The following is a 121,896-nucleotide window of genomic DNA, read 5'->3' on the forward strand; positions in this document are numbered from 1 at the left end:
ACTGTCTCATCTGGTCATCTTTCTAGTGGTGTATAAAACCACATGTGCCTGAGGACAGTCCTCTTTTATACGATGTTTTACAGCAAATCCCATCCCCACATGGGGGTAAAATATGCGCAGCAGACACACTGCAATTTCCATAACTGTTTTCGAAATGACAGAATTCCTGCCGCAAATTTTTTTCTGCAATACAGTCCTGAGAAAAAGTTTGGGCACCCCTATTAATCGTAATCATTTTTAGTTCTAAATATTTTGGTGTTTGCAACAGCCATTTCAGTTTGATATATCTAATAACTGATGGACACAGTAATATTTCAGGATTGAAATGAGGTTTATTGTTCATTAAAGCAAAATTTGACCGGTGCAAAAGTATGGGCACCTCAACAGAAAAGTGACATTAACCCCTTCCCGACATGCGCCGTAATAGTACGGCGCATGTCGGGTCTGTAACTATGGCGACCGCTCGGGAGCCGGGCGGCCGCCATAGCCGCCGGGTGTCTACTGCTTTAAGCAGTAGACAACCGGCTCTAATGCCTCTGATCGGTCCCCGGACCGATCGGAGGCATTAACCCCTCCGGCGCCGCGGTCAAAGGCGCCGGAGGCGCCATTTTCCCGGCGGCGCACGGGCGCCGCCATTTTGGCCGGGATCGCCGGCTCCTGGAGCATGCTTCAGGGCTGACGTCCCGTTGCCATGACAGCCGGGAGCCTTGTACAGGCTCCCAGGCTTGTCTGCAAATCCTTTCTTTTGCAGGCTGGTCTATGCAGCCTGCAAAAGAAAGGATGCTTTTTTGCAATGCATTAGCATTGTAATGCATTGCATTAGTGATCAGACCCCCTGGGGTTCAACACCCCTAGGGGGTCTAATAAATGCAAAAAAAAATAAAAAAAAAAAAAAGTAAAAAAAAAATATAAAAAAATATAAAAAGAATTAAAAGTTCAAATCACCCCCCTTTCCCTAGAACACATATAAAAGTAGTTAAAAACTGTGAAACATATACATGTTAGGTATCCCCGTGTCCGAAATCGCCCGCTCTACAAATCTATAAAAATATTTTTCCTGTTCGGTAAACGCCGTAGCGGGAAAAATAGTCGAAAGTGCCAAACCGCCGTTTTTTCACTGTTTTGATTCTGATAAAAATTTGAATAAAAAGTGATCAAAGCAATAACATTTCCCGAAAATGGTAGAACTAAAAAGTACACCCGGCTCCGCAAATAAAGACGCCCTATACATCCCCGTACACTTACGTATAAAAAAGTTACGGCTGTCGGAATATGGCGACTTTTAGAAAAAAAATTTTTTAACACAGTTTTGGAATTTTTTATAGGGGTCAAAATGTAAATAAAACCATATAAATTTGGTATCCCTGGAACCGTACCGAAACACAGAATACAGGGGACATGTCATTTTGGCTGCACAGTGAACGCTGTAAAACCAAAGCCCGTAAGAAAGTCGCAGAAATGCATTTTTTCTTCAAATCCACCCCATTCTGAATTTTTTTCCAGCTTCCCAGTACATTATATAGAATTATTAATGGCGGCATCATGAAGAAAAATTTGTCCCGCAAAAAATAAGACCTCATATGGCTCTGGGAGCGGAGAAATAAAAAAGTTATGGGGTTTAGAAGGAGGGGAGTCAAAAACGAAAAGCGAAAATCAAAAAATGCCATCGGCGGGAAGGGGTTAATATTTAGTAGATCCTCCTTTTGCCTCTAGTCCCTTCCTGTAGCTTTTAATCAGTTCCTGGATCCTGGATGAAGGTATTTTGGACCATTCCTCTTTACAAAACAATTCAAGTTCAGTTAAGTTTGATGGTCGCCGAGCATGGACAGCCCGCTTCCAATCATCCCACAGATGTTCAATGATATTCAGGTCTGGGGACTGGGATGGCCATTCCAGAACATTGTAATTGTTCCTTTGCATGAATGCCTGAGTCGATTTGGAGCGGTGTTTTGGATCATTGTCTTGCTGAAATATCCATCCCCGGCGTAACTTCAACTTCATCACTGATTCTTGAATTTTATTCTCAAGAATCTGCTGATACTGAGTGGAATCCATGCGACCCTCAACTTTAACAAGATTCCTGGTGCCAGCATTGGCCACACAGCCCCAAAGCATGATGGAACCTCCACCAAATTGTGCAAAGTGCGCTGTATTGTTGACCGATGCACAGTGAGACCATCTGCAGCAAGATGATGCTGCAGCTCTTTGGAGGTGGTCTGTGGATTGTCCTTGACTGTTCTCACCATTCTTCTTCTCTGCCTTTCTGATATTTTTCTTGGCCTGCCACTTTTGGGCTTAACAAGAACTGTCCCTGTGGTCTTCCATTTCCTTACTATGTTCCTCACAGGGGAAACTGACAGGTTAAATCTCTGAGACAACTTTTTGTATCCTTCCCTTGAACAACTATGTTGAACAATCTTTGTTTTCAGATCATTTGAGAGCGGGCTGTCCATGCTCAGCGACCATCAAACTTAACTGAACTTGAATTGTTTTGTAAAGAGGAATGGTCCAAAATCCCTTCATCCAGGATCCAGGGACTGATTAAAAGCTCCAGGAAGTGACTAGAGGCAAAAGGAGGATCTACTAAATATTAATGTCACTTTTCTGTTGAGGTGCCCATACTTTTGCACCGGTCAAATTTTGGTTTATTGCATATTGCACATTTTCTGTTAGTACAATAAACCTCATTTCAATCCTGAAATATTACTGTGTCCATCAGTTATTAGATATATCAAACTGAAATGGCGGCTGCAAACACCAAAATATTTAGAGCTAAAAATGATTAATATTAATAGGGGTGCCCAAACTTTTTCATAGGACTGTATGAAGATGGGATTAGCCAGAATGCCATTAACTTTGCAGGTAATGTAAAATGTAGCATTTTCGGGACATGGGGTCCAGCCTTAAGCAGGCTAAAATCAATTTGCCGCCTTTGTTTCTAAGTGGCAAATCTTATTATTACTGTGTTCTGGGATACTCCAAGATACCTAGGTGAACCTTGGCTGGAAAACAGTGATGTATGATAAATGGGTGAACAAGATCCTCCATAGTGCATATCAAAAGGGGTTGTCCTATTGGGTCCGTAATTTTTCACATGCACTACTGGTCAAGAATGCCCCATATCATGTGGTGCAAATATTCAACTATATACACCCATAATATATTGTGCCACCACATAACAACCATGCAGCGAGGAGTGTGGATACCACTAGACTTCCTAAGGAGTCATTTGGTATCTGGTACCAAAACATTACCCGCAGCTCCTTTAAGTTTCAGGGTGGGGGCCACCGCATACCAGAGCACCGCTTACTGGAGATGCTGTGACTCAGATCTTCATATTTGCTAGTTTTTCTTGCTTTCACCACACCATGTTGATGAACTGTTTGCTGGTTGTCTAATATATCCCACCCCAGACAGGCACCATTGTAATAAGATAATGGGGGATATTTATTATTCTTTTCTGTCAGATTTCTGATGTTTTAAAACACTAGCCGCATGTGGAATTGCTGCAGTTTGCATTTTTGTGCCATCCACGCCATTTTCCTGAAGGTGGACATGGTAAGGGAATGCAGGGGTCAACAGATTTATTATAATTTGCTCCAAAAATACGACAGAAATGATGCAGGAAATCTTGGCTAGCTATTAGGCCGAGAAAAGGGCGCACCTTGTCATAAGAGAGTCACATCGGCCACCGACTCAGAGGTCATGAAGACTTGGCACAACCCTTAATCTTAAAGGGGTATTCCATCTGAAGGATCATATGCAGACGTGTAGCTTAAGCGAACTGGATTGTTTTACTCAAATACTTTATCCATTTTGCTCCATTTGTCAGATACAGCCATAATTCCTCCTTCATGTTTACAGCTGGTTGCCTGTTAAACAGGCCAGAATGCAGACTTATCCCCTGCTCCGGCCCTCTATATTCTCTTCTCTCACTGCATATAGCTTTCAGTTTGGAGCACTGATAAGGTCTAGATAAGGTTCTCAGTAGATTCTGTTATCTATGTATGTAAATCCAGAGAGAACTGTGCCATTTACAGCAAGCAGGAGCTCTGAGAAAGAATGAGCTGCAAACAGGAAGTGGAGGGGAGAGGAGACAGGAGGACAGCTGAAATCCTGAGACCAGAAACCCCTTTAATGGTGCCCACAAAATTATTTAATGCATTGCTTAGTTCCCACACGGAGCACCATGGGCCTTTTCAGTACAATGCAATGCAGTGACATTACTGCACCCCCAGCTGATATCCGCAATGTTTTTTTTGACATCTCATAGGCCATGGGTATAATCTGTGGCCTACTAAAGTAAAGGAAAGAATGTGGAGCCTGCTCCTGAATTGTTTTTAACTGTACCACATCCTGAGAGAATAGTTAGTACATGCCGCATAGCCAAATGTCACTGCGTGTTGGCACTATGACTCATGGACATGGGTAGAAATTGGGGATTACATTTGGACAAACTCACTATACCTACACACTTCACTTCTTGGAAAAGTCGCAAGATAAACCTATGTTGAGGCGCCTGTTGTCTCCTGACAGGGTATTAGGTAACATACCATGCCGGTTTTGTTCCCAAATAGTGCTTGTAATGTTTGAGGTCACTTGGACCAATTGCTATCTGGCAGAATTTTTTTTATTAACATTGTCTCTCCATAGTCCTGGTCAGTCAGAAGACTAGAACAAGGGAGAGGCAGACTGGTAAACTAGCGATACCACACGGCGTCCGTCTGACCTCATTGACTAGAATTAAGTCCGTCGGGTGTCCGTTGTTTTGAAACTACAAACGGAGGCGGCTCAGGAGGCGGTTTAACCCATTTCAAAAAACAGAGACCAGCAGAAAAATTGGCAGCGTTGTACAGGACGAGTGTTTTATAGATTTTAGCCTATTCTGGTTCTTTAGCAAAATAGAAATGAGTTTCGGTGAAAAGCGCTGTAGAAAAAAACCACCATGCCTTGCCACCATGGATTTTCCCGCAGAGCTTTTTTTTTTGCTGTGGACTGCTACATGGGGCCTTCGCCTCAAGGAGGAAAGTTGTAAGATTGGGGAGCCCTGTGCTAGTAATTCGGAGTCCAGTGGGTGGGGTCTCTAATGAGCTAAATGATAAATGTGGCCAGTAGAGAAAAAATATTTTAATAATTTTTAAAAAAATGTTATACACTGTATATACTCGAGTATAAGCCGACCCGAATATAAGCCGAGGCCCCTAATTTTACCACAAAAAACTAGGTAACTTATTGACTCGAGTATAAGCCGAGGGGGGGAAATGCAGCAGCTACTGGAAAATTTCAAAAATCAAAATGGTCGGAGTTTTTGGGTGCAGTAGATGCTGGGTGCTAGGAAAGGGGAGGGGCGTTTTGGTTGTCTGTCTGCCCCTTCCCTGAACTTGAGGACCGTCCCCCCCCCCCCCCCGGAATTCAGTCTGACTGAATATAGGGTACCTGCAGTGCTCCTATTAACCCCTTCCCGACGGAACAGGAGCATTGCAGATCCCCTATATTCAGTAGACCGGGCACTGTCGGACATAGGGATACCTAATGTGTTTGTGTTTCACAGTCATTTTCTACTTTTATATGTGTTCTAGGGAAAGGAGGCATTTAGAACTTAAATTTCTTTTTTTTTTCAAGTTTCTTTTTTCCCCCCACTATTTTATGGGAGATTCTATACATTGATATTGCAGCTGGTCATAGACACCCCCCCCCCCCCCCAAAAAAAAAAGAAAAAAAAAAATATTTTTTTTTGCTTACTCGAGTATAAGCCAAGGGGGGCTTTTTCAGCACAAAAACTGTGCTGAAAAATTCGGCTTATACTCGAGAATATACGGTATGTTTAAAAAAACAAAAAAAAAAAAACAACCCCAACACAACATCTATACATGAAGTAAAAAGGTGATAAATAAGCAGGCAGAAACATTGTCAGGTGTATATATATATTTTTTATTTTATTCTTTTCTTTTTACCCTTGAGAAATACGTGGAGCAGCAATTTCGGTGCATCTTCTGGCTCCATGTTGTGCACTTGCCATATGGTAACCATGGTACATAGCATCCAGTACACCACAAGTATGAGGCAGGGTCTTCTGCCAGTGCCTAATAAATAACACCTGGATTTACAGTACAATCTGATCAAAGTATAGGTCATACGTCTGGTCACGTTACAGAACAGTCCATGCTGGCAACACTGCTTTTTTATGGTGATACTGGTTGGTGGTAGGCGTCATCCCTTTACAATATTGCTGCATGTACATTGTCACCGGCACACAGCAATGCAGACTTGTTATATGCTGGATCTACCTTGATGATATTGCAGCACATTTACTGGTGGTGGATCCTCGGCGGTGGGATGAGCACTTCTTCCTTTCAGATATATCTTCTATCCATCTATCTTATTTGTTTCCTGCAGAAACTATACTACTAATCTAAATACATATACTATACAATCACACACTTTTTAATGTGGGCAAAGTGTTGGAGAGGTACCGTACATGTAACAAGTTGTGAATTTTTGCATTGTACTAAATGACCAACAGGGGGCGCTCTACTCATTAAAATAGGCATAATAGAGACTTGGTGAAGTAAAGCGAATCTATTAGGTGATTTCGGCTGCCCATTCTGAGAGAAGGATATGATAAGAGGTATGTGAAGGAGAAGAGCTGAGCTATGTCGTGTTATGAGATTTGGAGCTGGATTTATAAGTAAAAAGCAGAGTAAATCCTGAGTGGACTCCTAGGAGAGAGAGAGAGAGTCCTGATCAATCCTCCCCTCAAGCTTTCTTCAGAGTCTCCAAAGGGAAGTCTGTCAATCACCCTATGTGGGCGGAGCAATGAGGACTCTTAGGGTGCATTCACACTGAGTAAACGCTAGCTTATTCTGAACGTAAAACACGTTCAGAATAAGCGGCGTCTAAAGCAGCTCCATTCATTTCTATGGGAGCCGGCATACGAGCGCTCCCCATAGAAATGAATGGGCTGCTTCTTTCACTCCGTGCAGTCCCATTGAAGTGAATGGGGAGTGCCGGCGTGTACGCTCCGGCATGAGCAGAGCTTGCCGTATACGCCGGCACTCCCCATTCACTTCAATGGGACTGCACGGAGTGAAAGAAGCAGCCCATTCATTTCTATGGGGAGCGCTCGTATCCCCGCTCCCATAGAAATGAATGGAGCTGCTTTAGACGCCGCTTATTCTGAACGTGTTTTACGTTCAGAATAAGCTAGCGTTTACTCAGTGTGAATTCACCCTTACTGCTTCTCCTAGGAGTCCTGTAAGGACTTTGCTCTGATTTTTAGAAAGCCTCCTCCATACCTGAAGTTGTATATCATAAAGCTCAGCTTCTCTCCCTTGATCATATCCTGTTCTCAGATAAGAGCAGCAGAAATGACCCAACTAGGTTCCCTTTAAATGCCATCTGGTCTCCGGTTCTCCCTTTGAAATAAACACTGGGTAGCGTACAGTTCCTCTGGCCATTACTAAGGGATTTATGTTCATTAGAGAAATTGATATACAGTGAAGAAGAGCGTACAGAAACCCTTCCAGCTGCCCATGATAAGTCTACATACTGAAGTCCCAGGGTCTACTCTTACAAGGAGCCCTCCTGTAACACTTCTACACAATGTTTTACCTAATGCAGGGCCTGAGGTGCAGTCAAGGTCCACCCCTTAAGCTCTGCTCAAATTATAACAAAAATCGGATTGGCCTGAGTGTTCCTTTACAAACACACAGGTAGCGTGATCGTGTGATACCCTGTAGATTTCCCGATTCAAGTCTACTCACCGAGAGGTGGCATCGGCTATCTGCTTATAACCCATGGTGGATACAACCCCCAGTATAGGCTCCCATTTACCAGAGTACCCATTAATCTAAAGCTGGTCATACACAGACTCTGGCCACCAGATGCGGCCATTCGACCAATGGTGGACCGATCAACGTTAACTTCCAGCAAATGTTTTCTAACCAATCGACAGAAGCTAACGCGTATGGCCAGCCCTACCTAATAATGTCATGTCCCAATGTAGAGGCCATTTGTTACTGGGACTTGGCTTAGATGAGGTATGTAGCAAAAATGGAAAAACAACCAGAAATAACAGCTGCTTGTGAACAGTGGCAAATAAGAGAGGGAAATATTAACTATCACACAACCCAGAAATGACTGATTGTCAGGTTATCTTGATAATGTCTTATAGAGAAAAAAAATGGAAGCCCATAAACTGATTACACCCATATTTGAGGTGCTACTCCGTTACAATGACAGAGGAGAATACATTCTTATCACAAATTGTGGCCCGCAAATTAGCAAAACAGGCTCCGTGCCATTTACTTCCAGGATAAACTGCAAATATTCCTAAAAATCTTCACCGTGAATACAGTGCTTCTGAGTAAGTGGCATGGGGTGGAACAGTCAAGTCCGTACACAATGACCACGGCAATTACACAATCGGAGCAATACATGAGAGTCAGACGTGTCAAATAGCTTCAGTCCATTGGTCGCCCATGCAGCTACTCCCCTCCATACTCTTACTCACGTGGCAGTCTACATAACTTGAGCTGTCATTTCGTAACTATTATTTAGGGGGAACCTGGCATATGGACAACAATGTCAAATCTGAAGGAAGGAGGAGTGGAGCAGATTAATGTATGGGTTTTGTAGGAATAGTCATTTATCCATCGCTTAGCAAATCTCTTGCTATTGCTATGCTGAGAAGTCAAGGAGGCGGTCCCATCAGTGATTGACAGCCTCCCCCTATGACTGTACAAACAGAGATCGCTGTCAATCACTGATACGTCCGCCTCCTTGACATCTCAATATAGAAAGAACTAGAACTATATATCAATCTGCTCAACTCCTCCTGCTCTATAACACATGCCGACTGCAGATTAGACTGGATTGTCCATGTTCCCTTTAAACCTCATGAACACGCCAAGGGGAAGAGGTGTACGATTTTTATAGCAAAAGGTCATCTGGGGGTCTTCTGTCCCCATTGATTTCATTAGGGGGTTCAGTATCAATATGAGGGCAAGATAGGACCTGCTCTATGATCATCAGAATGGGGCATCAGAAGCCCTCTCAGATGGCACACTGTCCTGTGTGGGGCCTGACTTGTACAATATTGGGACGCACATTTTAACTTATCCACTGAGAAAGTGCTAAGTGCTAGCTAGGATGGTGTAAAACTGAAGGTCAATTGGATAGGCCAATACTACAATGTCCTCTACTGTTGTTCTGAGTATGAAGAGCATCTGGATCCAATGTAAACAATGGCCACAGTGTTTGTCCAGGTCTGTAAAACAGATGGTGGTATGGGTAGGGTGCGTAGATTTAAAGTAGGAGGCAGAAAATCTGTCTCCCACCAATCCAGTATTGATGGCCTACCCAATGAATAGGTCACTTTTATAAACCTAGGTAACCTATTTAAGTAAATAGAGGTCAAAGTGCCATGACATGATACCAGTAGCCCACTTGAGTCCATGAGCAGAAGGCCCAACAGTCTCCAGCTTTGGCCTTACACATGATTCACAACCATCTGAACCGGAGTTTTGATAGCACAATATTGGCAGCTATTCAGAAGCAGATTATCTACCATGAAAATGTAGCCAATAAATCCACTGCCAAAATACAACTGTCTATATAAACCTACACCAACAATACAATTCATGTCCAAATACTGAAGAGTACTGACAAATCATGGACTTGTCACATCAATGAAAGCTGGACTGGTTTCCATAGCCGACTGCTCCACTTTTTGTGTGCACTTGAGAGTCCCAATGAGTTGAATGATATGATCAGAGAATTTGGTAGATAAAATCTACACGGTATCAGCAGCCAAGTGTTTTTAATGTGTTAGGAAGAGCACTGAATGAGATGGGGGGGGGGGGGGGGGAAGGGGGAGAAAAACAAAGAATTAAAACAAAAAATATACAATTAAAGTTAATAAAAGCTAAGGCCGAGATGAAGGATTACTCTTTATACTTCTAGGACTGGTGGAACTATATAGTCTCAGATTCTTAGAGAGACGTTGCCTGGGTATGACCCATGGAGTGGAAGGTGGGTGGCCAAGACAGCATGTTGGTGAGGCGTCCAGACTGCTTGAGAATGGCCGCAAGTTGTTGTAGATCAACAGCAAATCCACAGGGCCATTAAAGGGGTTATGTGGGGAAATAATAATTTTGGGCAATGTATTCATAGTGGGAAAGTTATTAATATAGTCCCTGGATGAGCTGATCCTTACATTCTCACAGTACTGTGGGGGAACTAGAAATTTTGTCTTTTCGCCTCGGTCACATGTCTGACCCCGATCCACTCCTGCTGCTAGTACAATGAGCATAGAGGGGTCAGTCATGTGACCCAGAATCGGAACGTCAGTATAAGAAGCAGAGCACAGCCCCACTGTAAAAAGGTAAGCCCTGTCACAACGGGGGGACTGGGGTATATAATAATAACTTCCCTGATCTGTTGCAGTAAGTACACTGCCCAAAATTATTATTCCCCACATAACCCCTTAACCAAGTTGACGGGCCCGCCAACATGCTGTTTGATTCAATCTAGAGTTGTGTCTCTGCCCTCTGATTTTGCTCCATGTGGCCCTACTCTTAGAACACCAGACGTCATACATCAAGAGATCCATCACCTCCATAAATAAGGCACCTCAATGTCTATGAGCTAAACACACCCTAAACTAGACACAAACACTGACAAAACAAATGGAGAAAAAAAATCACTAACACATTACCCTATTGTAGAGACGGCTTACGTAGTATACAGTGCAGTCAGTAATGGTTTTCACAAAAAGCAAGAAATGAAGAGTTAAAGTGGATCTTTCATCTACACTCAGGTAGGGGGACATGCTGGAAATGCAGCTTGGTGGTTCACCACCATTTTATTTATAGTCATCACAGTGATTTCACAGGTTCCGGGTGAACTTATAGAATACATTCTAATTTAAGGGCTTCTCCAAGACTTAGAGGACCTTTCACTATCAACTCCAACTATTTACATTCCTTGATAGTTGGTGTTTTTTCTCAAACCCCCACCATTTCTGAGTATTCAGTGCAGTTAGTTTTGGTGCCTGATAAGCCATTTAGGCTCGGTTTTGTCACCTACGCTTTCTTCAGACCACCAACATGACAGTAGAGAGCCTATTTAGCATATCAGGCATGGAAGCTAAATGCACCGATTTCACGGGAATGTGGCGCGTTACAAAAAAATTCCAATTGCACTGAAATTGGTGGAGACACACCTATTACAAGGAAGCAGAGTTGGTGGAGATGGTAAAAGGTCCTCTTTATGGTGCCCATGCCGATTTTGGAGGGACCCAATGAGTCTTATGTGTATGGTGTTGTACCAACTGTCATCCGGCAGATAATATGAGGGAGCATGTTGAATTTTAACATGTCCTTTCCTTTTTCCCCACAGAAGATAAGCTGGCAACATCAGATTACATCCATGAAGGTGAGAGGGCCACCCATTCTGAGAGGAGTAGGACCTGAGATCTCATGAATTTCAAAGATCTGAACTTGAAGACCACGATGAGTGGACTTGAGAAATGTACAGAACTTTGAGCACTGAAGTAAAACATATTCCTAACTCCCAATGAATCCCTTTAAATAACAAATCAGTCCATAAAATGGCCGACTCTTCTGAGCGTAGGTGACAGCTGCACTTTGATGAAAAAGTCCCTTCTGTGACAAAAAGAGCAACACAGAGCAGCATATAGCAGAGAAAGGGTTAATACATTAATAGGAAGTGCACCGCAAAAAGAAGGTATGGGATCTAAGGTAGATAGCTTCACCTATAATCTATGGGTTTTGTCTTCCAGCTTTGGCAGGAAATGGAGCCAAGCCAAATGGATCCACATTTGCAACCTCTGAAGTTCTATAAGTCACTGGGGTGATGGGAACAGATCCAGCTACTGAGGCTTTCGCAGAATGAGACACTACTTTGTAAGCAGCAATGGGCTGTGCATCCACAGCTTGCCCATCTTGAGGGCTATAGTGTCGGGAATACTTGGACAAGGACTGAGCGCGGAATGGTTTGGTTACCACAGTCCCAAACACAGTCTCTTGGGTTGTTTCATGGCCAGGGATCTTATGGTTTTCAGCATTGTGTAGCTCCTTAGAAGCATTTAGATATAGAGAGGCATCAGCTGATTCACTGCTTCTGCTGGAATGTGCATAAAGGTTTCCAGTAGTGTATGAAGTCTTCAAGGAACTGCCTCCCACCTTCAAGTCAGTATTTCGGAATGTAGAGTTTCCCACCGCTGCCGCTTCACCTCCTTTTACAGATTGAGGAGACTGAACAGAAGTGGTGTCTTCAACACTAATCTTTCTTGTAAAGGGTGCTCTGAGGAACACATCCGGTTCTTCCAGCTGGTTTAAACTAGTCGAGGACTTGGCCAAAAATGGAGCATTGGCGAAAACATCAGAATCATCTTGTGAAATTTTTGAACTTTTGAATGGGGCTGTGGCAAAGACATCTAACTCTGTATTGAACCCTTCTGAAGGGACCTGGGCCATCCTTTCCGATGGAGTGTATATAGGGGTGCTATGACTGGATATAGGCTCTTCTGAATTGGAAAATGTCACATCCTTGGCTTTCTTAGAACCGTCCTCTTCATCGGATTCCATTAGGAGAGGTCTGGAACCACTGCAATCTAAAAGGTCTGGCTCATGGTCAGTGCCTTCCCCTTCACTGCTATGGAAGGAACTGCAACTAGATGGGCCTTTGGAGGAACTTTCAGGCTTGAGCTCTAATTCAGATAAGGTACATGTAGCAGAACTAGGACCTTTAAAAATCTCATCATTTCCCATATGGAAAGACTGGGGAGCTTGGAGTAGACCTACAGAAGGAAACAAAGACATAGTATATTTAGAATGTATAAGGTTACGAAATGAGAAAGGTCAATACTTATGACAACGGTTGCTTACTGAGAGAAATGACACATTACTACGATGGGTCAAGATTGGAGATCTTTTATGATCATTTATCTTGTTTAAGGGGTTAAATGTGGTTTCTCATCTCAGGATTTCAGCTGCTTTTCTGTCTCCTCTCCCCTCCACTTCCTGGTTTTTAGCTCCTGTCTCCTCTAAACTGTACAGTTATCTCTGATTTATATACACAGATAACTGAGACACTGCTAGAAACTTATCAAACCTTTATCAGGGCTCAAACACCCAAAGCAGTATGCAGTGAGAGAAGAGACTATAAATGGTCAGGAATTCTCATCCTGAGCTGCGAGCAGGACTACAACCTAGGCAACCTGCTGCAAATAATGAGGATATAAATAAAGTCGTATCTGGCAAACAGGGCAAGTCAGATACCGCAATATATAGGATATAACACTCTAGTTGGCTTCAGCTACAAATCTGAATATGATCCTTGAGATAGGACTACCCCTTTAACCAAACACCACATACACAATAACACACATAATATAATGGAATACAATGAGCTGTAGGTAGATCAACATGGTAATGACGAGATGAAGTTGAAATTGGCTGCCATGTGCCTATGATAGGGCCCAACAAAGTCTGCATAATATACAGTGAAACCTCTCCAAAAGAGCAAATATTTGAGAAGACCGCCCCTGATCTATGTCAGATTTGTAATTCCTTTAGGTATACTGACCCTCTTTTTATGGAGTAGCACCCCTCTATAATGGCCATTTTTGATAGAATTTTTGGATGGTTTCACAGTATATAGTAACCATTTGGTTTATAGGCTAGGGTTTTACATTGACATTTCTCACAACCAAAAAATGACACTGTCTACATCACAACTAACAAAAGATTGTTGTGTTGCACAAGCTGCTGCAACACAACAATCACCAGAAATCCAAACATACTGTTGCAGTACCTTGCCTAGCATGAGCAGATTTACTTTGGTTAGCTGCAACGTAGGCAATGCTACCACCAAAGGTGCTGTAAGGCCAATTCTTCATCTTATACATTATATATGAAGCCAGGAGTTAATACATATTACACAAACCCAACATGACACCCATATAACAGAGCTTACCTTGACATTGTGAATTGCGGGAAAATTAATATTTGGAAAGAAATTGTAAGAAATAGCTATGAAGATATTAGGTCAGAAGAGAGGAATGGGATAAAGTGCCAGTAAATGGACATCAGTCTCGGCTCGGTCCCACGATAAGAAAGTTTTCAATGCATTCTCACTTTATCCAAAGGTGCCCCAATGCCGCCCAATATCACCCGCATGTGTGTTGCACAAGCCTACTGTGTATTGTATTATAGTCTATGGCAAGACTCGTTAATAGAGATGAGCGAGTACTGTTCGGATCAGCTGATCCGAACAGCACGCTCGCATAGAAATGAATGGACGTAGCCGGCACACGGGGGTTAAGCGGCCAGCCGCCGTCAAAGCGGAAGTACCAGGTGCATCCATTCATTTCTATGGAGCGTGCTGTTCGGATCGGCTGATCCGAACAGTACTCGCTCATCTCTACTCGTTAACATTAAGGACCTATATGATTATAGACAGATTGTCATACGTCATTGTTAGGGACCTTATCTACCACAACTGCTGTAAATTACCTTGTGGCTCTTAGATGAAAATCTTCTGAATTATATAAGGGTTTAAGGAGATGTTTTATGTATATAAAGCTAAAACCACTGTATTATGAAACTCATTATGGTATATTATTCCAGTTTCCTATGTTTTAGGTTAAATAACACAAGTAGGCCTAGGCCAAGTTCTCTTTTGGAGTCTCGGTCACAGTTTTGAAGGGAAGAATAACAGCACGCAGCACTATCCTTTCCATCAAAAGGATAGGACACCATAATGCAAGCCTTTGTAAGCCATTGGGGTGCATCAGGTACTGTCAGGTGGAGCCAACTTTCACAGTAAATGGCCATTTTCTTGAGGCCCGTGGGCATGAGCAGTCGGCTCTGCCCGAGGCCTAGTAGTTTGACTGCCAGCGCCGCAAGACGACTCATGAAGAGGCCGTTCCTGAAGAGGATGGAGGTGGCACTGGAGAGATCTCTCGCAGCATTGTGGACGCCCCCAGTGCTGCGAGAGAACACATTTGCATACCAATGAAAACCGGCATTTCTATGGAACGGCGGCTCGGAGAAGACAGCTAAAGCTAGGAAAAGAATAGCCTTTCTTAAGGCTATTCCTACGAGTTAGTGAGAAAAATTTTGATTTTAATGGTAGAATCCCTTTAAAGGTTTCTTTGAAATTATAATATTGATAACAGTAATAACAGACAACTGCTGTGCCATACATGGTGGAGCAGTTGTGCATGGTGTTGCAGTTCACCCGTTTACTTAAATGGAACTGAGCTGTCATATGAACAAGTAGAAGCAGTGTTCGCCCATGTGCATTTAGCAACTAATCCGTGGGGATTCCGGGTGTCACGTCCCCACCGATTAGATAGGTCATCAATGTTAAACTCTCAGAAAATCTCTTTAAACCATGATGATGTTTATTGCATTACATACAGTCTGACAGAATACTTCTATATCCTTTGGTGTTAAGGGGGATATTGCGGCCTACACATTACTCACCTATCCACGCCAGTACATATTATTTATTACATCCCCATCTACATTCGCTCACAAAGATGTAAAATGTTCCCAGTCCCAGGAGAAGAAAATTTCACACAAACCTCATTGAGTAAAACCACTGAAGTCGGAGGCCATTGCCATTCTTTAAAATACTTTAATTCACAGAAATAGATTGGAATCTACTATACAATCAGGAAATGTGCAGGTTGTAAATGCCATAGTTTTGCTTTTATTTCCATCTCTACTTTAATTTTTTTTTATTTTTTGGAAAACTTAGGATAGACCTGGAAGGATCTGAACTGAAGGAGGGGGAAGGAGGATGAACTAAAATATATTTATATATTTATATATACACAAGTCAAAATTCTACCAACCACTTCACTAAAGGATTTTTTTTTTTTTGCCTACAATAATGATAAATGCTCTCGGGTTGAGAAAACTTTTTTTTTTTTTTCTTTTCATACAATACAGAAGAATAAAGTAAGATCGGTGTATTGGACACAGGTAGAAATTTCTTATACAGAGGAGATCCCCCACAGACTTAGAAGGCTTATAATAATTCTATGTACAGACAGCAAAATCCAGTACATTGCATGGAGAGCTTCCCGGAGACATACAGAGATAGACCACCCAACAACTTGTACATCTTGTGTACAGGATACAGATATATAGGAAACTCTCACGGACATCTGCACAAACAAAGGTTACACTGATCTTGCAGGACACGCGCACGCACACACATACTCACAGATACAGCTTAAATACTTTTTTTAAATAACAAAAATAATCGAAGGATATCGGCCCACACAGGTATCCCCCATGCAGAGTAGAGAGGCCCAGGTCACCAGTACAATGTAGGAGATGCTGGATCCACACACTGGTATATTGGTCTAGGAAGTCTGCAATGTTAATAGATCAATGTCTCCAAAATCAGAATAACCAGTTATACCCATTGGCTGCTAACAATGCATATTTTTGGCATTTACATTATAGTAGACTTTTTGGTTTTCTATTTCGAACTATATCTTCTATATTTTTGGCCAGGTTGTAAATGTTAAAAGGAACACTACATGCACAAAGAGATTATCCTGGCACTTCTTCTCAATCTTTCTTTTGATCCAATTTTATTTCTTATTCTCATTTCTACATATGTAGAAATCTTCTCTGTCAATCTCGGGGTCGGGCTTGCCTCCCCTCAACCATGTCCTACTCTTCACAGCCAGGCGGTAAGACAACTGGCTATAGTACCTGGCTGTAAGACAACTGGCTATAGGTATCTTCTTGCTGCACCCCGCTGCAGTAGACAAAATGATAATCAACCTCCGCCCCTTAGCTAATCCCTGCCCCTCCTAAGTAACCAGCCAAAGATGGAACGGATCAGCAAGAGACTAAGGGCATGTACACAGGAACTTGCCTCAAAAGTCTTCCCAAAAATGGCCCCTTTTTTCCTCCAATTCCGGGACACTTCTTTCAGCGTACTTGTTACAAAAAAAAAATGTGTTCTACTTGATCTTGAAATGGTTTCTATGGCAGAATCACAACTGAAACCATGACGTGTGGCCCCCTGTAGGCTAATCATACAAGCAAACCTGAGGCTCAGCCTTTGACTTCTCCTACTGGTTCCACAGGTTCGGTTACTGGAGAGGATTTGGAGACAGAAGACTGCCATGAATTCCTCTCCAAATTCCTCCATGTGAACATAATCTTTACCCTTTGCTCTTTCAAGAACGCCAAGAAGATGCTGCAGACTGAAACAGTGAGGAGAAGATAATCTCCTGTTTTTGGATACCCTTCATTTATAGATGAACCCATCACCAAGAAATGCTTCACTCTTATTATGGAATAATGGCTCTGTGTCCTATTCAGATTCTGGCCTACCAAATTCTCTCTGAACTGTCAGCAAAGACCAGAAGAACTGAGTCTGCAATTTTGTTCATTTTCTTAAGTGTAATGGCCACAGGGAAGAGTCCTAACTTGTTAATCCAGTCACTTTGTTGGGTTTGGTCCGGAAAGAATTTTTGTCCCCTTAGGCCAGTTTCACATAAACTAACTTCTTGCCAAATGTCCCATCCTGACCAAAGCTCTAGTGACCCAAACTCTCCTGATTCTGTGAGCCATGGTCAGTAGACCCATGGCTGACCCGGACACTTGGCACTATATGTGCCAAAAATTTACCCTGAAAATGGCATTCTAAAAGTTTTCCAACTTCCTGGACCAACAAAGAACTACAAGAACCGACTTCATCTATCTTGACTTGTTCTGGATGTTAAGACTTCTCATGGCAGAAAAGGCTCACACAGATAAAGGGGATCTCTTGAACAATATTTTTTCATCCAAAGCCCTATATAGAAGTTTCTATATAGGCGTTTCAGAGGGAGCCAGACAAGGAAACCAATGGCAGCAAAAGAGGTGGAGATTTTCCATGCCCTTAACATTAGTGGGTACTATTACTATGTGGGTACAACTGAACTAAGATGGTAGCTTCAACAAGATTTCCTATAGATGCCCTAAAGTATGTCCGTCGAGGTCAGATATTTTTACATACAAATTGATATATCACACAAGTATAAGGCAACCCTGTTTATATGTACGTGTCATATGTACTATACCCTCATGGCACCTTTCAGAGAAATGATATTTATATAGGTTAGTGTTGGAGTATTTCTGAAGCCTTCTACTCCACCGATATGCCATATATGACAATAAAAGGCAAACCATGTGCAATGTAAACCATAATCTTAAGGAAGAGGTCCAGTTTGCATAGCAATAATCAGATAAGAGAACCTTGCCATTACATACATCATACATATCACTCATTAGACCATGCACTCTTCTATCCAAATACCATACCTGCCAATATATTTATATACCCTGCTTAAATATGATACATTATACATCGATATGGACCTCTTATATTCCTGGTCTTCCAGATGACAAACCAGACCAGACTTTTAATATTTGCCTTACAAGGCAAAGTCAGTTAGATATGTCACAAACCACAAAGGTGGGGGTCTGGCATCTGGGTCGAAAATGAAGTCTTTGTCGCCAATTTCAATGGAGAACTGGCCAAATGTCAACTCTTCATCGATAAAGGGAACTCGAAACCCTCAGACCTGAAGTTGACAGTTTTCCACCATGTGGCATGTCACTATGATCCATCATCAAGGCAAATTTATTTGAAAGGTTATTGGTTTATGAATCTCCATGGTTTACTAGTATTGAGCAATATAATCTGATATACTCTTTATTCCACCATAAAATAGGTAGGAGGAAACAGAGGTGATTGGAAAAAACACATATGTAACAGCAGAAGACACAGACCCATTAACATTGCAGACACCTTGAATTTTTAGTTTAGGACTTTGTGTGTGTTATGACACTTTCATTGCATTCCAAACACTGCTGCTTTCAGGCTGTGCGGTCACCGATAGAACACAAAAAGTTGAAGAGGTTCTCCACTTTAATTTATTATTACAAAAATCCAATTAATACTACATTAAGAGACAAGTGGTGCAAGGTTGCAATTTTGCCAAGCCTTTTGACTGTCAACTTAAAGAGGACCTATCAAACTCCAACTCTATTATTTAATAGGTATTGTTCCACTGATTCCGATGCAGTTGGAATTTTTTCTCTAGACCTTACCATTCCTGAGCAATCATTTCTGTTACTTTCTGCTGTTGGGTGGGTGGTCCCTGACTCTCTGCTCTTGCCTGTCACCGCCCACCAGGCAGCGAAGAGCATAATTGTGCTGAAACTAACTGAACTCATTGCTCCAGAATGGTTAGAGCTAGAGAAAAAAATTCCAACTGTTCTAGAATCACTCGAGTGACAATTATTGAAGGATGTAAAGAACTCAAGTTGGTGAAGGTCCACTTTAAGGTGCTCATTGCAACCTGATATCTGATGTCTGTATTATTAATCAGATTTTTCTAAGAATAAATTTAGATGGTGAACTCCTCTAAGCAGAAACCCTAATATATTCTGCTTCCTGAGAAACAAGTACTAACACTGAATATGTTTAGGCAAGATCACAAGCATCACAATCCTCAATGTCAAAACCAAGCTGTGCCATCATACAATCAAGTCCAGTCCTGAAGGAGTTATGTCCGTCCCATATAGAAATATCTCAGGATGACAGAACATCGAGGCCTGTGGAAATTTCTTTTAGTATATCCAGACGACATTTGGAATTCAGAAAACGCATCAGCTTATGAGAAGTATTGATATTGGGGTACGGCAATTCAACAAGAAACATGGAGCATTTCTTTGTCTCCCACCCGACACACAGTCGTCCATTCCCGCACAGTCCTTCCACCACACAGGCCTTTCTATCGATAAAAGACGGAAGCAGTTTGTACACGACGAGAAAAAAAAAAAAGGCGTTAAGGATATGTATTCAGAGTCAGCCAGAGGCTCCATAGCAGATCCACACTATACTGATGTGCACAGAAGGTCGAAAAAAAAAAAAAAAAAATAGAGATGTACATATATATATATATCTATCTATCTATATATATATGCAGGGTTACTCCTCTGTGGGGCAGGGAGGTCAGGGGGTTCGCTAGCATGTGTGCGCTTTACAAGTCTATGAGCTGATCCACCAGTAGAAGTGACCTGGTCATGTTTGGTAGGCTGGATTCAGAGTTCCCACTGCTGTTATTAGCGTGAGGACCTGGAAAGTGGGGGGGAAAGAGAGCGATTCAGTACGTGTCAGAAATAAACAGAGAAAGCTTGAGCAGAAGGCGAGAGGGCAGAAATGAGAGAGGGCAGAGACAGCAGTAATACATACGTTAGCGGCAAGGACTCGTTCACATCTGGCATTTTAAACACAGATTTGCTGTGGGAATTTTTTTGGTTTGTGAAGTGGGAACGGACTTCAAAAAGGGGAGAAGGAGACATCATTGTCTTGGAGATTAAAATGCAAAATGTGAACAAGTCCTAATGCTTCAATTGAATTGCTTTTTTGGCAAGCCGAGTTAAGCCGTGCAATCTGTTCTGGCACATAGGGGGTTAATGCGTCCACAAACTTTCCACCTTAGGCCGGATTTACACGAGAGTTTTTTGGAATGGAATTTGACACAGAGGCAGCCTCAGACTCCGGTCCAAAAAACAGCTAGCCGAGACTGGATGCTGGTGCAGTGCAACAGCATCCGATCGCAGCATTCTGCTACAGATTAGGCCCAAATGAATGGACCTAGTCGGGAGGGAGGTGTCAAGAGGCGGATGTCCGCGGCTGAATCCACCTGAAGACAGGGGAGGTTGCGTCTTTTTTCTGCTAGTGGAAAAAAGAAATGACTGATTCCCATTGATTTCAACGGGAGGCAGTTTTTTGAGCCAGATTCTGACATGGACTCCGCGTCAAAATCCGGCCCAAAAAAACCCTGTGTGAACCCAGCCTTAGAATCAGAGGTAGGCAACCTTTGGCTCTCCAACTGTTGTGAAACTACAATTCCCAGCATGCATACTTTCTCTGCTGTTCTTGAATTTTCCATAGAAGTGAATGGAGTATGTTGGGAGTCGTAGTTTCCCAGCAATTGTAGTGCTGAAGGTTTCTAACTAGAGATGAACGAATAGTATTCGACAAATAGTTTCGAATACCTCGCTCCCATAGGAATGCATGTAAGCGGCCGAACACCAAGGGGTTAGGTGCCGGACGCTAACGCATTCCTATAGAGCGAGGTATTCGAATCTACTATTCAAATCAACACTATTGCTAATGCCTTAGATCAATGTATTTCTTAGGAGAACTTTGGCTAAACTGTCTAATATAAAGAGGAGCTCACTACTGATAACTTATGCTTAAAATGTGTCATCAATGGCAAATTGGTGCGGGGGGGGGGTGGTGATGAGACTCCATATGGCCCTATGTAGGCTCTGTAAATGCAGTTCAAACGTGTACCTCCAGTTGTATAACAACTTTTCATAAATGAATAGTAAGAACCATTGCAAGTTATACTACTAAAGAAATTGTATTTCCTTTTCCACATATCTGGCAGAGTTACTTTTGACATAGAAGACTATGGAGAGGGGAGGGGAGAGGAGGCTCCTGGAAAGAACCACATATAATTGCATCTGCTAAACTCTGCTCCATTTTGAGTGAGGGAGCTCTTCTGACACTGCTTTATCTTAAAGATAAGACTCCAAGACACTACTGCTGCACAAAATGAGGCAATAAATCAATTAAAAGCCTCCCCCTCCCCTCTCCATAGACATCTGTTAGTTGAATATAGAGATACTGAGGATACAGATAAGGAAGGAGGGCAGCCTAATACGTGGAGGAGGAAACTGATTTCTTAAGATATATTACAAAGATTCTTATATTCACCTGTGTAGGTTGGGAAATTACTAGTGGTAAAAAGATGATCAGAAAATACATAAAGTATAAATTTTACCAATAAACTAAAATTGCAGGTTGGTACAATATAAAAAAGGCATTGGGTAACATTCACAAATGTCACTATAAAACAAAGATTTGGAACCACAAGATACAATAAAAAGACTTTCCCTACTGGGCCCGGGTATGAAGACTTGAGGACGACCTCTCGATGGTGCCAAGAATTTGTCATGTGACTTCAATTCATAAGAGAGCCTCCGAGCCACTAAACCTCTTGCCCATGTCTTACAATTGTGAATGTTACTTGTGGCACTTTTTTTTTTTCTCATACCTCACCTTGCACTTTAGTTCACGGTCTAAGTCGCCTGAATGGCGGATCTGTAAACGTGTAGCTTTAACCCCGTAATGCCAGAAAAGTCAGCTTTCTTATTGGATTTGAAGCGTATGATTGCTTTTGCACCATTAAAAAATCTTCGACCCCCTGATCATCTCCCTTTTCTGTCTTACCTTGGGAATTTTTGGAAACCAGTACCGGAATAGGATCAAATTCATCATCAGCCCTTTTTTCTGTATCATCCGGGATATCAAAGCCCGTTAGGAGGTTAGTATCATCTGCAGCGTGCGGAGGAGAAAGAGAGAAGCGGGAAGCTCAGACAGCGAAAGTGAGAAGCCTGTTAGCAATTTTACACACGAGCCAAGCGAGGGGAAGATTTGGGGGAACAATAACACAAGGGAATGGCCAAAGATGGGATGTGGTTAAGGGGTGCAGTCTTACTCTACCAGCTCCCGTATAGACATAGAGAGATCAGGCCTATTACATGGATGATCTCATATTTGGTCAGTCAGAACATCCCCGATATCCCGATACATGTAAAGATATGCGCTAGGCAAAATCTCGACAATACATGGTTATAAAATGATGGTTTTTGTATCATTGAACAATTGTATTGAAACACTGGAGAGTTGAGTAGCAATCAGTCCTGTGTATGGGCACCTTATTTATGCTGTGCGGGTATTTTCCAGCATCCTATATATTTATAGTAGCTATAATACTATATGGTCAGAAGACTTTCATTTTATATATGGGATATTAACGAGCATCGCTCACGCTGCCATCAATCTGTTAGAAAACTCCAGTAGTCAGCTGCTACCAGGGCAAGCTGCCAACATTTCCCATATAGCACTACTATAATAACAGATGGCAATGGAGTAAATGGATGACCATGAGATACACGGTCACGCCACGCTCTCTTAGATTTTTTAAGCATCTTTTTCGACTTAACAGAAGGCGGCCCCCGTTAGCCAAAGGTATTAGGGAAACTACCCCGACATGAGATATTAGTTTATCTTCAGCCCTAACATAGATTGTCAGCACAGTAGACACTTAGGATTGGGGTCTGATGTAGGTTTATGGGGACTTCCCTTACAAGTGTGCTGAGGGATGGAAGTGTTACTTGTAGTCCTGATCAGTTACTTTTGTACACACACGCTAATATATTTAGGGTAGGATGTTTTAGCCTCTTGGGCATATCAATAAAAAAGTTATATTTTAGTAATTTCATCGTTTCGATATCAACAACTGTCAGACGATGTGTTAAGTATTGTTCATTCAACACACACATGTATATGGCCACCGAGACCAAAAAAATATTCAACTGGGAAAAAATATAATGATGGATGGAGGTAACAAAAATGGTTTCCAGTCATGGGCAAAGTAAATGAAATGATTAAAATGATTTCTGATATAGAGACCATTTTCATGTCTTTGCATGTATGGGGTATGGTTGGATTTTCTGTTCACTGATGAGATATGTAATAAGACGGTATGGAAATTATTGCCATCATATCATATACTAAATAAGAATGACATGGCGGCATAGGTGCCAAGGACAGGCTACGACCAGTGGACAGAAAGGGCACAATGAAAAATGGAGAGGGGCCTTCAAAAATTCACAAGACATAAGGGATGCAAGATTCTTAGATTATTATTTTTTTAATAAATAGGATATTTTTCTCTTTTCCACTGATTTTGCTGCCCCAAGAAGTCTTGCAGTGAGAATGGTAAGCATCGATGACATATTGTGTACATATTCCATTAAAGTCTGATCAGGACGTGAAAACCATTGGGATTCACACAGCTGTACTGAGTCATGGAGCTACGACACCCTCTACCTCAAGGTGGCGCTGTATTTACCGCATGCTGCCCCTATGTTATTGGTATTCATGGGTATATACAAATTGGTCTAATGCATGTTACCAACACATTCAATTACACGCAAAACCGGCACATTATGATGGATGATTCCTTAAGGGTACATCACATACACACATTATAACCACATTAGGGTGAAGCACTAGGAGAACACTCTAGTCAGTCTAATGGGAACAGGACTTTTGATCAATATCCATCAGCGAACTATTTCCCCAGAACGTTTCAGCTTGGTCTATTTCATTGGAATGAGTTCCCTTCTCTGAGAAACAAGGGGTCAGTTAGAAAAAAATTTAAAGGTGATGTCCAGTGAGACAAAAAGTTGTTTCAAAGTTCTTAATGTTGAAACAAATAAAATTTACTAATATGCTTTAGTTTATTGACTTTACACACACATACATGACACATACACAGATTACAAACAAGCATGCAGAGAGACTAACTAGAGAGAATCTACTACAACTACTTGTAAGCTTACCAAGTAACCATATGGCCATAAACCAATGGGAAATAAATGATGAAATATTATGGAAGACAATGAGAAAAAAAAAAAAAAGGAGTGGTAAAGAAATGTGGTAAATGGACCCCCTGTGATAAGGGAAGCATGGACATGAATCTGGATGTATGACGTCTGACGCTCCTCATCTCCACCATTACTACATAGAGACGTGACCTCACATCACAAGTATACAGCCATAACATTAAAGCCACCGAGCCCTGCCACTGTCTAGAAATCACACTTTGGTCCATGTCAAAAGCCACTCAGATCTGTACACTTCATCAATTTTCCTGCTTCCAACATATCAACGTCAAGATTGGATTGTCTACATACTGCCTAATATTTCTCACCCCTTCACTGGCTCCATTGTCACATGTTGATCATTGTTCTTCATTTGATCTGTCTTACCGGTTTTAATGTTATGGCTGATCAATGTATATTCTGTATACCGCATATTCAAATATCCACCAAAACCACAGCACGTAAGCTGCATACGAATACCAAAGGCACACATGCACATTAAAGTCGACAGCTATACACTTATATCTGATAAAATGTACGTCCGCGTGTCACCTACAGCCTACAAAATGTGATGCCAGGATACGGCCTGCCCTATCATCCCGACATCTAAAGGAACATAAGATGGCTAAAGACTGCTAAAACTATAAAATCATACAATTTTGAAAGAGAGCTAAAAGGGGTTGCCCATGATTTTTTAAATTGTTTTTTTTTTTTTTTTTTACATAAATAGTCAAATCAATTGAAAGCCGACAACTGGCCCCTGTATGGATGCGGCTGTGTGGTACAGTAATGGCATCTGGCCGCTATACAGGACTTGGCACCAGTTGCTTCTGGCTCCATGCATTGTATAGTACACAAACCAGACCTCTGAAAAGCTGATCTGTGCAGGGGCTGGTGGTTGTGAGCATCCCATCAGGTATTTATGGCCTATCTTAAAGATAGGACAAACATTAAAAAAAATCATAGACAACCCCTTTAATGGAGAGAGTAAGTATGGGCACTCTTCCTCCATTATATTCTTTAGATCTGAACTAAAAGGATCAATAATTAAAGACGTGCTAATGGAAAAGCCAAAGAACCATCTAAAGATGCCAAGAGAAAAGAACCATAAATCCTCCTCAGAGGCGCGCACAGAAAACACGGTCTTAAAGTCATTATTGCAAATGTTCTACACTACAGGGTATCTTCTGTAAAGATCCAACAGGAAAGGTTCCTTTACCTAAGGGTGGTGATTTTGGTCATGCGCCACAGGTAAATAAAATCAATGTTAGGGTGTTATAAAACTTTTCTAGCTCAGTCTGTCCATTGGTTTCCCAGTGGACACCTTAGACACATACATATAAAGAGGACCTTTCACCTCCTCCAAGAAGTCCAGCTCTTTGCATCAGTGCTGCTCCACTGAATCTGATGTATTTGGAATTTTTTCTCTAGCCCCCATTATTCCTGAGCAATCAGTGCTGTTAGTTGTGTTGCCTGATATGCTATTTAGGCTCTGTACTGTCAGGAGAGTGGGGTCAGGCAGGAACAGACAAGGGGCATGACTCTGAGCTCTGACACTGGCTGCTTCTGATTGGATCTCTGGAGCTTGTCTGTTCCTGCCTGACACTGCCCATCTGCCTAACTCACTGCACTTATTTCTCAGGAATGGTGGGGCCTATGGAAAAAAATCCAACTGTGCTGGAATCAAATGCTAAGAACTAGAGTTGGTGGAGGTGGTGAAAGGTCCTCTTTAAAGGAAGTCACTGAATGGCATTTGTTACCTATAGGGACCCATGTAAAAAAAAAAAAAATGCATTGTCAGTCATGGTGCAAAAAGTGTCTGAAGCAGTAAATGTGGTGCAAGCCATGTAGCACACCTACCCCGTGGAGCAGATATATTGATTGATCACTTATCCCTCCAACAGTTACGACAATCAAATTAATGCAAATAACTGTATGAAGGGAAACTGTCAGCAAGGAGGCTGCCTTAAAATTTAGCGTAAGGCTGTTTAATTATATATGGAATTGCATTATTAACAACTAATATTGTGTTATGAGACTTACCAGTTTGCTTTAAATAATAAGCTGGTAGCGCCATAGGGATTGATATCGGTCATATATATCCTCACTACAGTAACTCTAGGGATTGATAGGGATCTTACGAGCAACACAAGTGGGTGACATATCTGTCTTGGATTGAGGCAACACAGTGACTCAGTGGTTACATACTGCAGCCTTGCAGCACTTGAGCCCTGGGTTCGAATCCTGCCAAGGACAACATCTGCAAGGAGTTTGTATGTTCTCCCCGTGTTTGCGTGGATTTCCTCCCATACTCCAAAGACATACTGATAAGGGAAAAAAAAAAGTGGGGTTTCCTATATGGGGCTCACAATCTACAAAAAAAAAAAAAATCTGTCTTGGATATTCTGATAGTTGTTGAGGGGAACAGCAAACACTACTTAGAGGTTTTCCATACTCCTTTATTATGTGGCTGGCTGTGCTGCCCAATGTTTGACCCCAATGGTGTATGGACAGCATTAGCTTTACTCGTAAGTCTTATAGGACAGACAGATGAATGGATATACAGTGAAACCACCCCAAAATACAGGCCCTAGACCAGATCTCACTTTCCCGCTATGTGTATACTATATTCTACCTTTAGAGGACCCCCCCCCCCCCAGAAAACCATTAGTCACTGCAATTTTGGGAGGTTTCACTGTGCATAAAATATGAAAAGGTAACAATACAGTACGGTACCGCAGGACGTTCACTAACCATTCTATATATTACCTGCAGATGCTGGAGCAGAGAGGGTTACTGGAGCAAACTCATCAAGGAGGTCAGCCGCGGGGTTAGACAGAATAGAATAGTCAAGCAAAGAGTCCTCCCCGGTGAGGGAGTCTGGAGAATCCACAAGGAAGCAGTGAAAGGAAGGCAAAGTGTTAGAAGCTTAGAAGTCTAGGACATCACAGATCTGCTACACAAGAGACTGGGTGACGAATACAATGGTCAATGAAGGTTTCTGCAACCTTTTGGATATTGCATGAAATAAGACTATAAGGGTACATGCATACAAATCAGGATTATATGTAGATTTTCCATTAGGAGTTCAATGCAGAAAATCTCCACCATAATCCATTAGCATTAAAGTCAATAAGAAATTCTATTTCTCACATACATGATGCAATTTTTTTTCCATGCAGAAATTGACCTATGCTGCAGATATTAAATTTTACAGAACGGCATTTTTTTTTAAATCTAGTATAGATTTTTTAAAAATGACTTTACAATTTGCATGTCAAAATCCATATGTACCTATATGACAATCTGCACCAAAGTCCACGAACGGTGGGAATTTTCCTTGTATACATGCAGATTTTCTGCATCTAAACCCCGATGGTACCACAAGGGTAGCAGAATATTTGCTCAAAACCACTTGGACCCCTGACAGGATAGCTGTAGAGTAGTCTATGAACTCTGCAAGTTATGGTGTTACTATATTAGAGCGGTCTATCATCTTTGCTAGTGATGCATTAGATATATTTGAACTAAGTTGCCTTCCCTGGATCATCCCCTGATGAATCACAGTATACCGGTGACGAAACGCGTAGGGTGAGAAATTGAGGTGACATTAAGAAGAGGGACAGCTTTTCTTGGGGCTAGGGACTGTATAGACATATTATGGTGTCAGCAGAAGACTGCAGCTCCGCCTGATACCAGGATGGATGGTCCCATTGCCTGAACCTTGGATTGATGCTCCTGCCCTTGGCGAGATCAAACCTCACATTACAGATGAACATGGCATCTTCTGACTAATCTAATGTTTGGGGCTGCCAGAGGCTCAAATGATATTTGCTTATCAGTATTGCCTTACAGTTATCCTGTAGGAATAAAGGTCTGTAGCTGGTAAGAAAAAAAACAAAAAAAAAACACCCCTCCCCAAAATGACAACTATATGAAATGCAATTCTTAAAGACACAGGGTTATACAGGGAGTAGAGTCAGGTAGTATATATATATATAAAATATTTCTGGCAGTGCTGATCCCTGAGTAAAATGACTGTGACAAATACATTCAGTATCTCCCCATGGTAAATGAGGAATATTCTACGTATAAACCAAGCACCAACCTGTGCGATTTGAAGCAATGGAGTCTGCCTGGGAAGAGAGGCGCTGAGGCATCGGAGGCTCCAGCCCAGGAATAAGACTTTCCACCACAGGCTCTGCTTTCCCTTGTGTGGTGACGGAGAGCAGAAGAGGTCACCATGTAACACAGAGGTGCAGATGACAGCAGAGGCAAAGTAGAAATGAAAACAAGTGAGAAATCCCAAAAGATTCAGAAACTTTCAGTAGGAAAGTCATTGCGTCATGAAAACAACATCACTCGATGGCTGCAGATATTGGCTGAGGCAGCACCCCTTAGAACACAATGAGTTACCCAAAAATGGGCACAGAGAATGCAAGGGGCAGTGACAGCAGGAAGTCTGTCAAGTACAATTTCAGCCAATAGCTGCAGAGCAGGAAGTGATGTCAGAGAAGAGACCGTTTTAGCAATTTTTTTTGTATGGTCAGGTAATATATAGCCACTGTGAAGAGTTAAGGACCTATAGGGTATAGTATACTTTGGAATTTGTGGGCCAATACTGAAAGCTTCAGCAGCCCAAGTATGTTACACAACCACTAACAACATGTGAATATACGTATTCAGGATTTCCATATCTATGCCCTGCACGGCTTGAGCTTGCCATCCTCACCGCCATTTGAGACAATCCATTATCTATACAACACATCCAGGACCCATAGTGAATAGCGCAGGTCAGGAGCTTATCCATAAATCCGTAAATGTCTGCCAGACATTTAATATATGGCATTTAGCGTAAGTCCATTGCTGACATTATTCAACGGGGATGTGCTCTCTCCAAAGATCACATTGTAAGTACATAAAATCCTCAGTGATACTGCAGGCAGTGTTAAGTCAGTGCTGAAACCTGACAAGGGAGTCATGAGAGAATGGTTTTACTAGAAAAGGTCATTCCTTTGTAATATATGAGCGGTTTCTTGGCTACTACATCACAATACTGGACAGCTAATAGCAGTCTTGGCCAATTATACAGAGTAATATCACTGGTGTTCACTTCTGAGCTGGCCCCTTCCCTTAAAGCGGCCCATTTGTTAGGAGCCCAAAAATGACATGCAAGCCAATACTTCTACGGGATGAATACCTTCACTTTATTGTCCTTAGATTTTGCTCCTTGACTGCTTTTTAGCTTAGCTCGATTGGGACAGAGCTGTGTATTGTGACGACAACTTAGCGACAGTGCCTACAGGGAGTCTGAGGTAGTCTAAAACACAGCAGCCATCTCAGACTAGGCACAGATCAGAACCCTAATACGGCTCAGCTAAAAATCAGCCAAGATCTGAGGAATATAAATTTCCGCTAAACCCCTTTAAGTATGGACTTGCCAATCTTTATTGCAGGGCTGTGAGGTCAGTAGGCCGAACCACAAGCGCGGACTCCTATTTTTCAATAGCCCAATTCCTTCATAAATGGCTGATACACATGGCCAGTCAGAAACCGTAAAGATCCTCAAATTCATTAGCTAGTGACTGATTCCTATGGGAGCAAATATGTACCCGTATTTTCCGAACTATAAGGCGCACATAAAATACTTCGATTTCCTCAGGAATCGAAAGTGCGCCTTATAGTCCGGTGCGCCTTATATAAGGCTTGAAGCGGCGGCACGCGAGGAGTTAAGCGGCGGCCGCCGGCAAAGTCTCCGTGCCGCTTCCATACATTGCAATGGGAGCGCGCTATTCAAATAGTATTCGTTCATCTCTAACTATTTGAATAGCGCGCTCTCATTTTAATGTATGGAAGTGGCATGCAGACTTTGCCGGCGGCCGCTGCTTAAAGGGATTCTACTAGAGATGAGCGAGTACTGTTCGGATCAGCCGATCCGAACAGTACTCGCTCAACTCTAGACTCTACCATTAAAAGAACTTCTTCCCCTTGACCACGTCGGAATTCGTCTCTTACCTTTTCCATAGCCAGCGCCGCCTTCTCCCTGAGCTGTGTTCGCGCCTTCCGTGTCCCCGTCTGTGTTGTCTTCTTTGGGCCTCATGGATGACGCATGCGCAGTCGGCTCTGGCTGCGAGAGCCTGTTAGAGCCGACTGCGCATGCGTCATCCATGAGGCCCAAAGAAGACAGAGACGGAGCTGCGGAAGAAGGCGGCGCTGGCTATGGTAAAAAGGTAAGGAGACTATTCCGACGTGATCAAGAAGGAAGAAGTTCTTTTAATGGTAGAATCCCTTTAACTCCTCGCGTGCCCAGCGCTTCCATTCATTTCAATGGAAGTGTGCCATTGAAATGAATAGAAGCGGCTGGCACGCGGGGGGTTAAGCGGCCGCCGGCAAAGTCTGCCGGCCGCCGCTTTCAATCACATATAAGACGCACCGGACAGCGCTGCACCTAATAGTTCGGTGCGCCTTATAGTCCGGTGCGCCTTATATATGGACCTAGGCAGGACTATAAGGCGCTCATGGGTAATGCGCCTTATAGTCCGGTGCGCCTTATAGTCCGCAAAATACGGTAACAAACGATACGTCTAGTTAATTATACAATATAAATAATTGTATAATAGAATTAAAAATGAGAATTTTATTTTCAAGCCACAGTTGGTAACCTTTTTCGGATTACACCTAAAATTGGTCCAGACTCTGAAGCCTTGCTTTATTGAGCTCACGACTTGAAGTAGAGCAACCATTCCATCAGAATATTAATATGGAATTTCAGTGTGAACACCCTGACACTAATGCTTTGTAACAAACAACAGCTAGCCATGTGAAGTAGGACTAAGGGTATGTTCACAAGGAGGATTTTGCGGCCTCAAAAATCACTTAAAAATGCCCCAGTGGCAGAGGCGGAGTCCTCCATGTCAATATAACCTAAGGGTAAGCAAGTTTTCAGCCTCTGAACAAGAATAAAGTATACTGGAATGTTGCACAGTTGGCTAGACTGTTTTCTACATAAAACTAGAAAACTAACCCCAAAAAGAGAATGGAAAAACCTCAAGGCCCATTTGTGTCAGCTTCTATCTACAGATCCTATGTAGACCTATGTTTTTCCACGGTGACAGACTACAGAGACCCTATGCTCAATTTGCATCAGTTTTTCACAGATCATCACAGACTTAAGTCTTCAGGTGAGGTGTGAAAAAGTGCCAACAAGGGGCAACATGGTGGCTTAGTGACTAACACTGCAGCCTCGCAGCAGTGGAGTCCTGGGTTCAAATCCCACCAGGAACAACATCTGCAAGGAGTTTGTATGTTCTCCCCGTGTTTGCGTGGATTTCCTCCCATTCTACAAAGACCTACTGATAGGAAAAAAAATGTACATTGTGATCCCTATATAGGGCTCACAATCTACATAATAACTAAATAAATACATTTGGATTTGTTTTGTTTCGGGAAGGAGGGAGCAGGGGAGGGGGGGGGGGTGTCTGCTTGGGGACCCCCGAATGGTAACTTAATCGGCTTAAAAAGTGGCTACCTTAGGAAACCTGTGGACTCCATACACTATAATGGAGTCCACGTGGTTTCCAACCAAAAAGGGTAGCAGTGCTTTTCTCTCCCCATTTTTGAAGCAGAATGGGGAACGGAATCCCCAGGCGAAGACTGGTCACAGAATTTAGCCTAAGACATGCTATTAACATGTGGTCATATTATAATGTCACTTATGTAGTAATAATAATAATACTTAAAATAGATAGATAGATAGATAGATACTTCAAGTTTAAAAAAAATAAATAAATAATAATATGTGCTACCCCCAACCCATAAGGTTTTTACCATTCACAGTCTCATTGGTGCTCCCAAAAGGATCTGCCAGCTGAACAAGGTGGGGAAGCAGAAGTTGAGGTTCTGGAGATTTGAGACCCTCAATCAATTTCTCTGCGTCAAGCAAGAAGAAAAAAAAGGAAGACAACACAACGAGGAAGAAAGAAAAAAAAAAAAAAACATTTCATGAGGGACAAGCAAAGCTTAGGGAAGAACATGCACATGAAAGAAAGAAACATCACTGTACACAGCAGATAAGCTGCGCTTGGCTCCGACATCTAGGAAGTGTACCTTTCACTTTTGACAGAATTTAGCCCAATAGAAGAAATGTACTATGCACTTCTGAGAAGGCAAATAGCCAAATAAAGCTGAGTGCAGAACATAAGCAAATGGGGCAGATTCAATAATACTGCCTAAGACTGAGTCGGAAGCCAAGCAATAGCATCTCCATTACACAGTGTACGGAGTCGTCTGCTTCTGGCTCTGGACACTGTGCAGATCCAGCTGTTGAAGCAGCTTACTGGTGAGGACGCCGGGTGTTGATCTGATATTGATAATCTATCCTAAGAATAGGCCATCAATAACTATTCTCGAACAACCCCTTTAAGGCAGATTGTGAAGCATTTAGCTTAGTAGGTCCCTCCAGTATTTGCATCTGTTCCTCAAGCACATGTATAAGGTCAGTGATGCTGAGCCAATGTTCATCTCTGGGGCTGCTTACATAGTCATACAAAATATGCATTAAAATCTATAGAGAATGTAAATCATCCATGTGTCACTTGTAATGCATCCATATAAATTCATTTGCAATGGTCATAGATTCCTAGAATAGAGCAAATTCATATTTTTCCAGAATTTTGTCTAATCTGCTAATCCTGAACAGAAGCAAACACTGGGGTGCAAAAATAGAAGTAAATCTGTACACAAAACCCTTTAAGCTGTAGCCCAAGGCCTCCATCATACACAGGTCCTATAGAATCTATTTAGTCCGAGGAGCTTTTATGCAGAATTAAAGTCCGGGCTATAGATGTAGCAGAGCCAAATATGTGAATGAAATACTATAATATAACAATATTCTGGGTTAAAGACCAACCAATGTATATTAAAAAAAAATAATAATTTTGGACATGTCACAGATAGATAAAAAGTTGGGATCAGTGACTGTTTGGGTCCAGAGACCCCCACCAATTTTAGAAACGTGCACATATCTGCAAAGTCCATAGAAAGAAGACCGTCAAAGAAGCACAGTGCTCAGCTGAGGGCTTCTGACTCTTCATTTCAGCAATCAGGGAGGGGTCTCTGGACTCGGACCCCAATATTAAAACCTCTGACCTGCCATTATAGTAAGGAACATTTTACCTATAGTTCCAACAGTAGATTTACCTGTAGCCCTTTGGAAAACCTGTAGATGGTATACTGTCATTTGACAGCAGCTAAAAGTAGCAAGTAGTTAAGGCTACGTTCACATCTGTATTGGACTCTGTTTTCCTTGTCAGATTTTTATCAGTTTAAGGGTAAGTTCACACAGAGTATTTTGGTCAGGATTTTGAGGCCGTATTCACCCCAAATCCTGACCAAAAAGACGGTTCCCATTGAAATCAATGAGAGCCGCTCCGGCACAAGCAAGCGAGTTGCTTATTCTTCAGGAAGTTTCGCCTGACGATTTGGCCTGAAGACCCTCCCTCCTCCCGACTAGGCCCATTCTTTGGGCCTAATCCAGAGCGGGTGCATGGCTTTCAGTTGCGGCTACCCGGTTTTTGGACCGGAACCTGAGGCGGCCTCTAAAAGACCCTAAAAGAATGGGTAACTATAAATACAATACGCTGGAAACCATCAACATGTAGGCTAGGTGCTTTTACCAACACCCATTAGTTATAGGCTTACATTAGATTACATAGATTAATTGTGGCTAAATAAAAGTTACCCTTCAGGTCACAATAATTGCATAACACATAGCAAAAATTCCTGGTACCCTTTTTTAGGTTAGGTCTGCAAAAGGAGATCTTGGCTGTGCAAGATACAGGTTGTACAACCAAAGATTGCACATTTACTATGCAACCTCATAGCATAACGAAAGGGAAAGAGGTCGCTTTACGACTTGTAGGTTGCCGAAGCCCTAACACTACGGTCGCAAGAAAACCAACCCTGCTGGATTACCTGGCGTTTCAGAAAGAGGAAGAGGTAAGAAGGGGTCAGGAGTTTTGTGGAGCGGAGGGCTGGGATCCTGACCCTGCACGTCAACAGGTTTATCCACAGCTGAGTCCCAGAAAGAAATGAAATAAAGAGAAGAAAAGAAATGAAAGGAGAGAAAGACGGGTGAGAAGACAGATGAAAAATTGCAGACACACATTAACAGTCTCCTACGGCTGTCAGAGTGGAAAATGATAGGGATTCTCAAGGTTCATCGCCATGTAGGGATCAAGGGAGTGTCTGAGTCTTTTTCTGCACCTCCTTCAGCCACAATCCCCAAGTCAAATTTGGACTAAATGAATTCACTGTTATCCCAAATTATATTTCAGGGATCTGAAAATTCAGGAGTGGTGCTGGATGTTCACCAAGTGTAATGCCCCCCCCTTCCCCACATGATAGCACAGCATATGACAGAATACAATATACTAAATAGGAACTGTCTCTATGCTACAGTTTTGCCCCTGTTATTGCCAACTAAAATTTTCAGTACTTCCCAGCCCTCAATACACACTTGGAAGTAATGTGCAATCACCTGCTCCGCCGGAAAAGAGAGAAGGGCCAAAAGCATCAGCCTGTGAGACAGCAGGGGGCGCTGGAAAGCCAGACAGAAGATTCTCTGCAGAGCTGCTTAGTTGCTCTGGAGGTTTACCTAGGAAAAACCATAAAAGAGAAGGTAAGACAGACCATCAGGGACAGTGTCATCTAATATGCACCCTCACACCACACGGATAAAAACTCAATGCTATGTTTAGCACTAATGGCCCTTTCACATGAACGTACTTTGGTAGGGGCACAGTTATATACAGGTGCAGTGATAGTCCCTGCTAAGCCCTAGACTAGGGATAGGCAACCTTCGGCACTCCAGCTGTTGTAAAATTACAACTCCCAGCATGCATACTTGCTCTGCTGTTCTTGGAACTCCCATGGAAGTGAATGGAGCATGTTGGGAATTGTAGTTTCACAACATCTGGAGTGCCGAAGGTTGCTGACCCCTGCCCTAGACCTTAAGAGGGTTCCAAAAGTCCCCCTGCTGCATAAAATATAACACTATTCTAAATGGCACACAGTAGGTTGGAGCCCCATTACAACATTTGCATTGGGGCCCAGGAGCTTCAAGTTAAGCCTCCGTGTCTACATATTGCCTGCATTTCCCAGTCTGACCGCAACACCGCAACATAATTCAGAAACCCCATTTGTGTGCGTCTTTAATACTGAAACGAAGGGACTATTCGGATGACAAAGTGTCGTCAGAGTCTAATGGCCTGGACAAAGACCCAATGGAGGATACTGTATTTATGAAGGCTGGCATATTGAAACTCAAGTCTTTATATCCCCAGTACAAATGAGGCAGCTCCTCTGTCAGGCCATATGCTGAAATCTACACTAACTTGCAGCTAGCACAGATTTCACCGATCATTTGGCCTAAAAAAATTGATGTATACGATTCACGTCTGCCTTCCTCAGAGTGTGCATAGTGAGGGACAGTTTGCTCACTTCAAGATCTTAGACAAGAACATGAAATCTTAAAAAACCTGGGAGCAAACACAGTGACTACATACTAGGAAATAGCCATTATCTCTTACTTTCTCCCAGCTTGGCAAAATCCTTATTGAGAAGTTCCTCAGCCGTGAGTTTGGAGAAGTTGTCATCATCAAATGGGTTCCAGCCAGCAGACTCTGGAGGGTTGTGGACATTCTGCTGAGAGGTCCTTGGAGAGCCAGAGGGGGTTGTAGTAGCTGACCTTAAAGATGAGAGGAAGGTTATAGAAAGTTTTTTTTTTTTTATAGAAGTTAGACAAATTGGAAATAAGCAAATCTTGGACTCCATGAAGAATTAGTAATCTGTACTGAATGGCAATAAGTATGTACACAGATGTAGCAGAGCTGAATGTTTCATTTTGCCCTACATTACAGTTTAATGATGCACATGGTCAATGGAGAGCACGTGCCTTACCAATACCAAAGGGCCAACAGATTCCTATAAGCAAAACTGGGCAGTTATGGTACCACCGCACTTATACATACTTGGATTTATTAAGGTTGGCCTCAGCCGCTGCTGCCTGGAGTAGTTGTGTAGATTTACTAGCAGGAACGCCGAAGACCGCGCTGTGTGTGACATCGCTCAGGATCCTCCTGTGTCCCCCACGCTGAGTCTTAGGAGAGGAGGGAGGGGTGAGGGAGCCCAGTTTAGGTGCTGCAGCGGGCTGCGTTGTTGCTGGCTGCGCTTTTTGAGAGGCTCTTGCCGGAGCTTGGATTTGCTGGACATAAGAAACCATAATGACAGTAAGTATCTCAGGATATCACAACCTGTGTACCAGTCTAATTCCATCCATCAATGCTGCAGTTCCCAGAAGTCGGTCTTTAAAAACGACTTCATGCATAATAACATGGGATATTGAAGTCAAATGAGACACATAGGAGGACCTCTCTGTAGAAAAACCATTCTGGTATTGTTAGAAATATACAGGGGTTTTAGAATATCGAGGAAACACGTCTGACAGCACTCACCCCCTGTTCTGGAGCAGCGGCAGCAGGTAGCGGTACATTTGCTGGCACGGCTTGCGGCTGGGCGGGAGCCTGCATGGGGGCTACTACTTTCTGCTGCATGGCTGCCTGCTGGGCTAGGAGTTGCTGCTGCTGTTGCATGTAATAGGCTTGAAGCATCTGCTGTTGCTGCATGGCCTGCATCTGTGGATCAGAGAGAAGATGGCAATTGTCTGAATAGAAGAACTACATCACATGACCAATGACTGGTCTCTTATCCTAGATGTGATGCATAGTAGTCTTTCATACTGTACCTATACTGAATGATCAACCACATAATGGCAGTAATATACTTGAACAACCTTTCCTAGATCGCCTTACGATCTTCAATGAATATATGGGTACTCAACCAGCAGTTTTTCCCCCGTGACTATAGTTAAGCCAGCCCCCATAGCAGAGGTAACTAATGGTGAAAATGGGAGAGGAGTAAGAAGACACAGTGATCCAGGGGCAAGGTCCTTCATCTAAAACCCCCAGAGTATACAAACTGAAAAAACACTCCCTAAACCTACGACAGTCAGGAATCGGCATAAGTTTCAGGTAGAAAAGCCAGGTTTCTGGCACGACCTGTAGTAAATTTTTGGGGCCAAGGCATCTTTGTCTTAGCTTGAGTTTATCTCTGCCCTGCTCCAAGTATTTTTGCAAAAATTGTCAGGCAGGGCACAGAAGGGACAGCGTGTCAATTTTTTGGTCCAAGAAAGCGCCATGCCCCAAAGATGCATCACAATTTACATCCATTTATGCTAGAAAACTATATAGATACTGAATAGGGTTTCATTACCACAACAGTCTTTTTGGCCACCATTTGGCCTGAACTGAACATTTATATACTTTTTTAAATTATTTTTTTTTTTATAGTGCAACCGGTTCAGTACAAAGTATTCCACACCATTCAGTTTTGCATTGCTTAAAGGCCATTTTACATGTCAGGGTGATCTTCAGGTAGTAGCGCGCCTAGGAAAGCCCTATAGCTACCTTGTCATAAGCTGAACAATGAGCAGAAGATTATCAGTAGCATATAACAGCTGAATGGGAGACAAATGATCGCAGTAGGGATTGCTCCCCTCACCCCCACGCATTCACACAGAATCGGTCATAGGTCAAAACAAATGACCACCATCTGAAGTGTTTTCTCATCGATCAGTGTTCATCCTGATCTGGGGTTCAGGTCCGTAACGTGTAATAGGCATACAGCTAACCTAGACATCTGATAAGAATAGCATACAGCTAACCTGCTGAGCTTGGAGCATTTGCTGCTGATACAGTGCTGCTGCCTGTTGCTGCTGCAGAAGTTGCTGCTGTTGTTTGATATAAAGTTGTTGCTGCTGCGGATGAGGTGCTGGCTGGGCAGTAGGAGTTGCAGGTGCCTGCACGGGAGCTGCAGTCTGTGGAGCGGTGGTCACTGGGGTGGCCGGTTGCTGAGTAGGTTGGGCCGGCTTAGGCGCTTGCTGAGGCTGAGTAATAGGTTTTGCAGCAGGCTGCACAGGGGCAGCAGCCGTGGGCTGGATAGCGGCCGCTACAAGAAAAAGACATACATGAAAAATGAAATACTATATGCAGCACATGCATGTAATATATAGTCAAACATTGTGGAATCATACTTGTACTTTATAAACAACTAGCTGGTACCCGAAACTTTGCCTGCGGTGATTGTAGAAGTGGGTATAGACAGGCACGGGTAAGGTTTTCGTACTGTGTATAAGGTATGGGATATGAAATGTAACTTTGTATCTTGTTTTTACTATAATTCAGAGAATACGTGAGAGTTTTGTGTTGAAGTTAATCTGTATTTGAGCTGCTATATATACGATACGGTGTTGTGAGAAACTTTACATAGTGACATAGTGGGACAGAAGTATTTGAAGTTAACCCTTTCCCGCCGATGGCATTTTTTGATTTTCGTTTTTGACTCCCCTCCTTCTAAACCCCATAACTTTTTTATTTCTCCGCTCCCAGAGCCATATGAGGTCTTAATTTTTCCTGGGACAAATTTTTCTTCATGATGCCACCATTATTTATTCTATATAATGTACTGGGAAGCAGGGAAAAAATTCAGAATGGGGTGGATTTGAAGAAAAAATGCATTTCTGTGACTTTCTTACGGGCTTTGGTTTTACGGCGTTCACTGTGCAACCAAAATGACATGTCCCCTGTATTCTGTGTTTCGTTACGATTCCGGAGATACCAAATTTATATGGTTTTATTTACATTTTGACCCCTTAAAAAAAATCCAAAACTGTGTTAAAAAATTATTTTTTGAAAGGTCGCCATATTCCGACAGTCGTAACTTTTTTATACGTGCGTGTACGGGGATGTATAGGGCGTCTTTTTTTGCAGGACTGGGTGTACTTTGTAGTTCTACCATTTTCGGGAAATGTTATTGCTTTGATCACTTTTTATTCAAATTTTTATCAGAATCAAAACAGTGAAAAAATGGCGTTTTGGCACTTTTGACCATTTTTCCCGCTACGGCGTTTACCGAACAGGAAAAATATTTGTGTAGCTTTGTAGAGTGGGCGATTTCGGACGTGGGGATACCTAACATGTATGTGTTTCACAGTTTTTAACTACTTTGATATGTGTTCTAGGGAAAGGGGGGTGATTTGAATTTTTAATCCTTTTTATTTATTTTTTATATTTTTTTTACTTTTTTTAAACTTTTTTTTTTGCATTTATTAGACCGCCTAGGGGTATTGACATGGGTGGGCGGTGTCGCGGATTGTCAGAGCGGTGGGGGTCGGCAAACATGGCTGCTCCGGAGCGTTAAAGAGAGCCTCCTGGAGTATCGTTAAGGTGAGGGGCAAAGTGGTAAAGTATATGTATATGAGATTGTGTGGGGTTAGGGGCAAGGCTGTAGAGGGCAATATGAATTTTGTGGCTTGCTATGGTCCAAAGTGTGTGAGATTGCAGAGATGGTGATGTGAGTTTGGGTTTTGTGGGGGTCCTGGCACAAACGTATGTGCGCTATTGTGACGAAAAGTAGCCTATTGTTTAATCGGGTGTATTAACTATGTTTGTGGAAAATTTCAGCCAAATCGGTGGAGCGGTTTTTCCGTGATTGAGGAACAAACATCCGAACACACAAACCCACAAACTCATAAACTTTCACATTTATAATATTAATAGGATTGTATAGCAGGTCAAAGATCAAACCTATAGCTGCAAAACTACGTATTCCTAATATTCTAGATAAGCAGGCAAAAAGCATCACCAGAAATATAAGGGATGAAATAATAGAAAGCCTATCTGTAATGGAGCAGTGCACCAAATGTGTAGAGACAGGCGGCATGTCCTATCTTTACCAATCATGACCACATAGCAAGGACACATGACACAGATGAGGACCATAATAAAGTGGATAACTTTATTATGCTACAATACAATTATAATCACACACCTTTCTAATGGGTCACAGAATAAACTTTGTGTGGGGGGCTCCTCTTTAAATCTGGTAGCCCTATGGTCTTCCTACACTAATGTATGTATGTGGACAGAACTACAGAACAGGAACGTTGCTTTTAGAAGTATGGTTCTCAAAATTGAGAATGTCATTTTGAGGTTCAAGAATAAATCTGGAGCCAACATACCTGGTGGGGCAGCAGCTGGCTGTACGGTGGGCCTTTTTCGTGGCGTTAGAGCCGGTTGAATAGGAAGCATTCCAGGGTTTGGTTGTGTCTGGCCTGCTTTTGGCCTCTGCCGAGGAGCAATGGATGTTTCAGTCGTTGGAACAGGGTCAGTCAATCTGTAAAAAATAAATAAATAGAGAATTACCTGTAGAGCTAGTTCAGGCTATGTTGTACTAGGCGATAGGTAAGGGTCCTTCCTAATAGGGCAGGGAACTAAGAGCAAGAATGGATTATACTCTAGAGCAGGGATACTCAACTGGTGGACTGCAGTCTGAACCGGAGAGGGACACTCATTTCCTGTGCACCAAGCTTTGATACCTTACAATAACGGATGATTGCCGATCCCTGCTGCCTGTACAGGAGAGTGTTCTTTCACAGTCACCACAGACGATTGCCAATCCCCGCTGCTGTTATTGTAAGGTATCAAGTCTTGGAGAACAGAGGTCGAGAGATGAAGGTTTCTCCCGACTGCCGTTAATGTCAATTTTTTGTTGGGGCACTAAAGAGAATTACAATGTGTGCAGCACTAATGGAGAATTATACTTAGTATAGACACACACACACACACACACACACACACACACGCACGCACGCACGCACGCACGCGTACAGTGGGGACAAATGTAATATGTGGAGACAACTAATAGGGCATTATACTGTGTGGGGAGCACTAATGTCTCATCAGTGCACTAAAACACAGTATAAACCTCCTTACTCTCCCCCCCCACACACACACACACAGTAATGGCACGTTAGTGCCCTCCATAGTATAATACACCTGTGTCTCCAGACAATATAATGCGCCCCAAATGGTATAATGCCACGTTACTGCTCACCACATAGTATAAAGCTCCATAGCGCTCCCATACATATAATGCTACATTAGTACCTCCTACAAAGTATATTGCTCCTTAGTAGAAATGAGCAAACACTATTCGAAACAGCCGTTTCGAATAGCATGCTCCCATAGAAATGAATGGACGTAGCCGGCACGCAGGGGGTTAAGCGGCCGGCTGCCGGAAAAGTCTGCGTGCCAGCCACTTCCATTCATTTCTATGGGAGCGTGCTATTCGAAACAGCTGTTTTGAATAGTGTTCGCTCATCTCTACTCCTTAGTATACCACCCCACTGTATAATGTTCCTTAATGCCCACACACACAGTATAAAGCTCCTTAATAACCCCCAGAACATTACAATGCTCGTTAATACCCCCCAGAACATTACAATTATTATGCTCCTAATATGAAACATTTTTTCCGAATTTTTCTGGTCTAAACCTGGGGTACGTCTTATAGTCTGAAACTACTTATTGTCCGAACAATACTGGACGTGTTCGCTGTCCAGGTCAGACCTTCCCTGACCCCTGTCAGTGGATATTTACTAGAAGGTGTTGGCTACCCCTGCTCTAGAGGATTCTATGTTCCCTACTGAGCCCTGCCCCGGTAATAAAAACAAGTACATTTCTCACTAGGAACCTGCTGACAAGTTCACCGTTGTCTACAACAGACAATATCATCTATAGACTTTCCAAATGTTTCTTTGCCAAGAAAATCAGGTCGTGTATGGCGTCTTATGAAGGACTAGCAGGTGGAAATTGCTCAGTAAAAAAGGATTTGGGGAGAATACAACCCACATGGAGCTTACCTGGCCTTCGGTTGGGATTTCTTAGCAGCAGCTTCTCCTGCTTTCACTGGTTCAGGCAACTTAGCAGGGATAGTGGAGTCCTAAATAAGGTCAAAGTGCAAAAGGTAAATACACCGCCCATTAAACACATTGAGGGAGAATTACTAATAGGGTCTAAGCTTTAGTCGGTGCAGCTTTTGACTAGACAGTTTCTGATCAAAGAAACTTATCAAAGTTGAGGTTGACAAATCTGGTATATTGTTAGGCTAAAGCCCCACATTGCGGAAACGCAGGTTTTTTTGTTGCGTTTTTTTGAGCCAAAGCCAGGAGTGAATTGATCAGAAGGGAGAAGTATAAGAGCTTCCTAGATATTTCCCATTCCTTTTGTAGCCATTCTTGGCTTTGGCTCAAAAAAACACTACAAAATCTGCAACAACAAAAAAAAGCTTAAAGGTGGGGCCTCAGCCTTAGACTGTCAAACATTATATATAGCCTATTAGTTGGCTTAAAAGTTCTTGCCATATTTTTGGCACATGGAGTTGCAACTTAGGCTACACCTATTTCCAACAAAGCCATGTCCCTTCTCCAATAGGCCACATCACCACTACACCTTAGCTGGAAAAGTGTATCAAAATGGTCTATAACACTTGATAAATATGGTGCACAGCATGTGTTTTGCTGCAAATTACACCAGAATTCTGGTGCATTTAGGTTTCTACAATAATAGGGGAGATATATTAAGCAGAGTATATGAAGACAGCACAAAGAGGCCTCTAACCGGTAAGGACAGCTATTAAACATGGCAATAATAGTATGTTAGTCAATGCTACTGCACAGAATGATGGTCACCAAAACATCGGTCAAGACGGGATTCACAAGTACTCAACAAAGAAGCTGACTATCAAGGACAGAAGGGTAACTTGAGGTTTCTGGGCCCCGATGTAAAATTTGTAAAAGGGACCTTACCTACCATATGTCATGTATAATAATAGTGTCTTGTTACAGGTCACCAGGGCCCAGCTTTCAATTTTGACCTTCGAGAGCTTTTCAATAAGCGTTCATGCAATATTTCGGCTCCAATTTGGGCCTTGATTTGGAGTATTCTTGGGGAAGAGATGTGTAATTTGCCTAGAGCCCTTGTGTAAAGTGTTGCACTATTTTGTATCAACATAGCAATATTCACCCCGACATTCACTACCGAGAGTTTTTTAGGAATTGGACAGGAAGAGCCAAACAGAATATTGAAAATATTGGAGGGATTCTCTGTAAGAGTAGCAGCACTTACATGTACATTAGGTACAGGACATTCTCTCTTCGCTAGCTTAAAGGCAAGAAAGGATACTTGATAGATGTCAGGTCTCTTGTCTGGATCTGGCTCAAGCATGTACCCTGAGAGACAAATATATTAGTCATGAAACATCCTGCTCACGTGTTACCATCTGCAATGAAAACTAGTCAGATATACTGCATGGAAATCAATAGAAGCCCTGTTGGCAGTAAAGCTACACTCCCTGCATTTCTGCTTCCCTTTCTTACGCCAATGGTGCATGGACGAACAAAGGCTCTGAATGTTTTTCTACCAGAACACCTTGAAATGCGGATCTTTCTATTATAGACTTCACTTCCCATTTGGATCAAGAAGTCTTAGGCACCCATTGAAATAAGTAAGATACATGTTCTATTGAATCTTTGCCCACATCACTATGATGCTGATTTATCATGGCTTGTGTGCCAGAAATGTAATGCACAATCCATGAAAATAGTCACATATTTGTGTAAGTTAAAATTAATGCGCAAAAACTGCAACTGAGACTTGTGCACCACACCACTTTCTTCAAAGGGAACACTGGCCCCATCGGGTTTATGGCTTACACCAATTTTCTGGTGTAAATGATGATAGAACTCTACGCCAGAAAGGAGTCGGCGTACTTTTCTGCATAGGTGCATGGACCCTGGTGGATTCACCTGATTTATGACAAGCCGCGCACTTCCGCAAAAACTTTGGTGGTGCAAGGATTATCAAAAGACTGGTGTGGTACTGATCCTGATCATTCCACCCCCGTATATCAATCTACTCCGCTCCTCCTGCACCATAACATGCTACCACTTAGATCACACCCTATCTTCAATGTGACATGTTCCCCTTAAGACGACACATGCTTTTGTCCTTTTCTGCTAAAAAAAAAAATCTAGCTGATTACTAATTATGTTACAGAACACTTTAGGACGTGTGAGGATCCTGTGGTTAGTCATTTGGAAAGAGAGATGTATCTCTGGACAACAGCTTTGAAGCTTTCACAATTAGATGCATTATACTGATGCTCTTCTTGACTTGATGGCAGGCTGTAAGACTTCTCCCTCCCTTGCAGGGTTCCAGTGTGTGGTCTAATAACAATAAAACAATGGAGAATATCCCCTAATAGTAATCCAGCACTTACTGATGAGGCAGTGCATGTCATGGGAGTACCGGGAGTTGTCAGGAATGGTAAAATTCCCATCACAGATGGAGACCTGGCTCTCCCCAAAGGGCAGTGTGAAGAAGCATAGCTTGTATAGCAGACATCCCAGCGCCTGTCAGACAAGATTATTAGCATTAGATAGCATTTATTTAATACATATTACACTGAGCTGTTCACAACTGTTCTTATTTCCAATGAAGTTCACAATCTAAACTTCGATCCCAAAAAAACCTAAAAAACAGGGCCAATCGTAAATTTTTTTGTCCTTCACATTGGAAACTAAACATTTGTGTTATTTAACAACTCCCTGACAACTTTATTGTGAAGTTATGTGCTCCCCCTCAGGAGCACCGACTTCCGTTTGGCTCCTGTATACACAGGAAGTCAGACTCACAATACAGATCTATGAGAATCAGACTGAGGTTCTTAGAAATCTGCATTGTGAGTCTGACCTCTCTGTATAGGAAACACTGTGTGCATCAGAGAAGTAAAGAGGAGGTCAGTGCTCCAGAGGGAAGCACAAAACTTCACAATAAAGTGGTCATTGAGTTATTCAATAACATTACACTGTGTGAATGGGGGCTAAACTATTTTTTTGCCTGGAGTTCTTCATCAAAAGGTCTCCGACTGGGGTCTTTTTCGAAGGACACACTGTTGCGCATTTGCGTTGGCACTTCTTGCAAAGTCTACAAGACGGACAAAGACAGCCAAGCACTTCACTTGGTTATCTTAGTCAGTCCCAGAGATTCAACTGGGGACTTGAGGCCCCTGTTCTCAGGACTAATGGTGGAGTTGGCCATCACCTATTCTGATGATACACAATTTTTTCTTATTGTGGGACACCCCTTCAAAACAAACAAAATTAAAGGCGCAAAAAGGAAAAAAAAAGTATTGGCACTGGAGAGACAGGAGGATAAAACAGAATAGTAATGCATGGTTTAATTATTTTATAACATTTACTGCTGCTAGTTTAGTTTCTTCAACTTTCGGACAATCCCGTTAAACTAGCAGTATGTGATCAGAGTGTAGGAAGAAACAGAGTCCCTCAGGGGTAAACCCACACAAGCACAGGGAGAATATATTGACTGTATGCTAGCCCTAGGAAGCATAGATATAAACCAATAAATGAGGGTTTGGCCTGCTTCTGTACATTGTCCACAATCTATATAATGGGGGTTTGCAAATGATTTTCTAATGTAGCTAAAGACAGCGATTCTTGTAACACTCTTGGGGAATTGCTATATAACCTACTCTATATTTGTCAGAGGAAATCAATGAACACTAGAGGAGAAGGCTTTAGATAACTGCACACGTGGAGCGCTGTCATTGAAAAGTTAGAAGGTCCCGTGGAGCAATGACTCATATGGCCATTTTCTGTATATTGAACAGCAATTTACGCCCGGAACACCGAACTGCTCTATGTTCTCAAAATAAGAGAGGAAAATCAATGGCAATCACATTGTGACATCGCAATAACACTTCGCTTAAACCACTAAAAAGGCTTGTACAATTAATAGTGTAGTCTACGGCCTGTAGGCTCTTCAGGAGATGTGACACTACAACTCCTAGCATGTTAGCTGCAAAACAAATGGAAAGTCACAGACTTCAGTTTTAGGTCTGAAATTGGTGCACTGGTATAATGGACTGTTGGCGAAAAAAAAAAAAAAAAAAAACCCTGTTGAGGTGGTAGCCAGAGTAATTCTTGGCGTACGAGAATGCCAGTATAATGTGAAGCCCCTCACTCATATCACTTGTACATATTGATGGCTTAAAAGACGTACCCATATATCGGCCTTGGCAGTGATGACTTTGCCACTGTAGAGGTTTACCATCTCAGGAGCCCGGTAAGAAAGCGTGGTGTACCTGCAACAAAGAAACCAGTTAAGTTCCATGAACCTGAGTATGGCATATGGCATGGAAGATCTCCAATAAAGTGGTTGTCCACTCTTCACCCTGAACACGATCCTAAACAATGCAACCCTGTATACAGGGGAGTAACTACCGGTGTAGAAGTGGTAGCAGCTGCTACAGGCCCCGGGACATTAGGGGCCCGGCAACAGCCGCTACCAGGTTTTTTTGTTTTTTTTTACTAGGCTGTTACTGGCTGGAGATACTCCAGCTGGTAATGGGCCCTATTTACTTACCAATCCTGGCAGGGGCCGGGATCGGTAAGTGATGCGTGGGCCCCACAAACGCTATTATTATACTTGGGGGGGGTCTTTTCAGACCCCTGAATATAATGATGGGAGGCCCAGGTGAGGTAAAGAACATAAAAAAACACTGTTACTTACCTCTCAGGGATCCAGACAGGTTCAGGCCCACTTCTGTGACGTCCCTGACGTCATATGATTGGGGCCTGCAGTCACCACCGAGGAGTGCAGCGGAGCCAGGGATAGGTAAGTAACAGTGTTTTCTAAGTTGGTATCCCCCCCCATGTTCTCCGATTATTATACTCTGTTGTCCTCAGTGGGGACAGGGGCCACTATTGGGCACAATACTAGGAAAATGGTCCACTATGGGGCATAATACAGTGCAGGGGAAAGGGGAGTCGGTCTGTCGGGATCTTCGGTTTCAGTCGGGTGGGGGGACACCCCCATGTCAAAAGTTCACCACACGGCCCTGCCATTCCTAGTTACACCACTGCCTGTATACAGACTTAATTTGTAAGGTATATGGGCATTGATTTTATAAACTGAAAAATCCAATTTAAAAGAAGAAAATTTCATACAAGAATTAAAAAAAAAAAAAAAACACTAGCAAAAAAAGAGTAAAACTAAATGGAAAATAGGAGTATTACCCATAACACTATGGTGATTCCAGAAGATTCACTATACGTAAAGGCTAAGCATGCCCCAACGCCGTATACGGCACTCTCAGTCCCGCCAAGACTTACTTTTTAATCTCGTCCTCCACCACAGTGACACCTTCAGTCTGAGGATTCTGACATTTATTTGTTGCACTCCCAAAGTCACACAGCACATAGTGACCACGATCATGAAGCAAAATATTCTCCACCTACAAATACACAAAAAATGGATTCCATCAGCATCAATAAGAGTACAGATGTTCTGGACTTTTAAAAGATCCCATTTACACACTGTGGTACAGACTTGTGCATTTTCCTGGATGTGCTACATGTCATTTGGGGTGTTTCTTCCACCCTTAAAACCAAAAATATCAGAGATATGCAATAGCAGGATTGTGGCTTGGAATAGATGTGGTCTTTCAAACATTTCCTATAGCTGGTGCTTACAAATATAGTCATGTAGGTTCTCTTAAAATTTCAGTTTACGGCCATTACCACTAGGGACTGATTTACACAGGTAAACTGGAGCTGGAAACATCTAAACACCTATATATAGCTTGTGCCTATCCAGATATTTAAGGCGGATCATGGATTTTCAAGATACTTAAGCTATAAATGACAAATTTCTACTGTGAAAGCTTACAATATTAAGAAGAATTCCAGCCCATAAACCTGCTAGTATATTCTTCTAGTGCACGGTCCTTCAGGAGTCTAAAGAAACCAACCTCACTTGGAGCCCAGTATAGATAAAGGGAAAGACCACAACCCAAAATTTAGTGTACTTCAATGCACTGGAATACAGTATTTCCTTTGCAAAATAAGGCTTACCTAGGATTTCCAGGATAAGACGACATGTACAAGTACATGAGACGCCATTATATAACTTTCATCCTGCATTTTTAACCATTTTTCAACTCTGCCGGCTCTATACAATCCCAGGTTGGCCTGATCTAGTGGGGAAGGGGTGGGAGGGACCGCTGGATCTTATTTCTTCCATATACTGAGCATGGAGAAAACTAGTTTTACTGCTTCCTAACCCCTACTCAATCAGAAGCAGCATAGAGGATATTATACAGGAGTACTGAACAGTACCTAGCGGAATAAAGCACTTGGGGTGATATAGAAACTTACTGTTAGCTGCTTCAGCATGTCTATAGCTCTGCTTCTATCTCACTCACCTCCTGCTTCCTCCTGTCTACATACACTTCTATGGGCACATGTAATCTGATACTTCAGAGTGCCAAGTTTATCTTGGGAAACCAAGATGGATTCTGTAGAAATTTTACAGTGAGTGAAGAGTTTAGGAGGAAGGAGTAATTAACAGAGAAATAAGCATTTCTCTAATGCAATGTTCACACTAGTGTTCGGGTTTCTCTTTTTCAGGTCCACTTGGGGCTCTCTGTGGTCACTGCCATACTCGAGTATAAGCCGACCTGAATATAAGCCGAGGCCCCTAATTTTACCACAAACAAACCTGGGAAAACTTATTGGCTCGAGTATAAGCCGTGGGGGGGAAATGCAGCAGCTACTGGAAAATTTCAAAAATTAAAATGGTCGGTGTTTTTGGGTGCAGTAGTTGCTGGGTGCTGGGAAAGGGGAGGGGGTGTTTTGGTTGTCTGTCTGCCCCTTCCCTGAGCTTGAGGACTGTTTTTTTTCCCCCACTTGGAATTCAGTCTGGCTGAATATAGGGGATCTGCAGTGCTCCTATTAACCCCTTCCTGACGGAACAGGAGCACTGCAGATCCCCTATATTCAGTAGACCGGGCACTGTCAGACACAGGGATACATAATGTGTATGTGTCCCACTGTCATTTTCTACTTTTATATGTATTCTAGGGAAGGAGGGATTTAGAACATTTACTTTATTTTTTTTTTTATAGCTTTTTTTCCCCACTATTTTATGGGAGATTCTATACATTAAAAAAAATAATAATTTTTTTTTTTTTTTTTTTTGCTTGACTCGAGTATAAGACGAGGGGGGCTTTTTCAGCACAAAAACGGTGCTGAAAAATTCAGCTCATACTCGAGTATATACGGTAATTAAGAAATGAAAGATCTTCCAAGAACAGGCAGAAGGTAATAATGTTACACATCCAAGTACAGGAGATGTCTTGTGTGTAAGCAGATACAGTGGTGGAGCCCAGATACAACTAATATGGCCGACTGTAAAAAGAGGCTTTAAAGGTATGGGAAGAGTAGCGATGCTGACCACTCAGCTGACCCGACAATAGATCGTCCGACAACGCTGAGGACAAGACATCAGCAGCAGATTATGACAATGTACACTAAGCAGAATACAAATGCAGCAGTGATTCATATTATATGACATGACCCTAGAGAGCTGATGATGTCATCAGAACTGGTCTCCTTAAAAGACGTTCACACTCGTGTTAGTGGATTTAGTTAATAAAACATAGTAAATTGAGAAAGCATATTAAAGTTGTGCCTTACACAGGCAACCCATTGGTCTGACAATGAATATTGCGTAATACTTAATTCCACTTGTGGTGGCACTGTAGGGAAAGTGAATGTCTCGTGTATTTCTATACAAAGCTGATCACTGAGGTTCTAGCAGGGGAATAATTTACAGCTGATCAATGAGATCACCAGTAGAAACTACCCTAAGCCATCTGTGTAATAGCTTTGTAGAATGAATATAGAGTACTTCAGCTAATGAGATGGCCGTATTCATGAGGAAACCAATACCACCAGTCCTTCTCATACCAGAGATACGGCAGTCACTATATAATCCTATACAAAGCAGTTGCAGATAGTCATAGGTGGAGTTGGGAGGAAGTGAGAGTAGAGACAGAGGTACCACACCACCTCTACTCCAATACAGTGGACTCATAGGCTGGAGCTCGCTATAATCACTGTGTATCTATAATACACTATACTACACAAAGGCAGCATGTTTTATGGACAGATCTGGATAGACCTAGCCATCACAACACTTCTCCAAGATCCGGACATGTAAAATTTAATGTGAGCCAGTGTTAAAACTATATTTTCTCTAAGACAGGGCACTGCATAAGAGCATAACATAGTGAAATGTCCCTTGATTCTAATAAACTGAGTCATGCTGCCCACGGTTAGGACGGCATGATCTTGCTGACAGGTTCCATTTAATAATCCATCATGTACGCCTCTGCTCTCTCTTGGTCATTACACCGGTTACCTGTCTCCAGCATTAAACTTGAAGCTCTCATATACGATGATTACTTTTCCTTACAACATTCACTTGCTGTGGTCTCCTCCCGTGCTGCACCCATGTTTAAGATTAAGAACACACTGCCCGGGACCATAAGGCTTGGTCCAAATATTCATGTTTTAAGTGCATCTTGAAAATCAATTTCCTTAAACTTTTCTCAAATCACTATTGCAGCTGAAGACCAAACCTATGGTCACACACACACCCTGACCCCATTACAAATGTCTTCACTTAAAACGGTACCTGACTTTTCATCAAAAAATATCTGCAGTGTCTTACTGGGCAATCTGGTCTCTGGCTGTATAAGCGTTCATAGCTGATGTTCTATCAGATTTTCTGCTGCAAATAGCCTCATTATGGCTGCAGCACATTTCTCTCTGCAGCAGGGGGTGTGTACAATCCATAGTAGATTGGCCCCTTACCCATTTATTTTCTATCATTACTTGTTTCATCACATATTCTGCCAAGAGTAACTGTACAATAGCAAGCAAATAGCTGAAATAATTCTGTGTGACCATAACATAGAGCCATGGATACAAGTGATCCAATTCCAGGTTATGATACAACTAAAAAGATCCCAGACATAAAAAAAAAGAGATTTGAGAAGCAGGAGAAGTAGATTGAGCTGTTCTGTACTCCCTGCAGTGCGTGAAACGAGACGGAGAAGTTGTGAAGGAAGACCTGCCCCTACCCCCTGCACTTGCTGTTGGACTTTCCTGATTAACAGGGTGCAAACAGCAAATTAGGAAGAAGGGAGCCCCCTAGTGGAAAGAACTTTAGAGAGTTTTTTTCAGGCAGAAAACAGCAACCTTTTAAGTATATAACTTTCTGGCTCTGGTGTAAATGAAACTAAGTCCTCATACACATGACCAAATTTGCGGTCCAAGGTCCTCCTGGAGTGAGTCTTGTTCTCTGTTTCAATACTTATAGAGCAGGTCCTATCCAGCGCCATGAAATTAGAAGGGAACGGAACCTCCCACCATGGAAAACAATGAAGGACGGAAGACACACTGAGGTCATCCAAATAAACTCCACTAAAACATAGGACCCCCCACTCTTGTGCATAAAGCCCAAGTTAGTGACCAATTAACCCTTTACAAATAATCTCCCACTAATTCTACTATAGAGACCCAAGCACGGATGACGTCTACTAAGTAATAGCCGAAAATGTCCCACGTGCTCTATGTATTGTTTGGTGGGTTCTCTCATGGGTTACCTCTATGGAGGCCTTTTCACCAGACTTCCATCTTGTACATACAGGCACACTTCCACCTATAAATACAGCGATATTGAACTGTTGTTTTCAGCTGCACTGAAAAAGCTGGCGAGGCTGCTTGTCTACATAAATACTTAGAAGTCATTGAATTGCCTGATTTGCCTTTATTTTAACTTCTCCCCATTGAGCGCCTCCGTTGCCTCTACAATTACTGGTACTGACCCTGCTGTTTTCTCACCATGTAAGCCGCATTCAGGATAATTGGCGGTGGTTTACCTGCGCCTTTCTCTAGAATAGAAGCTCATTTAGCACGTACCTGACACAATTAGTGTGGGCTTTCCATAACCATGGTATTGACGACACGGCTAATAGACTAATTGTACTTTGCGATAATCAGTAGCGAGTAATTAGGCGTCTAATCACAAAAGTAACACCGCCATTAAGGACTACTCTTTTCTGACAACTTCTCAAAAAGATTTGATTATGTGCATGCAAATTATAAATGCAAAACCTATTAAATAATGAGGGCACATTAGAAACTTTAAAATCGCTAAACTATACATTGGCTTTTATGTCCTAATATACTCTATTTAGTTCCCATTGTTCTAATCACTAAGTGTAGCACGGTTTGTTTGTGCAGGCATCATTCACCTGGCTTTGTTTTGGAAGGATACGATAATATTACGACAGGGAAAAGTTGGGGAATGTTCACACCGCCAAAACATCCATTGCTCTCATTAGTCAAAGACCACATTCACACAGTAGTGCAATGCACTAGGCCATGAAAAAGTGTACCTCCAAGGGTAATCTGTGTTCACAGACCCCTCACAAACATGAGTCTATTGAGGGATCGGTGAAATCAGCCTGAGGAATGGCAAGTTCTACTTCTCAGATTGTTCACACGTCACGTGAATAGATCTATTAAAAGTATATGGCAAAGGAAGGAGAAACGTACCACAGAAAAGTAGCCAGGCGTCCTCGTTTACCAGTTGAGTTGTCATTATTGAAAGCTTAAAAACCCAACGCATTTTAGGGTTTAAAACCTTTCTATCAAGTGTACAATTGGCATTTTGTACAATTTATAAAGGGGTTTTAAACTCCGAAATACATTGTGTGTTTGAGCTATTAATAAAGATAACTCAACTTGTAGGTGAGGACGTCCATATACTTTTCTGGGGAACATTTCTCCTTCCTTTGCTGAATTGCTATTCAGTCTGGATTCCAATCACCTAAATGCAAAGAAGTGCTGCAGCTTCTCACGATACAATTTGTATCTATATGCCTCTATAGTGGTTGTGACTCATTACAATCAGAAAAGGGGAGAGTACATCTTGACCACTTAAAAAATGTTTTTTTAAAAAAAATATATTAGTGCTATTAATGGGTTAATAAATGCACCCATATACCTTTAGCCGTGTTTTGAGGGATTTCTGGGAGTCTCTTGGAGTTCCTGGTATCTTCTGCATTTGTTTACAAGGTTCTGCTTCCTGCTATGTAACTTCTACACTAATCCCTCTAACCTTAGTCCCTCCTCCATCCTCTCTGCCATAAATCACCTCCCAATCTCCCTAGTTATCCCGCCCTTCCCTACCTACTCAGCCCACCCCCAAACCATATTATATACTTACCCTCCATACTTCTTCCTGTGAGACACCTCCTCCTCCTCCTGTACTGAATCTGTCTGGACTCACTCTTCTCCTCCAGAGATGATCCACCACTACGATGCATGTGTGGATGCGCAGTAGAGGTGAATTACCCACAGCAGTGCACACTGTGCTTGGAGAGAAGGAGAAGAGCGTGCACTCATTACAGAGGGAGGCGACATCTCGTCGGGAGAAGCGTGGGGGGTAAGTATAATGGGGTGGATTGGGGGGGAAGGAGGAGAGTAGTAGTGAAATGTGGAAACTCATTGTCACTGGATAATCCCTGGGGCGGTCACACGATATGCCCTGGGGTTGGAGATATCAGTGCTGTTAATGTCAGAATGGATATCTCCCCACTGTCAGTAGGGCGTTCCTCACAGCTCAGCATCATGGCTGGGTGGTAAAGAACGCCCCCCTCTGACAGAACCCATAGGAAGAGAGCATTGGACATTTGCAGTAGTAGAGCCACTAATACAGATGGAGCTCCCTCTGCTGTGTCCATTCCTATTGGTGTAAAAACAAACAAAAAATAAATAAAAATTATATATCTGAATAATAATAATTATATACATATACATATGTATGACGGATGCTGTCTTCCATCATGTTTGTTTACTTTTGTATCGGAAGAAAAAGCCAAGACTATTTCTTCCTTCAAAAAAATAAACATGATGGAGGAAAGTTTCTACCATGCTAATTTACAAGAGTATAAATGCAGATGGACACCAGATGGAGGAGGTTGTATCTGCATCAGTCACTCTACTACAGTTAATATCAGTCACTCTCATCCTATGTACTGTATGAACTGTGATGACTGTAGTAGCATTAAAATTTACTGGCCACAAAACATTTCATGTATGCCTGAGAAGTTCTCTGTAACCCTACTCCCAGGCTTTATTCACTGCACCCCCCCCCCAGGTCTCCACTAGTCCCCTGCCATGGAGGCATGCTCTCATCCATCTTCCCTCAACCTAGAACTCCACCTTTCACCCCCTCCCCATAGAGCTTCCACTTCAAATTTTACCCAACCATAATTTCCACTCCATCCTACTCCCACACACACACGCCAAAATCCTCCGCACCATCCTGTTACCACCGCTCAACTTCCATGTTCTTTGCCTTCACTTGAACCGTTGTCCTGGTCTTCGTGCAATTCTATGCTACCCCCAACCCCAGAACCTCTCCTTACTCTCCTACTGGTATTAACCTCCAGTTTCACAGTTTTGCTCTGACAATTTTACAAGTATGTCTCCCATGTTTTACAGCACGACGTACATCACAGACGCTGAAGGCATGATAATTATAATACTAATATCAGTAGGTATAAGCCAAAGTGCCCTCCAGTGTCCTTTTCCTTACACAGAGTTATTTGCGGGTTCCCCTGACATCCTTTATTATTGATCTGTTGATGTCTATTTGGGGATGTGTCATCCACCTTTATAACTATGGAGCATTTCACTGCCAAGAAGAAGCACTTATTAACCAGGCGGGTAACCACACGTGCCATAATAAATGTAAATGTGAGGGCAAGTGAATGCAGAAACCGAAAAAAAAACTCTAAAGCGTTGTCTACAGAGCCTGTAAGTATAAGCAGATATCGCCCCTACCGTCTCCTGGGTCTCTTTTACTCTCAATAAACGGATCACTAAAAGGAAACAAGTTACTGGTACATAGATCTCCTTCCCTTACAGCTTTACATACAGTATCTGCATATCCGGGATTATCAGACCGGTATAGAAAGGTTTTATTACAGGAACAAAGCAAGGCCAGGCAAACAGAATAGAAACTGCTGACCAAGGGGAAAATTTTGAACAATTCAGCCTGATAGGAATATTCTATAATATTATATAAGATAAGCCTGAGAACAGAACGCCCCTGTAAAATGTGTTCTGGTCAGTTTGGAGATTTCATGTGGGTGCATGGAAAAAAAAAAAAATCTAGGAAAAAAAAACATGACCTATCTTCTTGAAAAACCCACTGAAATCAATGAGAGACGGAAGAAAATGCTAGCGGTTTTTGATGCAGTTTTTGCAAAAAGCACAGCGAAAGCCGTTAAAAAAAAAAAATGCAGGGAAAAAAAAAAAAAGTAGTGTTTCCCAATTCCTGAAGCAGATTTTTTTTTTATCCTGCAAAAAAACTCCATGTGAACATGGGAGATACAGACCAAACCCAAGTCCTCTTAGCACATGGAGCCTTGTGGCAACTGCAATGGCCTGAATGCAGAATAGTGGTATTTGTATTCAGGAACACAACACTTGATACAAGTAAAGCCTCCATGTTTTTACGGATTGAAAAATTATATTTCAGTTCCTTGTTTCAGCACAGGGCATGGCTGACAGTTCTTGTTAATACTGATGACAGCAATGTGTGCACATGTCCTTCATTTTAGCCAACAGTACTTTAACACCATATCTGCCATAGATCAAAATATCTGATATTTTAAGTCTCTTTCTTAAAATGATTGGTACCCCTTAAAGTAGAAAACATCCATCTTAATAGCCCAGAGTAGTCCCCACCCAGTGTCCCCTAGGACATTCCCTCTATATCCCTGAGCAGTTACCACTTCCTCAGTACATGGTTCATGCTACTGTTCAGGCTATGAAGGGAGGCCATGTTTAGACTAATGTGTAATCCCACCTTAAAGGGTTTATTTGGTTTTATTCGGTGTCTTATCCTTAGGCAAGGCCATCGACAGTCGTGTAACTACCAGGGTAGCAGCTGCCACAGGGCCCAGAACATTAGGGGGCTCGGTGGGTCCCTGATTTTTTTTGATTTTTTTTTTAATAGGCAATTACCTGCTTGAGTAACCCCAGCAGGTAATGGGCCCTATTTACTTACCGATCATCCTACTCACTGCTGCCTGCATTTCCCCTTCTGCGGACGTGGCTGTGATCTGGAGCGGGGATCAGTAAGTGAGGCCGTGGGCCCACGAAGCCCACAAACACTTTTAAGTCCCCGGAGTTTACTGATCGGGGGGCCAAGTGAGGTGAAGGAACAAAAAACACTGTTACTTACCTCTCCTATGCTCCAGGCCTGTTTGGTGACGTCCCAGATGTCACGTGGGCCAGGCCTGCATCATTTTGTGTTGCAATGCTGGCCTGGCTCACATGACATCTATATAAACATTGAGGATGGCTGAAACCAGCGGGGAGTGCACTGGAGCCCGGGAGAGGCAAGTAACAGTTTTTCTTATGTTTGAATCTTTCCCTGGGTCTCCAATCATTACACTGTGGAGTCTGAAAACGGGCTACTTGCCATACAAATTGTAGCAGCGAGTGTAGTTACTGCAGCACTGTCACTTCAATGGGACAATACCGCAGTGCTGTCAATAAGATGAGCCTTTACCAACAGATATTCCCACCATAGTAAATACTAGTTTACTGAAGCATGACATATTGCTAAGAGTCAGCTTGCACCTTTTCTTCTTATAGCACTGCCTATAAATCCTTGGATAACAGTAGCATGATGTCATGGCATGTAGGACTATACATACAAATGTGTACATTTAGTTCTAGGCGATGCTTACTGTCCTTTCTCTATATATTCAGCACACGTCCTACTCGTGTTACAGACAAATAGAAGGGCCTGTAAACTGGCCCATAGTGAGTCGATAAGAAAGGAGTCCGCAGTGTCAGAATTTCTGTCAGTATCACATTCCAGCCGAGGAGAAAGCTGATCCAAGCCCGTAGCACTTGCAGAGAGCAAAGGATTAATGTATTAATCCACCACAGATAGGACCTGTTAATCTCCAGCAGAGATGACAGAGCTCCAAGTTTAGGAGCAGTAAATAAAGGGAATTAAGATGAGGAAAAAATGACTACCGGAAGACGACTGACTGAGAAGACCCTGGCCGACAGAGATACCAAGTGTTAGTGGCGAAGTGACACCTACAATCCAAGCAATGTATACAGAGAAGTACACAACGCGACATACAGAGATAAAACCGTAAAGCGCGAGTAGATGCAATGTCTCTATCCAAAGAAATGACAATATAATGGTCGTGGGTATCCAGACATCTCCTAGCCCTGACAGATGATCTTTGGTCCTCAGAAGAAATAAGTCACCACCTGAGGGCTCTGGCAATGGCTTTCTACTCCTTCGCGAGCATGCAGGTGTACAATGGACCTGGGACAGCCAAATAAGCGATCAGCTAAAAGTTATCCACGTTCAGCTATATTCAGATGGGCTAAAATACTATTAAATCTAGTATAAGGATCTACATCAGATGTTGGCAGAAGACCAAAGGTACATTTACCATCACATTGTATGAGGCAGAATCAACCAGGCCCCTCAATACAAGGCAAACAATTGCTAGAATAAAGGATAATTTAGTGAAAAATGGTGTGCCCCGAATGACGCACAAAGACACTGAGGCAGATTTATGAAGACTGGGAACATCTTCATAGCCCCGAAGACGGCAGACAGTGCACCTCATATAAGACGAGACGCACGGCTCCTCATAAATGATGTACACCCTCCACCAGGTTATGTGAAATGTACGTCATCTCCTAGCTAACGGGAAAACAATGAGGTTTTTAAAATTTGCCAAATCATGTTTTGTGCATAATTTGTGACTTTTTATGCTTTGTATGCCAGAAAGCTAGCGCTTAAGGCATAATAAATCTGTCCCATTATACTGCAGAGACACATGGTACAATATGATGGGGGTTTCTGGGAGCTTTATATTGATGACTTAACTTCTGGATAGGTTATCAATATGTAATTGGTGGGAGTCTAACATCTGGGACCTATGCCGATCAGCTGTATGAAGTCGCTTTGGCACTCACAATCACTGCAGCCTTTCTAATTTCACAACAATTCAAATTGCACACAAACTAAACATTAAATCTAAGTATATGTAATACGTAGTCTAAGAATTATTACATTTACGTACACAATTCAACAAATTTGCATCAAAATGCAAAACGTTTGTGTGGATTTGCTACGGCAGATTGTCTTGCCTTGCTGGCAGTTTGCTTTGCTTCTTTTATGACCAGAAAGGAGATATGGGAAAAGTTTCTCCATAGATACACAGGTTAAAGGGTTTTTTGGGGGATTTAATATGAGATCAGTTATAGGTTCAATAAACAGGACTCGCACAGATCAGCTAGTCACAACCTCTTCACTCAACATCAGGCACAACTTTGTACATTACATAGACATAGTTGATGAGGTTGGATGAAGTCATCAGTCAATCAAATCCAACCTATAACCCTACAATCCCTACAGTGTTGATAAAGCAGCTCAGCCCCATTCACTTGAATGAAATGGAGTGGCCACTATACCAAGTGACTGATCTACGTAACTTTATAGGCCCAAAGAAGAGGATGTTGTGCCTGTGATCACTGGGCATCTTTAAACCGATGATCTGTGGGCGTCAAGGGCATCAAACCCTCCTCTTCAAGCAGATGATCTATGAGGGTCAACCATGTCAGACCCCATGATCACATATTGATGACCTATCCAGAGGATAGGTAATCAAATATAAGCCCTGAAAAACCCTTTTAAGAAGATTGACATGTATAAGATTACCTTGAGGTCCCGGTGGATGATAGGCATTTTGCACTGATGAAGACGAGCCACAGCTTCACATGTGTCACAAAAGATCTGCAACACCTCGCCCTCTGTGAATCCAGTCTGTAAACGTTGATTCATTAAATTTACCACTTGCCCCCCTGCAGGAAGAAGAACATACAATGTATCATCAATGTCTCTGGCTTCTATGACCCCCGACAACTACCCCAGTACAATCCATAATACAGCATATCTTTAACTGCAATATTCTTTTATGTCAGTTTCAGTAATGCAACAATACATGGTCTCTTTTTATTCACCAGGCATCACCAGATGGTAAAAAAACTGCCCATACTACTAAGAAATAAATGCTGCAGGATAAAAGCACCGCAGGATAAAAATCTGGTATTATGTGCTCAAAGCGGAAAACAAAAATATAAATGTAACAGATTATAAAGACACAGAGGAAGAAGAACACCGCAGATGTCTGCAGAGAAATGAATAGGACAGGCAGAAATAGAACAATGAAACTATGGTACTCTTCTGATATTTAAAGGGACAGTCCAGCCATATAAAAGGGATTTTAACTACACTTGAGTCCCACTGCACTTTTAGATGTAGAGCTCAATGCGGTGGCCACATTCACATCAGCGTTTGTATTCCGTCCGGGGGAGACCGAACCTCCCCGAATCGAATACCAAACGCAACTGCAAGCGGTGTGCCAGTGAAAGTACATGGACCCCGTAGACTATAATGGCGTCTGTGTGCTTGCCGCCAGCACTCCGCAGGGATCATGCAAGCAGGAAAGTACTTCTCAATCTACTTTCCTGCCTGCATGATTTGTGCGGGCAGAGCGCAGCCAGCACACGGGCCACATTATAATCTATGGGGTCCGTGTGCTTTCACTGCACAGCGCTTGCAGTTACATTCGGTATTTCGTTCGGGGAGGTCATCATGCGGACTCCCCTGAACGGAATACCGAAAGTAGATGTGAATGAAGGGTAAGCCAGTTCCTTTCTCCATTACAAAGTAGTCCTTGTAGCCATGAGCTAAGCAAGCTGATTAAATTTGCAGATGTGAGAAGGGGGCTGGCTTAGCTACCTCATTATTACAGCCAGATCCCTTTAACATCTATATGCCCTCATATTGCTGTTTCTTTCCCTTTAACACTGCCAAGCATTCCCCTGAAAAGGCCAGCAATAAAGTCTTGATCAGAGTAGAAGCAGGACTTGTGAAATACTCCATGCAATGGAGCAAGTTCGTACTCAGGAAATGCCAAACAACCGCTTGACAACTGTCCAGTAATACACAAGACCACCACCTAGATCCCTATGGTCATGTAAAGGGCCATATGTACCTGTAGTATGGGTGCTCTAGATAAGAAAGATCAAATCACAAGACCGACATAAGATCTACTGCCCAACAGAGCATAGTGGGAATTGTAATAAAGAAGTCACATGACCCTATGCAAAATAACGTTGGTTCCCGTAGCCTCACCTCGACAGAAATCCATGAGGATAAGTACTTCCCATACATCTCCACTGCTGACAGAATTAATGCTGGAGTCTATGTAGCCAACAATGTTCTTATGTCCTGACAGATCCCTCTGCAAACAAAACAAGAGCATTAGTCAGGAATACAATAAAGACTATAAGAAACTGGACACACAAGAGGTAGACATGAATCAGAGGTAGTGCTGGTATTTCTTAAAGAGAGACCCTTCAGTGGTATCCATCGCTCAGTGCTTAAAGTGGACACAAAGACGGAACGTCACGTTTAGTAACAGGTCACAGGTCTTCGTGAATCTCATAGGGAATCTTTAACATGTGAAACATGGTTGTGTGAATGCTCTCTTACTATAAGGGTAAATTCAACTGGAATGGAAAAGCTGCAGATTTATAGCAGCAGGACTGTGTGTAAGGCAAAGGCCCCATGTTACAGAAACGCAGCTTTATTTTTCTGCAAATTTTTCTGTGATTTTGTGAGCCAAAGCCAGGAGTGGATTGAGCAGAAGCGAGAAGTATAAGAGCTTCTATATATTTCCTATTCCTTTTGTAGTCATTCTTGGCTTTAGCTCAGAAAAACGTTGCAAAATCTGCAACAAAAAAAGCTGAGTTTCCGCAACGTGCCTAAATCACACAGATTACATTAGCCACATCAATTAGGTTATCGATGATATCTACATGTTATAGATGTGACCTGCAATTCTGTTGAATACTGGGCAGATTTGTTGCAGATTTCAATTGTGATGACATCAACTGGGAAGCTATTCACAAGTGTGGCTTACAAATTATAGGTGAGTGTGTGTATATATATATATATATATATATATATATATATATATATATATATATATATATATATATACACATACATACATACATACATACATACACACACACACACACACACACACTAAAAATTAAATCCAAATATATATAATACTAGCTGGTACCCACGACTTTGTCTGTGGTGATTGTAGAAGTGGGTATATACAGGCGTGGGTAAGGTTTTCGTACTGTGTATAAGGTATGGGATATGAAATGTAACTTTGTATCTTGTTTTTGCTGTAATTCTGAGAATACGTGAGACTTTTGTGTTGAACGTAATTTGTAGTTCAGCTGCTATACGGTGTTGTTATAAACTGTACATAGTGTCTTTGGGACAGAGGTATTTCAGGCTAATATACTTCGATATACGACATTGTATGATTTGTTATTTTCCGCCAGTACATGTAAGTTTTGGGCACAGGATACTCTTGAGCAAGCCACATAAAGTCTGTCCCTGTGCATGACAGTTTAGTAACTCCATGTGCCTCTTATTAATAGCAATTAACCCCATAATGTCCCTCACATTAACCCCTGTGTAAGAGTTACTGATAGAGATGAGCGGATCAGCCGATCCGAACAGCACGCTCGCATAGAAATGAATGGACGTAGCCAGCACATGGGGGGTTAAGCGCGCCGGCTACATTCAAGCGGAAGTACCAGGTGCATCCATTCATTTGTATGGAGCGTGCTGTTCGGATCGGCTGATCCCAACAGTACTCGCTCATCTCTAGTTACGGATATGTGAGAGACTTGGAGGTAATAATTAAGTATCTTCATTACTGAGGTCTTTTATTAGTACCTCCATATGTCTCACATATTAGTAACCTTTATATGAGGCACACAGGGGTTAATATGAGGGACATGATGGGGTTTATTCCTCTTAATATGGGGCACACAGGGGTTAATATGAGGGACATGATGGGGTTATTGCTATTAATGTGAGGCACACAGGGGTTAATATGAGGGACATGATGGGGTTATTGCTATTAATGTGAGGCACACAGGGGTTAATATGAGGGACATGATGGGGTTTATTCCTATTAATGTGAGGCACATGGAGTTACTAACACTAAACTAATAACCCCATGCCTGACATTAATGAGAATAGGAACTAAAGGAAGGGAGCTGTGTGTTTCTTACTTTCACTTTGCTAGCAGCTTCGGCAGGAGCTATCACTATAGCAGGCAGAGACCTGAGCGATTAAGTTCCACCCCCTGGGTTTCCTGCACCCCTCTCAAAGGGGAGTGTCCTTATGCCTCAGCTCTAGCAGAGCACTGAAGGGAGGGGACACTCTGACTTCATTTAACTCTTGCAGGTCCTGTGCTGCTGGTGTGCCAGTGAAATATGGCAGGAGTGCCACTCTTGGCATGTGTGCCAGGGGTTGCTGACCTCTGCTGTAGGGGGTAATATGAATTTTGTGGCTTGCTATGGTCCAAAGTGTGTGAGATTGCAGAGATAGTGATGTGAGTTTGGGTTTTGTGGGGGTCCTGGGAAAAATGTATGTGCGCTATTGTGACGAAAAGTAGCCTATTGCGCAATCGAGTGTAGTGACTATGTTTGTGGAAAATTTCAGCCAAATCGGTGGAGCGGTTTTTGCGTGATTGACCGCCAAACATCCGAACATCCAAAGTCACAAACTCACAAACATTTCACATTTATAATATTAATAGGATACAATCTAAGTTATTATATATACGTTCACAATTTATCAAATTTGCTTCAACGTTGTGTAACTCTTCCTTATACAAAGAATTACTGGACACAGCCCTAATAGCGGTGCTGTAACCATTGCTGTATTAAGCACAGAAGATTTTTATCCAATGGTTCCCTATAGAAAGACATGAAGTAGCAGAATTGATACAGAAAGTATAATGGAAACCGTTCTAAGGTTAAAGCCCAATGTTGCGGAAATTTTTATTTTTATTTTTTTGTTGCAGATTTTGTTTTAGTTTTTTTGAGCCAAAGCCAAGAATGTCTAGAAAAAAGCAAATATATAGGAAGTTCTTATACTTCTACCTTCTGCTTAATCCACTCCTGGCTTTAGCTCGAAAAAGGCAACAAAAAGAGCTGCGTTTCCGCAATATGGGGCCCCAGCCTTAATGTCCATTGCTGTCATCCTATGACGGATGACAGCAAAAGACTGTTATGATGGAAGTGTGACCATACCCTTACTTTTTATTATAAATACTTACTTGCCAAACCTAGAATACCCCTTTAACATCCTTATAAACATTTTTAAAGACGTTTTACATGTATAAGGGTCCATTCACACTACGTAATCGCCAGCTTATTCTGAACGCAAAACACGTTCAGAATCAGCGGCGTATAAAGCAGTTCCCATTCATTTCTATGGGAGCCAGCATACGAGCGCTCCCCATAGAAATGAATGGGCTGCTTCTTTCACTACGAGCACTCCCACTGAAGTGAATGGGAAGTGCTCGCGTGTTCGGCTAGCTCTGCTCATGCCGAGCCGTACACGCCAGCACTTCTCATTCACTTCAATGGGACTGCTCGCAGTGAAAGAAGCAGCCCATTCATTTCTATGGGGAGCGCTCGTATGCCGGCTCCAATAGAAATGAATGGGAACTGCTTTATACGCTGCTGATTCTGAACGTGTTTTACGTTCAGAATAAGCTGCCGTATACGTAGTGTGAATGCACCCTTATAGTGCAAAATTATTACTTACACTACCTGAATAGGAAATGAGTGTGAGTATTTGGTTCCCCAGATAATAGATTACAAGCGTGTTTATGTTTGTATTGGCCGCGGCGTCTATGACCGCAGCTCTACTTGACTATGTTGTCACAAGATATCTGGAATCTGAAATATTTGCACCATTTACTTTTCCAGTCCAAATTATTTGACATTGCCTAAGTGATAAACAGTCATACAACACTATACTTGGGCTATAGGAAAGCACAAGGAATGTCCTCTATAAATCCAGGTTTAGTAAAGGTCACCGTCCTCTTGTGATGCATTGCGCCTTCCATTTGTATGCAGCATGAAAAGGTTAACACCATACCGTCGTCCATTCCACATCACCCTCTTACCATGATCTGAATCTCTCTCTTGCAAACCTGAAGGTCATGTTCATTATTCACATACATGCGCTTCAGAGCCCGTCTCATCCCATTACTGGTCCGGACAAGGAAGACCAGGGCAAAGCCACCTGTTCAGATAAAAAGAAGAAAAAAAAAAAACCTTTAGAACCAGCGCCACAAATGTATAAATCCTGGATCAGTCATTTCACACACAATTTGCAGGTGCAATAGTCAGGAATGTCTCATGAGGCATTTGCAAGAACATTGGTTGGTACTAAAAAGGCATACAGTGTCATACAACCTTTTGGTACTAGCCCCAGACCCAGCACATTTCTATATAGATGAACAAGGTATGTTGCTGCATTGAAGCCTATGGGGCAGCATTGCCATATCCACACCCTTTGTTTGTATGGTGAGTGAGCAGTGTGGCTCACGGGATGTAAACATTACTGAGAGCCGTGAAGTCTCGGTACAAGTGATATGTGAGGGTCCTGGGTGTCAAACCCCTGCAGGTTCAATATTAATGGCTTATCCTAAGGATTTCTGAACTCTTATCAGTCAGTTTAATTGAATTTGGCTGATAAGGGCTGAGATAGGGAGTCTGTCACCTCTGTATGTAATGCAAACTGACTCAAATCCAGCTCTGCTACATCAGCTTCACACTGTGGTAATTCATTTACAACCAATCCCATGCAAGTGAAACCCCACCCACCAATGTACCGAGAAAAGCAGGAAGTGCACAACAGCCTGCAGGTTAGTGAACAAGCGTCATGGGAATACCCCTTTAAGTAACAGCCCCCCCCCTCTCCATAGACATCTGTGTGAGAGCTGGATACGGATATGAGCTCTATGTAATCAGACTGAGTTAAGATGAAAAGAAGAAGAACAGCCTAATAATTGGAGAAGGAAACATTTATTTAATAAAGATGTATTACAAAGTTTCTTATATTGACCAGTACTATTCATTTCTAATGGGACTACAATTGGAGGTACGCTTGAAGGTCATTGCATACCATTGCTTTTTTCTTGCTCAGCGTATCAGTCTCTGTGTACAGTTTATAGGTTGTCACTGAACGCTGCTGGTATTCAGAGCAATGGTGGAATGTGCAAATTGGCTGACAGGCCTTCAGGATAACATGCGGTCATTGCCAATGTTGCGTGCACAAACCCTGTGTAATGGGGCATGCACCTAGATCACATTCTACTGTACAGTGGCTCCATAAATGTGTCAAAACACACTGCAATATTGTTCTCACGGGTTCTTACGCCTCTGTGTGTTTTGGTACATGGCAGTCCAGTATGGTCACTTCTAATCTAACGCACCCCATAATATAAATGAAGAATTCTACATTAGAAAACTGTTCTCTAATGTATTGTTGGAATAGGCACCAGAACTGCAGCCTCACTTTAAGAGGTCCTCTTAATCCTCTAAAAGGAGTCAAAACCCCATGAGTCTTCCTTACAATTCTGCAGTTTCCCCTTGCCAGATCTGCAAGCCTCAATGTAAATTAGATGGTCTATAATGGTCTATGGCGCTGCATTTATTATGGGCTGAGAATGTTTTCCTATCACCTGGGGACGGATTCTATTCTGGACTGGATGCAGGATGTGGTGAGGACTCTGTTTAGGTTCTCTCTTTGAGAGTTATTTTTAATCGTGGAAAAATGCATCTTTACAAGGTGTGGATGATCAGTAACAGGGAACAGATGGGCTCCGCAGACACATCCTTATGAGACAAGGATTACTGCCTATCTGAGGAGCAGAACTCCATCAGGCAGGAAACAAAACGTCAGGTTCACATCCATGCAGAATTTCTTTATGCTTCCAGTTAATAATTCCTCCCCACAGAGTGGACGCTTTTTCTCATTGCTGTATATATAATTTACCAAATTTAATGCATATCTAACCAATTCCCTAATTTACATAAGGTTACTTTTTTTTTCATGCAGTGTAAAAAGATATCTGTATATTTAATAAAATTATAGTATTCCAGTCCAACCATAATCTGCACCATTCTAGACTATTGCCCTTCACATCTGTAAACTACGGTACATACTCGAGTATAAGCCGAATTTTAAAGCACAGTTTTTGTGCTGAAAAAGCCCCCCTCGGCTTATACTCAAGTCAAGCAAGGCTGGTCTATGACCAGCCGCAATAGTAATGTGTAGAATCTCCCATAGAATAGTGAATTAAAAAAAAAAAAGAAACTTTAAAAAATATTATAAAAAAAAATAAAATAAATGAAAAGTTGTAAGTCCCTCCTTTCCCTAGAATACATATAAAAGTAGAAAATGACTGTGATACACATTATACACATTAGGTGTCCCTGTGTCTGACAGTGCCCGGTCTACTGAATATAGGGTATCTGCAGTGCTCCTGTTCCATCGGGAAGGGGTTAATAGGAGCCTTGCAGATACACTATATTCACAGCCAGGCTGAATTCCAAGTGGAGGAAAAAAAACAGTCCTCAAGCTCAGGGAGGGGGCAGACAGACAACCAAAACACCCCCTCCCCTTCCCCAGCAACTACTGCACCCAAAAACCATTTTAATTTTTGAAAGTTTCCATTAGCTGCTGCATTTCCCCCCCCCCCTCGGCTTATACTCGAGTCAATAAGTTTTCCCAGTTTTTTGTGATAAAATTAGGGGGGGGGTCGGCTTATACTCGAGTATATACGGTAACTGCCTTTCGGTGACCACCACTGGGATGTGCAATAAGTATACAGCAGCTACTGATCTAGGAAGGAGAAGTATACAGATTCTTCTCCCAAACTGGAACATTTTATTGAGCCCAGTAATGCAAAACCTAAAGTAGCACCCCCACAAGATGTATTATTCTCTGGTCAGTTAGGAGGGTCCAAGACATACATTGTAGTCACAGTAATCTACTTAATGGTGACTTATTTGTGAGCTACCAAATTCCCTCTGGTCCTCAAGTTGTGTCATGTGACCAGCTCTCTGACTCCAAGGCCCCATTGTAATATATATGCACTTACCCAGTGCTATCTACAATACTGGTGTCTTCATATGCTGTAGAATAGCCTTTGGACCTCCTGAGGCTTAAAGGGATTCTACCATTAAAAAACTTTTTTTCTGTAGATAAGACGTCGGAATAGCCTTTAGAAAGGCTATTTCTCTCTTACCTTTAGACGTGGTCTCCGCCGCGCCGTTCCTTAGAAATACCAGTTTTTACCGGTATGTAAATTAGTTCTCTCGCAGCGATGGGGGCAGACCCCAGCACTGAAAATACGATGAGGGTGTCCCCACTGCTGCTTGAGAACAGGATCCTGCGACGCCTCTATCTTCGGCTGGATGCTCCCCTTCTTTCTTTGGCGGCGTCACCTCTGACACCTGCGCAGTTGGCTCTGCCAGTGATACACTAGTACAGCCGACTGCGCATGCACGCAATTGCGGTCTCAGAACTATGGCCACCGGCATGTGCAGTCGGCTGTACTAGTGTCTCACTGGCAGAGCCAACTGCGCAGGCGTCAGAGGTGAGGCCGCCAAAGAAAGACGAGGAAAGAAGGGGAGGATCCAGCAGAAGATAGAGGTGTCGAAGGATCCTGTTCTCGGGCAGCGGTGGGGACGCCCTCATCGCATATTCAGTGCTAGGGCACGCCCCCATCGCTGCGAGAGAACTAATTTACATACCGGTATTTCTAAGGAACGGCGCGGCGGAGATCACATCTAAAGATAAGAGACGAATAGCCTTTCTAAAGGCTATTCCGACGTCTTAGCCACAGAAAAAAGGTTTTTAATGGTAGAATCCCTTTAAGGCTAGTTCACACGCAATTACGCATGTGCATATTCCGTCGCGGCTGCTGCGACGGGATGCCGGTACAGTGCACAACATCCCGTTGCGGCTTTCTGCTCCAGATTAGGCCCAAATGAATGAGCCTAGTCCAGGGGGTGCTGTCGTGAGGCGGACGCCGGGGCTGATTCAGCCACGGACTCTGCCTGAAGAAAGGGCAGCTCATTTCTTTTTTCCGCTAGCGGCAATATGTAGGGCAATAACTATAAAGGCTAGCAGGCCAGGCTCCAGCGGACAAGGAATTTTTTACATCCTCCCCTATTACGGTAGCCAAATAGTTCCAATTCCATCTATAAGTAGTGATTAATATAAATGTAATTTAATAAGGCGTTGCCGATAAAGCAACTGTTAAATAAGTAAAGTTGCGACAGCAGGGATGTGGTGGATGTATGCGCTGCAGGGTGATGTCATTGTTAAGATCAGGCCCAAGGCACATTGGATAAGTGAACCGGAGCAAATTTATCACTGCTGACATATGGATAGATTTACAGCAAAGTACTGTCAAATGTTTAAGCAAAGTCTAATACATATTTACTAAAATGTCACATGGCTCATGATAAATGTCCTTAATGCTAATCTATGTATGTATGAGTTACATTTATTCGAGATTTTCAAGGGGATGACCTGGAAAACGTTTTTTGGTAAGGAGGCCAGAGAATAAAAAAAACCCTACACACCACACTCACCGATCCCTGGTGCTCCAGTGTCTCCCGCCGGGGGTCATGCGACCACTGAGGCCAGTCAGTGGCCTAAACAAAGGTAAAGTGACGCCACTCACATACGCCACCTCTGAAGTCCAGCATCCTTTCCTTAGGCCTCAGCGGTCACGTGCAGCGATAAGATACCCAGTAATAACCCTTTAAGCCAAATCTTTGCTTACTACTAGAGATGAGCGAACACTAAAATGTTCGAGGTTCGAAATTCGATTCGAACAGCCGCTCAATGTTCGTGTGTTCGAACGGGTTTCGAACCCCATTATAGTCTATGGGGAACAGATACTCGTTAAGGGGGAAACCCAAATCCGTGTCTGGAGGGTCACCAAGTCCACTATGACACCCCAGGAAATGATGCCAACACCTCTGGAATGACACTGGGACAGCAGGGGAAGCATGTCTGGGGGCATCTAACACACCAAAGACCCTCTATTACCCCAACATCACAGCCTAACAACTACACACTTTACACACTCAATACCACCTCTCTGACAGTAGGAAAACACCTTGAAACATGTGTATTTGGCACTTGCAGTGAGGAGAGCTTGTCACCAGCAGTGAATTTGGCCCTTGTAGTAAGTTGAGGTTGGCACCAACATTTGTTTTGAAAATCAGGGTGGATTGAGCCTCTAACCAGCAGAGTTTGGGCAAATTCATGGTGGAGGGAGCCTCTAAAAACCCCAGTTTGGACCAATTCATGGTGGAGGGAGCCTCTAACCAGCCCAGTTTGGGCAAATTCATGGTGGAGGGAGCCTCTAAAAAACCCAGTTTGGACCAATTCATGGTGGAGGGAGCCTCTAACCAGCCCAGTTTGGGCAAATTCATGGTGGAGGGAGCCTCTAACCAGCCCAGTTTGGACCAATTAATGGTGGAGGGAGCCTCTAACCAGCCCAGTTTGGACCAATTAATGGTGGAGGGAGCCTCTAACCACCCCAGTTTGGACCAATTCATGGTGGAGGGAGCCTCTAAACAGCCCAGTTTGGGCAAATTCATGGTGGAGGGAGCCTCTAAAAAACCCAGTTTGGACCAATTCATGGTGGAGGGAGCCTCTAACCAGCCCAGTTTGGACCAATTAATGGTGGAGGGAGCCTCTAACCAGCCCAGTTTGGACCAATTAATGGTGGAGGGAGCCTCTAACCAGCCCAGTTTGGACCAATTAATGGTGGAGGGAGCCTCTAACCACCCCAGTTTGGACCAATTCATGGTGGAGGGAGCCTCTAAACAGCCAAGTTTGGACCAATTCATGGTGGAGGGAGCCTCTAAAAACCCCAGTTTGGACCAATTCATGGTGAAGGGAGCCTCTAACCAGCCCAGTTTGGACCAATTAATGGTGGAGGGAGCCTCTAAACAGCCAAGTTTTGGGAAATTCATGGTGGAGGGAGCCTCTAACCAGCCCAGTTTGGACCAATTCATGGTGGAGGGAGCCTCTAAACAGCCCAGTTTGGGCAAATTCATGGTGGAGGGAGCCTCTAAAAAACCCAGTTTGGACCAATTCATGGTGGAGGGAGCCTCTAACCAGCCCAGTTTGGACCAATTAATGGTGGAGGGAGCCTCTAACCAGCCCAGTTTGGACCAATTAATGGTGGAGGGAGCCTCTAACCACCCCAGTTTGGACCAATTCATGGTGGAGGGAGCCTCTAAACAGCCAAGTTTGGACCAATTCATGGTGGAGGGAGCCTCTAAAAACCCCAGTTTGGACCAATTCATGGTGGAGGGAGCCTCTAACCAGCCCAGTTTGGGCAAATTCATGGTGGAGGGAGCCTCTAAACAGCCCAGTTTGGGCAAATTCATGGTGGAGGGAGCCTCTAACCAGCCCAGTTTGGACCAATTAATGGTGGAGGGAGCCTCTAACCAGCCCAGTTTGGACCAATTAATGGTGGAGGGAGCCTCTAACCAGCCCAGTTTGGACCAATTAATGGTGGAGGGAGCCTCTAACCACCCCAGTTTGGACCAATTCATGGTGGAGGGAGCCTCTAACCAGCCCAGTTTGGACCAATTCATGGTGGAGGGAGCCTCTAAAAAACCCAGTTTGGACCAATTCATGGTGGAGGGAGCCTCTAAACAGCCCAGTTTGGGCAAATTCATGGTGGAGGGAGCCTCTAAACAGCCCAGTTTGGGCAAATTCATGGTGGAGGGAGCCTCTAACCAGCCCAGTTTGGACCAATTAATGGTGGAGGGAGCCTCTAACCAGCCCAGTTTGGACCAATTCATGGTGGAGGGAGCCTCTAAACAGCCCAGTTTGGGCAAATTCATGGTGGAAGGAGCCTCTAACCAGCAGAGTTGTGGGAAAGCAGGGTGGAGGGAGCCTCTAACCAGCAGAGTTGGTGGAAATCAGGGTGGAGGGAGCCTCTAACCAGCAGAGTTGGGGGAAATCATGTTGGAGGGAGCCTAGTATTAGCAGAATTGTGCAACGCTTATGGTGGATGAGTATGAGGATGCGGAGGAATTGGAGAGGTTGAGTACAGACATGGAGTTTCATGTTGGGGTGCTTTACACAGGTGGGCACAAAAATGAAGGCTCTATCCAGTGGTGGTTCATTTTTATCAAAGTGAGCCGGTCGGCACTCTCATCTGACAGACGGGTGCGCTTGTCAGTGATGATGCCACCGGCTGCACTGAACACCCTCTCAGATAGGACGCTGGCGGCAGGACAGGACAGCACCTCCAAGGCATATAGGGCAAGTTCAAGCCACAGGTCCAACTTCGACACCCAATACGTGTAGGGCGCAGAGGGGTCGGAGAGGACAGGGCTGTGGTCGGAAAGGTATTCCCGCAACATGTGCCTATACTTCTCACGCCTGGTGACACTAGGACCCTCCGTGGCGGCACTTTGGCGAGGGGGTGCCATCAAGGTGTCCCAGACCTTAGACAGTGTGCCCCTCGTTTGTGTGGACCGGTGAGAACTTGGTTGCCTACTGGAGGAACTGCCCTCCCTGCCGCCAACGTCACATGCTGGAAACATCTCCATCATATTCCGCACCAATTGCCTGTGGCAAGCATTGATGCGATTGGCCCTCCCCTCTACCGGAATAAAAGACGAGATGTTGTTTTTATACCGGGGGTCAAGGATAGCAAAGATCCAGTACTGGTTGTCCTCCATGATTTTGACAATACGCTTGTCGGTTGTAAAGCACCCCAACATGAACTCAGCCATGTCTGCCACAGTGTTAGTTGGCATGACTCCTCTGGCCCCACCGGAAAGTTCAATCTCCATTTCCTCCTCATCCTCCATGTCTACCCATCCGCGCTGCAACAATGGGACGATTCGAAGTTGCCCGGAAGCCTCCTGTATCACCATCACATCATCGGACAACTCTTCTTCCTCCTCCTCCTCCTCCTCCATTAAACGCAGTGAAGCGGACAGATGTGTGGACCTACTCTCCAGCTGTGACGGATCGGATGCTATCCCTAACTCCTCTGTGTGATCTGAGTTATCCCTGATGTCAATCAGGGATTCTCTCAGAACACACAAGAGCGGGATTGTAAGGCTCACCATCGCATCCTCAGAGCTCACCCTCCTTGTGGACTCCTCAAAGACCCGTAGGATGTCACAAAGGTCTCTCATCCATGGCCACTCATGGATGTGAAACTGAGGCAGCTGACTTTGTGGCACCCTAGGGTTTTGTAGCTGGTATTCCATCAAAGGTCTCTGCTGCTCAACCACTCTATTCAACATCTGAAACGTTGAGTTCCAGCGTGTGGGGACGTCGCACAAAAGCCGGTGTTGTGGCACATGCAGGCGTTGCTGGAGAGATTTTAAGCTAGCAGCGGCTACTGTCGACTTGCGAAAGTGGGCGCACATGCGCCGCACTTTCACCAGTAGCTCTGGAACATTGGGGTAGCTCTTTAGGAAACGTTGCACCACTAGGTTGAAGACGTGGGCCAGGCATGGAACATGTTGGAGTCCGGCAAGCTCCAGAGCTGCTACCAGGTTCCGGCCGTTATCACAAACGACCATGCCTGGGCCCAGGTGCAGCGGCTCAAACCATATTGCCGTCTCATCGAGGAGGGCATCCCTCACCTCGGAGGCAGTGTGCTGTCTGTCCCCCAAGCTGATCAGCTTCAGCACAGCCTGCTGACGTCTACCAACGCCAGTGCTGCAACGTTTCCAACTCGTAGCTGGGGTCAATCTAACAGCGGAGGAGGAGGCGGTGGCGGAGGAGGAGGCGGTGGCGGAGGAGGAGGCGGTAGAGGAGGAGGAGGGGGGTGTTCTTCTCGTGTCCCTGCCAGGAATGTTAGGCGGGGAGACGAGGTACACCGGGCCAGTTTGGGAAGCAGTCCCAGCCTCAACTACATTCACCCAGTGTGCCGTCAGTGAAATGTAGCGTCCCTGTCCGCATGCACTTGTCCACGCGTCGGTGGTCAAGTGGACCTTTGTGCAAAGCGCGGAACTAAGGGCCCGCCTGATGTTGAGTGACACGTGCTGGTGCAAGGCGGGGACGGCACACCGGGAGAAGTAGTGACGGCTAGGGACGGCATAGCGAGGTGCCGCAGTTGCCATCAGGTCCAGGAAGGCGGGAGTTTCAACAAGCCGGAACGCCAACATCTCCTGGGCCAGCAGTTTAGCGATGTTGGCGTTCAAGGCTTGCGCGTGTGGGTGGTTAGCAGTGTATTTCTGCCGCCGCTCCAATGTCTGAGAGATGGTGGGTTGTTGTAAAGAAACGCCTGATGGTGCCTTTGATGGTGCAGGAGAAGGAGATAAGACAGGACCAGGGGAGGATGAGGTAGAAGTCAACAAAGTGGCGGAGGCAGATGAAGTGGTGTCCTGGCTCGTCCTCTGGAGTGCATCGCCAGCACAGTCAGCAGTGGCAGTGGCAGAGGCAGAGGCAGTGGCAGAGGCAGTGGCAGTGGCGTGAACGGCAGGCGGCCTTTGTCCTGCCGTTGCTGCCTGCCACTGATTCCAGTGCTTGGATTCCAAATGACGGCGCATTGAAGTGGTGGACAGGTTGCTCTTCTCAGAGCCCCTAATCAATTTCGAGAGGCAAATTGTGCAGACAACACTATATCTGTCCTCGGCGCATTCCTTGAAAAAACTCCACACCTTCGAGAAACGTGCCCTCGAGGTGGGAGTTTTTCGGGGCTGGGTACGAACTGGAACATCTTGGGAGATTCCGGGTGTGGCCTGGCTTCGCCTAAGCTGCTGACCTCTGCCTCTGCCTCTAGCTACCCTTTTTGGTGCTGCACCTGCCTCAACATCCACACTACTTTCCCCGCTTGACATCCCCCCTGTCCAGGTCGGGTCAGTGTCCTCATCATCCACCACTTCCTCTTCCAACTCCTGTCTCATCTCCTCCTCCCGCACAATGCGCCGGTCAACTGGATGCCCTGACGGCAACTGCGTCACATCATCGTCGATGAGGGTGGGTTGCTGGTCATCCACCACCAAATCGAACGGAGATGGAGGAGACTCTAGTGTTTGAGCATCTGGACACAGATGCTCCTCTGTTAGGTTCGTGGAATCGTGACGTGGAGAGGCAGGTTGAGGGACAATGAAAGGAGCGGAGAACAGCTCTGGGGAGCAGGGACAGTTTGGGTTATTGTTCTGTAAAGCTTCGGAATTTTGGGAGGAAGGAAGACAAGACTGTTGGGTAATAGGAGGAGAGGAGGCAGAGTCTGACTGGCTGCTGGACAATGTGCTGTAAGCGTTCTCTGACAGCCATTGCAAGACCTGTTCCTGGTTCTCGGGCCTACTAAGGTTTGTACCCTGCAGTTTAGTTAATGTGGCAAGCAACCCTGGCACTGTGGAGTGGCGCAATGCTTGCTGCCCCACAGGAGTAGGCACGGGACGCCCTGTGGCTTCACTGCTACCTTGCTCCCCAGAACCATTCCCCCGACCTCGCCCACGGCCTCGTCCACGTCCCTTTCCGGGAGCCTTGCGCATTTTGAATTCCTAGTTAGAAATTGGCACTGTATACCAGTAGTAAAAATTGTGGGTGCACGTAACCCCAATATATTCTTTGAATTCCCAGTCAGACACTGGCACTATATGGCAGTAGCAAGAAATGAGGGTATTTGTATTCCCAATATACTCTTTGAATTCCCAGTCAGACAATGGCACTGTATACCAGTAGTAAAAATTGTGGGTGCACGTAACCCCAATATATTCTTTGAATTACCAGTCAGAAACTGGCACTATATGGCAGTAGCAAGAAATGAGGGTATTTGTATTCCCAATATACTCTTTGAATTCCCAGTCAGACAATGGCACTGTATACCAGTAGTAAAAATTGTGGGTGCACGTAACCCCAATATATTCTTTGAATTACCAGTCAGAAACTGGCACTATATGGCAGTAGCAAGAAATGAGGGTATTTATAACCCCAATATATTCTTTGAATTCCCAGTCAGACAATGGCACTGTATACCAGTAGTAAAAATTGTGGGTGCACGTAACCCCAATATATTCTTTGAATTCCCAGTCAGAAACTGGCACTATATGGCAGTAGCAAGAAATGAGGGTATTTGTATTCCCAATATACTCTTTGAATTCCCAGTCAGACAATGGCACTGTATACCAGTAGTAAAAATTGTGGGTGCACGTAACCCCAATATATTCTTTGAATTCCCAGTCAGAAACTGGCACTATATGGCAGTAGCAAGAAATGAGGGTATTTGTATTCCCAATATACTCTTTGAATTCCCAGTCAGACAATGGCACTGTATACCAGTAGTAAAAATTGTGGGTGCACGTAACCCCAATATATTCTTTGAATTACCAGTCAGACACTGGCACTATATGGCAGTAGCAAGAAATGAGGGTATTTGTATTCCCAATATACTCTTTGAATTCCCAGTCAGACAATGGCACTGTATACCAGTAGTAAAAATTGTGGGTGCACGTAACCCCAATATATTCTTTGAATTACCAGTCAGAAACTGGCACTATATGGCAGTAGCAAGAAATGAGGGTATTTATAACCCCAATATATTCTTTGAATTCCCAGTCAGACAATGGCACTGTATACCAGTAGTAAAAATTGTGGGTGCACGTAACCCCAATATATTCTTTGAATTCCCAGTCAGAAACTGGCACTATATGGCAGTAGCAAGAAATGAGGGTATTTGTATTCCCAATATACTCTTTGAATTCCCAGTCAGACAATGGCACTGTATACTAGTAGTAAAAATTGTGGGTGCACGTAACCCCAATATATTCTTTGAATTACCAGTCAGAAACTGGCACTATATGGCAGTAGCAAGAAATGAGGGTATTTATAACCCCAATATATTCTTTGAATTCCCAGTCAGACAATGGCACTGTATACCAGTAGTAAAAATTGTGGGTGCACGTAACCCCAATATATTCTTTGAATTCCCAGTCAGAAACTGGCACTATATGGCAGTAGCAAGAAATGAGGGTATTTGTATTCCCAATATACTCTTTGAATTCCCAGTCAGACAATGGCACTGTATACCAGTAGTAAAAATTGTGGGTGCACGTAACCCCAATATATTCTTTGAATTACCAGTCAGAAACTGGCACTATATGGCAGTAGCAAGAAATGAGGGTATTTATAACCCCAATATATTCTTTGAATTCCCAGTCAGACAATGGCACTGTATACCAGTAGTAAAAATTGTGGGTGCACGTAACCCCAATATATTCTTTGAATTCCCAGTCAGAAACTGGCACTATATGGCAGTAGCAAGAAATGAGGGTATTTGTATTCCCAATATACTCTTTGAATTCCCAGTCAGACAATGGCACTGTATACCAGTAGTAAAAATTGTGGGTGCACGTAACCCCAATATATTCTTTGAATTCCCAGTCAGAAACTGGCACTATATGGCAGTAGCAAGAAATGAGGGTATTTGTATTCCCAATATACTCTTTGAATTCCCAGTCAGACAATGGCACTGTATACCAGTAGTAAAAATTGTGGGTGCACGTAACCCCAATATATTCTTTGAATTACCAGTCAGAAACTGGCACTATATGGCAGTAGCAAGAAATGAGGGTATTTATAACCCCAATATATTCTTTGAATTCCCAGTCAGACAATGGCACTGTATACCAGTAGTAAAAATTGTGGGTGCACGTAACCCCAATATATTCTTTGAATTCCCAGTCAGAAACTGGCACTATATGGCAGTAGCAAGAAATGAGGGTATTTGTATTCCCAATATACTCTTTGAATTCCCAGTCAAACAATGGCACTGTATACCAGTAGTAAAAATTGTGGGTGCACGTAACCCCAATATATTCTTTGAATTACCAGTCAGAAACTGGCACTATATGGCAGTAGCAAGAAATGAGGGTATTTATAACCCCAATATATTCTTTGAATTCCCAGTCAGACAATGGCACTGTATACCAGTAGTAAAAATTGTGGGTGCACGTAACCCCAATATATTCTTTGAATTACCAGTCAGAAACTGGCACTATATGGCAGTAGCAAGAAATGAGGGTATTTGTATTCCCAATATACTCTTTGAATTCCCAGTCAGACAATGGCACTGTATACCAGTAGTAAAAATTGTGGGTGCACGTAACCCCAATATATTCTTTGAATTACCAGTCAGAAACTGGCACTATATGGCAGTAGCAAGAAATGAGGGTATTTGTATTCCCAATATACTCTTTGAATTCCCAGTCAGACAATGGCACTGTATACCAGTAGTAAAAATTGTGGGTGCACGTAACCCCAATATATTCTTTGAATTACCAGTCAGAAACTGGCACTATATGGCAGTAGCAAGAAATGAGGGTATTTGTAACCCCAATATATTCTTTGAATTCCCAGTCAGACAATGGCACTGTATACCAGTAGTAAAAATTGTGGGTGCACGTAACCCCAATATATTCTTTGAATTCCCAGTCAGACACTGGCACTATATGGCAGTAGCAAGAAATGAGGGTATTTGTATTCCCAATATATTCTTTGAATTCCCAGTCAGACAATGGCACTGTATACCAGTAGTAAAAATTGTGGGTGCACGTAACCCCAATATATTCTTTGAATTACCAGTCAGACACTGGCACTATATGGCAGTAGCAAGAAATGAGGGTATTTGTATTCCCAATATATTCTTTGAATTCCCAGTCAGACAATGGCACTGTATACCAGTAGTAAAAATTGTGGGTGCACGTAACCCCAATATATTCTTTGAATTACCAGTCAGAAACTGGCACTATATGGCAGTAGCAAGAAATGAGGGTATTTGTATTCCCAATATATTCTTTGAATTCCCAGTCAGACAATGGCACTGTATACCAGTAGTAAAAATTGTGGGTGCACGTAACCCCAATATATTCTTTGAATTCCCAGTCAGACACTGGCACTATATGACAGTAGCAAGAAATGAGGGTATTTGTATTCCCAATATATTCTTTGAATTCCCAGTCAGACAATGGCACTGTATACCAGTAGTAAAAATTGTGGGTGTATATAGCCCCAATTCTATTGCTAGGGGACTTGCAGGGTATTTCTGGGGTGAAGGTGGGGGGGGCACACCGTTGGAACGGGTATCGGGGGTATATATCGGGTATTCGGGAATACACTGACAGTGTATTCCATTCAGGATCCTGGGAAAGCTGGGTTGCGGCGATTGAGCCCGTCAGTGCCACGTTACACTGACAAGCTTCTCCCTGGAATTTAGCTCTTATAAGAGCTGTTGGTTGTCTTCTCCTTCCTATCCTAGCCTGTCCCTGCCTACCCAGAATCTAACCCCTAGCTAACTGGACGGAAACCTCCGTCCTCGGTGAATTGCAAGCTCAGAATGACGCGAAGCTGGGCGGCGCTGTTCTTTTAAATTAGAGGTCACATGTTTTCGGCAGCCAATGGGTTTTGCCTACTTTTTTCAACGTCACCGGTGTCGTAGTTCCTGTCCCACCTACCCTGCGCTGTTATTGGAGCAAAAAAGGCGCCAGGGAAGGTGGGAGGGGAATCGAGTAATGGCGCACTTTACCACGCGGTGTTCGATTCGATTCGAACATGCCGAACAGCCTAATATCCGATCGAACATGAGTTCGATAGAACACTGTTCGCTCATCTCTACTTACTACATAAAACCAGCCCCAATGTCTTATCACAAGATTCCTCAGCAGCATCACAGACCAAACCGCAACAGCCGTAGGACATGAAAACAGATATAATGCGGAGCCTCTCAGCCAAGTACACCGCACTATAGGACTCCTTATCATAAAATTATAAGGAAATTACAAGTCAGCGGTCAACAGAAATATGCTGAGGTGGCAACCACAGAATTGGCGTTCATTTTTTATACTGTTTATTCAGTACGGTGTTATAAGAGTCTTCATAAACCACTTTTCTGTGCGATCAGCCTCAAATTGACTTTCCTTAAGTGTACGCAGGATGGGCTACAGTAATGGGGGCAAATTTGCACAATGCTATATTATGATGCATATGCAATTCTATAAAAGTGACACAGGGTGACCAAAACGTGCGTCATTTTCTACTACCTTGCTCCTAATAAACCATGCGATGCTTACGTGTTCATAGCTCAGTGAGTCATGATGAATCGTGCTGAAAAATCCCCAGCCGTGATGATCAAATACATAAACTTTATAGCACAAAAGCATTTAGACATTTATTTTAATATTTTTTCGATCTAATGCTGAACACCACTGGTATGGCTGTTCGCCGTATCAAGATTTACAAGGCACCAGATTATGGTGGATGTACGTTGGCGTAGTATCAGCTGAATTTTCTCTTGTATTGGAAGTGACCAGTGGTCTTAGTACTAAATAAGTGACCGACCACCCTGTAGGAGTTTGCAGATGACTGTCATAGGTTTGTGTACAGCTGGAGTAAAGCAAAAACATGAGAACTTTATAATCTGGGCGTACAGGAATACAAACACGTCCAAGGTGTGATATGGTATAGTGCTTACAGGCCCTCATTCACTTCCTTCAGTGAGCCCAGGCCATAAAATGGATAGGTACAGGACAGGTTCTGAGTAGAGATGAGCGAACAGTGTTCTATCGAACTCATGTTCGATCGGATATTAGGCTGTTCGGCATGTTCGAATCGAATCGAACACCGCGTGGTAAAGTGCGCCATTATTCGATTCCCCTCCCACCTTCCCTGGCGCCTTTTTTGCTCCAATAACAGCGCAGGGTAGGTGGGACAGGAACTACGACACCGGTGACGTTGAGAAAAGTAGGCAAAACCCATTGGCTGCCGAAAACATGTGACCTCTAATTTAAAAGAACAGCGCCGCCCAGGTTCGCGTCATTCTGAGCTTGCAATTCACCGAGGACGGAGGTTTCCGTCCAGCTAGCTAGGGCTTAGATTCTGGGTAGGCAGGGACAGGCTAGGATAGGAAGGAGAAGACAACCACAACAGCTCTTGTAAGAGCTAAATTCCAGGGAGAAGCTTGTCAGTGTAACGTGGCACTGACGGGCTCAATCGCCGCAACCCAGCTTTCCCAGGATCCTGAATGGAATACACTGTCAGTGTATTCCCGTATACCCGATATATACCCCGATACCCGTTCCAACGGTGTGCCCCCCCACCTTCACCCCAGAAATACCCTGCAAGTCCCCTAGCAATAGAATTGGGGCTATATACACCCACAATTGTTACTACTGGTATACAGTGCCATTGTCTGACTGGGAATTCAAAGAATATATTGGGAATACAAATACCCTCATTTCTTGCTACTGCCATATAGTGCCAGTGTCTGACTGGGAATTCAAAGAATATATTGGGGTTACGTGCACCCACAATTTTTACTACTGGTATACAGTGCCATTGTCTGACTGGGAATTCAAAGAATATATTGGGAATACAAATACCCTCATTTCTTGCTACTGCCATATAGTGCCAGTTTCTGACTGGTAATTCAAAGAATATATTGGGGTTACGTGCACCCACAATTTTTACTACTGGTATACAGTGCCAATGTCTGACTGGGAATTCAAAGAATATATTGGGAATACAAATACCCTCATTTCTTGCTACTGCCATATAGTGCCAGTGTCTGACTGGGAATTCAAAGAATATATTGGGAATACAAATACCCTCATTTCTTGCTACTGCCATATAGTGCCAGTTTCTGACTGGTAATTCAAAGAATATATTGGGGTTACGTGCACCCACAATTTTTACTACTGGTATACAGTGCCATTGTCTGACTGGGAATTCAAAGAATATATTGGGGTTATAAATACCCTCATTTCTTGCTACTGCCATATAGTGCCAGTTTCTGACTGGTAATTCAAAGAATATATTGTGGTTACGTGCACCCACAATTTTTACTACTGGTATACAGTGCCATTGTCTGACTGGGAATTCAAAGAATATATTGGGGTTATAAATACCCTCATTTCTTGCTACTGCCATATAGTGCCAGTGTCTGACTGGTAATTCAAAGAATATATTGGGGTTACGTGCACCCACAATTTTTACTACTGGTATACAGTGCCATTGTCTGACTGGGAATTCAAAGAATATATTGGGAAAACAAATACCCTCATTTCTTGCTACTGCCATATAGTGCCAGTTTCTGACTGGTAATTCAAAGAATATATTGGGGTTACGTGCACCCACAATTTTTACTACTGGTATACAGTGCCATTGTCTGACTGGGAATTCAAAGAATATATTGGGAAAACAAATACCCTCATTTCTTGCTACTGCCATATAGTGCCAGTTTCTGACTGGTAATTCAAAGAATATATTGGGGTTACGTGCACCCACAATTTTTACTACTGGTATACAGTGCCATTGTCTGACTGGGAATTCAAAGAATATATTGGGAAAACAAATACCCTCATTTCTTGCTACTGCCATATAGTGCCAGTTTCTGACTGGTAATTCAAAGAATATATTGGGGTTACGTGCACCCACAATTTTTACTACTGGTATACAGTGCCATTGTCTGACTGGGAATTCAAAGAATATATTGGGGTTATAAATACCCTCATTTCTTGCTACTGCCATATAGTGCCAGTTTCTGACTGGTAATTCAAAGAATATATTGGGGTTACGTGCACCCACAATTTTTACTACTGGTATACAGTGCCATTGTCTGACTGGGAATTCAAAGAGTATATTGGGAATACAAATACCCTCATTTCTTGCTACTGCCATATAGTGCCAGTGTTTGACTGGGAATTCAAAGAATATATTGGGGTTACGTGCACCCACAATTTTTACTACTGGTATACAGTGCCATTGTCTGACTGGGAATTCAAAGAATATATTGGGGTTATAAATACCCTCATTTCTTGCTACTGCCATATAGTGCCAGTTTCTGACTGGTAATTCAAAGAATATATTGGGGTTACGTGCACCCACAATTTTTACTACTGGTATACAGTGCCATTGTCTGACTGGGAATTCAAAGAATATATTGGGAATACAAATACCCTCATTTCTTGCTACTGCCATATAGTGCCAGTGTCTGACTGGGAATTCAAAGAATATATTGGGGTTACGTGCACCCACAATTTTTACTACTGGTATACAGTGCCATTGTCTGACTGGGAATTCAAAGAATATATTGGGAATACAAATACCCTCATTTCTTGCTACTGCCATATAGTGCCAGTGTCTGACTGGTAATTCAAAGAATATATTGGGGTTACGTGCACCCACAATTTTTACTACTGGTATACAGTGCCATTGTCTGACTGGGAATTCAAAGAATATATTGGGGTTATAAATACCCTCATTTCTTGCTACTGCCATATAGTGCCAGTTTCTGACTGGTAATTCAAAGAATATATTGGGGTTACGTGCACCCACAATTTTTACTACTGGTATACAGTGCCATTGTCTGACTGGGAATTCAAAGAATATATTGGGAATACAAATACCCTCATTTCTTGCTACTGCCATATAGTGCCAGTTTCTGACTGGTAATTCAAAGAATATATTGGGGTTACGTGCACCCACAATTTTTACTACTGGTATACAGTGCCATTGTCTGACTGGGAATTCAAAGAATATATTGGGGTTATAAATACCCTCATTTCTTGCTACTGCCATATAGTGCCAGTTTCTGACTGGTAATTCAAAGAATATATTGTGGTTACGTGCACCCACAATTTTTACTACTGGTATACAGTGCCATTGTCTGACTGGGAATTCAAAGAATATATTGGGAATACAAATACCCTCATTTCTTGCTACTGCCATATAGTGCCAGTGTCTGACTGGGAATTCAAAGAATATATTGGGAATACAAATACCCTCATTTCTTGCTACTGCCATATAGTGCCAGTTTCTGACTGGTAATTCAAAGAATATATTGGGGTTACGTGCACCCACAATTTTTACTACTGGTATACAGTGCCAATTTCTAACTAGGAATTCAAAATGCGCAAGGCTCCCGGAAAGGGACGTGGACGAGGCCGTGGGCGAGGTCGGGGGAATGGTTCTGGGGAGCAAGGTAGCAGTGAAGCCACAGGGCGTCCCGTGCCTACTCCTGTGGGGCAGCAAGCATTGCGCCACTCCACAGTGCCAGGGTTGCTTGCCACATTAACTAAACTGCAGGGTACAAACCTTAGTAGGCCCGAGAACCAGGAACAGGTCTTGCAATGGCTGTCAGAGAACGCTTACAGCACATTGTCCAGCAGCCAGTCAGACTCTGCCTCCTCTCCTCCTATTACCCAACAGTCTTGTCTTCCTTCCTCCCAAAATTCCGAAGCTTTACAGAACAATAACCCAAACTGTCCCTGCTCCCCAGAGCTGTTCTCCGCTCCTTTCATTGTCCCTCAACCTGCCTCTCCACGTCACGATTCCACGAACCTAACAGAGGAGCATCTGTGTCCAGATGCTCAAACACTAGAGTCTCCTCCATCTCCGTTCGATTTGGTGGTGGATGACCAGCAACCCACCCTCATCGACGATGATGTGACGCAGTTGCCGTCAGGGCATCCAGTTGACCGGCGCATTGTGCGGGAGGAGGAGATGAGACAGGAGTTGGAAGAGGAAGTGGTGGATGATGAGGACACTGACCCGACCTGGACAGGGGGGATGTCAAGCGGGGAAAGTAGTGTGGATGTTGAGGCAGGTGCAGCACCAAAAAGGGTAGCTAGAGGCAGAGGCAGAGGTCAGCAGCTTAGGCGAAGCCAGGCCACACCCGGAATCTCCCAAGATGTTCCAGTTCGTACCCAGCCCCGAAAAACTCCCACCTCGAGGGCACGTTTCTCGAAGGTGTGGAGTTTTTTCAAGGAATGCGCCGAGGACAGATATAGTGTTGTCTGCACAATTTGCCTCTCGAAATTGATTAGGGGCTCTGAGAAGAGCAACCTGTCCACCACTTCAATGCGCCGTCATTTGGAATCCAAGCACTGGAATCAGTGGCAGGCAGCAACGGCAGGACAAAGGCCGCCTGCCGTTCACGCCACTGCCACTGCCTCTGCCACTGCCAATGCTGACTGTGCTGGCGATGCACTCCAGAGGACGAGCCAGGACACCACTTCATCTGCCTCCGCCACTTTGTTGACTTCTACCTCATCCTCCCCTGGTCCTGTCTTATCTCCTTCTCCTGCACCATCAAAGGCACCATCAGGCGTTTCTTTACAACAACCCACCATCTCTCAGACATTGGAGCGGCGGCAGAAATACACTGCTAACCACCCACACGCGCAAGCCTTGAACGCCAACATCGCTAAACTGCTGGCCCAGGAGATGTTGGCGTTCCGGCTTGTTGAAACTCCCGCCTTCCTGGACCTGATGGCAACTGCGGCACCTCGCTATGCCGTCCCTAGCCGTCACTACTTCTCCCGGTGTGCCGTCCCCGCCTTGCACCAGCACGTGTCACTCAACATCAGGCGGGCCCTTAGTTCCGCGCTTTGCACAAAGGTCCACTTGACCACCGACGCGTGGACAAGTGCATGCGGACAGGGACGCTACATTTCACTGACGGCACACTGGGTGAATGTAGTTGAGGCTGGGACTGCTTCCCAAACTGGCCCGGTGTACCTCGTCTCCCCGCCTAACATTCCTGGCAGGGACACGAGAAGAACACCCCCCTCCTCCTCCTCCTCTACCGCCTCCTCCTCCGCCACCGCCTCCTCCTCCGCCACCGCCTCCTCCTCCGCTGTTAGATTGACCCCAGCTACGAGTTGGAAACGTTGCAGCACTGGCGTTGGTAGACGTCAGCAGGCTGTGCTGAAGCTGATCAGCTTGGGGGACAGACAGCACACTGCCTCCGAGGTGAGGGATGCCCTCCTCGATGAGACGGCAATATGGTTTGAGCCGCTGCACCTGGGCCCAGGCATGGTCGTTTGTGATAACGGCCGGAACCTGGTAGCAGCTCTGGAGCTTGCCGGACTCCAACATGTTCCATGCCTGGCCCACGTCTTCAACCTAGTGGTGCAACGTTTCCTAAAGAGCTACCCCAATGTTCCAGAGCTACTGGTGAAAGTGCGGCGCATGTGCGCCCACTTTCGCAAGTCGACAGTAGCCGCTGCTAGCTTAAAATCTCTCCAGCAACGCCTGCATGTGCCACAACACCGGCTTTTGTGCGACGTCCCCACACGCTGGAACTCAACGTTTCAGATGTTGAATAGAGTGGTTGAGCAGCAGAGACCTTTGATGGAATACCAGCTACAAAACCCTAGGGTGCCACAAAGTCAGCTGCCTCAGTTTCACATCCATGAGTGGCCATGGATGAGAGACCTTTGTGACATCCTACGGGTCTTTGAGGAGTCCACAAGGAGGGTGAGCTCTGAGGATGCGATGGTGAGCCTTACAATCCCGCTCTTGTGTGTTCTGAGAGAATCCCTGATTGACATCAGGGATAACTCAGATCACACAGAGGAGTTAGGGATAGCATCCGATCCGTCACAGCTGGAGAGTAGGTCCACACATCTGTCCGCTTCACTGCGTTTAATGGAGGAGGAGGAGGAAGAAGAGTTGTCCGATGATGTGATGGTGATACAGGAGGCTTCCGGGCAACTTCGAATCGTCCCATTGTTGCAGCGCGGATGGGTAGACATGGAGGATGAGGAGGAAATGGAGATTGAACTTTCCGGTGGGGCCAGAGGAGTCATGCCAACTAACACTGTGGCAGACATGGCTGAGTTCATGTTGGGGTGCTTTACAACCGACAAGCGTATTGTCAAAATCATGGAGGACAACCAGTACTGGATCTTTGCTATCCTTGACCCCCGGTATAAAAACAACATCTCGTCTTTTATTCCGGTAGAGGGGAGGGCCAATCGCATCAATGCTTGCCACAGGCAATTGGTGCAGAATATGATGGAGATGTTTCCAGCATGTGACGTTGGCGGCAGGGAGGGCAGTTCCTCCAGTAGGCAACCAAGTTCTCACCGGTCCACACAAACGAGGGGCACACTGTCTAAGGTCTGGGACACCTTGATGGCACCCCCTCACCAAAGTGCCGCCACGGAGGGTCCTAGTGTCACCAAGCGTGAGAAGTATAGGCGCATGTTGGGGGAATACCTTTCCGACCACAGCCCTGTCCTCTCCGACCCCTCTGCGCCCTACACGTATTGGGTGTCGAAGTTGGACCTGTGGCTTGAACTTGCCCTATATGCCTTGGAGGTGCTGTCCTGTCCTGCCGCCAGCGTCCTATCTGAGAGGGTGTTCAGTGCAGCCGGTGGCATCATCACTGACAAGCGCACCCGTCTGTCAGCTGAGAGTGCCGACCGGCTCACTTTGATAAAAATGAACCACCACTGGATAGAGCCTTCATTTTTGTGCCCACCTGTGTAAAGCACCCCAACATGAAACTCCATGTCTGTACTCAACCTCTCCAATTCCTCCGCATCCTCATACTCATCCACCATAAGCGTTGCACAATTCTGCTAATACTAGGCTCCCTCCAACATGATTTCCCCCAACTCTGCTGGTTAGAGGCTCCCTCCACCCTGATTTCCACCAACTCTGCTGGTTAGAGGCTCCCTCCACCCTGCTTTCCCACAACTCTGCTGGTTAGAGGCTCCCTCCACCATGAATTGGTCCAAACTGGGTTTTTTAGAGGCTCCCTCCACCATGAATTTGCCCAAACTGGGCTGTTTAGCGGCTCCCTCCACCATTAATTGGTCCAAACTGGGCTGGTTAGAGGCTCCCTCCACCATGAATTTGCCCAAACTGGGCTGTTTAGAGGCTCCCTCCACCATGAATTTGCCCAAACTGGGCTGGTTAGAGGCTCCCTCCACCATGAATTGGTCCAAACTGGGTTTTTTAGAGGCTCCCTCCACCATGAATTTGCCCAAACTGGGCTGTTTAGAGGCTCCCTCCACCATGAATTGGTCCAAACTGGGCTGGTTAGAGGCTCCCTCCACCATGAATTTGCCCAAACTGGGCTGTTTAGAGGCTCCCTCCACCATGAATTTGCCCAAACTGGGCTGGTTAGAGGCTCCCTCCACCATGAATTGGTCCAAACTGGGTTTTTTAGAGGCTCCCTCCACCATGAATTTGCCCAAACTGGGCTGTTTAGAGGCTCCCTCCACCATGAATTGGTCCAAACTGGGTTTTTTAGAGGCTCCCTCCACCATGAATTGGTCCAAACTGGGCTGTTTAGAGGCTCCCTCCACCATGAATTTGCCCAAACTGGGCTGTTTAGCGGCTCCCTCCACCATTAATTGGTCCAAACTGGGCTGGTTAGAGGCTCCCTCCACCATGAATTTGCCCAAACTGGGCTGGTTAGAGGCTCCCTCCACCATGAATTGGTCCAAACTGGGTTTTTTAGAGGCTCCCTCCACCATGAATTTGCCCAAACTGGGCTGTTTAGAGGCTCCCTCCACCATGAATTGGTCCAAACTGGGCTGGTTAGAGGCTCCCTCCACCATGAATTTGCCCAAACTGGGCTGTTTAGAGGCTCCCTCCACCATGAATTTGCCCAAACTGGGCTGGTTAGAGGCTCCCTCCACCATGAATTGGTCCAAACTGGGGTTTTTAGAGGCTCCCTCCACCATGAATTGGTCCAAACTTGGCTGTTTAGAGGCTCCCTCCACCATTAATTGGTCCAAACTGGGCTGGTTAGAGGCTCCCTCCACCATTAATTGGTCCAAACTGGGCTGGTTAGAGGCTCCCTCCACCATTAATTGGTCCAAACTGGGCTGGTTAGAGGCTCCCTCCACCATGAATTGGTCCAAACTGGGGTTTTTAGAGGCTCCCTCCACCATGAATTGGTCCAAACTTGGCTGTTTAGAGGCTCCCTCCACCATTAATTGGTCCAAACTGGGCTGGTTAGAGGCTCCCTCCACCATGAATTGGTCCAAACTGGGTTTTTTAGAGGCTCCCTCCACCATGAATTGGTCCAAACTAGGATAATTGTCTGACTGGGAATTCAAAGAATATATTGGGGTTATAAATACCCTCATTTCTTGCTACTGCCATATAGTGCCAGTTTCTGACTGGGAATTCAAAGAATATATTGTGGTTACGTGCACCCACAATTTTTACTACTGGTATACAGTGCCATTGTCTGACTGGGAATTCAAAGAATATATTGGGGTTATAAATACCCTCATTTCTTGCTACTGCCATATAGTGCCAGTTTCTGACTGGTAATTCAAAGAATATATTGGGGTTACGTGCACCCACAATTTTTACTACTGGTATACAGTGCCATTGTCTGACTGGGAATTCAAAGAATATATTGGGAATACAAATACCCTCATTTCTTGCTACTGCCATATAGTGCCAGTTTCTGACTGGTAATTCAAAGAATATATTGGGGTTACGTGCACTCACAATTTTTACTACTGGTATACAGTGCCATTGTCTGACTGGGAATTCAAAGAATATATTGGGAATACAAATACCCTCATTTCTTGCTACTGCCATATAGTGCCAGTTTCTGACTGGTAATTCAAAGAATATATTGGGGTTACGTGCACCCACAATTTTTACTACTGGTATACAGTGCCATTGTCTGACTGGGAATTCAAAGAATATATTGGGGTTATAAATACCCTCATTTCTTGCTACTGCCATATAGTGCCAGTTTCTGACTGGTAATTCAAAGAATATATTGGGGTTACGTGCACCCACAATTTTTACTACTGGTATACAGTGCCATTGTCTGACTGGGAATTCAAAGAGTATATTGGGAATACAAATACCCTCATTTCTTGCTACTGCCATATAGTGCCAGTGTCTGACTGGGAATTCAAAGAATATATTGGGGTTACGTGCACCCACAATTTTTACTACTGGTATACAGTGCCATTGTCTGACTGGGAATTCAAAGAATATATTGGGAATACAAATACCCTCATTTCTTGCTACTGCCATATAGTGCCAGTGTCTGACTGGTAATTCAAAGAATATATTGGGGTTACGTGCACCCACAATTTTTACTACTGGTATACAGTGCCATTGTCTGACTGGGAATTCAAAGAATATACTGGGAATACAAATACCCTCATTTCTTGCTACTGCCATATAGTGCCAGTGTCTGACTGGGAATTCAAAGAATATATTGGGGTTACGTGCACCCACAATTTTTACTACTGGTATACAGTGCCATTGTCTGACTGGGAATTCAAAGAATATATTGGGAATACAAATACCCTCATTTCTTGCTACTGCCATATAGTGCCAGTGTCTGACTGGGAATTCAAAGAATATATTGGGGTTACGTGCACCCACAATTTTTACTACTGGTATACAGTGCCATTGTCTGACTGGGAATTCAAAGAATATATTGGGGTTATAAATACCCTCATTTCTTGCTACTGCCATATAGTGCCAGTTTCTGACTGGTAATTCAAAGAATATATTGGGGTTACGTGCACCCACAATTTTTACTACTGGTATACAGTGCCATTGTCTGACTGGGAATTCAAAGAATATATTGGGAATACAAATACCCTCATTTCTTGCTACTGCCATATAGTGCCAGTTTCTGACTGGTAATTCAAAGAATATATTGGGGTTACGTGCACCCACAATTTTTACTACTGGTATACAGTGCCATTGTCTGACTGGGAATTCAAAGAATATATTGGGGTTATAAATACCCTCATTTCTTGCTACTGCCATATAGTGCCAGTTTCTGACTGGTAATTCAAAGAATATATTGGGGTTACGTGCACCCACAATTTTTACTACTGGTATACAGTGCCATTGTCTGACTGGGAATTCAAAGAATATATTGGGAATACAAATACCCTCATTTCTTGCTACTGCCATATAGTGCCAGTGTCTGACTGGGAATTCAAAGAATATATTGGGAATACAAATACCCTCATTTCTTGCTACTGCCATATAGTGCCAGTTTCTGACTGGTAATTCAAAGAATATATTGGGGTTACGTGCACCCACAATTTTTACTACTGGTATACAGTGCCAATTTCTAACTAGGAATTCAAAATGCGCAAGGCTCCCGGAAAGGGACGTGGACGAGGCCGTGGGCGAGGTCGGGGGAATGGTTCTGGGGAGCAAGGTAGCAGTGAAGCCACAGGGCGTCCCGTGCCTACTCCTGTGGGGCAGCAAGCATTGCGCCACTCCACAGTGCCAGGGTTGCTTGCCACATTAACTAAACTGCAGGGTACAAACCTTAGTAGGCCCGAGAACCAGGAACAGGTCTTGCAATGGCTGTCAGAGAACGCTTACAGCACATTGTCCAGCAGCCAGTCAGACTCTGCCTCCTCTCCTCCTATTACCCAACAGTCTTGTCTTCCTTCCTCCCAAAATTCCGAAGCTTTACAGAACAATAACCCAAACTGTCCCTGCTCCCCAGAGCTGTTCTCCGCTCCTTTCATTGTCCCTCAACCTGCCTCTCCACGTCACGATTCCACGAACCTAACAGAGGAGCATCTGTGTCCAGATGCTCAAACACTAGAGTCTCCTCCATCTCCGTTCGATTTGGTGGTGGATGACCAGCAACCCACCCTCATCGACGATGATGTGACGCAGTTGCCGTCAGGGCATCCAGTTGACCGGCGCATTGTGCGGGAGGAGGAGATGAGACAGGAGTTGGAAGAGGAAGTGGTGGATGATGAGGACACTGACCCGACCTGGACAGGGGGGATGTCAAGCGGGGAAAGTAGTGTGGATGTTGAGGCAGGTGCAGCACCAAAAAGGGTAGCTAGAGGCAGAGGCAGAGGTCAGCAGCTTAGGCGAAGCCAGGCCACACCCGGAATCTCCCAAGATGTTCCAGTTCGTACCCAGCCCCGAAAAACTCCCACCTCGAGGGCACGTTTCTCGAAGGTGTGGAGTTTTTTCAAGGAATGCGCCGAGGACAGATATAGTGTTGTCTGCACAATTTGCCTCTCGAAATTGATTAGGGGCTCTGAGAAGAGCAACCTGTCCACCACTTCAATGCGCCGTCATTTGGAATCCAAGCACTGGAATCAGTGGCAGGCAGCAACGGCAGGACAAAGGCCGCCTGCCGTTCACGCCACTGCCACTGCCTCTGCCACTGCCACTGCTGACTGTGCTGGCGATGCACTCCAGAGGACGAGCCAGGACACCACTTCATCTGCCTCCGCCACTTTGTTGACTTCTACCTCATCCTCCCCTGGTCCTGTCTTATCTCCTTCTCCTGCACCATCAAAGGCACCATCAGGCGTTTCTTTACAACAACCCACCATCTCTCAGACATTGGAGCGGCGGCAGAAATACACTGCTAACCACCCACACGCGCAAGCCTTGAACGCCAACATCGCTAAACTGCTGGCCCAGGAGATGTTGGCGTTCCGGCTTGTTGAAACTCCCGCCTTCCTGGACCTGATGGCAACTGCGGCACCTCGCTATGCCGTCCCTAGCCGTCACTACTTCTCCCGGTGTGCCGTCCCCGCCTTGCACCAGCACGTGTCACTCAACATCAGGCGGGCCCTTAGTTCCACGCTTTGCACAAAGGTCCACTTGACCACCGACGCGTGGACAAGTGCATGCGGACAGGGACGCTACATTTCACTGACGGCACACTGGGTGAATGTAGTTGAGGCTGGGACTGCTTCCCAAACTGGCCCGGTGTACCTCGTCTCCCCGCCTAACATTCCTGGCAGGGACACGAGAAGAACACCCCCCTCCTCCTCCTCCTCTACCGCCTCCTCCTCCGCCACCGCCTCCTCCTCCGCCACCGCCTCCTCCTCCGCCACCGCCTCCTCCTCCGCTGTTAGATTGACCCCAGCTACGAGTTGGAAACGTTGCAGCACTGGCGTTGGTAGACGTCAGCAGGCTGTGCTGAAGCTGATCAGCTTGGGGGACAGACAGCACACTGCCTCCGAGGTGAGGGATGCCCTCCTCGATGAGACGGCAATATGGTTTGAGCCGCTGCACCTGGGCCCAGGCATGGTCGTTTGTGATAACGGCCGGAACCTGGTAGCAGCTCTGGAGCTTGCCGGACTCCAACATGTTCCATGCCTGGCCCACGTCTTCAACCTAGTGGTGCAACGTTTCCTAAAGAGCTACCCCAATGTTCCAGAGCTACTGGTGAAAGTGCGGCGCATGTGCGCCCACTTTCGCAAGTCGACAGTAGCCGCTGCTAGCTTAAAATCTCTCCAGCAACACCTGCATGTGCCACAACACCGGCTTTTGTGCGACGTCCCCACACGCTGGAACTCAACGTTTCAGATGTTGAATAGAGTGGTTGAGCAGCAGAGACCTTTGATGGAATACCAGCTACAAAACCCTAGGGTGCCACAAAGTCAGCTGCCTCAGTTTCACATCCATGAGTGGCCATGGATGAGAGACCTTTGTGACATCCTACGGGTCTTTGAGGAGTCCACAAGGAGGGTGAGCTCTGAGGATGCGATGGTGAGCCTTACAATCCCGCTCTTGTGTGTTCTGAGAGAATCCCTGATTGACATCAGGGATAACTCAGATCACACAGAGGAGTTAGGGATAGCATCCGATCCGTCACAGCTGGAGAGTAGGTCCACACATCTGTCCGCTTCACTGCGTTTAATGGAGGAGGAGGAGGAGGAGGAGGAGGAGGAGGAGGAGGAAGAAGAGTTGTCCGATGATGTGATGGTGATACAGGAGGCTTCCGGGCAACTTCGAATCGTCCCATTGTTGCAGCGCGGATGGGTAGACATGGAGGATGAGGAGGAAATGGAGATTGAACTTTCCGGTGGGGCCAGAGGAGTCATGCCAACTAACACTGTGGCAGACATGGCTGAGTTCATGTTGGGGTGCTTTACAACCGACAAGCGTATTGTCAAAATCATGGAGGACAACCAGTACTGGATCTTTGCTATCCTTGACCCCCGGTATAAAAACAACATCTCGTCTTTTATTCCGGTAGAGGGGAGGGCCAATCGCATCAATGCTTGCCACAGGCAATTGGTGCAGAATATGATGGAGATGTTTCCAGCATGTGACGTTGGCGGCAGGGAGGGCAGTTCCTCCAGTAGGCAACCAAGTTCTCACCGGTCCACACAAACGAGGGGCACACTGTCTAAGGTCTGGGACACCTTGATGGCACCCCCTCGCCAAAGTGCCGCCACGGAGGGTCCTAGTGTCACCAGGCGTGAGAAGTATAGGCGCATGTTGCGGGAATACCTTTCCGACCACAGCCCTGTCCTCTCCGACCCCTCTGCGCCCTACACGTATTGGGTGTCGAAGTTGGACCTGTGGCTTGAACTTGCCCTATATGCCTTGGAGGTGCTGTCCTGTCCTGCCGCCAGCGTCCTATCTGAGAGGGTGTTCAGTGCAGCCGGTGGCATCATCACTGACAAGCGCACCCGTCTGTCAGCTGAGAGTGCCGACCGGCTCACTTTGATAAAAATGAACCACCACTGGATAGAGCCTTCATTTTTGTGCCCACCTGTGTAAAGCACCCCAACATGAAACTCCATGTCTGTACTCAACCTCTCCAATTCCTCCGCATCCTCATACTCATCCACCATAAGCGTTGCACAATTCTGCTAATACTAGGCTCCCTCCAACATGATTTCCCCCAACTCTGCTGGTTAGAGGCTCCCTCCACCCTGATTTCCACCAACTCTGCTGGTTAGAGGCTCCCTCCACCCTGCTTTCCCACAACTCTGCTGGTTAGAGGCTCCCTCCACCATGAATTGGTCCAAACTGGGTTTTTTAGAGGCTCCCTCCACCATGAATTTGCCCAAACTGGGCTGTTTAGCGGCTCCCTCCACCATTAATTGGTCCAAACTGGGCTGGTTAGAGGCTCCCTCCACCATGAATTTGCCCAAACTGGGCTGTTTAGAGGCTCCCTCCACCATGAATTTGCCCAAACTGGGCTGGTTAGAGGCTCCCTCCACCATGAATTGGTCCAAACTGGGTTTTTTAGAGGCTCCCTCCACCATGAATTTGCCCAAACTGGGCTGGTTAGAGGCTCCCTCCACCATGAATTTGCCCAAACTGGGCTGTTTAGAGGCTCCCTCCACCATGAATTTGCCCAAACTGGGCTGGTTAGAGGCTCCCTCCACCATGAATTGGTCCAAACTGGGTTTTTTAGAGGCTCCCTCCACCATGAATTTGCCCAAACTGGGCTGTTTAGAGGCTCCCTCCACCATGAATTGGTCCAAACTGGGTTTTTTAGAGGCTCCCTCCACCATGAATTGGTCCAAACTGGGCTGTTTAGAGGCTCCCTCCACCATGAATTTGCCCAAACTGGGCTGTTTAGCGGCTCCCTCCACCATTAATTGGTCCAAACTGGGCTGGTTAGAGGCTCCCTCCACCATGAATTTGCCCAAACTGGGCTGGTTAGAGGCTCCCTCCACCATGAATTGGTCCAAACTGGGTTTTTTAGAGGCTCCCTCCACCATGAATTGGTCCAAACTGGGCTGGTTAGAGGCTCCCTCCACCATGAATTTGCCCAAACTGGGCTGTTTAGAGGCTCCCTCCACCATGAATTTGCCCAAACTGGGCTGGTTAGAGGCTCCCTCCACCATGAATTGGTCCAAACTGGGTTTTTTAGAGGCTCCCTCCACCATGAATTTGCCCAAACTGGGCTGTTTAGAGGCTCCCTCCACCATGAATTGGTCCAAACTGGGTTTTTTAGAGGCTCCCTCCACCATGAATTGGTCCAAACTGGGCTGTTTAGAGGCTCCCTCCACCATGAATTTGCCCAAACTGGGCTGTTTAGCGGCTCCCTCCACCATTAATTGGTCCAAACTGGGCTGGTTAGAGGCTCCCTCCACCATGAATTTGCCCAAACTGGGCTGGTTAGAGGCTCCCTCCACCATGAATTGGTCCAATCTGGGTTTTTTAGAGGCTCCCTCCACCATGAATTTGCCCAAACTGGGCTGTTTAGAGGCTCCCTCCACCATGAATTGGTCCAAACTGGGCTGGTTAGAGGCTCCCTCCACCATGAATTTGCCCAAACTGGGCTGGTTAGAGGCTCCCTCCACCATGAATTGGTCCAAACTGGGGTTTTTAGAGGCTCCCTCCACCATGAATTGGTCCAAACTTGGCTGTTTAGAGGCTCCCTCCACCATGAATTGGTCCAAACTGGGGTGGTTAGAGGCTCCCTCCACCATTAATTGGTCCAAACTGGGCTGGTTAGAGGCTCCCTCCACCATTAATTGGTCCAAACTGGGCTGGTTAGAGGCTCCCTCCACCATGAATTGGTCCAAACTGGGGTTTTTAGAGGCTCCCTCCACCATGAATTGGTCCAAACTTGGCTGTTTAGAGGCTCCCTCCACCATTAATTGGTCCAAACTGGGCTGGTTAGAGGCTCCCTCCACCATGAATTGGTCCAAACTGGGTTTTTTAGAGGCTCCCTCCACCATGAATTGGTCCAAACTGGGGTTTTTAGAGGCTCCCTCCACCATGAATTGGTCCAAACTGGGCTGTTTAGCGGCTCCCTCCACCATTAATTGGTCCAAACTGGGCTGGTTAGAGGCTCCCTCCACCATGAATTTGCCCAAACTGGGCTGTTTAGAGGCTCCCTCCACCATGAATTGGTCCAAACTGGGTTTTTTAGAGGCTCCCTCCACCATGAATTTGCCCAAACTGGGCTGTTTAGCGGCTCCCTCCACCATTAATTGGTCCAAACTGGGCTGGTTAGAGGCTCCCTCCACCATGAATTTGCCCAAACTGGGCTGGTTAGAGGCTCCCTCCACCATGAATTGGTCCAAACTGGGGTTTTTAGAGGCTCCCTCCACCATGAATTGGTCCAAACTTGGCTGTTTAGAGGCTCCCTCCACCATGAATTGGTCCAAACTGGGGTGGTTAGAGGCTCCCTCCACCATTAATTGGTCCAAACTGGGCTGGTTAGAGGCTCCCTCCACCATTAATTGGTCCAAACTGGGCTGGTTAGAGGCTCCCTCCACCATGAATTGGTCCAAACTGGGGTTTTTAGAGGCTCCCTCCACCATGAATTGGTCCAAACTTGGCTGTTTAGAGGCTCCCTCCACCATTAATTGGTCCAAACTGGGCTGGTTAGAGGCTCCCTCCACCATGAATTGGTCCAAACCGGGTTTTTTAGAGGCTCCCTCCACCATGAATTGGTCCAAACTGGGGTTTTTAGAGGCTCCCTCCACCATGAATTGGTCCAAACTGGGCTGTTTAGCGGCTCCCTCCACCATTAATTGGTCCAAACTGGGCTGGTTAGAGGCTCCCTCCACCATGAATTTGCCCAAACTGGGCTGTTTAGAGGCTCCCTCCACCATGAATTTGCCCAAACTGGGCTGGTTAGAGGCTCCCTCCACCATGAATTGGTCCAAACTGGGGTTTTTAGAGGCTCCCTCCACCATGAATTGGTCCAAACTTGGCTGTTTAGAGGCTCCCTCCACCATTAATTGGTCCAAACTGGGCTGGTTAGAGGCTCCCTCCACCATGAATTGGTCCAAACTGGGTTTTTTTAGAGGCTCCCTCCACCATGAATTTGCCCAAACTGGGCTGTTTAGAGGCTCCCTCCACCATGAATTGGTCCAAACTGGGCTGGTTAGAGGCTCCCTCCACCATGAATTTCCCAAAACTTGGCTGTTTAGAGGCTCCCTCCACCATTAATTGGTCCAAACTGGGCTGGTTAGAGGCTCCCTCCACCATGAATTTGCCCAAACTGGGCTGTTTAGAGGCTCCCTCCACCATGAATTGGTCCAAACTGGGCTGGTTAGAGGCTCCCTCCACCATGAATTTCCCAAAACTTGGCTGTTTAGAGGCTCCCTCCACCATTAATTGGTCCAAACTGGGCTGGTTAGAGGCTCCCTCCACCATGAATTTGCCCAAACTGGGCTGTTTAGAGGCTCCCTCCACCATGAATTTGCCCAAACTGGGCTGTTTAGAGGCTCCCTCCACCATGAATTGGTCCAAACTGGGTTTTTTAGAGGCTCCCTCCACCATGAATTGGTCCAAACTGGGCTGTTTAGAGGCTCCCTCCACCATGAATTTGCCCAAACTGGGCTGTTTAGCGGCTCCCTCCACCATTAATTGGTCCAAACTGGGCTGGTTAGAGGCTCCCTCCACCATGAATTTGCCCAAACTGGGCTGTTTAGAGGCTCCCTCCACCATGAATTTGCCCAAACTGGGCTGGTTAGAGGCTCCCTCCACCATGAATTGGTCCAAACTGGGGTTTTTAGAGGCTCCCTCCACCATGAATTGGTCCAAACTGGGGTGGTTAGAGGCTCCCTCCACCATTAATTGGTCCAAACTGGGCTGGTTAGAGGCTCCCTCCACCATTAATTGGTCCAAACTGGGCTGGTTAGAGGCTCCCTCCACCATTAATTGGTCCAAACTGGGCTGGTTAGAGGCTCCCTCCACCATTAATTGGTCCAAACTGGGCTGGTTAGAGGCTCCCTCCACCATGAATTTGCCCAAACTGGGCTGGTTAGAGGCTCCCTCCACCATGAATTGGTCCAAACTGGGGTTTTTAGAGGCTCCCTCCACCATGAATTTGCCCAAACTGGGGTGTTTAGAGGCTCCCTCCACCATGAATTTGCCCAAACTCTGCTGGTTAGAGGCTCAATCCACCCTGATTTTCAAAACAAATGTTGGTGCCAACCTCAACTTACTACAAGGGCCAAATTCACTGCTGGTGACAAGCTCTCCTCACTGCAAGTGCCAAATACACATGTTTCAAGGTGTTTTCCTACTGTCAGAGAGGTGGTATTGAGTGTGTAAAGTGTGTAGTTGTTAGGCTGTGATGTTGGGGTAATAGAGGGTCTTTGGTGTGTTAGATGCCCCCAGACATGCTTCCCCTGCTGTCCCAGTGTCATTCCAGAGGTGTTGGCATCATTTCCTGGGGTGTCATAGTGGACTTGGTGACCCTCCAGACACGGATTTGGGTTTCCCCCTTAACGAGTATCTGTTCCCCATAGACTATAATGGGGTTCGAAACCCGTTCGAACACACGAACATTGAGCGGCTGTTCGAATCGAATTTCGAACCTCGAACATTTTAGTGTTCGCTCATCTCTAGTTCTGAGTTTTGCCCCAGGCGCACGGCACCATATACAAACTCACGATAATACACAAGCAAGTGAAGGGGTCATAGAAAAAAATGGGTCGGTGTGCTAGCGGTGTGCATGGAGCCTTAGTGAAAGGCGACAGACCCTCTCTATAGTCCCTTGCACACAACCACGTGCAAGCCACTGGCCGTGATTGAATGGCATGGGCGGGACACATGTCTTCCATGTGCCACCTGCGCTTCCACAGCACCATTCATTCAATGGCTGGGGTCTCTGAAGCACAGCCACCAAGTCTGACAGGAATAGGAACTGTCCTGAGTTTTGCAGCCTGGGCTGTGAAATTAAACGAAAAGGTCAGTATGCTATCCCGAAAAAACCTGGATGGCACAGTAACCTAGTACATAGTTGTGAGCATGGGCCTTAATGCAATCAGTTTTACCAATACAAAACAATTGATGACCTACACTTAGACTACATCATTAAAATCTGATCGGTGTAAGTCCAACACCCAAGATCCCTCACAGGTCAGCTGTTTAAAGAACTATGTTAAAGAAGACCTTTAACCACCTCCAACAAGTACAGCTCTTTACATCCTTTAATTGGTGTCCACTTCTGGCCCCCACCATTCCTGAGCGATCAGATCTGTTAGTTTTGGTGCCAGATATGTTACTTAGTCTCTATACTGTTAGGAGGTTGGGGTCAGCAGACACGGGTTATGATTCTGAGCTGTGATTGGTGCTCTGAATCACACCCCCAGAGCTTAAATGGCACATCAGACACCAAGACTAACTGCACTTGTTGTTCAGGAATGGTGGGGGCTACAGAAAAAAAAATCCAACTGTGCTGGAATCAGTGGAGTGGCGCCTATTAACAGAATTGGTAGAGATGGTGAAAGGTCCTATTTAAGGATATAATCAATAATTCCATCTAAGGAAACCCTTTTATAGGCAACTAAACTGCCCCAAATACTGCTTTGTACTTGTAATATCCTCAGTTCACATTAGTTGGAAGGCCGCCATAGGATGCTCTGATCAGTGTTCTATCCGATCAGATGATCTTATATTTTAATACGGTATCTGACAAAGAAGGTGTTCCATTCATATGGAATCCAAAAGAAAAAAACCCAAACAAACAGAAGTACACTAGGGCTTCATAGAAGTCTATGGATACCCTAGTTCTGGAGGTTGTACAGAGCAATAACCCAACCGTGTGCATGAAGCTATACAGCTCAGGAAATGTTTTAACTCAAACACCCACTGTACAAAAGCTACACCATGCCCTACAAAAAAAAACTGATCTGCAGAATATAGGTAATGCATATTTTTACCACGATACAAAAGAAACCTGTAAGAAAATGGAACACTTGCGTGTGTCCATTTCCACCATATTCAGATTTTTTTCCCCAGCTCCTCAGTACATTGTACTGTATTAAAGGTGTCCTTATAAAGTATAATTTGTACCACAAAAAAGAAGCCCTCCTGTAACCCTGAAAGGAAAAATAAAAAGGTTATGGCTTTTGTAACATATGGATGAAAAACCGAAAACACAAAAATAGAAAATCTCCATGTCCTCAAGGGGTTAAGTAAATGATCTCTACACAGTAACTGTGTCAAGTCTTTAATTATTTGACATAGCGATAAATATAGCATGGTGACGGGCTGGTACTCAAAGACGGCACATAAATGATACCTGTAGAGAGGGAGCAGGGTCAATACAAAAAGTGCCAAACTGGTTCTGTAAGAACAACAACTGGGAATTCTCCAGCCATGACTGACGGATCTGCAGTTTACACATAAACCAATCATCATTAAATCATTACCCCACAAGAGTACTCATTTACCAAATGGAAGAAAAACAGCCCGTGCACCAAGTAAAATCCAAAGCACCAATGTATACAGGAAGCTCTACCTAAGGAGAACAACTTCATTAAGTAATAGCAGCTGACAATGTGAATAGAGTTCAATGAACCCTTCTGCCACACATATACACACCTGGACAAAATTCTTGGTACCCCACGTTTAATGGAAGAAAAACCCACAATGGTCACATAAATAACTTGAATCTGACAAAATAAATAACCTAACTACTTGTTAGGGGGCGTTCACACTACCGTCAGTGTCCGACAGGTAGTGTCCGCTCCTAGTGTCCGTTCAAAATCTTGCACGGACATTAGAAGCAGACACTAGCTGTGTCCGTGACACTGGTCATTCACTTAAATGGCGATCGGGTGCGTTCATTTACACTCCGTGCCCTTCCTTCACTCTCCACATGTAAAGATGTTTTGAAGCGGACAGAAAAACCCGACATGTCGGGTTTTTCTGTCCGCTTGAAAAGTCGGACATCTTTACATGCGGACAGTGAAGGAAGGGCACGGAGTGCAAAAGAACGCACCCGATCGCCATTTAAGTGAATGACAAGTGTCACGGACACAGCTAGTGTCTGCTCCTAATGTCCGTGCGAGATTTTGAACGCCCATTATGAGCGGACACTACCTGTCGGACACTGACAGTAGTGTGAACGCCCCCTTAACAAGCCACAAAGCTTTTGGGAGATTGTCCTATGGACAGATGAGACAAAAATCAAACTTTTTGGCAAGACACATCAGCTCTATGTTCACAGATGGAAAAATGAAGCATATCTTGAAAAGAACACTGTCCCTACTGTTAAACATGGAGGAGGCTCTGAAACATGCTGAAACATGTCATCTGATAAAGGCACCCTTCAGGCCCGAGACAATTGAGGCAGTTTGCTCATGAGGAGGGGGACAAAATACCTGCTGAGAGGGGCAGAAGTCTCACAGACAGTCACAGGAATCGTTGGACTGCAGCAATTGCCTCAAAAGGTTGTGCAACAAAATATTAAGTTACGGGAACCATCATTACTGTCCAGGCCTGGTTCATCAGTTTTATTTTTACAAAAATTCTGTTGAAGCAAAAAGCAACATCTGACTTTCATTTGTTCATTTTCATAGAATTTTTACTTATTATTATATTCAAGTTATTTCTGTGACCATTGTGCGTTTTTCTTTCATTAAACGAGGGGGGCCAACAATTTTGTCCACGTGTATACATAAATGACAATGAATACATTTCTCGTAGCTTTACTGGGACGTTATATGCTCCCCTCTGGGACACTGGACTCCTCTTTGCTCCTGTAAAGCACACGCTAGCCCAGATTTACTATTTGGATTAGGACTAGATTCTGGCATAAATGTGGCATATATTAAACGCATCTAGTTTCAGCTAAAAATTTTCTGACGTTCTAAAGGATTAAAAGCAGCAAAATTGTTTTGTCAAATTGTGGTTCAGCCTCAGTTACCATGATAAACCTAACGCATAGTACCGTGATAAACCTAACGCATAGTACCGTGATAAACCTGACGCATAGTCTTGCATTGGGAGTTTGATGTGACCAACAGACTAATGGAATCCACAATAGATCACATTAACATGCAGGTAGAAAAAAACTAAAAAAATCTCATCTGTATTCTGCAAAAAAATTATTTCAAATGTCACATACGGATATTGCTGCAGATTTGCCATGGGAAGAAACGTGCCTTGTATGGACCTGGCCTAATAAAGCCTTCATGTGACTGACATAAGTCTGTCCTAACTAGGTGTTATAAGACTGTGTTCACACTAATACGGCACATCAACATGTATTGCATTCAATTATTAAATAAAGAATGTGCACGTAAGTCGGTAATTATATTAAAAACATCCATGTGGATAATGAAAAATTAAAAATAGAAGCTAGCAAAGAAATGTCACGCCTGGGTAGATTTCAGTGGCCTGAAGCCTTTCTATATGATGAGCAGCTCTGAATGTGGAAATTCTCTAGATTTTCCTAGGTTTGTCAGGAAACGGCTGAGCAAACACAACACAGGCCGGGTCCGAACTGCAAGTCATCCAAGAAACACAGCCCAACGATGGGAACAGTCACACCCCAGCTGGTTTAGAAGGCTAGCTTCAACAGATGTGTTCCTCTTTGAAACCAAATACCTCTCCATTCCACTCCCCCAAGTCAAAACTCTTAAAATTTAAGTCCCCTCAAAAGTAGTAAATGAGAACTTATGAAGATCTGCCTTAGAATTCTGCATTGTACCATTCCCTCTGTTATTCCTCCTGGAAATGCATGAGTAAATTGATAAGGTGGGTGATGACCACTCTCGTCAATAGGGTAAGTCCCTTCCCTTCTTACTGATTGGAAAGCACTAGCATTAGGGACACATCCCACTGCTAGGCTGAATGGCCACACCCATTTGTCAATTTTATGTATTGTAATCTTTATAATGTTCATCTGTGAGCTCTCTTTATTCAGATTAAAAAAAAATAAAAAATAAAAAAATCTGCATCATGTGTATGGGACTTTAATGCTAATGGTTTGCAGTAGAGATTTTCCACTGTGAAAACTGTATGGAAAACTTATAGATAATCTGAATTATGTGTATGTATCCTAAGGCTGAGTTCAGACAGGGTTTTTTGGTCAGGATTTTGAGGCGGAATCCACTTCAAAATCCTGACCAAAAAAAAACGTCTCACATTAAAATCAATGGGAGACGGTCATTTCTGTTTTTTTTTTCCGTGAGCGGTCTGTTCCGGCTCCTGGAAAAAAGAAGTGACATGCTCATTCTTCAGGCAGATGACGCAGCCAGTTCAGGCTCCGGACATCCGCCTGAAGACACTCCCTCCCGACTAGGTCCATTCAATTGGGCTTAATCCAGAGCGGAGTGCCGCGACTTGATGCCGATGCACTGCATCGGCATCCAGTCGCAACTACTGGTTTTTAGGTCCGGAATCTGAGGGGGCCTCCGCCTCAAAAAACTCCATCTAAACTCATCCTAAAGCACCACGAGAAAAGACAAAAAGGGACGTGAGAAAAACCGCAGCGGAAATGCATCATGGCTTCCCTACTTGCATTATCCCTACACAGAAACGCTGGCGGTTTTCATATAGGTATAATTGACATGCTGCAATTTCCTAAAACTCAACATTTTTGGAAATCACAGCATTTCTGTTACGGCGATTTTTCTGCAATATGTGGCTTGGATTTGCTAGAATCCACTTTGCAGGCACTGAGCAATACTGCAGTTTTTGAGTCTACGCCACATAGGGTCCCGGCCTAATGCCGGATTATACACTGGAGAACCTCTGGTGTACATGCATTACATGGATGTCCATTCACGTCAGTGGCCACCATGTAAGGCTGCATTCACACGAAGTTGTTTTGGTCAGGAAACTGACTTAAATTCCTCCTCCAAAAAAGCCTCACCATACAGTCCTGTGGCGAGACGTTTTTAGGAGGAGGAATTTGAGTCAGTTTCCTGACCAAAACAACTCAGTGTGAATGCAGCCTAACCCTTCATTACCCCATTCAGTGGCTTTCCAATGCTAGCTAGGAAAGTACCCAAGAAGTTATGCAAAGGATACAAAAAATATTTATAAATGAGCCTGCAAAGTTGTACAGACCCATAATATGGTGTCCATATGCTCCTATGACGCCCTACTGTGCACCCATGTGTCTCCAATTGCATACAGACATGGACTTATCCTGGCATCCTCCATCCAAAGCCATATTAGGTAGCCACCAAAGTGCAACACGGTGCCATATGAAGCACTATATGTAGATGGTGTTCGGTTCCATAGTATAGACCCACAGGATCGATTCAATAACACTACCCTGCCTGGATGAGACTTGGTTCACACCTGCGTCAGGGTTTCTGCTTGTTGGACCTGAAAAATGGAAACTCAATCCGATTAAACAGTGGTTACCTGTGGAAAGCATAGGCAATAATGGGGTTCACTGGGAGAGAGAATCTGGCGTGAAGGACTTTTCTCTCCACATTTTTTATGTGGATTTGGGGACGGAATCCAGGTGCAAGTGTGACCCCAGCCTGAACAGGTTAGGATGAAACAGCCATAAATCTGGAAGCCAAATACACCCAAATGCTACAAACCCCAATATTAAGGGACTTGGAGTTTTAGGTATATTCAGGCCCAGACAGAATTGATATTGTACGTGACAATTGATAATATATGCGAGGTATCTAGGCTTCGCATTCGCACAATTCTCAGCTGGAATAAAAAGAACATCTGCTTCTACTACTGTCCGGTGAGATAAGCCCATAAGTATATTTTCTCATATAATAGTTTAGAATATATAGGATTAAGGCATCCAGCTTCATTAAACAGAACTTTCATTACGATTTTTACGGATGATCTGCGCTGTGTCTGGATTTGATACTGGATGACAGCTGTTTCCCTGTGGTGGCAAACGGAAAAACGTCTGGCTTGGATCACATAGACCTGGCATAGTGCTGGTGTCCTGGCCAATCCTAAAGACTATCCAATAGGTGCTAAATGTAACAGCGTCTTGGTCATATTAGGCTTCAATTTATTATATAGGACTGGGTGCAGGTTTATCACTGTTTGTTATCGCTCCAATGTATCTCAATTAGAGAATAACAGAGATGCCCTGTATATACTCTTCTTATATAAAAGGTATGTGTCTCCATGGTTACAGACTACAAACAAACCCTACGCAGTCAGATCCTGGGCTCATATACCCTTCTATCCGCCCTTTACTGTTTACTAATGTACTGAATGTACTATATCTACAAGAAGTGAAGGAGAGATGGAAGATGATGTATGATTATAGGATCAGACTACATTGTTTATTTTTATAGTCCATGGATAGCTTCAATAAGTAAAGAACGTAATGGCACCCTGTTACTTGAATACGTGCTAAAATACAGTAACAAGCACTCTGCTCTACAGTATTATACTGTATCTATAAGCAATCTCACAGACAGATGTATGAATGAACAATAAACGTATATAGGAATGCTTGCACCCAAACACTGCCCAGTGCAATGACCGCTTCGTTTCACTGGACCAACTGAATGGAGATGCTAAAACCATTGACCTGTGCTCGATGTGGGCCGGAAATCAGATTGTGGAAAAAGACCTTTAGCACCATTGGGAAAACAAAGAGAGAAGAGAAGAAAAAAGGAAAAAAAAACCAAAAAAAAAAAACAAAACACCAGAGCAGCAGGGACTCGACTGGCCGGGAGCCTCACCCAAACAGGTCTCTGTATATCAGGGTGCCCTGGAAAAGAAGCCATGGCATCCCGGCGTCCACATAGGCAGGCAGGTCTCAAAGACAGGTATAGAGATTCTCCCTGCCCCGAAGTCGTACACCTCACAGATCTAGGGACGGAGTGAGGGGGGTTGGTAGATAACCACAGAGCAGAGATAAGGAGAGTTCTGCTTTACTTATAACCATGGGCACATAGAGGTGCAGGCAAAATGTATAAAAAAATATAATAATAATAATAATAATAATAATAACAACGGGATTTAGAAGCTGAAAGATTTCTTTAAAAGAGGAAAAGCCCAATAACATGCATCATCGGATAGGCGCTGTCACCCTGAGTTTTTTTGTTTATCCAAATCCATTCAGCCATTCCAGAGATATAAGCCCTTTTAGTGTTGGATATACTAGACAAGTGGGCAGGGTCTCTGTGTGCTGTATGTCATGCAGTGTCACCGGCCACTTGACTAGTAAACCCTAATCTGTATCAACTTTCAAAGGGCTTATATCTTTGGAATGGCTGAACAGATTTGGATAAACAAAACACCAAAATGCTCAGGGAGATGGGGCCCATTACATGAAGTAGGTCATTGGTTTTTACTAAAACCTGGTGACACATGCTCTTTAATGTAGTTTTCATGCAAAAGCAAGATATTACTTCTCCAAAAGATAGGGAATAGCTTACAGGTCAGTGGGGGTCGGACCTCCACTTTCAGTCCCTTCGTATGGAGCGATGCTCGGGCAGCACGTGCACTGCTCCATTCATCTTAATGGGAGATTCTTTTATTTTTACAGAAATTATTTTTACATAAATAAAATGCCCATTATGTAATAACAGTGGGTTGCATCTACTGGAGATATTCATTCCCTGCAACAAATCAGGAGATAATGTATCACCAACACAAATAAATTTATTAAAAAATAAATAAATTAGCTGTGCTGGTTAACAGCGTTTCTTTTCACACTTTTCATGTAAAGTTCCCAATTTTCGTCTATAACTCAGAAGAATATTACACAAGGTAGACAAATGCAGCAAGATGTCGCCGGTAATACGTGGAAGTAGTTCAGCCTCTTTCAGAAAAAGATGATTTTTCTACAATTGTCTTGAGAAACATAGGCCCAAATCTGTGTTTTATCTTATTACCATGGAAACAAGTAAAGAGGTTTCCCCAGCACAACAGAGGCCTGTGTGACAATGAAGATAGCTCACCATTTATCTCAAGCCTGTCAAGATCAAGGACGACGTGTTGTATGAGGACTGCCAGGCACTACTGCACATCATGGCCGGCTAGGCCGCTACACCAGTAGTAGCAAATCACAGGGGTTTAAAGCAGCATGACACCCCAAACCCCAAGTCGAAAGAGACAACCCCTTTATCTCCCCAGTGATCGGGAGTAGAGATGAGCGAATAGTATTCGATCGAATACTACTAATTTGATCAAATACTCGTATCGGTCGAATACCACACAGGAAAATTCCACTGAATTCAATTCAAAAACCTCCTCGTGCTCCTCGTCCTCCTACTTCCGGAACTTGGAGGATCCAATGTGTTGAACTTTGGTTTTATGGAAACCGGAAAAACATTCCCGTTTTTTCCCATAGACTATAATGGTATTCGATATTCGAATGAATACTACTCGTTCATCTCTAATCAGGAGAACTGGAGACTGAATGTCCCTCTAAGGCTTCCTTATGAATGTTCTTGCTTGACCGGCGCTTTATTCATCTCTATGAGGCTACCGGAACTATAATTTCCGGCAGCGCCCACAGCCCCAAGTGAATGGAGAGAGGGTCACATTCACAAGGAGGCCCTAGAGAGACTTTCAGTCTCCTGTTCACCGGGGACCTGGCAATCACTGTCCTGTGGATAGGAAATAAGTGTCCATAATGGGACAACCCCTTTAATACATCACAGGGCCATGGACTGAATTTTGGACTGATGAGTGTCCACTAGAAGTAAGCAGAAGAAAGGACATCAGAGATCTAGAAAACCGCGAGGCAAATGTATTGGAAGATTGTACAAGACCCCAAGAACACGACCAAGTGTGCATCCGAGTTGGGGCCAATTTTGTGGAATTCAGTCAGATGGCACTCAGTGAAACATCCGAATTCATTCACCTCAATGGGGGCTTTTGACCCATTGTGCTCCGATGAAACTGAGCAAGAAAGGACCTTCATCAGAACAGAACAGACCCTCGGAGAGCACACCCTGATGTCCAATGCCGAGCTGCTTATCTTTTATGTCTCTCAATATCTGTCCGAAACTGAAAAACCCTTGTATTATTTTTAACTATATTATTAGAATGATTAATAATTTATAATTAATTAAATTTATGGCTTATTATGTATTTACTTCCATATGACTCACTCAATCACTGGCTTTATAATGAATTAGTATAAGGCTAGGTGGAAAAATCTGCATTGCAGAGTCTGTCTACAAAGCGCAGAGAGAAAAGTCCTGTATGGAGTCCGCATAGGGACCCAAAAGATAGAGAGCCCGTCTGCTAAAAACAGCGACTACCCACCTACACAATATGGGGTTCACCGGTTTTATACCGAAACCGATGGACCCAAGTAATCACTTTTTCAGCAGATGGACTCACCATCTTTTGGGTCCCTATGCTGGCCCAAACAACAGAGAGCTGAACGCTAATGTCAACCTAGTGTTATTTGTGCAGGAGTCAGACTGTGGGAAAAATAAAGGAGGCAAAGTCAGTGGTTTGGCCTGCTAAGTTCACAACCTGGATGTACGAGTACACTATAAGGGCTAGTTCACACAGGCACAGAGGGGGTGGATTATGGTGTGTAATCCACGTCATAATCTGCCACCTCATAATGGTGGTCTATGGAGACCTCCAGGCTACCTTTTTCCGTGAGCAGCGACATGCGAAAAAAAAAAAAAAAAAAAAAAAAAAAAAAAAAGAACTGGGCTGCCCTTTCTTCAGCCCCGTCGTCCGCCTCACGGCAGCAACCTCCGGAGTCAGCCCGTTCATTTGAGCCTACTCCAGAGGGGAAAGCCACGACTGTCAGAAGCCGTGACAGGCGGGTTTTGACCCGAGAGTGAAGCGGCTCCACGCGTCACTCTCGGTGTCAAAATCCACGCTTCCACTCCCCATGTGAACTAACCGATAAGAGATTGTAGGTTTGTTTTTTTTAACACACACACACAAACACCTATTTCTAAGGCCTGGTTTACATCTGCATTCAGTAATCCATTCAGGGAGTCTACATGGGGACTATAGACAATGGGGTCTATGGTGCCTATGCTTGGTAGCTATTGTGCCTCACTATATCTGCCACTTCCAGAGAAGTAGTTCCCAGCCATGGTGCGTACCCCCTGGGACTGCATGGTATAGCACCTGGGGTACACGTACCACAGATTGAGAACCACTGATCTAGAGCAGACAGTGAAGCCCTTGCAAGAGAAAACAAACAAACAAACAAAAAAAACGCCCCTAAAATCTATTACTTTGGAATAAAAAAAAAACATGGATTTTAAAGAAGTTTGTAAAACCCGCTCTACAAGGTACTGTCATTAGTCTGATACAGATTTTCCTGCTGACAGACTCTCTTTAAAAGGGGGATTTAATTGAAAACTGGATGATCGTGGTGGGGGGGTTCAACCATTAGGTCCCTCAACACAGAGCTGTAGCACATAAAAGAACAGACAGCATGTGACACATTATATAATATATATATAATATCCTACGTGCACACAACAAAAAAAAATAACAAGCCAGATCTAACAGATTATCCTGAAAGTTCTCTCACCGACTGACATTTATTGGTAATTTATGGTGGCCTTGACCATCCACATAAGGTAAAGTGCTCCTGGCTTTGATGAGAGACTTTCTATTACATTAAAACCATCATAACATAAAAGAGAGACTGCACTGACATTGAACATGTAAAAGTCAATAACACGAATTCTATTAACTTTATTAGCTAACCTTACTTATATCTCAGTGTGTAAAATAATAAGGAGACGCATTATTGTGGCTTTGTCCATTGAGAACCATGAAAAAAAAAAAAAAAAAAATTTACTTGTAGCTTCACATGGAAGGAAAAAAAAACCAAAAACATCCATAGGGGATGAGTACTGAGAGGTGGGTTTCCAATACTAAGAAACTGATGAGGTCATGAATATCAGATCAGTAGGGTCCAACACTTGACACTGCTGCTGATCAGCTTGGGAGTTCTTTGGTCTCCATTTACCAAATACAGTGCCATATACTGAATAGTGGCTGCCCTTGGTATTGCAGCTCAGCTTCATTCATCTGAATCACGTAACACATGAACATATTGTCACAGGCCTGTGATGTGGAGGCGGCACTGACCCAAGCACCAAGGCCTTTTAAACAATTAATCTGCAGCTTTAATATTAATAACCTAAGGATACAATATTAATTTTAATTTTTTTTTAATTAGTTTAACAAGTAGGAAATTATAGGTGTCCTAATTATATACAAATCCATCTCTCATAAAAGACATTGGAAATGAAGAGGAATTGGAGGTGGAATTCCATCACAAAATTCCACAGAATTTGCACCAAGATTGTGCAGGACATTAAAGTTTTTTTTCTCTGCTGCATTCCCTGAAACAATGGGAGGCAGAATCAGGACAGAATGTAACGGTGACTCGGGAGTCTAATTCTACCTGGTGAACAGGGGACTAAGGGTGGCCAAAGGCAGTCAATATTTCAATCTATGGGAGCCTTCACACGGAGTTTACGCTCCGCTCATTCTGACACGTCAACACGTGTCAAAGTGCCAGCTGTAAAACACAATCCCATAGACTTCAATGTGTGCCGGTTTTACACGTGATACACATTGAAATCAATGGGAGTCTTTTAAACCCATTGATTTCAATGTGTAGCATGCGTAAGACCCATTGAAGTCTATGGGATTGTGTTTTACAGCGGTCACTATGACACGTGTTTACGTGTCAGAATGAGCGGAGCGTGAACTCCGTGTGAAGGCTCCCTATGGTTGTACGACAGAAGGCAAATGATAAGCATCCTAGCAATGGACTTGGAGCCCAGAGAAGCTCAGAAACAACCCTTGAGAAAACTGATGACTTCGCTTTTGGAAAACAGAGACGGAAGACACAGATATAATCAGGGAAAACATTTTCACAACTTGACAGATGAGAAAGCCTTAAGGCCCTACAGATTATTAACTGGTGATTATTCTTAGAAGGAACAGATTTTCAGGAATTTCTAAAAAGCGTTTTTCCACCATGTACATTTATGGTATATTAAATTACATAGGTCACAGATCTTTGATGGTGACTCCCGTACCACAAAGGTTCCTGAAAATGCGATAAAGAGGTGGTTAAGCATTAAAGGTCACTACTATCTATTATAGTAAGTGAAGGACTTACCTTCCCTGTTCCTAAATCCCCTATTCACTATAGTGAAGAATGATTTGGAGGTGGCCAAGGACAATGTATTGGACACCCTCATCATAACTGGTGGGGTCCCAGTGGATGAAACTCCATCACCCGGGCATTTATAGTATATCCAATCAATATTCAATGAAAGTTTCTACTGGAATAGAGAAAAATCTAGTAAAATGTAGAAAAATTCTAGTAGTGAAATGCAAAATGCTGGACTACAGACCAATGCCTACTATACAAAGCAAGGTGACCTGAATTTTATTGCAATATTCATGCCGGTAGCAGGGTTGTTGTTTTCAGGGCACCATTACGCCCACGGTTCTGTACATTTGAGGGTTTATATACCACACACAAAATACACAAGTACAATACTAACAGTGACCGACTGGTGCAGTGGGATAGAGGGCCCTGCCCGCAAGAGCTCGGTTCACATCTACGTTCAGGCCATTACGCTCCCTTCTCCACATGAGAAAAGTCCTGCAAGCAATACCCTGGCAGGTTGCTAGAAACTGCGCTTTTTATTCCGCTGATAAATGAACCGACGCTGTCAGTGTTTTTGCTTGTTTTTAGCAGGGCCTGGCTGTGAAAGGGTTATTCATTCCTGTACAGCGCACTGCGAGGGACTATGACTATGCTGTATTTGAGAATGAAGTGAAAGAGGAGAGGCCTGGGTATCCCATGGGCATTTTATAATGAAGCTTTGTAAACCATCATCAGCCAGAGAAACGCGCTGAGCCAGCATGTTATGAACAGAGAGACGAGAAGGATTGAGGGGAGAGATGGAGAAACGTGAGTAAGGCAAAAACTAGACGGAGGATGAGGAATGACTTGTGGAAAGCAGAAAATAGCACCGTAGATTGCAGGAAGAGAACGTCAATAAATCAGAAAAGCACATAAAAAGGATGAAATCGGCCGGCGCGCCATCGCCGGTGTCCCATGTAGGCCCACTAAACGGTACTTAGACTTCCTTTTATGATGGTTCTTTTGTCCTAAAATACCCAACGTAGCTGCTAAAATAATGGAAAAACACTTTAGGGAAACATTTTCTCACCCTTGTTCAAAGTTTTCAGCGCCAGCACTGATGTAGGTATTGTGTCCATAACACGCCTCTAAAACTGGCCATTATCGGAACAATAATCGCCATGCTACAAAACCCATTAAAGTGTTAAAACGCAGAGAACTGCGCCCTGAACCCACTGACAATTCAGATACCTGCACATCAGTTTTCCAAGGTGTGGTTTGTCTTGAAAAACTGGTCATTAAAGGAGTCTGTATTGTTTTTTTTTTGTTTGTTTTTTTTGACACAGCAATTTTCCTGCGCTTTTTTCCCCTATAATGAAACACCATGTTGCTCTTGATAAAAAGCCTAGAACTGTTGTGTGAAGTATAGGCTTTGTGTACAATATTGCAGCTCAGCTCTAGTCACCTGAACAAGGCTAAGCTGCAATACTAGTTGTAGCCATCGGACAAGAGTGGTGCCATTTCTGGATAAAAGATAGAACCAGACAGCCCTACAGACCATGTTTTCATTCCATCATCAATACATGTGAAAAAGGTGTTTTGTGTCCTATTCACTTGCTTTGAATAATTATACATCCAAAGTAATTATTATTATTATTATTTTTGAGGTTTCCGTGTCGAAAAACCAGAGATTATCCTCCCCACCAAATTACATTAAGCCCAGATCCAGTGCGGATTTACTGCTCAATCCTCACCAGAAATCTGACTCATTTGAGGATTACCGCCATAGATTATCTACCAAATCCAAGGAGGATCTGTCTGTGGCAAAAAAAATTTCAAAACACCTACAAAAAAAACTATTTAAGGCTGGGGCCCCACGTTGCGGAAACGCAGCTTTTTTCTGTTTCAGATTTTGTTGCATTTTTTTGAGTCAAAGCCAAGAATGGATCCTAAAGGAATTAACAATATATAGGAAGCTCTTATAGTTCTGTCTTCTGTTCCATCCACTCCTGGCTTTGGCTCAAAAAACTGCAAAAAAAAAATAAAAAAAAATCTGCATTTCCGCAACGTGAGGCCTTAGCCTAAGGCTGAGGCCCCACGTTGCAGAAACGCAGCTTTTTTATTTCAGATTTTGTTGCTTTTTTTGAGCCAAAGCCAGGAGTGGATAAAGTAGAAGGTAGAAAGAGCTTCCTATACATTTCCCAATCCCTTTGTGGTCACTTCTGGCTTTGGCTCAAAAAAAAAAAAAAAACAAACAAAAAACAACAAAACAACTTATCCATTGATGGGTTAGGTCAAATGCACACAAACATATGAGTCTACGGTTCCAGGTGAAAACAATATCCATGGGCCATTCGTACCTTCCACTAACCCATACATTTTATTGATGATCTTGAGCAGTCATGGCCATGAGTCTTGCCATAAGTTATCACAGTTGCGTGTAACGGGCCACGAGAAAGGAATGGGTAAGTGTGCTAGCCGTAAAAAACATGGCTAGCACATTGACAAGGCACACGGACAAGTGCATGGGGACTATAGCTTTGCTTTCCTGATTTCTACTCCAACTAGTATAGGAAGGGAAGGTTTCTGATACAGAAAGCCACCGCCTAACCAGAAACAAAAAATAGTAGCACTGAAAGTGGAGATAGGTGGCTTACTTAATGCCATGTTCATAAGGCCTGATCCACATCTATGTTCAGGTTTCCGCTTTATCTGCATAAAAAAGCAGTTACCTAAGAAAACTTCTGGACCCCATAGACTATAATGGAGTCCGTGTGGTTTCAGCACAAAAAATACGGAGAGAAAGTTGCTGCTTGCAAGACTTTTCTATTTGCATACTTTATGCGGAGAAGGGAACGGAACGGCTCGAACGCAGAAGTGAACCGGGCCGACAGAAGCTGAAACTCCGATTCCAATCAAGGATTGGCCAGCACATCAGCACCATTGTAATTCAATGAACAGAATCTGCAAAGAACCTGCTGCTATAATAAAACCCTGCGCTGCACAAACGGAATGAATGCGGTATAAAATACCAAATATAATAACACAAGTGTGGAATCTAAATAATCCTACAAATGTGAACTCGGACTAAAACACATATAGAATAACTACGGTATTTTTTTTTTTACCCTTTTTGCTATGATATATGGCAGACCATGAGCAAAGAAATTTTTTTTAATTTTATAGTCACTTTAGAAATGACTGACAATGATCTCATACCCCGAACTAAGTGCTGACTTGTCAAATGCTATGAAGTAATATCCGAGACAATTTTTCTGATCTGTATTTCCCCAACCCGTTTAAGGTTACGTCATGTGTAGCTTTACATAGAACAAAAAAATAAAACATCGGGTATAAAGCACAAGAACAATTGTGTACTGTAATCGATAATCTTTAATGTCCTGCTACCTGGCAATTTCACTGTTGTCAGGCCCTTAAAACAATCCTATTTCCACCATACCCCTATACAGAAGTGCAGCACTCCTAGAAGTAGACCGGCCGGCCAGACCACTTTGTGAAACGTACACCATGTTCATTATGGATTATAGATACGTACACAGATAAGCCAACTCCGGAAATACACATACAGTAGCGCCTCTGTGTTCTCGGATGTGAAACAAAAGATTTATAGTAACGCATTTCTTTTTCAATTTTTTTAAGCAGCACGGTGGCTCAGTGGTTAGCACTGCAGTGCTGGGGTCCTTGGTTCAAATCCTGCCAGGGACATCTGCAAGGAGTTTGTATGTTCTCCCCTTGTTTGCGTGGGTTTCCCCAGGGTACTCCGGTTTCCTCCCACACACCAAAGACATACTGAGAGGGACTGTAGATTGTGAGCCCTATATGGGACAGTGACTGTCAATGTCCGTAAAGCGCTATGGAATATGTTGGCGCTATACAAGCATAATAAATAAATATAAATTTTTAAAATTAATTTAAAAGAGATTTCCGGGACTAAGACATTGATGATCTATCCTCAGGACAGGTCACCAATACCAGATCAGTAGGGGTCTGACAACCAGCACCCCTGCCGATCAGCTGTTTGAAGAGGTTACCACTTTAGGATGAGCGTTGTGGCGCCTACACTGAAAACCAAGCACAGCAGTGTACAGTGTATAGTGGCTGTTCTTGGTATTGCAGCTGCAAATAGGCTCTTACCGTCTACCTTACCGCATCATCACCTGGCATATAACTCCTATAAGAGGTCTTCGATCACAATCTACCAGACATTTAGCTATCATTAGAGGCTTCTCTTATTTCAGACAAGTTGACAACAGAAGCCAAGTGATACTGTAAGCTGTTGTCTATCTACATCTATTTTAGGTCTTCCATATATCCTGGCTCAGTCTTTAAAATTGGACAATTTTTATCTTAAAGAGTCTAATGCTGTGTATGAAAAACAAAAAAAAAAAAAAAAAAAAAGAGTCTTGCACTCTACATTATGTGTTAAAGGAACTTGGTTTTCCTGTATATCGCTATATAGGTCATATCATTGCTCATAAAGATAGCCAGGAAATGTGCAATTTCTTCTAAAGAGACCACCTAAATGGAAGGACAACCTACAGATAAACAACTGGGCGGCCAAATCAATGGCTCTGAATTTTAACACCCCACATAATAACAAGTGTGAATATGACACGCGCTCTATTATTTTAGCTCTATTGATATGAAACCGTAGGACCCCTTTAACCAAAAATCACAGAAATTCCACCATGGACTCACAAATAGAATCCTTCTGTGAGGCATTGTACCAGGGAGAGACCCTCTCGGAATAGTAAGTAGATGGCAATTATATGCTCTTTCAGCCTATGCTAATCCTACACAATTGTACATAAATTTGGCAATGGCGTGCTTTTGCCTACATGGTTCAGCGAGCTCCATATTACTTTGCAGGCATGACAGAAAGCAAGGCCTTTATACAGTAGCCTACGTACGGGCATATTCACACAGCATACAAATAGTGTGAGATTTTTCAAAAGAAAGGTCTCATTCACACGGCCATATCCTCCGGAGCTGTGATCGAGTACCCATAGAGGTGTTTGGGGCATTATTTAACCTCTATATTTCTGTAACTTCATGCATAGGTTTTCTGCAAAAAAATTAAATAAAAATTGTACGAAACTCCACTGAAATCCTTATTACGGACGTATTCTGCACAAGAAGCTTTGCTTTTAGGGTACAATATCGTTGACCTACAATACCCTATGAAATACTACAGTACGGAGTTGCTGGGGAATCCACGTGCTGCCGTATATAACTCTGCTAGTGCGCGAGAGTTAAGGCCCCGTTCACACGGGGAACAGGACCGCGTATTTTAGTCCTGATTCTGATGTGGGAAGCCGCCTCAGAATAGGATCAAAATGCGCCTGCCACGACTTCCTGCTCCAGTGTAGGCTCAAATGAATGGGTCTAGTCCGGAGGCGAACGCCGGGGCTGACTAAACCACGGAATCCGCTTGAAGAAAGGAAAGCTTATTTCTTTTTTTCTGTGAGCCGGAACATACCGCTCACGGAAAGAAGGAAGCTAGCGGTCTGCATAGACCTCCATTGTGAGGAGGTGGATTCGGCGTCAAAATCCGCCCCCTCCTGCCCCGTGTGAACAAGCCCTAAGACCACACAGCGACTCTGGCTACAACTCCTGTCAAACAACCAAAGATTGCCGTGTCCTCCTACGACTTCTTGATGAAAGTAAGGCTAGGGCTGCAAAGCGACTACAGCTGCAAAGATTGCTCTGTTGCCCTACAATTCCCTATGTAATGCAAGTGAATAGAGTTACAATGCGACCCCTCCCATGGGTCTGATGACAATGACTTCTAGTTGCAAAAAAAATTAAATATTGAAGCGCGTTCTGATTTTTTTTTTTTTATAGAGGTCAATGCAACTCCATTCACTTACAATAGTAGAGAAGTCACATAACGAAACAGCGATCCAGGAGTCACAGTCAAAGCAGACACGTAGTCCTGGCCTATAGAGTACAGGCAATGACCCTAGTAGCCAATGAGGCTTGTAATATATTCTCAAACCTACCCTAAATGAAAAAGTCGCCATTTAAATGGTTGCCTTTGGAAACGCTGTTATATTTCTTTAGGCCTCAAGCACAAAATCGTAATTTGTCAGCAATTGTGGAGCCATACATTGCTACGGGCCCATACACACAGCCATAGAAGGGTTCCGCAGATTATGAAGCATGTCCTATATCTGTCCGTATCGGGGGCATATACCAGTGTGGGGATCATACAGGATCCATGATGGAGGATGACGTTACTGATGCAATGCAGACATGTTTAAGTGCGGATTAGTATTTGTGGACCGTAAATCTACTACTACTGTCGTACACACGAGGCCCTACACTAGTCATCCTAAAAAAAATAACTCCATTGTGACCAATTTTACTGAGTACATAGCCCCACAACTTTGGCACAAATCTGCTTGCTCCATGTGACAATGACAGGCACTTTCTACAACATGTTTACCTCATGAGATGTGATCATGTGAAATAGAAAAATAGAAACACCTGACACGGCCATATTTACCAGAGCTGCACACTCCAGCTAAACTGACTGGAAATACCTTCATGGAAAAATAATAACACGCCTCAGCGAGACCTCAGACTATACCGAGTCCTCATGCGTCACAATGTCCCACGGAAAAAGATCCTAATATATAAAGCTGTTCATGACAGCAAAACCTTTCAACCACGTTAAAGATGTCAGCGGGTGGCGACCATGACAGTATGGTGTGCCTACCTGTGACATGTCTGAGAAGGCTTCAATGTCCACTTCAAAGCACAGCACCATACACTGCATATCAGCCATACTTGGTGTTTCAGATCAATTGGCTGCCAATACATGTTCGGTTTCTGTCAGCCATTTATAATGCCAATATCAGGCTGACTTTCGTTACGTTCTACATTCCTCTTAAAATCGGTGGTGATGGCAGTCCTTCAAGGAGGACAATTCGCTTTGCCATTTTTGGCAGAATCCTGTGGGACCCCATTATAGTCTATGGGGTCAGCAGGTTTCTGTGTGTAACCGCAGACTTGAAGGACGGAAACCCGAACGCAACTGTGAACCTAGCGCAAGTCTGCTGGATACTTTACGCCTGTGGTCGCCTGAAAATATCAATGTTTGGTACTATCGGCTGGTCATCCTCCAATTCCTGATTGGGCAAATGAATGGTTAATGGTGATGATGGAGTCAATCCTGTGAATGATCCCATCATCGATTGGATAGCCACATCTCGGTCACCCATAGTCTAATGTGTATAGCCACCTATAGTTGAATGTGACACCATTGACTTAACAAGGGGCCTCTGGAAACAACATCTCAGAGACATTTCTGGGTGCCAGTCCAGTGCCCACCAACTTGATATTGAAATGATCAATATCCTAGTCTAAGAAAATCCCTAAATAATATACTGAGAAGTATCACGTGACAGCAAAAATATTTGTCGCCGACCAATTCCTCCGTACAACTGAATTGCCTTGTTTCTCAGGATGTACATGGGAGTTCTGCAAACCCATTCAGTTATATGGGAAAGAAATTGTCGTAACAAATCTGCGGCGTGATCCTACAGATCCTACATTTGGCGCTGAAGACGAGACTACGTGGTGTGTCTTTCGCTTATAGACATGTTGAAAAATAAAATACTGGGTATTCCATAGTAGTGGTTGTGGTTAAAGGGGAACCCAAGTATAAAACCATACATTTCCGTAGTTATTTTCCAATAGTGAGCCCTTAAAATTGAAGAATGAACAGTCTATAGAAGTGTAGACAACCCAAAAATAAGTTCCGGCAGCGTCCTTGCAAACACTCAGTTGCCACAGATGACCACATTGGTGATTCTTGAACGGTCACCATCAATGCCATATGTTGCTGACCACATTTTCTGAATTTTCACATTGATAACTTGTAAGTTATTTTTCTGACATAGACCATGTGTGATGGAGGCCTAGCAGGAGAAACTACAGCAACACAAAATCTGTATTTGGACGCATGGATGTTGGGTGTAAACATATTACAAGGTTACAACAATTGTAACTAGAAAAATATGTTATGCTTACAATTTTACTAGGAGTATCTCAATATTGATAAAGCAGCTGGAATACGAGGGTTATAAAAAGTCAGGTTATTCAGTATACACAATGACATCGCTCCTGACAATCCATGTCAAAGATCATGGCTTTATAGAAGAGTTGGAGAAAGAACCTGCAATCTATGGGGAAAGGGAGATCACCTAAGCCAAGGTGCTATATAGTAAGAAGGGATCACAGTCATGTCCAGTCACCTACGTTGATGGAGAAATAAAAAAAATTCTACTCTACGTGGGTGGTTTATATATAATATATACACTTACACATATTGGCGGTCACATATAATACGTAACTTAGTAACTTCAGTATTCTGAGATGGTTGAGAGGTTCAGCCTTTGATTCGCGGAATATAGATATAAGGGATTATTTACTATACATGGAGCACAGTATATAACACACATTTATATATAACACATATATAACACACATTTATATATATCATATATACACACATATAAGCACAATATATAAACCGCACTTGATATTATCCCCACCCCATCACCCATACAACTAATTTTCCAAAAAAAATCAGTCATTACCTTCAGCCAAAACCTCGTCCACTGTCACCTGGTGCCTCCCAATGTTAAATACTCTGCCAATGTATCCAGTCCCCAGGCCGCTGGAAGACCCACCGCCAACTCCAGGTCCAGATCCACCCAATTCACGCCGGGAGTCAAAGAACTTCTTCATGTTCATGACCCCCCAAAGAAGACTTGAGCAGCAAAAACAATTGTATCCTCTTCCTCTGGATCAGGCCAAATGATTCATTCAAATGTCTCCCCACCCCAGATACCGGTGATGTGTGTGCCAAAATAAATATAAAGGAGGGATCTGCTGCAGCAATGCAATCCAGGAGAAGAAATCCGGGTGTAAAGCTAGAAATTCGGGTGACAACCCTAGAGAGAAAGAGAGAGAGCACTAGTGCTTGTCTAGCATTGCACCCTGCATAGGAGATGGATTGGAGGTGTCACCCATTAATAGTTAGAGCAATGGGTGTAGTCTGTGCTCCCCATAGACACACATCACAAGGGTCCCCCCCTCTCCAAATTACAAGGCAGCCAGCAGGGGAGTGAGATGCTCTGCAGCGCTGAGCTCCATGGAGAATTAGATGGGATATTGTGTATGGGGACAGCACAGCAGCTGATAACTGGGTCTTAACCAGGAAATGAACCTGAACAGGAAATGACTTAGATTTACCAAAATCCTGCCCCCTCCTCCCTATCCCTTATGCCGATCAGCAACTAGCCTCATCATCAGAATATACGAGCCCCCCTCCCCGCCTCGGAGGTGCCCCTTCCCAATGGACAGCGCCGGCTCCGAGTGCGCAATGAGTGTGCAAGCAGCTGCACGGCAAAAGCCTCGGCTACAAGAGTCTATTACCCAGCCGCGCAATGCACGCTGGGACATGTAGTCTTACGGCACGCTGCTTTATGAGGCATGGCCTGCGCACGAACTACAATTCCCGAGAGTCTGCGCTGAGCCATCTGCCTGTCCTTCTGTATGTACGCGGTAGCGCTGTGTTCTCTTACCTGAGCCTTGTGTACATGACCTACATACTGTGGTGTGGGCCACACAGCTCTGACCTTTCCCAGCAATGGCCTACCAGACTATAGTGCAGCCCCCTAGTGCCTGTACTGCAGGGGTGACAATATTAGGAGTACCCCTGATAATGAATGAAATGCTGAATTCTGTGGGGAGCTGGTGATGTCAGCCATGGGCATGGACCTATTGACCACAAGTAGGCTAGGGCTACACAGTCCCCAAAGATTGAAGTTTTACCTTGTGACTCCTTCACTAAGTTAAGTGAATGGAGTCTTATTACAACCCTGAGGATGCTTCGGCTACAACTCCTAGTCTCCTAGAAGTCATGATCGCAACATCATTGAGATAGCAATGCGACTCCATTCATTTGCATTGGTGAAGGAGTCTCAAGGCGACATAGTTATCTTTGGTCGCACGATAGGAGTCACAGCCAAAGTCGCCGTGTCCCCGTAACCTTATGCTGACTAGAGTGGGGCATGAGACTATGATGAATATCTTCAGTACCCTTATACACAGTCCAGTCATATAAATGTGACCACTGCCTACGTTAAATAACCAGTCGCAGAAGGCGCGTGTCATCAGCCATCTGGGTGCACTCATCATTGTGGAAGGCACGATGGATCAACACAAGTATGCATCTATCCTTGCGGATCATGTTCACCCCTACATGCGAATTGTTTTTCCTCAGGATGATGGCATCTACCAGCAGGACAATGCAACGTGTCATAAAGCTCGCAGTGTACGTGCGTGGTTCGAGGAGCACCCGGATGAGTTTACCGTACTCCCTTGGCCAGCAAGTTCCCTGGACTTGAACCCAAACGAGAATCTGTGGGACCACCTCGATCGGGTTGTTCGCACCATGGATGCTAAACCACGTAACCTAGTGCAGCAGGCCACGGCACTGGAGTCGGTATGGCTCAACATCCCAGTGACATCATCACAACATTCCCTCTCTTCCTGCACGTCTCGCAGCGGTCCGCTCTGCCAAAGGTGGTTATTCTGGATTTTGATAGGTGGTCACATTAATCTGACTGGACTGTGTAGGAAGTCTGCCCTAGAGGGATTGTGTGGCCATCAAGTTCCTTAGGGTGTGTGTCTATACATGGCCGCCAATAATCATATGAATATACTGTATACTTCATGAGCAAGCACCCTTACCCCTTTGCAACCTGTGACTACCACTTCTGGTGCAGCTGACCTGGACTGGTGTTACTTGACAGCCATTATGGTAGAAGCCAGAAACCAGACTAAGCTTCAGCAAAGGGAGGCCATCGATGTTCATCCTTGCAGGGCCTTGTGACTCGGAGGATTGTGCTAAGACTTTGGGATGCCTTCTCATTTTGGTGTGGTCTTGCAATAGACTACACCCATGTGTACTTTTTTAGTAATACTTAAAGGGGGATTTCCTATTTCATCTGTTTATCCCTTGTCCACAGTTTAAAGAGGACCTTTCATCAGATCGGGCACATGCAGTGTTATATACTGC

General features: G+C 44.0%; 1 protein-coding gene across 3 annotated transcripts; it reads right to left on the reverse strand.

The window, feature by feature from the left end:
• Positions 1–7,224: 7,224 nt before the first annotated feature.
• Positions 7,225–120,215, reverse strand: AAK1 (AP2 associated kinase 1). Of its 3 annotated transcripts, XM_075273018.1 has the most exons (21): positions 119,408–120,200; positions 64,605–64,723; positions 60,722–60,830; positions 59,243–59,385; positions 47,728–47,849; positions 46,616–46,697; positions 44,814–44,946; positions 43,661–43,764; positions 42,397–42,476; positions 40,714–40,868; positions 38,359–38,642; positions 37,091–37,270; positions 36,608–36,840; positions 36,167–36,324; positions 35,116–35,232; positions 34,551–34,649; positions 32,406–32,507; positions 28,687–28,788; positions 27,348–27,458; positions 22,357–22,461; positions 19,779–20,187 (listed from the first exon to the last, which is right to left on the reverse strand). In XM_075273018.1, the coding sequence occupies exons 1-21, from the start codon at positions 119,562–119,564 to the stop codon at positions 20,093–20,095; spliced, it is 2,790 nt and encodes a 929-aa protein (XP_075129119.1). In that variant the 5' UTR covers positions 119,565–120,200; the 3' UTR covers positions 19,779–20,092. The 3 variants fall into 3 exon arrangements, with proteins under 3 accessions (XP_075129116.1, XP_075129117.1, XP_075129119.1); XM_075273015.1 differs by lacking the exons at positions 19,779–20,187; positions 22,357–22,461 and adding an exon at positions 7,225–12,823 and having other exon boundaries at positions 119,408–120,215; XM_075273016.1 differs by lacking the exons at positions 19,779–20,187; positions 22,357–22,461; positions 27,348–27,458; ... (1 more) ...; positions 32,406–32,507; positions 34,551–34,649 and adding an exon at positions 7,225–12,823 and having other exon boundaries at positions 119,408–120,213.
• Between the last annotated feature and the right edge of the window lie 1,681 nt (positions 120,216–121,896).

This window comes from Leptodactylus fuscus, chromosome 5 (assembly GCF_031893055.1).
Source record: "Leptodactylus fuscus isolate aLepFus1 chromosome 5, aLepFus1.hap2, whole genome shotgun sequence".
Lineage (NCBI taxonomy): Eukaryota > Metazoa > Chordata > Amphibia > Anura > Leptodactylidae > Leptodactylus > Leptodactylus fuscus.

Bases quoted from the DNA above. Each gene is read 5' to 3' on its own strand.
- AAK1 (XM_075273015.1), bottom strand. From the start codon at position 119,564: ATGAACATGAAGAAGTTCTTTGACTCCCGGCGTGAATTGGGTGGATCT. The intron at 60,831-64,604 runs GTAAGAGGGTGA...TTTTGTTTGCAG, and splicing joins AGAGAGAGATTCAGATCATG to AGGGATCTGTCAGGACATAA. The intron at 37,271-38,358 runs GTTAGCTGTATG...TCTGATCCACAG, and splicing joins AAATGCTCCAAGCTCAGCAG to ATGCAGGCCATGCAGCAACA.